This window comes from Thamnophis sirtalis, unplaced genomic scaffold (assembly GCF_051295495.1).
Source record: "Thamnophis sirtalis isolate CommonGarterSnake01/CBP01778 unplaced genomic scaffold, rThaSir2_p1.2 scaffold_7, whole genome shotgun sequence".
In the NCBI taxonomy this organism is placed as follows: domain Eukaryota; kingdom Metazoa; phylum Chordata; class Lepidosauria; order Squamata; family Natricidae; genus Thamnophis; species Thamnophis sirtalis.
The window spans coordinates 83325246-83469424 of NW_028261387.1; the positions used below are offsets into that span (position 1 = coordinate 83325246).

Below are 144179 nucleotides of genomic sequence, written 5' to 3' on the forward strand. Positions count from 1 at the left end.
CAAACGTATAGTGTGAACTTGAAACATAGGAACGGCGGGATCACGTATTCCCACTTGCAAATCCTGACATTTGAAAACCTCCTTTCCAAACTGATCTGCAGTTGCCATGCGGAAAGTTTGTAAGAGCCAGGAGAAAAAAGAACGGTGATGACAAAAAAGCAATGAAGATCTACTTTCTCAAGATAATTTTTAATTGAACTAGGCGTTTAGTGCGGAGCATAAAGCTGTCAGACCATTGAATTGAGATTTCTTCAATCCAGCGATCCCGTGGTGTAAACAGGAAATACTAGACCCCTCTATAGGAATTCCTACAGGGCAGGGGTCAGCAAACTGTGGCTCTGGAGCCGTATGTGGCTCTTTGCTCCCTCTGCTGCGGCTCCGTCACCGGTCGGCGCCACAATTTTGAGAGGAGCTTCCTGGGGGGGGGGGGGGGGGAGAAGCATAGTGTGCCAGGAGAAGACTCTATGGCAAGGGGAGGGTTTTCCAGTTGTCTCCACAGTTGATAGGGCTTTCGGTTATGACAGGTAGAGGAAAAAGTACATCGCGCTAGGAGGAGACTCTATGGTGGGGGAACTGAACTTCTGGTCAGCTCCAGAACTGAACAGGGGGCTTCCGGTTAGGATCTTTGTAGCTCCCGGTGTTTTCTTTTCTGTGGGAAACGGGTCCAAATGGCTCTTTGAGTGTTTACGTTTGCCGACCCCTGCTAAAGGGCAGTGATGGCTAATCTTTTCCGGTCCAAGTGCCCAAAGCGTGTGAATGTCCAAACCCCCCCAAATGCAAAGCATATACCCTGCACATGTGCCCCATGCCCCTTCATGCACGTGTGACTCACACAAACACCTGTGCGTGCGACCCCACCCTGCACACCTTCTGCACATGACCCCCTTGCATGCCCCCTACCCCCCACACAAGTGCGGCAAGGACCTGAAGACTAGCTGGCTGACGGGAGGCACGGGTGCATGTGTGACAGAGCTGAACTGGGGTGATGGCTCGCATGCCATCATAGAGGGCACTGCGTGCCACATCTGGCACGTATGCCATAGGTTCGCCATCATGGCTATAGGGGTCCTACTCGGTGATCTGAACACAAACTTGAGTAAGTTTGACTCAACACATTATATACACAGTTTAATACAGTCAGGTGCCTTCTAGATATAATACCATCAGGGGAGGTAAGAGCGGTAGTATGGTATGGAGGTTAAGGGATTGATCTAGAATTGTGGTAACCTTAGTTCTAGCTCACCTCAGTCATGAAAGCTCTCTGGATGACTTGGGGGCTTTCTACCAGCCTCATCTACTCCATAGGTGCCTCATGGTTGTTGGGATAACGGGATAGAAGCAGCAAGATTTCCCCCAAACACTGTAGCTCAGCCACGAGGAGATCATGCCGGACAACTAGTAACCACAGAGGAACTTTAAGACTTTCTATCATTGCTATAATTATCTCATTTACAGCTGGGTAGAACCTCTGTGGAGAAATGAAGTCTTGCATATTCCTGAGGAAAAGTTCATGTGGAAAATGTTCTTAAATCCCTCCATCAATTTTTTTTTAAAAATCCGCTTTGACTTCCAGTTTCTATTTGCTGTTTTGGAGTTGGCTGCTTCGACCTGCTCGGATCAGCCACCTGTGCCGAAAAAGCCTCCTCTCACACTCTTTCTGTTTCCACAGCCGGGCCAGCTGTACAGCATTGTGTCCTTCATTGTCCTCATCACTGAGCCTGGCTCCAGAGTCAAGGAGGATACGGATACAGTCAATCTGGCCCGAAGTGACCGCAACGTGGAGGGCTGTTCTACCCAGAGGGGTTTTAAGTTTCACGTCAGCACCTGGAAAGGAATAAAAGACATAGATCTGGGATTATCCAGAAGATTGGGTTTAACATTTGTTTTGTATAAAATGCAGTCAGAGAGAGTCTCTTTTATCAAGATCAGATGAAGTACTAATACCAGTCTATAAAACCTTAGTAAGACCACACTTAGATTATTTCATCCATTTTGGTTGCCACACTATAAAGAAGATATCGAGACTCTAGAAAAAGCGCAGAGAGGAGCAACCAGGATGATGAGGGGGCTGGAGACTAAAACATACAATGAATGGTTGCTGGAACTGGGAATGGCTATTCGAGTGAAGAGAAGGACCAGGGGAGACATGATAGCAGTCTTCCAATATTTGAGGGGTTGCCCCAGAGATGAAGGGGTCAAGCTATTTTCCAAAGCACCTGAAGGCCAGACAAGGAACAATGGATGGAAACTGAACAAGGAGAGAGATTCAACCTAGAAATAAGGAGAAATGTTCTGATAGTGAGAGCAATCAACCAATGGAACAGCTTGCATTCAGAAGTTGTGGGACCTTCATCACTGAAAGCTTCAAAAAAGAGATTGGACTGCCATTGGTTAGAAATGTGTAGGGTCTACTGCTTGGACAGAGGGCTGGACTAGGAGACCTACAAGGTCCCTTCCAACTCCGTTAATACATTAAAGATCTGTTATCATCAGAGGACACATTTATCATGCTCCATCGCTGGAGGCTTGTGACAAACGGTTCTACCACAAAACCGCGGACGACAAAATCGCGGTCGACGAAAGCGTGTATGTGACGTCATCACAGCGCAACGAAAAAGATCGAAAAAGATCGAAAAATGTAAAAATAAAGCTAAAACCTTCCCCTAACCCCCCCAAACCTAACCCTAAACCTAACCCTAAACCTAACCCTTAACCTAACCCTAAACCTAACCCTTAACGTAACGAAAAACCTAACGCTAACCCTTAACCTAACGCTAAACGTAACACTAACGCTCTAACCCTAACCCTAACCCTTAACCTAACCCTAACCCTAACCCTTAACCTAACCCTTACCTTTATGTGAATCGGCTTGCTGTAATTTAATTTTTATTTCAATTTTTCGATCTTTTTCGTCGCGTTGTGATGACGTCACATACGCGATTTCGTCGACCGCGCTTTTGTGGAACGCGCTTTTGACGGGTCACGGTGACAAACTGGACAGCCACTTGTCTGAAATGGTATAAGGTCTCTTGCTCGAAACAGGAGGTTGGATTAGAAGACCTACAAGGTCCCTTCCAATTTTGTTATTCTATGTTCTAGCCTGAGCTGTTCTTTCCTCTTAAGCAGAAGTTTAAGTTGTCCCATGTCATCATTCCCACAAAATGGGTTTAGATACATCCCCCTGGTCCTTATCGCTCCGTTCATTGTCCGATGCAGCCCTCAAGATGTTGGAAGTTGGGCAGTTCATGGAAAAGAGGCTGGATCAGCTGGAGGCAGAACCGATTTGACAATATGGCCAGCAAGGAGGGTTGATTTGAGAAAGAAAAGTTCCAAAGCTTTTTTTTGGATACAGAAAATTTTTAAAGATACCAGTCTTGAAAGCCCCAAGGATGAAAACAGAAATCTTTTTTTTTAAAAAAAGACATTCTTCTCTCAGCCCAGTTTTGAATAGAAGTGACCTCTCTAGGCTTAAGCTGTTTTAATTTTGACTTAGCAGAATTATTACTAAATGATAGGTAGTCCTCAACATTATAGGTGGTCCTTGACTTACGACCACAATTGAGTTCAGCATTTCCACTGCTAAAGGAGACCATGAAATGAGTTTTGCCCCATTTTACAACCTGTCTTGCCGCTGATGTCTTGCCGCTGTTGTGCAATTGTTACGTTAGTTCAACCTAGTTGTAACATGAACCTGGCTTCCCCCTTGACTCTGCTTGTCAGAAGATCGCAAAAGTTGTGATCACGCAACCCCGGGGACATTGCCACCGTCATAAAGACGAGCCAATCGCCAAGCGTCTGAATTTTGATCACCTGGCCACGGGGATACGGCAACGGACGCACGTGTGAAAAATGGTTGTAATTCTCCTTTTTTTCAGTGCTGTTATAACTTTGGTCGCTGAACAAGTGACTGTAATTCGAGGACTACCTTTAGGGGCGTGGGGGGAGATCAGCACAGGCGAGTGGGAGTCCTTTCAGAATTTAGTACGCTACCGTTTTGGAGCAAAAATTCCACGGCCCTCGTGTGGCCTCTGTGGGCAGAAATAAATAAAGCCACGAATGCTCGATGCGCCAACCAGTCGCTCCTCTTTTCTTCCGTCATTAGCCTCGAATTTGCAGTGCTGAACGTGGAGGTGTCTGTAACGCCTGTGCTTTGCAACTGGCAAAAAAGGAAGCAAAATGTTAATGGCCCCGTATTGAGAAGCGGGCAAGGGAAACATAAGAATAATACATGCCGTGAGGAAGTTGTCTGGCGTGAGGTAGTTGCCGACTTGCAACCATTCATTTAATGCGGTGTTTCTCAACCTTGGCCACTTGAAGATGTCTGGACTTCAACTCCCAGAATTCCCCAGCCAGCATTCGCTGGCTGGGGAATTCTGGGAGTTGAAGTCCAAACATCTTCAAGTAGCCAAGGTTGAGAAACACTGATTTTAATGGCTGTTCAAAATTACGACGCTCTCAGAAAAGAAATGATTTCCCACTTGGCAATTTGATTTGCAAACATTTTGTTGCCACTTGAAGAGACATCATCAGCGCATTTTTGAGCTGTCAATTCGAAACACACTTGACGATGTCTCCTTGCATGGTGACGAAATGTTTGCAACCCAACGGCCAAGCTCGGAGCTCAAACCAACAGCCTGACCACCAACCCGAGGTAAATAATATCCACTTTATTCGCACTATTCCCCCATAGTGACTTGATCACAATTTGGGCAATTGCCTCCCATTTATGACGAGTGGCACACTCCTGTGTGGCCACATGCTTGAGATTTCTAACTGATTTCCTGGCAAAGAAATGCCCATTGGGGAAGCTGGATTTTGCTTAACAATCTTGTGATTTGTTTAACGAGCTCGGTAAAAACTGCCCTAAAATTTGGTCCAGTTCAAATTACAGTTATGACAGAAACTCCCGGGGACACTGCTACCATCATAAAGTTGCCAAGGGTCTGAATTTTGATCACGTGACTATGGGGATGCAAAAGTGTGAAAAGTCACTTTTTGTCATTGCCGTTATAACTTCGAATGGTCACTGGATGAGCTGTTCCAAGTCGAGGACTCACCCTATCTAATCCTGGTTTATTTCCCAAGGAAACCAAAATATTCAGATAATTTTACTTCGTTTCGGTGCTTTTTGTTTCAATTTGTAGTGTGTCTCAAAGTCTTCAAGTAGCCAGGGCTGTCTTGATCTCGGTGAGGATTTTGGATTTGGATATCTTTAAACCTGAGTCTGTTATGTAAGTGTAAGCGTTCAGAACCACAATTAACCAAGATTTCTGAAAGCAAATTATTGGGATATTGTTTTACTTCTTGATTGTGGGCCTGGTCTTAATCTTGGGGTTAATCTATGTCCATCCAGGTGTTGATTGCTGGTGGTGAGGTCCTTTGGTCTTTTTATACCCATTTTGACTTGTTGGTTGTCCCTTTTGAATGGTATGTAGCAAAGGTGGGTTCCTACCAGTTTGGACTGGTTCGGGCAGTGGTGGGTTGCAGGCGGTATGCCCTGGTACAGGCATACCGGAGCCTGCCCAGAGCACTGGATACCGTTCCGGTACGATGCTCCGGAGGGCACATCCGCCCACCCAAGTTCCTTATCTGTCTTTTAAGGCTTCTGCACTTCCGCGCATGCGCATGGCATATGGAGCACCTGTGTGATGTTCCGTTGAGCAGCTGCAGTATCACGAAGGCTTGCAGAAGCGGTAAGACACATGCATGCACTGCGCACATGTGCGCACGCACTGCACGCATCCATATGGACGACGCCGGGCCCCTTGCAACCATACCAGTTGGAACAGGATCCGGAACCCACCACTGGGTTTGACTGAATAGGTAGTAACTCAGCCGGACACATGACCGAACCGGTTCTACCTTCGGCGGTGCCATCTTTATTTTCTGTTCTGTACATGCGCAGAACAATCTCCATTAAAAAAAATGTGATTTTTTTTTCCTTTTAAAATGTTGTATACTTGCACAGACCTTTTTAGGTGCAACTGCGCATGTGTGCGAAGTGCACGTCTGGCTTGCGGGCGAGCGAAGAGAGTGCATGCGCACAAAAACTTTCGAGCGCCAAACCAGTAGTAATGCTGGCAGGAGCCGACCCCTGGTATGTAGATGTTGTTTGGGTCTGTATGTCTATTGATGATCAATTTGTCAGTTTCCAGGAATTCTCTAGCACAGCAGTGGTTCTCAACATTTTCTTCACCATGGACCCAATGGTGGGATTCAGCCAGTCCGCACCTATTTGGGAGAACCGGTTGTTAACTTTCTAAGCAGTTGGGAGAGCCGGTTGTTGGAAGAAATCGCATTTTGTTTTTTTCCACTTTACAGGGCTAATCCTGTAAGGAAGATAGCAGTAGCAATAGCAGTTAGACTTATATACCGCTTCATAGGCCTTTCAGCCCTCTCTAAGCGGTTTACAGAGTCAGCATATCGCCCCCACAATCTGGGTCCTCATTTTACCCACCTCGGAAGGATGGAAGGCTGAGTCAACCTTGAGCCGATGAGATTTGAACCGCTGAACTGCAGATAGCAGTCAGCTAAAGTGGCCTGCAGTACTGAACCCTAACCACTGCGCCACCTCGGCTCTTATAAGACAGGAAGGAAACATTCTGGTGTTGTTTCTAGCCCAATCTTTATTGCCCTACTTACAGAAACTGCCTCTCTGGTTAACCCTTATTACATTGTAACAGCTAAGGCAAAGCGCCCATCGACCTGAGTGACGTTGAGTTGGCCACACCCACCCAATCACATAATCACCGAGCCACGCCTACCCAACTAGTCCTTAGGGCAGAGAACCAGTTAAATTATTTGAATCCCACCACTGCCTGAATCCCCTTTAAATATCTTTTGTGACCCCCAAGACTTAATTCAAGATTTAAATCATAACATTTCTTCTATCCTTCTTCTATTCCCCCTGTGACAACATTGTGGTTCCCCCCACCAGGGGTCCACGGACCACAAGTTGAGGACCACTACTCTAGATGGTCTTTTTTTGGTATTATGCCCAAATTTTGCTGTTTCTCGCCTTTTACCAGTGAAATATTCCTTGCCTCAAAGGAAGCCCTTCAAAAAGCACTTGTTGTGGTTTCTACAGAACAGCATGAGGTACTTTTTAAAACTTTCAGACTAACCTTCTTGACCCTTCCACTTGCAGCTGCAGCCACCAATGGTCCCCAAGAATCTTCTGGCCAAGTTCGCATAGTGAGAGTTCCTCCAGGGACGACTTCATGTTTCCTCAACGTAGAATCATCCGCAAGATCTACTGTAGAAGCAAAGTGAAAGTAGTAGTAGTATCTCCTGGGAAGGTTTAAAACACTAACGGTAAAGGTTCCCCCCGCACAAGCATGCTAGTCATTCCCAACTCTAGGGGGCAGTGCTCATCTCCGTTTCAAAGCCGAAGAGCCAGTACTGTCCGAAGATGTCTCTGCGGTCATGTAGCCAGTATGACTAAATGCCAAAGGTGCATGGAACGAACGTTCCTATTTTTCTACTTGCATTTTACATGCTTTTGAACTGCTAGGTTGGCAGAAGCTGGGACAAGTAACAGGAGCTCACTCCGTTACATGACGCTAGGGATTTGAAAAGTGAAGAGTAAGGTTCTACATTTAGGCAACAAAAACGAAATGCACAGGTACAGTATAGGGGGTCAGACCCGTCTGATAATTATCAGCTACCTTCAGACTCAGACATCAGTACGGCAGACAAACAGCTGGAGCCTGTTCCCAGTGTGCACATGTGCAGAGTTGCGAGACGAAGGGAACAGTTAAAGAACAGGGATCGACTTGAGAGTAAGGCCACAGTTGGACAGTGAATGGCCCCACCCATAGGCAATAAAAGAGAAGTGAAAGGGAAGGGGTGTGCAGGAGGCAATTAGTTCATTCCTGCATTCTTGCCAAGTATTGCAGCATCTGAAAGATATCAACCTGGCCACTCTCCAAGGCTGATAAAGGTCGGTAATTGTGAACTGTCTTGAAAGACTGTGGGAGAGGAAAAACTTTGCTGGAGAGGAATTCACTGTAAATTAAATAAAAGGGTTTATTGGGACAAGGATTTGGCTTTGTGCTGCTGGGGAAGCCGAGGTCAGAACACTGTACAAGTTTTTTGCTGAAATATATCCAAACCTGGTCTTCTATGATGTAATATAGCTGCCTATTATAACCATATATTTTTATTTTTTAATGAGAGCCGAGGTGGCGCAGTGGTTAGGGTGCAGTACTGCAGCCACTTCAGCTGACTGCTAGTTCTGCAGCTCGGCGGTTCAAATCTCACCGGCTCAGGGTTGACTCAGCCTTCCATCCTTCCGAGGTGGGTAAAATGAGGACCCAGATTGTGGGGGCAGTATGCCGACTCTGTAAACCGCTTAGAGAGGGCTGAAAGCCCTATGAAGCGGTATATAAGTCTAACTGCTATTGCTATTATCATTTACTCTGGACTAATAACTTTGACTAATAACCCTCGAAACTCCAAAATTCAGAAAAAGATTCGTGGCTCAGCCAGTAATTTTGCCACATTACATGAAGGACTATGACATTGTGGTAGGTGGGACACAGCTGTCCCATAGATAGGAGGACTCACCTTCATCCAGATACTGAATTCGCTGGAAATTCACTGGGATCCCAACAAAAAGCTCCAGTCGATTCTTCAATTTACCGATAGTTAAGTCCCGATGACATTCGGGTAAGAAAAATATTTCTTCGGATTCAATTATATGTAGCTTGATATTGAAAAGCCGTAACTGCGGAGAGGAAAGCTCTCCTAAACGCAACTGCCGCTGCCATAAGTTGCGTGAACTCGTTCCAGCTCTGGTTTGGGGATATGTGGCAAGTGTCTGTCTTCTTTTGCTTTGCATTCTACGAACAAAGTGGCGGGCTGGAGTCTTTCCACCCAAGAATCCCGACACTTTCCACACCTGAATCAATGATGTCATGACAGAAGAACAATGCCTGATAGGCAAGTCACTAGGACGTAGCCAATGTGATGTCATGATGCTGCTAGGACACACATGTGAAAAGTGCCACCTGAGGGCAGCAAGCATAGGTAAAACAAACATATGAGTCCCCAAAGAATCAAGCTCAAGTCAGCTTTCCTCACTCATGCAGCACCCTGTAGAAATTAGCCAGTTTGGTCTACTGTCAGGCCTGGAAGCCGTCTTTTACGGCCATCTTTCAGTTTCTAATCTATTTAATACTTGAACGAGCCTTCAGGACTGCCACATTTAATGCTGTGGGAAACTGGGAGGGGGGGGGTTGTATGGAGCTGGGGAGATATATAGCCATAACATTCCTTTCTCAGAGAGTCAAGGACATCCTGCCCTGCACCTGGAGGGGCGTGATTGGGAGGCATCTCCAGTTGAGAGGGTGACTTGATTGGACCATGTGAAGGACATGTGGGTGCTGGGCAGGGGCTTGAACTTTTTTTTAGGTGGGGAAAACCTGGAAACGTTCAGATTCGGGTTTTCCCAGATTTGCCAATATGACATCTCTAATAAAATGGAACTTTGAGCCTTGAATTCTTACTTTGTTGGAGGTGTTATTGGAACCCTGACATTTAAGGTATCAAGTTAGAAATGAGTTTTAGTCCCATCTTAGCAGTGAAAGCCAGCTGGGTGACTCTTGGGTCAGTCCCTCTTTTGTCAGCCCAACTCATCTCACAGGGTGGTTGTTGGGGGGCGGGGGGGATAGGAGGCAGGAGTACAGGCAGTCCGCAATTTACAACAGTTCATTTAGGGACCATTCGAAGTTACGGCAGCCCTGGAAAAAGTGATTTATGACCATTTTTCACACTTAACAACCGTTGCAGCATCCCCATGGCCATGTGATTTGTATCTGGATGCTTGAGAACTGTCTCACATTTATGACGGTTGCAATGTCCCAGAGTCATGCGATCGATCCCCTTTTGTGACCTTCTGGCAAGCAAAGTCACTGGGGAAGCCAGATTCACTTAACAAACGGGTTGCTAAGTTAAGTACTGCAGTGATTGACTTAACAAATTGTAAAATAGGGCAAAACTCAACAAATTTCTCACAACAGAAATTCTGGCCTAAATTGTGGTCGTAAGTTGAGGACTACCTGTATTAGACATGTTCGCCATGTTGAGCCATTTTTAAAAAAATAATAAATGTGGGATATAAATAAGTGATACAAAATGCTGATTAATGCTGTGCTGTTTACTAAATGATGTCCGAAAAGAATATGCAGTAGTAAGTAGTAAGTACACTCAATAAATAATTGATAAAACAGTGGTGGAATTTATTGATATAAATAAGAATAGAAAGTTACATAGATTCTTACAAAATCAGTGGCACATTCAGACTCTATCCAACTATTTGGATTCTAACCACCATTCTTTACAGGTTTAACTACTACAGCAGAATTGCAACTAAAGAGTTGTAACTATGTTGCAACAGATAACACCAGGTTTGATTTCAAAATGAAATCCATGCAGCTTCTGTAAGAAGAGGTGACTATGTATCAGCTTTAACTCACTGTGAGGCTTAATTACATTTATATTATTTGAAAAAGAGCATGTGACTATCTTCCTTGATGTCCATGGTGTTTTTTCACCTACAGAGCAACCTGCAAAGTACTATCACCTGTCATGCAGTTATTACAGGTAAACAGTTTTTAAGACTACTGTACTGCAGTAGATCCCAGTGCTGATTTATAAGTTGGGGGGTCTAACAGCCATTGTGAAATGAATGATGTGGGTGCAATTATTTTTAACCCAAAGTTAAATAATAAACTGAATGTAAAAAATATATGGGGAACCAAAGCAAGTTGGGAGTGTCCATAATTTTTCCTTCCTCTACTGCATGCAACTATAGAGTTTGAAAACATTCTTTAAATTTTTTTAAAGAAAACTGTTTAATTTTTAAAAATCCTCAGCTCTAGGAAAAGGTGGCAATTATTAAAAGTTTGATTTGTCATTTCAGTGAAAATTTTCAGCCATTTACTCATGCATAAATGCCAATTAAAGTATTTTCATGAAAACTACATCAACGTCCTCCACGTGTATTTTTGATATTTAGTTGGATAGTGCGGGAAATAATTCTAATCTAAAATTAACATGGCCATCAAACAACCGTTTCTTTTCAGACATTTCTACATGCATTAAGAAAACATGAAAAAATGAACTTTTTTACAGAAGCAAAAATTGAACAATTTTTTAGAAAAATCTTAACTATTAAAATATCTGTAGGATACTAGCATTAGAAAAAGATAGTGAAACTACAAAAGAACTGTCACTGCAGAGTAACTGCAGACATTAAAAAATCATTTGCATTGAAGAGGCATTTTGTTTAAAACTTACTCAAACACTTAAATATAGAATCAGCTTGCAGAATTTAGTTTACACATTTTTATACTGAAATACCAAAGACATATTTTTAGATGTTCAAAAAACATTTTAGAAACTTGCAAAGTAAATAAGATTATTATAAAATCTAAAAACAGTTTCGCAACCTGGAACACAATCTTTCATAGCATTGTGTCCAAAATGTGTTAAACAATTCTAATAAATTAAATCATTGTCGGGTGTTTTTTTTTTTAAAAAAAAGACACAAACGGACAATACACAGGACAACTACTTATTTGTAACAAGGACATTTAAGATATTAGCTAAATAATCAGGCTTGCAACAAAGCGTATTTTACATATTTTCTAAAGTGATTCCACCATGTTTATCCCAAAATTAAAATCTTTCTTATAGATTTTTGGGATTAAAAACCTTATGTCTATATCAATACACAATTTAAAAACATCTTTAAGAATATTGTTCCATAGCTGAAAAACCGTTAACTCAAGCAATGATCATTTATTTCCGTGAATGATTCCTAGGAGGTGCCTATGTCATATACATTTTTGTTCTGCCAAACAAATCATGCTGTAAGAGGGGCTGTTTTGTGGGGGCTTAGTTCTTACACTAGTACATATAGTAAATTTATTGTATAAGTTACATGTTCGTATCTAACTAGAGCTAGAGGACTCAACAGTATAATCTTTAAACCGGGAATGTTATGTCCATCAGCTCTCACCAGACCACTGTTTTTCAACCTTGATAACTTTAAATACTCCCACAGAATTCCCCAGCCAGCTAATCCAGATATCTGAAAATTGCCAAGGTTGGGAAACACTTCACAGATTGAGTCTCATTGTTTTTCCAAATCCCTTGCATGTATTACTGCATTTTAACAATGTAAAATCAAGATAAACATTGATCTACCTCTTACCCTTTCCTTTTCTCCCCCTTATTTTTCCCCCCATTTTTTATCTTGTCCAAAGCAATTAAGAAAAACTATTATTTTACTTTATTCATAACTTTAACAAGCAGCTCAGGGATCAAGGCTGGTCTAAGTCAGGGGTCTCCAACCTTGGCAACTTTTAAGACTTGTGGACTTCGACTCCCAGAATTCCTCAGCCAGGAATTCTGGGAGTTGAAGTCCACAAGTCTTAAAGATGCCAAGGTTGGAGACTGCAGGTCTAAGTAATATGACTTCATAAGCACATAGTGAGATCAGGGCACTTGCCCTCTAAGTGGTGATCCTCCCACACTAAGTGGAAAGCTATTTCAGAAGGTCTCCCAATCTTCAGAAATAGCTGATCATGGAATACACAATTAGGGAGAAATCTGCAAAACCCAAGGGCTGTACAGATCGCTTGATAAAATACTTCATACTGAATTTTCTGTCAATCGGGGGGGGGGGGGGGGGGAGAATATCTCCAGTGTACACACTCAATTCTTGGAACTTCAAACTTATGCTAACTCATATCCCTAGCTTCTTGCTCCTAAGGGAAAATTCTTAAATTTCCTTCTATTGAGCAAATGTTGAGAAACTCCCCAAAACATGTCAGCCCTATTCCGTGGCGAAATCTAACAGTTTATAGGCCCGAGCATCAATCCACCTCCTATGAAATATACCCTAGAAAATACATAAGGATTTCTTCAGATGTAGCTGAGAACTGCAGTTTTCCACAGAAGACATGCCAGCACCAGCCAAGAGAGTGAGGTGAATAGGAAGGACAAAGAATAGTTCATTTAACTTCCCACGCTCTGCTAACACTCATGAAACTGTCTGCTATCACCTTAAAGAGAACATTAATCTGTACTTTTACCGTATATTTTTTCAAGTTGCAGATTTGTTTTCTTAACTTATTTCTACCAAAGAGCACATTTTTACGCTTTAAATAATGTAATACAATAAAATGGGAATGCCTGTGGTTCAATTAAGAAAAAAATAAGCAGGAGGCCCACGTATTTTAGGTTCACCAACCATGCTCTTAATTTCAGTCAAACCAAGCATTGTCTTGGTTTGTCACTGTAACTTGAGTCAGTGTGAAAGGCATATTCTTAGTTTGCGGAATGATGTTCAAGCTGTGAATATGAACAAGCTCACATAATCATATGAACATATAGCTGGATTTTTGATAAGAGATAAGCATTGCTCCTTGTATTCATGAAAGAACATAATTATATACAAAATTTAAAAAAACAAATATTCCATATCAAGGTGGCATGTACATAAAAGGACAAACATGTTTCTCACTTTAATAAACAGAATTAAGAACATGGCCTTTTCTTGCGAATTGCATTATTTCCTTGATAAGAGTTCTCTTCCACCACGTTGGTTAGTAGTCATAGCAGGAACTTGCTAGCTGAATAGTAATTTCATAGACTACATGCACCAAAAATGTTAATTTTCTTTTTCAAGTAACGTGATATGCATGTTACTGAGTTTTGGTTTGATGGTGGCAAAAAACGAAACATCTTGATCCCTATCTGCTTGGAGAACCAAAACAGTCTCTTCCACAGCGTCCAGATGAGGATTCCCGACACTTCTAAAATACGCTAAGAAATTAACATGAGAATATTATTCAGCATCAAAGCATTAATTTACTTTTTTTTAAATGTTCAGGGGGGGGGGGTTTTCATGAAAAACAAACAATAAAATGCAAAGCACACAAACAAAAGGAATAGGACATACTAATCAAAGTGTTTACAGCAAGGAAAAGCACAGAGATGTTCAGGTTATTAAAGCCTACCAAGTAGTGTAATGTAGTGTAGTGTAGTATAGGGTAGGGTAGGATAGGGTAGAGTGGAGTGGAATAGGAAATAATAGAACAAGAAAGAATAGAATAGAATAGAAATAGGAGAGGATAGGATAGGATAGAAAGTTGCAAGGGACCTTGGAGGTCTTCTAGTCCAACCCCCTGCCTAGGCAGGGAACCCTATACCATTTTCAGATAAATGGTTATCCAACATCTTCTTAAAGACTTCTAGCGTTGGGGCATTCACAACTTCTGGAGGCAAGTTGTTCCACTGATTAATTGTTCTAACTCTCAGGAAATTTCTCCTCAGTTTTAAGTTGCTTTTCTCCTTGATTAGTTTCCACCCATTGCTTCTTGTCCTGCCCTCAGGTGCTTTGGAGAATAGCTTGACTTCACTTCTTTGTGGCAGCCCCTGAGATATCAGAACACTACTATCATGTTACCCCTAGTCCTTCTTTTCATTAAACTAGATATACCCAGTTCCTGCAACCGTTCTTCATATGTTTTAGCCTCCAATCCCCTAAACATCTTTGTGGCTCTTCTCTGCACTCTGTTTAGCGTCTCGACATCTTTTCTACATCGTGGTGACCAAAACTGGATGCAGTATTCCAAGTGTGGCCTTAGGAAGGCATTATAAAGTGGTATTAACACTTCACATGATCTTGATTCTATCCCTCTGTTTATGTAGCCTAGAACTGTGTTGGCTTTTTTGGCAACTGCAGCACAAGTCTATATAGTAATATGTTGTAAAAAGGAGTCCCTGTGAATTTTATTCCACCAGTTGTTGCAGACTCTTGGTGGTGGTGCTTATCTCTGTTTCAGGATCAGTGCTATCCAAAGACATTTCCATGATCATGTGGCCAGTAAGATGTCATGGAGCGCTGTTACCTTCCCACCAAAGTGGTACCTATCTACTCGCATATGCATGCTTTCAAACTGCTAGGTTGGCAGGAGCTATGGTATAAGAAAGGGGCAAACTGAATCATTTACGGAGATAACTCCACAACCTGACAATTTTATTCTGTACCACATTTTAGGCATTCCACTTTAAATATATCAGAAGAGTCTGGAGAACCAATAAGCAAATCTGCACTGACAAAGATTCAACAGATCAATGACAGAATACACACTTGCAATCAGGAAAATCCCAGATGATTTTTGATGATGTCTTCTTGTTTTTTGTTTTTCAAATTTGGCTGTTTGCTGAGATTGTGGGTTATAATAGGGGAAATTATTTTTGTACCGCATGCTTTGCTTATTGTAAAGAGCTTAAAAGTTTTTAAGTTTTTATTTTATTTATTTATTAAATTTCTACACAGCCTGTGTCACCAAAGTCACTCTATGGATAATGCACAAATTAAAAAAAATAAAAACTTGAGGCAAAACTGGAAACATTCTTCTCTTGAAATTCCAAAATGTCATTGCTAATCAGGTTCAATAATACTGGGTTTAGATGAACCAAATTCTAATTCAGATTAAGGGAGCTCAGTTTGGCCAGGTGAATCTAACCAGTTCATGTAACCATCCATTTCTGGCAGAAGGAGAACACAAGGCAGCAATGTTACGGCATCTGAAACTCATGTAATTCTTTTGTTCTTAAGTTTTGCATTATCTATATTCAGAAATTGTAGGTGCTTCATCACTGGAGGTTTCTCAAGAAAAGATTGGACAGCCACCTTTTTGGAATGGTATAGGGTCTCCTATTTGAGCAGGGGGTTGGACTAGAAGTCCTCCAAGGTCCCTTCCAGCTCTATTCTGATCATACTTTTAAAGAGAATCGCTTAGTGCATATTAGCACTATTACATAATGACAGAACTCAACTACATTTGAAATCTGTTTGCCTACAAAAGGACTAAACATACCTTTCTCCAATAATGTCTGCCTCAATGCTTTGGCAAGCAAAACCCGGACGTTTGGCACAGGATCGGAAGCCAGGCTTAGAAGGCTGGGCAACAGATGTTCAACAAACTGGTCCACAGGCATGCATTCTTCTTCAACTACTGCCTTTAATCAGAAAATAGGAAAAAGCACTACAGGTAGTCCATGGCTTACAACAGTTCGCTTAGTAACCGTTTGAAGCTACAACAGGCACTGAAAAAAGTGACTTATGACCAGAGCCTCTGGCACAGTGGTTAGAATGCAGTACTGCAGGCTACTTCTGCTAACTGCTGGCTGACTGCAATTTGGCAGTTCAAATCTCACCAGGCTCAAGGTCAACTCAGCCTTCCATCCTTCCGAGGTAGGTAAAATGAGGAGCCAGACTGTTGGGGGCAATAGGCTGACTCTGTAAACCACTTAGAGAAGGCTGTAAACACTGTGAAGCAATATATAAGTCTAGGTGCTATTGCTATTTTTCACACTTATGACCATTGCAGCATCCCCATGGTCATGTGATTTACATTCAGGTGCGTGATAACTGACTCACATTTATGACAGTTGCACTGTCCCAGGTCATGTGATCGCCTCTTGCGCCTTCTGACAAGCAAAGTCAATGGGGAAGTCAGATTCACTGTGTGACTAATTTAACAACTGCACTCAACAAATACAGCAGTAAAAGTCATAAAATGGGCAAAACTCAACAAATTTCTCAGCAACATAAATTTAGGGCTCAGTTGTTGGTCGTACATTGAGGACTTCTGTATTTAGATAGGATTGAGTAAACTGATATGGATTATTGAAATTTTATATGAATTTTGCTAAAATCTTAGCATTACTATAGCTAAAAGATAATGATCTTTCTTATGAGACACTGCCTTTAATGAAAATTAAATATGTAGTATTTTAATCACTGACCATGCTAATATTCATAGATATAACAATTGTGATAGACTTTGTGCATGACTGTGTCTATTGAGATATAACATATCAGACACATTGTACACATGGGAAACCACATGGATTTTACATGGGATTTGAATAATGGCTGTTTCTTGAGACATATTAACGGATCTTTTTATATGTGCTAAAGATGCAAAACAGCCGGATATACCACTCAGCAGTAACATCCAAAATAGCTAATTTCTTGCTGATCTTTGCAGAAAACTTTTGTTGATCTATGCACTCTAATATGTGCACATTGCAAGTCAAATTATCCTGCATCCTCAAAACTTCTAAAAATAGGCTAAAAAGCAGAACACAGTTCATTCCATTGACAGATGGTACAACACAGCGGTGGTACTGAATGTTCAGTAATATTAATATTGCACAGGCAAAATGGAAGAAATTGATTACAGCTATAATGCTTAATAGTACAATTACGTAAAAATAATAATTAGATGTAGAACAAGGAACCAAAGACTTCCTTAACTTTCTTCAGCATCGTGCAAGGTATAAAAGATAGGACACCTCACACGAGGGACCGGTTAGTTTCTGATCTGTTAGATACTCAGAAGGAAGTTTTATCTTTTCTGCAAACAGTTTTGATATTAACACAACCTTGCATCATACCCAGTTCGCATGATATCCATGCAAAGGAGCTTAGGCTGAGAAACTGTAAGCACAGGCTATTTGGTTTTATTTAAAAAGTTGTCTGGCATTTTGTTTAATAAAATACAGGCCTAATCTCAATGCATCATAATTTATACATTAGCAGCTGTGGGATGCTGTTCTGACTCCTGTAGCATTCGCAATGCCCACAGAAGCTATGAAATGAAGAGTTATGAAGCTACTAGTTGACAAATTAGCCTTACAAAGCCAGAAAATAAATCACTTGGTACCACAAGGATTTTCTTCAATCCTTAGCAAAAGTTTTATCTAGAAATGACAGAACTTGATTTTTTTATAAAACTAAACAGCCAAAGAGTGATTCCCATTGGTAAGCAATGCAGACATGTGTCATCATGCTTTCAGATCACAATGTTTAACGACATAAATTCCCATCATAAGTCGAGAACTACCTAAGGTATAAAATAATCTTCTCCCAAAAAGCTAGTGAGAAGAGAATTATAGAAGAAATCACCTGCTTTATCATGTGTCCCTGTTTATATTCATATGCTGAAAATAATTTCAGAAGTATATGAAAGTGATTTTTCCCCCTTCCTTCCAATTCTCAGAAACTGCCTGGACAACTCCCTGCATTTTTCTTGGCAAGGTTTTTTAGAAGTAGTTTGCCACTGTTTCCCTTCAAGGCTCTCATCTTGGTTATACACCTGAGCCTAGATAACCAGAACAAGTTTCCTTGAGACACCTTTCACATTTTAAAGTTATGAGTGCTCTCCTCAAATTTCAAGTCAAATTTCTCACGCAGGAGACCTAGGGTATGATTAGCTTTAATATCAAAATTACATCAGATAGTTCTGTTCTTTGCTCACATCACAGAAGCTGCAAGACCCAGACTCACCTGGCAGATGAAAGCAAACGCTTGCCGACCAATCCACTTGGAACAATGTCGGAATCTCATAATCAACTCATTGATGAAATTTAATCCCAGAGAGGTTGCATTGTATGCATAGAACTTCTGAAGTATTGCTACAGCCTGCAAAAATATCAAAGAATCAAGCAGGAGCAAAGACAGCAGTGTTATTAACTACCATTCCCACAGCAAGTATCACTCGTTACACATTTGTCTCCTGCGAATCTCTATAAATAAATATGATTTTTATGAAATTTGAGGGGGGGGGATACTGAAATAGGTTTCTAGCATTTAAAAATAGACTTGTTAAGCCAAGTAGCTATTTCATGTAGAGGAAAAGGAGACAGGCCGGTGCTTTACCAATTTGAAGGAGATCCACCGGACTTCAGAAACTTTATCTGAACAGAGTGTTAGTGCAATAAGTCTCAAATGGTCGTACACATCATTGGGATTATAAAGTTCAAGTATTAAAATGAGCTGCCTAAAAGAAAAAGAAAAAAGAATAAATTATATATGTTCCTGCTTTTAGCTGAAAATGCAGGTAAGTCTGGAAACTAACACGATTAAGGAATATCATTAGCATTTTGTAGTGGCTTCTTCCATACTTTTTGCTTAAAGAATCATTTACAGATCAATTAAGATCTGTTAGCTGCCCAGAGTTGCCTTATCAGCGAGTTGGGTAGCATATATATATATATATATATATGCTACCCATAACAATCTTCCATTGTTAAGAGTTGTTCAAGCTTGGTTTTTGAGTTACAGGTATTTCACCAGTGAAAAATACAAAATTTAAAAAATATATAACCAGCAGTAAGGAGAATATAATTCAAGAACCTAAAGGATCTTGAAATTGTTCATTCACCCATCCATTAAATATTTATATTTATATTTATATTTATATTTATATTATTACTTACTGCTGGTTATATATTTTTTAAATTTTGTATTTTTCACTGGTGAAATACCTGTAACTCAAAAACCAAGCTTGAACAACTCTTAACAATGGAAGATGCCAACATTGAGCTACATATATTCATTGCTATTGCAAGAAATATAAGGCCATGCTTGTGCCATATGGGCACCTACTAATAAATACATTTACCAAGTAATTGACTACAGTAATTTGAGAAACTAATTTGATAGCGCAACACTGACATAAAAGAAAATTTTACAAGGTTTTGCCAGTAGATGTCAGCAATGTTCCAATATGTTACACCATCAGAATTTGCAGTCAACATAAAATTAACCAAATTATGCAACAGTAGCACCAAATGCACTGGAATATAAAGAAGAAACTTGTTTCAGTTACAAAATCTGAATCACAATGGAGTTCAATGTTTCTTTGAATTTTGCTTATATTGCAACAAGTTTGCCAAAAAAATTATGAGAAAGTAAATTTTGTTGCTGTTGTTGTAATTTATTAGTGTGCCGTATCTTGTGACTTTTGGCAATTAACAATAATTCAGTGTTGACTTATCAATGGAGGCTATTCCAGAAGGCTTGGGCCACGCATGAGAACAGAACACATCCAGGCACCCCACATCAGCCCATACCGGACAGAAATGTAACATTATCAGCAATATCTTCTGAAAAATGCACTCTGAGGGGATTAGATCTAGTTGGTGGAATGGTCCTGCAGGTTAAACCAGCATTTTTAATTGCATCTGGATGACTGTCAGAGGCCTGAACATTAGTGTAATATAATCATGCAGGGCCTTGCATTCTAGAGCAATTGCAGTTTCTGAATGGTCTCCAAGGGCAGCAATGTCAAATGCATTGCCGTAGTCCAGGCAAGTACCGAGAATAGCACATGTCACTGTAGCAGTGTCGTCCTACTCAAGGCAGGGATGAACTGGCAAGTGAGCCAAAGCTAGGCAAACAGTCTCCTGGGTGTAGCCTGCATTTACCTCCAGCAATAGCTATCAGTCCAAGAACCCCCCCAGCTGAGCCTCGGGTTAGTGATATATAATTGCTTATCATCAGCATATTGATGATTCTATTCCCCAAACAGTTGGATGACCTCACCCAGCAGCTTCATGTAAATACTTAAAGGTTTTGGGGGAGAGGGGAGAAAAATCAAACCTTACAGCAGCAATTTTTCTTCTCTTTTCTCCCCCACTTACCGTACCAATTGGAATAATCCATTCAGGAAGGAGCAAAACGTCTGAAATTAATACCTCCAATCCCCATTTCTCACAGGTTGTCTAAGATTCCCTGGCCGATGATATCAAAGGCTGCTGAGGGATTTAGTAAGCTCAGGCCCTGACAAAGAGTGACCAATGCCATTTCAGTCCCAAGCTTAGGCCTGAGCACTGAAAAAGGCCCAAGTAATTTGCTTCCCCCAGGACACTGTTTTAATCACGCTTTCTATGCTTGAAGATAAATGACACATCCATTAAACAATAAGCGTATGGGGGAAAAATCAGAGGAATCTTAACTTACTCTGCAAGTTCATAACGAAATCGCCAATTCCTGCTATTGTCGGTTACCACAAATTCTTGAAGCTGAAAAAGGTATTCACGTCTTTTTTCAGCATGAAGCAACTAAAAACAAAACAACACAAAACAATATGTCTGACAACTGATTTTCCTTTTGTCTGAAGACGCACACAGGGCTTGATGTTAATCTAACATCTGTGAAACATAAAAGGCTTATTTCATAGAAATACTTCATTCGCAGTACAGGTAATCCTCAATTTAATACTGTTCATTTAGTGACCATTCAAAATTATAACGGCACTGAAAAAAGTGATAGGGATTTTTGGGGGGATAAAATGACTACAGAAAAAACCTGTCTGTATGGGGCAGGGATCATTAAACATGCATAAAATCCAGGAATTTAAATGTGGGAGAAAGTGTTCCTTCAGGTAACTTGGTCTTAAGCCATTTAGCGCTTTAAAGATCAAAACCTAAAATGAGACTGGAAATGAATCTGCAAAGAACTGATACTACAGATAGTCTTTGGGTTACAACTATTCATTCAGCGACCAAAGTTATGATGGTCCTGAATGAATAGTATTGTCAACTCTAAAACTGGCTTGACTGAGGCCATTTTGAGACTTCAGCGTTGATACACTAGAAAAGAGGGACAGGGAGGGGGGATAGAGATAGTTGGGGTGTTGTAGTCAAAACAAAATATTTTCTCTTGGGAACCAAGGACATTCCTGCAGGTGCTCGGAAAGAGGGGCCTGGAGTCACCTAGCAACTGGACAGCGTCCTGGCTGGACCATGTGACTGATTGTTTTGAGAAAGTGAAAAACTTTTAATTACATGAAAACCATGAGAATAGTCAGAGTCGGTTTTCACCAGCCTGTACCAATATAACAGACAATAAAATTATTCTTTGAGGAATCTACCTGCCTCAAGAGTTTTGTTTGCTATGGGTATCCCTGCAATCATATAATCCTGATTTTTGCCCACCCACAAGCAGTTAATAGGAAAGCCAACAGGAAATTGGAAGTTCAAAGATCCTTGTTAAAGGATCCACATTATTCCTATTTAATGAGCTCCAAGGTCCCTTCCAATTCTGTTATTAAAGTTAAAGTATCAAGAGTGGTGGGCTACTGGAATTGCCATCACTAACATGCTTTAGGACTGCGTCCCTTAGCAATGGCTTTTCTGATCCCAATTGCTGCTGTAAGCTAAGGAGTGTCTGTATATATATATATATATATTTGTACCAGCCAATCCCAGTGAGCATCCCTATTGTGAACTGAGGTTTCCAGACCATTTTCAAAGCAGACCCATGCTCAGCAACTGCAATAACCCAAGCAGGAAATTGCCAGAGTATGAATGACTGCCGTGAGGCTCTCTCTAAATCTACAGGAGAGAGGTCGGTGAAACAGAACAAATGTGAACTATCCCTACCTTTAAGAAATCATAAAGATGTTTGAGGATTCCAATGCGTACTTCATCCAGATCTTTTAAGAAACCATTGAAAATAGGCACTAAATCGGCTGCTGTTAGCTGATCTCCCAGAATTACAGCCAACTCGTGAATGGAAAAAGCAAGCGTGCGACGGACTTTCCACTGAAAATAGTTCACACAAATGGGCAGAACAGTACAGAACACAGTTGCGTAAACACAATAAGATTAAAAGAATATTTAAACAAGAGAAACCTAATGTATGCAAATTTACAGTGCTACCAAATTGCCGATAAAATCTTTTTCTCTCAGTACTAGAACCAAAGATAATTCAATGACGCTGAATAGTGGACAATTTCTGACTAGTAAAAGGATAAACTTTCCCACCTAAAAGTATTGAAATCCTGATAACTAAGTGAAACAGTCAAAAAAATTATTATTTTACTTTATAGTGATTATTTTAAAAATAGCAAAGATGGAAAGTATATACCAGTATTACTTTTTATCTGCCTGATGAGGAAGCAGAGCTGTATGTTCAGTATTAGTATTTCTGATGGGATAGGTGCCATTTGTGGTGGAGGGAGGGGGGGCAATGACACGTAGAATTTTGAAAACGTAACATAGACAGTTTCGCACAATGGGTATGACCAATCAGAAAACACTAATTTACTAGAAAGCAAAGTTAAGACTATCTCGGCCATAATATGTAACCTCCAACCCCTCCTTCTGAATGTTATGTAATTCGGTCCTTTTTCTCTGGGAGGATGTGACATTTTCTTATGACCTTCTCTTCATAGAGGTTTTGGTCCAAAAATTAACTATTTAGAAAAGAATATATGTAGCTCAAGGTTGAACTCTGGAGGTCCTTGGTGTCACCTAGCTTGGTTGGGGTTTTTTGTTTGTTTTGGTTTTTGCAGACATTTTATTACCCATTGGTGCAATGTCATCAATGTCAAGTACTGGTGTTATCTAATTGGGAATGAAATATCTGCAAGAAAACTACCAAGTTCAGACAGCACTAAGGACTCCACAATTAACTATTTCCAGGAAACCTGGATAAATATAGGCTTGGTTAATTTTTTACTGTATAAACTAACATTCCTAATAATAATAGGAATTATTCTTTATACTATTTATGTTGGGGGTTTTTTGTCAGGGATTGTACTAGTGAGGCTAAAACCAATTTCGTTATATGCATGATGTAAAATGACAATAAAGGCTATACTATTACATTTCTAGTGGGCTAGGCAATATCTTATTTACCCTCATTAGCCTGATTTACTCTAGCATAGACCAGTGATAAAAGTAAGCCATTTATATACTATATAAATGTATATGATTCCGTGCATTTAGAACATGAGCAGAGCCCTACTGGATCCATCTACTCCAGTAGTCTATTTCTACAGAGGCCAAACCATTTCAGATGGCATTCAGAAGCAGCCATGCTGCTCTGGAGGCTAATATAAACCCAACCAAAAAACATACAATCAAGGTATCAATTTTCTGAAGTATCTACTTTCTTAAATAAGACTTACTTAAGGGAACTTACTTTGAAAGGGATTATCTTAAACAAAGCAGCCCAGATTAATAATAAATACTTGTGCTTCTCACACATTTATATGCATAGCTTAAACAATACAAAGCAATACCGACTGCTTTGTATTTTACCTGTACATCGGATGCTAAAGTTTCATAGGTGTCCTTCAAACAATGCCAATTTTGCCTGCCAAGTGTTAAGGCCACACCAGGAAGACTGTATGCACAGTGTTTCGCAATTTCAGTATCAACTGTCTGTGCTCGAGCAGGGTCTGTCATAGATAAATACTGCTCCAACAAAGGCTGCGGTATAATGTCCTGAAGATTAAAAAGAATACTAAATTATTGATAACAATAAATTAAACAAGAGTAAGGCTATACCACTACTAAAAGTCACCTATTCTTTCAGTATAGCATTCTATCTCTTCCTCCAGATGGCAACCACACAATGCCAGTGTAGAAATATACAATGGGCCAAACACAATCAGTTCTGCAATAGGGAATAATCAGCGTCTTCTACACTACGTCACATATACTAAATGTCACACCAGTCTGCAAAGCCAATGAACTAGATAAAAGGAACTGGAAATAAGTTTTGAAATAGACACATTTTGTGTATATAGAATAGAATAGAATAGAATAGAATAGAATAGAATAGAATAACAGAGTTGGAAGGAACCTTGGAGGTCTTCTAGTCCAACCCACTGCCTAGGCAGGAAACCTTACACCCCTTCAGACAAATGGTTATCCAATTTTATAATACAGTATTATAAAATTATACACCTTTACAACACTGATGGCAGTGAATCAACCTTTGATATTTCAGAGTTTGACTTAAATTTTAACATTAGTTACACAATATAGTTATTACATTCGGAAATTGGTACAGGAAACTAATGTATTTCACAAGTAACGAATAACTGTTCAAGCTATGTTTATTTTTTTATAATAAAATCCAAGGCTGAAGAAAATTTCAAATAGGATAAGTGAAATATTCAATCTCGGTAAATCTAGAAAGTATAATGTTTTTTGTAATAAAAGGAGACAAGAAGTATGAATTGGATCTAGAGTCAAAATAATGCCTAGGGCCAAGTTTGAAAATAATGTTTTATCAAGCTTAAATCTCTATACATAGTAATCAAAACATGCATCAGTCAGCACTGAAGTAGAAGAGTTGGTTTAAGAATAGGGTTTTTTTTTAAGTCTCAATTATGACCAGGAATATCAGAAAAATTGGAAACCTGCAATTTTGATTTATCTTCTTCAAGACGTGGATCATTCCCTTGTGCCTCTAAGGCTTTGTTGACATCGTTATGTTGTTCTTCTGACTTCTGCAAAAGTGCATAATAATAAAATATACAACATCACTAAAATGCAATACAACTGAAATGTAACAAAAAATCTATTTCTAAGAATTGAACTACTGTGATAAAAAATACCCAAAAGTATCATTGTATTATATTGCTTCTACATTCCACTTAAACATAAAATTGGGCCAAGTAAAGAGAAAATCAATAAACAACATTTGTTTCATTTGGCTTGGCACAAAAAGCAGAACATTTCAAGCTTAACATTTATTCTTTTTCCCGTGTCAGCATTAGGATGCCATTTTAACATGTTTCTAATAATTCACTGAAGATCTCTGAGCACCCTATCTGCAGGTTATCATGCTTCCTTTATGTAGGTATTTCCAATCTAAGTATTTATTGTGAGAACTTCCAAGGTTCAGTAATTAAAGGTAGTCGTCAACTTGAAACCACAATTTGATCTCAGTCATACAGCGAAAACAGTAGTAAAGTAAGAATCCTACATGAATGCATCACTTAACGACTGCAATCCTGGCACTCCCGCATTGTGCTCATTAAGTTACTGTATCTCCTTGTGTTGTTAAGTGAAGTGAAATAGATGCCTACCGATTTCAGCTTCCCTATATGCACCAAAGGGAACTCCTCTGAAGGATTGCAGGCAACAGGGCTTAGACCTTAGGGATTTGATCTCTGTTTCTATAGCCCATCAGAGGTGTTCCCCTGCCCTCAGCAGGTAGCCCTTTCACTCTCAAAGAGCTGCCTGCCAGGAGAGAAATTCAGCTACCCAGCAGGTGGCAAAAGCTTGCCGGCTTCCCCTCTGACTTTCTGGGGAAGCCAGTAGAGAAGATTGCAAATGACTATCACATGATCGTAGGGTGCTTGATAATACGTGCAAAAAGATTGCCAAGCATCTAGATCATAATCATGTGCATAGTGGAGCAATGTTTTGCGATGGCTGATAATGCATTACCAGCTGTAAATTGAGGACTACCTGTAGATAGCTTTTAGGTTATCTTTAACATATGTTTGACTGAGTGAATCTTTTAAGTTGCATTTGCTTTCTAATGTAATTTTCAAGCCGGTTCTCTAAGAGGTACCTGGCTAAAATTCAAAGAAAATTATGGAAAATGATAGAGGGACAGTTGACCATCACCTGTCCTTTCCCACAACACATATTTACCGCATTTTTTATTATAGTTGGATCAGGTAGTTTAATCACATCAGCCAGACTTGGCAATGAAGATAAGATATTCACATCTGCTGTTCTGGAAGTACAGACCAAATTTGGGATGTCTTCTTGATAGGTATCATTAGCTTCCACATTCTGCTTGCTGTCGCAGCCACTAACAGAATCAAGATGGGCAGCTCTGAGTGCAGCAGACAGTACTTGAACCTGAGCTGATTGAATGGAATAAATCCCATTAAGTTTTTAAATACTGCACCTCATTTTCCAAAATGTTAAAAACATATACTTTCAATAAAACAGCTATGAATAATGAATGAAAATATTGTCTACACTGGTTCTTAAATCAGTGAAGGTAGGTTTATTTATGGCTATTGGGAATGTTCAGATCCAGAAATGTTTATGAAGACAAGATGACCTTGGAAGTCATATATAAACATTTCATGGAGGTTCTACATGTAAGCTGAAAGTGTCTTGAAATCAGAGGTCTACAAAGAGAGTCACAGAGCAAGAATGACATTCTGAGCAATCTTAGTAGCCATAAAAAATATTAAATACAGAGAGATTGCCTGCTGAATAAAAATGCTTAAGATTGGCACTTAAAAATAGTTATTTGGAAATCACACACGTTGATCACTTGATTTTGTTTTGCTTAATGAAATGATTTATGCTAAAAGTGATTGTGTTGATGAAGCCTGGAGCTATTATATATAACTGACTGAGTGGAAAACAAGTGGCATTGATGCTCCCTTCATGAAAACACATGTCCTCAATATGAATCATAATATATAAAAATTACATTTGGGCAAAAGATCAAGAATGCCAATGGTTTCTTTCCATTCAATAAGATCAGGCCGAATGGGGGTGCTATGGGTCCCATCAATCCCTGTGTGGCACTGGGGAGTCTAAGGTAGTATGACTTCTCCTTCATATGGATCAGCCCCCTTCAAAGATGACAGTTCCAATCCTGTTAGCCTTCTGAAAGTCATGAAGTCACCTATGAAGTACTCCTGTTTTTCTCAATCTCTGCATATCTCTCAGTTAGGGTATGCCAGAGTATGAAAATATAAGAAATGTGCATGCAAGTATAAGTCCACTAGAGGGACCTGAGTTTTATGACACTTTACTATAACAAGCATAAAAGGCCTTTTTGATGTTATTTCTATACTTTAAATTAATCTATGGTTTCTTTCATGGTCAAAATATCCTGAGATCCTGCAAATAAGACTTTTTGGAGAAAAGCTACCTGCCAAGGCGAATAATGCAATAGAACTGGGTGTTAGGATCCTAGGAGGATTCACTGGGCTAGGGATTTTTTTGTCTTTCACTGTGAGTTTTATTGTGTTGGGAGGGGGGGGTGCCTAAAGGGAGGCTCACTGTACACATGTTGTATTATGACAATAAAGGTTTGATTTTGGTGGAAGTGCTAGCCAGGCAGTAATGTGTCTTGATGAGCTTAAATTGTGATTCACAAGTGGGTTGACTTTACTGTGTTCTACCTGGTTTCCTACACTTTTACTGTGGGGGGAAGGACGGGATGCAGAATCTTCTCAGATCAGATGAAGAAGTTGGGGGGGGGGAGCTATTCTCAACTAGAAGAGCTAAAATGTAGTTGGGAAAGGTGTACTCCAGCAGATGCCAAAAATTTAGCCCTGACTTCCGACACTTTCTTGACAGCTCCATCTTTGATGACTCAGAATGAAAATTTTTATGAGTGTCAGGGGAACTATACAGAGCTCTGAAAATGCTTTTTCTTTGTAGAGGGGCTGGAAAGAACATGCCAACCAAGAGCAGAAATTTCAAGAAGACAACACCACCAGGATGGCTGCTAGTAAAACTTGCCTTGAACATCGGGGTCATCCATGTGCTCCTGCAAACTTTGCAGAACTTTTTTAATTTCACTGCTGGCAACGCAGTTATTATAAAGTGCCTGTGATACCGAGGTGCTGTCATGTATCTCTGTCTTGCCCTGAAGAAGCTCTATATCTTGGCTTATATCAGGAAGAGGAGGTCGCCAGTATAAGAAAGTATTAAACACATCCTGTCCGGACTGGATTCTTGAGCTAATTTCCTGATATTCGCCGGTTTGACAGTTTTTAATATCGTTGGTTAAAAAAGTCTCATCTCCCTGAGGTAAAATAGTCTGATCTATTCCAAAATTGATGTGTATGGCAGAACATTGATTCTGTGCATCCAAGTGTGACATTTCAGAACAAACCACAGGGGTGAAAGAAGATTCCATTGCCAAAGATTCCAATTTATTTTCCATTGAGTTCTCTGATCTGAGAAGAGAAATACTGTTAAAACAACAGTGGAAATAAATAAAGCCAACATAAACTGAGTTCACCTAAATGTAATGGTTTAAATACAATTTCAATTATGATAGGCATGGTTTTTCTCTCAAAATTAATCCTGCTTCTGAAAACACTGGTGCTTCATAAGATTAAACAAGCTTAAATTTAACTTGTTTAAATAACTTCATTTATTTACTAATTACTTGGCCTTCCAGGCCATATTTGCTGTGAGGTCAAGAAATTGACACTGAATTCTAAATTGTCTGATCAAGGAGATCCCGAGATCAAATAAAAGCTTTATCACACTACTGTGGATTTTTCACCACTTTCAGAAGAGAAGGAAAGTAATAAAACAAAAGTCCAATGGCCCCTGAAATTCTGGATTAAATTTTGAAATTTTTTTTTCAAATTTTGCAACAAGGTTCTTTGTAACTTGTCTTCCTGTAAAAATGTGTCTTAGACTTACGATTACTACTTTATCTCCAATCTGACATATGCAATTTATTTCCACCATGTTTTTATGTACATCATAAAGAGATGACACAATTGGAAAAATTAAAAAAATTAAAAATATATTATCCAAGCAAATATGAGCAAGAATAAAGTAAATTTCCCATTTCTTTTAGGGAGCATTCAGGCATTTACCTTTCTAATATTACACTTATTGCGTTTTTTTTTTTTTAAAGAAGAGCTTCTCCAGTTGTCTTACATTTTAAAATCTGGTTTTCAAAGTTATGATTAAATACTCCTTTCAATTCAATGGCAAATAACTTCTGAAAAAATGGCAGATAAGATACTTGCTCATATTGAATAAACTTGTTACAGCAAGTAACAAGCTTCAATACTTCATTTAATAATGTTAAATATGGATTTTGAAATGTATACTTGCATCATTAGTTATAGTAAATCATTGTACACTTTGAAGACTTATAATTATAAAGCTGGCGGGAATATTTTATTACATAAAGTACTTTTTGAAATGAATATTGAATCCTTCGTCCTGAGAAATACAATAACCCCATTAATGATTTCTCAATTGGATCAAAATCAGAATTCTAGTTTCAAGCTACCCAAGTTACCCTTAATGGCAAATCACTATACCTTGATAGCTTTAAATTTGCACTGTGGTCTGGGCATGGACTACAAGGGCGGATGCTGAGCGTCCCATCCTCTCGAATGTAAAGACCAGCACTGGAAGGGTTTGCAAAAGTAGAAATGAAAGGACCAAGTGATTGGAAAGCAGCTTGACGAACCTAGAATATTGGAAATATAATAGAATATAATGGCACTGATACTGTTTAGCTAAATGTTCATGAATTACATGTAATTCAAAAGCGAAATCATCAATTCAGATTGGCATCTTGAGAGACCGCCTCCTGCCAATTACCTCCCTAAGGCCTATAAGATCACACAGATTAGGCCTCCTCCGGATTCCATCTGCCGGTCAATGTCGGCTGGCCTTCTCTGTTGCTGCTCCGACCCTCTGGAACGATCTCCCCGTTGAGATCCGGACCCTCACTACCCTTCCGGCCTTCCGCAAAGCGACCAAGACCTGGCTGTTCCGGCAGGCCTGGGGCTGTTGAATCGTCCAGCCCCACCCTCAGTTGTGAATGTTGTGTTTTTTAATGTTGTCTTGTTTTTGTATGTCCCTCCCTCCCCCTTTTTTATTGTAAGCCGCCCTGAGTCTCTTTGAGAGTGGGCGGCATACAAATTAAATAAATAAATAAATCTTTAATGCCACTTATTTGGTCTTGTTAAAAAATCCATAAACTCTAGGGAACAGATGCTCAGTTTCTGCAGAAGAAGAAATGTGATAATTTTGCTGTATTAGTGTGATAGAAAAAAAAGAGAGAAGAACCAGACAACCAGCAGCAACATGAGCAACTACAACTATTGAAGTAGTTGAAGGACTAGTTTGGGGACAGATCCTACAGGAGAAAATCTATTTTGTGGTTGCTAAGAGCTGATATCAACCTGATGGTAGATATTCAATCAATATTAGTAAGAACAGTATAATTGCTTCAAATGTGCACATTTTATTTTTAAGGCTACAGGCTTAAAGGCTACCAAAAAAAATGGACAGAGAATTGGAAAAAAAATCTAGCCTTTATTAAGAGGCAGCTTTGATTGGAATTAATTTTGTCTAACGTCAAACATCATAGCTGTACCTGCATGACACTTCGGCCGCACTGAGCTCTACTGTATTTTTGCAAAATTTTTAAAGACTAGAGGAAAAATTGAATGCTAGATTATTAGAATGAAAAAGAGCAGAATGTTTCCACAAATCTGCAATATTGCTTGCAATGAACAATTGATTTAAGCTTAACTGTTCAAAATTTAAGGAGGCAAGCATGCATACAAAATCGAAAATATCTATTTGCCCAAACAGTAGTTCCTTTGAGTTTTAATACATGGAAACTACCTGAGTTTATTTTACAGATATAGGAGCTGCTGAAAGGAGCTAACAATATTGCTATTAAATCAAAGTATAATCATACATGGCATTTTTCAAAATATTTTTTTTGTTTTTAGCAAACAAATGTTTACTGCTTTTATGGAATCACTCAAATTTAAGGTGAACAATTCGACTCTATTTACCCATCTGCAAGGATCACTAATGAGACCAATGAAGAGGGGAGACAGTTTGGTCCTCCGAACCTCAGGAGAAACGGTACAGGAGACAGCCATAAAGCATTCAGCACAAGCTTTCCGCATACCCCAAATGTTATCAGAGCAGAGCTCAAAAAACTTTGGAATCTGCCAAAATAAAGACACAGCAGAACAATTGATTTGTTTGTATACATTATCTTGTCTACTTGGAAAATGTTTACTTACAAATACTGATCAGATTAGCAGGCAAAACATTCATTTAGTAGTTTGTAGCAAAGAGTAAATTATTTATCGAATGATTTAATCACAAATGAATGAAAATGTGGATGAACAGCTTAGTGTCATACTGAGCAACTCATACTTCTAAGTACATAATGCTATAACGGAAAGCTCAGTTCCTTGAGAATGTCAGTCTAATTTGAGTCTCTGATTAGAAGCTGACAGCAGAACTTTAAAAATATTCATGTCCTTTTAGTAAAGCTGAGGAAAGGAATGTTAACATTGAAGGATTAACCTTGTTAAATTAAGTTATCATATCTAGCTAAAGATCAAGCATATTGCAGTTTTAGCCTGAAGAGAGAGAAAAAACAGGAAGGGTGTGTGTGTGGAATTTATAAGCACCAAGTTGGAAAGGAAAAAATAGTTTCCTTAGTGGACCAGAATGACCAACATACAGCCTATCAGTGTCTTGCAAGCTGCAGCAATTTAAGAAAAGCAGAACTAAAGAAGCCGCTTTCTTTTCTGAATTTAAGAATGAGATTTGGGGTCAACAAAATGAACCTTCTTTTTTCTGGCAATAACTTTGTTTGCCAACCCAAAAAGATTCAGCCATGGCTGAAACTCAAGAACAACATTTTAAAATGAAGACATATTTTGAGAAGCAATGAATATTACTTAATAGTGGAGAAAATAAATATTTGTTCAGCTAGATCCAACAAGTTGTAGTATCTTTGCATTCTACAGTACTGTCATATATTAAATTCTGGCAATTACTGGAATGAGTTGTCTCCAGTATAGTTTTCTCATTAATCCAAGCATTTCAGAGGAGTTGTCTGCTTTGTATACACACAGAAGACATTAATTTGGTATCCTGTATATGACATAGGGTGCTAGCAGCATGAAATTCCAAGATGTGTAACTTGACGCTCAGATTTTAACATACCAAATTATTTTCTGTGGCTTCCTGCCCAACTGCGCTGCATATATCACCAAAGCTGGCTGCACAGACCTAAAGCAAAAGAAACAAACACAATGCTTTTTTGTTGCTACCATAATGTTAATCTACTTTGTGTTTCGTTATACATACATACTAACTTAATTATGGATCTTCATAAACAAAAGCCGAATGCTACACCAAAAACATGCACAGGGGGGGAATGAGAGTGGGAAAATGTATGTCATGATTAAAATGCTATGTTTTATGTTACTTGCTTCACAGGTCAAAATGGGAACACAGAATGGTGGGATTTATATCATAAAGTAAACATGTGAGAGTCATTATTTGGAAATAATCACGTTCTGTACTTTTATCAGACAGTTCTTGTATGAACCATGTATGCATAATGAGCCGAGGTGGTTAAATGCAGCACTGCAGGCTACTTCAGCTGACTGCAGTTCTGCAGTTCTGCTGTTCAAATCTCACCGGCTCAGGGTTGACTCAGCCTTCCATCCTTCCGAGGTGGGTAAAATGAGGACCCGGATTGTTGTTGGGGGCAATATGCTGACTCTGTAAACCGCTTAGAGAGGGATGAAAGCCCTATGAAGCGGTATATAAGTTTAACTGCTATTGCTATTGCATATAATCTCAGTTAGCCCCATTAGAATATTTATAACAATAAGCCCTTCAATGGTCTTCAAGTGTGCATCAATTGATTTGTATTGGCTATGGCTGAATTTAGATGGTGCCAGTTGTCAATTATATTTCCTAACAGCCAGTTTCATGAGGGTGGCAGTTCAAATGTAAAACAAGATAAACTTGTTTTGACACTTATATTAAAGAATTTTTAAATGGGGAGGGGGGGGGTTCAATAGTACTTACAGATTAAGTTAATTTAATTCCAAAATTTTATTAGGTATGTTCCAATGCAGATGACTAAATTAGTATAAAATCAACAAATGTTAACCTTCCGGACTTGAAAGAGTTTTCCATCACTGCAAAGCTCACAGAATCGAAGAAGCAGCAAGCGCTCAAGAGTAGATTTGTTCACCATAGATGCCATTTTGCAGATTATCTATTGAGAGAGGGGGAAAAAATCATTTTTTTCTTTATTTTATAATTTTCTTTAGATTTTTATCATTTCTGTCAAAAATGTATTAAAAGATGTAACTCGCTTGGGAACAGTATTACAGTTCAAGAATAGAATTCACGAGGTGCGTAAGTATTAAGGCATGCCACCATAGAATCAGATACAATACATAAATACAATTCCTTTAAATAAACAGTGACCACATCTAGTTGATCTCATACTAGAAGTGCTATAAATAGAATAAACAATCAAAGAATTCCAACAACAACAGATTACATCCAGCAAAAATAAAGCTGCTCTTGTGTACTGATGTTTTTATATTAACCATGACTCTGAATGTTTGTGGTTTTCCTCTTTGGAAGGAAGGAGAAAGTCTGGTTTGCATCACTGACAGAAGCCAGAAAACTAGAAGAGATTGCCATTATCAGAGATTAAAACATCCCTAATCATATTGTACTTTCATATGGCTTTGGATTGTAAGCAGTTTGGGGAACAATGTTTGCTGAAAAATAAAATATAAATGGGAGAAAATAAAGTACAAATCACACACTGTCTGACTGGGGGGGGGGGAGGCGGGGGGAAAACCCTTTTGCACTGTTGTATGTCCTTGAAGTAATCATGAGTAGAAGTTGACTGGAGACGGCTTTTGAAAATACAAGAAACGACAATAGCAGTTGTAAACATTCCTTCTCCCTGCTTATTCACAAAAGCCTTTTCCTGAAGTTTACGCACGTTTGCTTTCCTAAAATTTCCTATGATATAGGACAGGAGTGAGCAATTAATTTTTTATTGCTGAGGGCTGTTCCACCCCGTCAATGCTACCCTACCCTCCGCTGCTGCTCTGCCCTGCCAACGCCACCCTTGCCACTGCCCCATCCCCACTGATGCCACAGGCTGGATTGGAACCATCTACAACGGGGGTCCCAACCTGTAGGACGTGGCCCACTACCAAGCCGTGACCTGTTGGCCACCAGGCGGCGGGAGTATTGTAGCGAGTGACGTGCAGGCGCAAGAGTTGTACAGCGCTTATAGTCCTGTTCCCATGGCGCTTGCGCATATAAAGATGCTGTTCCTTCCCCCTCAAGCCACCAACCCTTAAGGTCGGAGAACCCTGATCTGCTGCCTGTAAAATGACCAAGTCTGATATAAAAAAAATAGCTTTTCATCTCAAGCTTTAGGAACAGATACCATTCCAAAATCCAATTTGTAAAGATGTACAAAATTATTCATTTGGTTGAAGAAATTTTGAATGAGATCTATGCTGAGACGGTATAACATAAAAAGAGGTCAATATTTGGAAAACTGCTGAATATGACAATGAAAATGAAATTTAATTAATACTATTGTTTTACATAATTATATGTTATTAAAATGCTAGATAAACCCCCCTACTATCAATTCAGAAAAAACAGTCATAATAAATGAGATACCTACATTGACTGCCTCCACCTTGTATTCATCATCACTTTCAGGAGCAGAAAGCTCCAGCAGAATTGGACACACCTTATTTTCAATATCATGTTGAGCAATAAGTTGTTGATCCAGTAATATTAGCAATGAATCCTGGCTTGCTTTTCTAACCTAACAAAAGAGAAATAATAATAATAATAATAATAATAATAATAATAATAATAATAATAATAATAATAATAATAATAATAATAATTCAGGGTCGCCGAGAAGGAACATGAAAAAATCGCAAGATACCAGGACTTAAAAATCGAAATTCAACGACTATGGCACAAACCAGCAGTGGTAATTCCAGTGGTAATTGGCACACTGGGTGCTATTCCAAAAGCACTGGAATTACATTTAAAACAGTTAAATATTGACAAAATCACCATCAGTCAAATGCAAAAAGCCGCACTGCTTGGATCTGCACGCATATTACGAAAATACGTTACGACGTCCTAGGCCCCTGGGTGGGGCCCGACTAGTAACCAATGCCAAATCCGGCGAAACAACTGGCCGCTGTGATACAATTGTATAATATTGATAAAATGATATTAGAAAATTGTAAGAACAGAAAAACGAACTTGAATATGGTCTGGATTGATTACAAAAAGGCATTTGACTCACTGCCACATAGTTGGATCATAAAATGCTTAGAAACAACTGGCATTAGCAAAAATATTACATCCTTTACTGAAAAGGCAATGAAACAATGGAGAACTGAGTTGGCAGTAGGGAATGAGAGCTACGGAATGGTTAACATCAAGCGAGGAATTTTCCAGGGTGATTCACTTTCACCTCTTCTCTTCATCATCGCAATGATCCCACTATCAGTAATCTTAAAAAAAATGAAATTAGGCTACCAAACAGCCAAAAAAGCTGAAAAAATTTCGCATTTACTATATATGGATGATTTGAAACTCTATGGAAAGTCAGAAATAGAAATCCAATCATTGACAAATACAGTCCGAGTATTCAGCACCGATATTTCAATGGAGTTTGGCATGGAAAAATGTGCCACTGTATCCATAAAAAGGGGCAAAATCACTGCATCTGAGGGAATTGAAATGCCCAATGGCCAACTAATTAAATGCAAAGAAAATGAAGCCTACAAATACTTAGGCATTCTGCAGTTGGATAACATCAAGCATGGAGAAGTAAAAACTATTGTCAGACGAGAGTACACCAACAGAGTTAGGAAAATTTTGAAATCTAAATTGAATGGTGGAAATACAATCAAGGCCATAAATACCTGGGCAATACCAGTTATAAGATACACAGCTGGCATAGTTAACTGGACACAAACTGATTTGGACATTTTGGACCGAAAAACCAGGAAACTAATGACAATGCACTACAGTTTACATCCACGTGGTGATACTGATAGACTATATCTGCCCCGAAAATCAGGTGGCAGAGGATTATTACAAGTGAAGCAAACAGTTGAAGAAGAAAAACATGCACTGGCTGATTATTTAAAAGAAAGTCAAGAACATCTATTAATCGAAGTAAAGAACAAAAATCTACTGAAGGCCCAACAGACGAAACAAGAATACAGAAAAGATGTGATAAAATCAAGAATGGAGAGTTGGCAGAACAAAGCACTGCATGGCCAATTTCTGGAAAAGATAAAAGATAAAGTGGACAGTGAACAAACCTGGTTATGGTTAACAACAGGTACATTAAAGAAAGAAACAGAGTCACTAATCCTGGCTGCGCAAGAACAAGCTATCCGCACAAATGCCATTAAGGCCAAAATCGAAAAATCCTCTGATGATGCCAAATGCAGACTTTGCAAAGAAGCTGATGAAACTTTTGATCACATACTCAGCTGCTGTAAAAAAATCGTGCAGACTGATTATAAATTGCGGCACAATTCAGTAGCACAAATGATCCATTGGAATTTGTGCAAAAATTATAATATTAAAACAGCAACAAACTGGTGGGAACATCAGCCTGAAAAAGTCACCGAAAATCAGATGGTCAAGATCTTGTGGGATTTCCGTATACAAACAGACAAAATACTGGCGCATAATACACCAGACATCAGACTGGTTGAGAAAAATAAGGTCACAATCATAGACATCGCAATACCAGGTGATAGCAGGGTCGCCGAGAAGGAACATGAAAAAATTGCAAAATATCAGGACTTAAAAATTGAAATTCAACGACTATGGCACAAACCAGCAGTGGTAATTCCAGTGGTAATTGGCACACTGGGTGCTATTCCAAAAGCACTGGAATTACAATTAAAACAGTTAAAAATTGACAAAATCACCATCAGTCAAATGCAAAAAGCCGCACTGCTTGGATCTGCACGCATATTACGAAAATACGTTACAACGTCCTAGGCCCCTGGGTGGGGCACGACTAGTAACCAATGCCAAATCCGGCGAAACAACTGGCCGCTGTGATACAATTGTATAATAATAATAATAAAAATTAGGGAATAATATTTTGTTACCAGCATACATGAAATTGATTAAATTTCTTGCGGAACAGTTAAGTTCCATTATTATAATCTCATTATCACAAGATTATACATCATGGCATTGCTTTTAAGAGAGAAAAAATATAGTTTTATGGGTCATATGTTTTATCTATATCCTGGGTTTCTGAGACAAGGGCAGCACATACTAATTTGGTTTTATTAAGCTGGAAATTCTCAGAACACAATCGTAGTACTTATAGCTTTACCTTCTCTAGACGATGTCCACCCAATTCTTTAACTGTAGACCTTCTGCCAATGTTTTTTAATAGTCCCCCACATAGCAGAAGTGAAAGGGTACAGAGACCGCAAGCAATGATTCTCTATTGCAGTCCCCCCACATCCCATTGGGGATGTGTCCCAAAATTACACTGGCCTTCCATCAACTGTTAAAAAATAGAACTGTTCTGGATGGTCTTTTAGAAATAAAATGACTTAAATAATATGAAGCAGTAAGTGTAGTGTTAAATATGAATTGGCTTAATGTTTTTAATCTTACGTTATAAACTGTTGGTTCCTTCCAATAAAACCTAATTAGGATTAAACACAGTTCATATAGATTTAGGTATTATAAGGTACGGTTAATCTAGAATAGAAAGGAAAGACTCTTAATGTCTCTTCAAAGCTATGTCACAGGAAGATAAGGGAACATATAAGCACAAACCCCATTGCATATCAAGCAAAATCAAAGTATCTAACTGAATATTACAGGAAAAAATTACCACAACTGAGTGAACAATACATTCCATTCAGAAAACAATACCTGATTATTTGGATCTGTGAGGTATCTCACCACTATAGGCATAAGGTATTCAGAAAATGCTGCAGGGAAGTTTGGCCTACTCTCCTGTAGAAAAATGGCAATGGGTGGTATCTGTTCCATTAATTCTGTCCGTACAGTAGGTTCTAGAAATTGAAATTTTAAAAAATTTGAAAGATACTTTTGGGATTAAGCCAACATTTTGTATCCAATTAGCAGCTGAGAAGATGGATCTGAGAAGCCAACAAATAGTAACCTTCATTCACTGTTTCTCCTTGTCACTGACATTAAGCATGATGCCTCCATTAAAAATAAGGCAGCATACAGCCATCAAACTATTAAAAACAGTGTTCCACAATTTTTTCCTAGTCATCTGTTAATACTATTAAATAAATTGATAGACATCACAATATCTGCTAGTTGCAATTTGTAGAGTTTAACTAGAAATAGTATAAAAAGTAGAGAAAAGTAAAACATTTTCTATTGTTCAGAATTTTCATTCGTTTCAATGGCTAATTCCAATGCTAATACTTTGAAGAAAGTGGGGGAAAGAATAGTCTCTATCAACATTTTATGATTATTTCTCTAAACTAATACAAAACTCCTTTTATGTTAAACAGTTCCAAGCACCATAACCTTTCTTTATAGAGGAGCTACTCCTATCCAATATGCTATGTGGTTGATTTTTTTTCTTGTGCTTTCTCCAGAAACATAGTATCTTATCTGAAAGGCGGTGGAAGCGAAAATAGTTTAAATGCAACTTATATTGCATTATAAACTGATAAAAATAGAAACCAAATGTAATAAATATATGAAGAAATCACTTCCTCCTTAACCACAAGTATAAACTATTTTAGTGATTTATCACTTTCTTATAGTCTCTACAAGAACAACAAAATCTCTTGAGATTTCAAGCAAAAATGTGAAAAACATCTGGAAATCTCAGGAATTTAAAATTCTATTTTGGTATAATATCTTTGCAGCCTACAAACTGGAAATCAGATATGCAAATTATCATTGGGAATTTACAAGATTTTTTAGAGATGCTGATAATTACTGTCACCGCAAATCAAGTAAAATATTTAATTCTTAATTCTTTTTCTTTCAAGTCTCAAAATCTGCAGAACCCTGCCAATGATTATAGTCATAATCTATATTTCATATGTACAAGTTTATACTCAAATACACTAATACAAAGAACACATTTTTAATTAATGACAGTATAAAGAACAGAAGAGTCACCTGTATCTTCAGACAGCCGGACCACTATTGACATAACTGTCAAGAAATCTTCCTCATTATGATTGAAATCTCGAAAGACATCAAGTAGACCCCTGGCAATTATTTGCCTGCACAAGCAACAAATATTTAGTTATTGTTTGAAATATTAATTCATAATTACAGCTTTGTGAACAAATTTAACAACAGTATAATCTAATTCAACTGCAGGTATGTTTTATTTATGTTCAACACAGGGGGACTCTCCTGAAGGGCTCATCGCCTTTTCCAAATTACTCAGAGAATTGCTGGCAGAGGATAACATACAAAGCAATACTGGCTGGGAATCAGTCTCCTTTTAAAAAATCCTAAAGGAATTCTAAACTGAAAGATAGGCCATGACCGCATCTAAAGTTAAGTAATTGATCAATTTCAGCTTTTTGAGTATTGTTCTCTCTGCTTTCAGCATGTAAAGGAAGGTACAATTCCTTCATTTCAGCACATAATATATGTCCATATAAATCATTGAACATGCACATAAAGACCTAGATAAAAAAGATTAATAATTAAAGCAATTAAATGGCTATGTTACAAGCAGAATTTTGCAATGGTTATTATCATAGTTATTAATTATTATAACAATATTGTTGTAAAGTCAAAGAAATTTTTCCCATTTTGTTCTGGTACTGTTGTTTATTATCAGAGAAGAGAGAATATACCACTATGTTCATTCGTTATACAGGTAGTCCTCATTTACCAACTTCCTCTTTCAGCAATTTGAAGTTACAAAAATGTTTTAAAAAACTGTGACAAATCTTGCATTTGTGATTATTACAGTGTCCCACAGGGACACAAGTGCCATTTGTGCACTTTGCAATTGGCTTGGTAGAAGCTAAGTTAATAGAGGAGGCATGTCTCTACCATGATGCTTTGCTTAACAATTGCAATTTCAGGCATTTTTTTAAACAACTGAAGAGAAAGTGGTATCGTAAGCCTGTTGTGGTCACATAATCTTCCACTTAGCAACAGAAGTGCAAGTGCCAATTTTGGTCATTAAACAAAGAATATCTGGATAAAATTCCCTTTTTAGATTTTTTTATCTCGCCACATAGACAAAAAATCTCTAAACCCATAAGGTAAAGATAAAGATTCCCCTTGCACATATGTACTAATCATTTCTGACTCTAGGTGTTCATCTCTGTTTCAAAGCCGAAGAGCCAGTGCTGTCCAAAGAAGTCTCCGTGGCCATGTGGCCGGCATAACTAAACGCCGAAGGTGCATGGAACACTATTACCTTTTCATCAAAGGGGTCCCTATTTTTCTACATGCATTTTTACTTATTTTCAAACTGCAAAACTTGGGAGAAGTAACGGACGCTCACTCCGTTACACAGCACTAGGGATTCGAACTGCCAAACTTTCTGATCGACAAGCTCAGTGTCTTAGCCACTGAGCCACTGCATCCCCTAAACCCATAGATTTTGCAATATCAAAACTCTCTCTGATATTTTATTTGAAACAATGCATACATGATATCATCTAAAACTTAGTTGGTCCAGGAAAGAGCAAAACACCCTGTATCCCTCAAATATTTCGACCAACTTTCATCAGCTCCAGAAAGCATAGCCAAAAGGATCTAAACCAAGTTATTCAAAATATCCAAACAGCATTAATTGTCTATCCCAGTTTCAGGATTTTTTTTTTTAAAAATGCAACAAAATAGTAATAATTATTTTCTATATTACCTGTTAAATATATTATCACTAAAAGCATATTTTTCTAAACGTCCAAGTGGAGTTAAGTTATCCTGCCCTGGAATGTCCAGGAAAGCAGTTATCCTCATGCTCTCACAATCTGGTCCATAGTCTTCAAACCCAACTTTAAAAAGAAAGAAAAATGACATGTTAGTATGAAAGGAGGGGAAGAGGAATCCAACACCAATCTAATTTGCAGATGTGCCCTTGGCTACATTTCCTTTATCAGGCAGAAAATTTTGCTTCTGTAAGTGTATGCTCACTTGCATGCCTCTACAGAAAGGGTTAAAAAGAAGTTAAGTTTGTCAGGTGATATGCAAGGGCAGCAGTTAGTTGCAAAAGGGTGGCTTTGAGTAACATGTATTTCCTTTGTTTCATGGGCCGTGATAAATAAAGACAGTTCACAATGGATGTCTCAAGATTGACTACCCAACTATCACCCTAAAGCTGAACTAAAACAATCGTTGGGATCAAAACATATAATTTGTGATAAGTGATCACAAAAATGAAAAACCAGATAATTCAGGGACTGAAATCCAGATGCAACTATATTCAAGGAAACTTAATATAATATTGAAGGTGGCATACTACAACCAGAACAATCTAAGAAATTTCAGATTGTGATTGATTGAAGAGTAGTCATTTGGTGGAAGACACAAATATTTGTTATTAGTAAAGCTGCATTAAAAAGTAACATTAAAGAAAATTTTGCAAGAAAATTTAAAAATATGCACACATTATTTGTAACGTTGTTGAACAGATACCTTAGACTCCACTTTTGCTTTAAAAAGAAAGTGGAGAAAGCTATATGAATTACACAACCTCGCACAGATAGTCCTCACTTAACAACCTCAATTGGCATTGGAATTTCCATCCCCAAGCAAAATGGTTGGTAGGTGAAACATCATATAACTGCGTCACTTAGCAATAGCAGTTCTGGTAATCGTGATTGTAGTCATTAAGTGAGGACTGTGCCATTAAGCAAGGAACTTACACTTCTGCCCTTCCATCCTTGTCTCGTTCATCTCCCATATCTAAAGTGTCTCTGAGTGTATCCATGCCACTCTCCCTCTGCTGACTATTATAATCTTCTTCCTTATGTTGCCCGTGGCACAAAGGTCAGTGAGGGGCAGCAAGGATAGGCAACGCCAGTAGAGAGCAGGATGGCCAAAAGGGCAGAGATGGGGGGAGGCATACACAGGTGGGAGAGTTGAAGGACATGCTGTAGTCATAAATGCACGCCGGCTACCAGGTGGCCGAATTTTGATCTTGTGTGCTAATTTGTAAGTACCATTCATTCAGTGCCACTGTAACTTTTTGAATGGTCCTTAAGCGAGTATTACCTGTATAATCCTCAATATTTCATTTTCTATTTCCCTTTCCCAAGTACTTAAAGCTTATCAATGCTGCTTCTATGTGAAAGAGAGAGGTTCTTTGCAGATTGAGAATAAGCACTGTCAGTCAGTTTTTTGATATGTGCAAACACAATATGGCCATTTTCTGTTGGCACACCACAATTGTTAACTTTGTAGTCAGTCAATTTATGCAAAACCCGCCATTGTAGGAATTGAACATTCTATAAAATGTTCGAGCATTGCATGTCTCTTCCAAACACACAGATGGCCAGATGGTTCTTTCAAATCAGAAGGTTATAATAATATAATGATTATTAAACACCTTGTCACTTAATTCAAAATCTTAAGAGTCCTGAACAAAAAGATAAGTTGTTAAGTACAGCATTTTTTTTTACAAATTAAAGTGTGCATAACATTACATAAATGTTACATTACATGAACATTAGTAATACAATATAAGATTTACATCTATCAAACAAGGTTTGGAAATTTATCTGGACAAAACAACTGCAAATTTGAGTAGGTTACTTGAAAGTCTACTTCCTTCTCCTTAACTGGGGGAAAAGAAACCAATTTAGATTATTGATCATCCAAACATATCAACAATCCACCACTAAAAGCCAACTGTAGATTTACCTTTCCAGAGTTCATAGTAACAGAGGGTCGGGAGGATGCAGGAGAGTATTTGAGAGGCACCATGCAGGTTCAGGAAGGTGTGCAAGAGGCATGGTACAAGTTGGGATGATGCAAAATAGATACCATTACATCATGTCTGGCCAGATCTGCTTCTCTACCTGAGCAGTGACAGTCACCAACAGATATCTGCCTTCAGGATTTTGAACAATATTGCACAGGCACCTAGGTGACAGGGCTGCATGCAATTGGAACAGCCAGTGCATCAGCAGGAGGCCTGGTTTGTTTTTCTATGACTGTCCCAAAGCCTGCCATGTTGAGAATGGCCCTGTGCTTCTTGCAAGCTGCAGGGAGAGTCAAATAAACTGGAGTACGTGCTGCCTGTGTCATGTTTCAGCTGCTGCAGAGTTGTGTTCTGAAGTAGTGTCTGACAAAAAGAACGGCAGTTGTGAACTCTGAAGGGAGAGATGCTCAGTGGTTGCTTTTAAAAAAATTGGCAGTCCCTGGAGTGCAGCTATCTTCCCTTTCTCCCCCTCCCCAATTTGGAGACCAGGGAGATAATGATTTTCCTTGGGATTGTGGGTATAATTCAGAGCTCTAGCTACCTCAGTGAGAGCACGCTGGGTGGGAAGGGATCTGATACATTTATGAGGGGTGAGAGGGAAAGCCTACTATTTGAGACTGAAAGCATCTTAAAGATCTGATTTGATAATCCACTTGGTTGGTTGTGTTACCAGGTAATAACATGAAATATTTTGACTGGAGAGTGGAATGAGAAAGGTCAGCTGAAAAGTGTGTGGAAGAAGGAGAAAGTTATTGTGACAGATAATGGATACAGAGGGCTATGGTGGGACATAGGGTGTGGACCACACTTGGGGAAAATAGACTCAGCATGCTATACTTGTTCCACATTCCAGCCTCCTATACTTATTCCCAAGGCCTGATCATCTGATCTTCAGTGGTCAGAATCCCTGGCTGCTGCTACTGAATTCCAGGTCATTCCGTAATAAGGCTTCCCTCGTCCACAATTGAGTAGTGGAGGAGAAAGCCAAGCCAGTGTATATTATGAAAACATGGTTGGTTGCAGATGGGGTAATCCCTTCTTTAAAATGTGACTAATTGATTACAAGTATGACATCAGCCATGACCCCAGGCAGGGGAAGTGGAGTGGCCATTATCATTCAAAAGTCCTTGGTGATGCTTACAGGCACTGCCAGGCAGGGAAACTGGATAGGAGACCCTGCTTGTATAGTTAAGCTATAGATCTAGATGTTATCGCATGTACTTCCCTGCTATATGGCCTACTGGAGCTCTTCCATACTGGGTCAAGTTGGGGGTTGGAGTTGCCTAGGCCTATGCCATTGAGGGACTTGAAACTACTTGCTCTGGGATTGAGGTCAAAGGCATTTCAGAAGCTTGTAATTAACCATGGAAACTATGTACCGTATTTTTCAGAGTACAAGAAACACCTTTTTCCCTCAAAAAAGAGGCTGAAAATCTGGGTGCGTTTTATTCAATGAATATAGCATTTTTTGCCTCCTGAAACCCCGCCCCCTTCACCAAAATGACCACGCATAGCTTGTAGGAGACTTTCAGAGACCTCCTGGGGGCCTAATGCAATTATTTTTTTTTACAAAACACGTGCCCATTTTTGCAAAAAAAAAAAAAAGGGTTGTTTTTTGCTTGTTTTTTCCCTCCCCAACCCCTGGGAACACTCTACAAGCCCCCTAAGGGCTAGTCATGCCCTTTTTTAAAAAAAAAGAAAAGAAAAAAACAGGCCCGTTTTTGGGAGGTTTGCAGAGTGCAAAAACTTTTTTTTAAAAATTTGCCTCTTCAAAATCTTGGTGCATCTTATACTCTGAAAAATACGGTACTTAACCCAGGTTATTGAGAACCACCCAACTTCCAAAAATGTAAGTGCAAAGAAACAGCTAAAGGAAAGATAGTAACTAGAGCTCAAGTAGCATATAAATTTAATAATTACCATCATCATCTAGACCCTCTAATAGTTGTGATAATCTCACAGTTCCATAAAAACAATTTTATCAGTTGATAAAGAGATTGGAACTATACTATTTGGTACAGAATTTAAAAAGCTCTGATTTAAAATCTGTATGTTTTCTCCCATACATAGTGCAAATAGGAGGCAGAGTACTGCATTGCTTAATTTTTTAATCTTAAAAGCCAGCAGCTTATTAGATCACCTTTTTCCATCAGGTACAAAAAATATAAGTAAGTGGTATGTAACCTGTAAAATTCAAATGAACAGAAACTAAATACAGGTAGTCCTCAACTTACAACAGTTCCTTTTGTGACTGTTGGAAGTTACAAAGCACTGAAAAAAGTGGCTTATGATTATTTTCAAGACATATGACTGTTACAGCATCTTCATGATCATGTGATCAAAATTCAAATGGTTGCAACTGACTCATATATATGACAGTCACAGTATCCTGGGATTGTGTGATCACTTTTTGCAACCTTCTAACAAGCAAAGTCAATGGGGAAGTCAGATTTACTTAACAAATGGGTTACTAATTTAACAATTGCGGTGATTCATTTAAGAACTGTATCAAGAAAGGACTTGATAAGGGCAAACTCACTTAAACAAATGCCTCACTTAGCAACATAAAGTTTGGGATCATTTGAGGTTGTAAGTCGGGGACTTCCTGTATCTAAAATTATGGACCTCATCAACTCTGCCTTATCACCTACTTTCAGTTCTATGGACAGATATACCAAATAATCAAAGAATCACCCATGGGATCCCCACTCTCAAAACTCATAGCAGAGACTATATAATGCAGCATCTCAAAACTATAGTACTTCCACACATACAACCAAAAGCATGGATCTTGTATGCAAATGACACCCTTCTCATAATTAAAAAAAGGAACTAGAAAAGACTCATGAAGCAATCAACATCTTTAACAGGAATAAAAGAAGAAAACAACAATACTACCTTTTCTGGATGTCCTCATCACTAGAGGAAACAACAGCAAATTAGAAACGCAATTCATCTACAAAGAACAACCCACACTAACCAATTGGTCCATTACTAAAGTAACAACCCAACCTCCCATAAGAATAGTTGCATAAGATATTATTCAAAAGAGCACAAACACACTGCAGGAACATGAGAAAAAGGAAACAGTTTATATAACATCTTCCCACAACATGGATAGCCATGCAATTTTATCAAAAAGTGCCTGACCACACAACCCACTACAGTACAACCAACACAATGAAAAGAATAACATTACCATACATAAAAAATAACCAATAGACTATTACAGAAACATGGCATCACCATATTTCGCAGAAGTTTGGCATTCAGACAAATCAGTCACCAATAGACACACAGAAATAAACTATATTACACACCATTCAAGAGGCAACGAAAAGTTAAGGGAGGGAAACATCAGAACATATCCTCTCCAACAGTCAACACGCAAATAAGCAATAAACAAGGTACTATCAAGAGAAAACTACATTCCCACCAGCACTGGGAAGGCAAGCTACTATCTAGGTAGTCCTTAACTTACAACCTTTCACTTAATGATGCTTTGAACTAATGATAGACTCAGAAAGGGTGCCTTACATCTGACCACCACAAAGATTGCACACGTTTGTAGTCATGTTATCACAATCTGGGTGCTTAGCAACCTGTTCGTATTTATGATCTGTTGCAAGCACACTGTGACTATGCATCAGTATTTTAATATGTTCTGCCAGATTCCCCACAAATTCAATGGGGAAGTCATCAGTAAGATTTGCAAATGGTGATATTTGCGAATTGAACTTCCCCTTGGGTCTGGATGTTGGGTGAAAGAACTGCTTGCCAAAGGATTTCAGTCTCTGAGTGGAGAGGTAAGGAGGAAAAGGTGCCTCAGGGAGGTGGGAGAAGGAGTCCCAGCAAAAGCCACACTTGTCTCTCCACTGACAGGTAAAGTCAAATGGGGAAGCCAACAGGAAGTTGCAAATGGTGATTTGTAACCATGAAAGACTACAACCATTCAGGATTCACCTAACATTACCAACTGGTACTGTCATCTTAAGTATGAAAACAAAGTATGAAAAACCTTTGAAAGGCTAGTGATGTCCCACTTGAAAGCCATCACAGATCCGCTGTTAGACCCCGCTGCAATTTGCATACCAAGCAAATAGGTCAACAGATGATCCTGTTAATATGGCTCTGCACTACATCCTACACATTTTTTGAATTTCCAAAGACCTACGCAAGGGTCCTCTTTGTAGACTTTAGTTCAGCATTCAATACCATCATACCGGACATTCTTCTACCTAAACTAAATCAGGTAGCGGTACCCGAACACACTTGTAAATGGATCACAAGCTTTCTAACAGACAGGAAGCAGCAGGTGAAGCTAGGCAAAATCACATCAGATACCTGTACAATTAGCACAGGAGCCCACCAGGGCTGTGTGCTCTCTCCACTTCTCTTTTCTCTATATACCAATGACTGCATCTCAAACAATCCTTCTGTTAAACTACAGAAGTTTGAAGATGATACAACAGTGATTGGTCTTATTCGAGACAACGATGAAACCGCATATAGACGGGAGGTTGAACAACTATTCAAGACCTAAAATGGACACCTAACATCAAAAACGTCATCAAAAAAGCACAAGAAAGAATGTTCTTTCTGTGACAACTCAGGAAGCTCAAACTGCCCAAGGAGCTGCTGATACAGTTCTACAGAGGAATTATTGAGTCTGTCATCTGCACCTCTATAACTGTCTGGTTTGGTTCTGCAACCCAATAAGACAGACACAGACTTCAGAGGAATAATTACAACTGCAGAAAGAACAATTACTGCCAACCTGCCTTCCATTGAGGACCTGTACACTGCACAAGTGAAAAAGAAGGCCGTGAAAATATTTACAGATCCCTCGCATCCTGCACATAAATTGTTTCAACTCCTACCCTCAAAGCGATGCTACAGAGCACTGCTCACCAAGACAACTAGATACAAGAGTTTTTTCCTGAACACCATCACTCTGCTAAACAAATAATTCCCTCACTACTCTCAAACTATTCTCTAAGGCTGCATTACTATTACTATTTCCTGACTGCTTATTTGTACCCTAAGACTGTCATTAAGTGTTGTACTTTTTGATTCTTGACGAATGTACCTTGTCTTTTTATGTACACTGAGAGCACATGCACCAAAGACAAATTCCTTGTGTGTCCAATCACACTTGGCCATTAAAGAATTCTATTCTATTCTATTCTATTCTAAGAACATGCAGTCATGTGACATCACACATTATGAGTGTGTCACCTACTGATGGAGTTCCCAGTCCCAATTACAACCAATGAGCAAGGGCTACCAGTATAGTCTACTAAACTGGAAGTTTAAATGTATATTCCTATCTATAGACTCTTTCTTTCTCTATGAAACAATGAATACAGCTTTGTTAAAGTCTAAAGAGAAAGATGAGCCTGCAAGTTGAGCAGTTCAACTCCAACTGACAATTATGATCTGTGATAGCCTTTGGGTCACAACTAAATACAGCTATTTAGCCATGTGGCAGGATATGGTCATAAATACAGAACAAAACCCATAGATTTTGAGTTTAGGTTAGCATTTTAACTTGAATCCTGTAATTACAGCCTACTTGTTACTATCAAAATAAAAGGATCCAAGAATGTATATTCTTCAAGTCACAACACTCTCATTAAATCAGCAAAAATGAGCAGTTGTTTTGTTGCAAACATGATGTTACAAATGAAACAGGAAGTGCTGTGGTGGCGGTTAGAGTGCAGCACTGCAGGCTACTTCTGCTGACTGCCAGCAATTCAGCAGTTCAATTCTCTCCGGCTCAAGGTTGACTCAGCCTTCCATCCTTCCGAGGTGGTAAAATGAGGACCCAGATTGTAGGGGGAATATGCTGACTCTGTAAAACCACTTAGAGAGGGCTGTAAAAGCACCGTGAAGTGGTATATATGTGCTATTGCTATTAATAGAAGGTTGAGAGAGTAATTATGAGATCAAACTATAAAAGAATAAAAATACCTGATGATACCTTTCCCACACTGTTTACATATGAATTTACATGCATATATCCATGCACCTGTGTTTGTATTGTATATGTACACAATGCTCTATTGTTTTAAATTAAGTTCTCTTAAACTGCATGCTTGCAAAATATTGGGAGCTAGGGTTTGCTTTGGGTGCCTTGTCTTCAACATAGCCACAATGAGATAATTGCACCTTGTTTCCCTTCCTCTCCATGTCATCTTGAAAATGAGAATCACATCTGAGCAGCAGAGCTATCTATGTAAACCTCACACCTGCAGGTAGGACTCTGCTTTTGAAAAGCAAACACAGTACAGAACCCGGAACTGTCCTGTTCCTTTGCATCAAACTAATACAATAAGTCTGCTCTGAAAAAAGCAAAGACAGCACTCACTAGTGACCCCCTCTCCATTTCCTGTCTCATGACCTAGAGATGAAACACATCCTTTGAGAACTCTGCCTTAAAGGATGTACAATTTTCTCATATAGAAAGGACTACTTATTGTTCAGATGAAATGTATTAGACAAATATGATTTGAAAATAAAGTCTAAGTCATGCTTACAATATAAAAACTTGACAATTAAGCTTTTAATTTAGAATGTAAAACTTTACTCTCAAGACTTTTTCTGCTATATATTCTAAATGATCTAAATTAATATATGTTTATATATATATATATATATATATATATATATATATATATATATATATATATATATATATATATATGTTTTATTTGTGCTGATAAATAAATAAATAAAATAAAACACAAATATAACAAAGGCAACAGTTCCTGTCGTGATGGACTCTTGTGACGAGCCGATTGACAGATGATGGAAGCAGTTAGCTTCCTCCCATAATTGGGGCTTACCAGGGGTTGTGACTGTATGTATGTATGTATGTATGCATGTATGTATGTATATCGGCTCGTCACAAGAGTCCATCACGACAGAAACCCAATATTTTTACTGTTGCCTTTGTTATATTTGTGTTTTTTATTTATATTTTTATTATATATACATACATATGTATGTATGTATGTATATATGTATGTATATATAATATGTATATGTATATGCATCTGCATGTATGGGTATGGGTGTGTGTACACACATACACACACACACTAATGTACGTAGGTGTACACACACAGAAATATGTATGTATCTATGTGTGTGTGTGTGTATGTATGTATATATATATATATATATATATATGTATGTATGTATGTATGTATGTGTATACGTGTGTGTGTGTGTGTGTGTGTGTGTGTGTGTGTATATATATATATATATATATATATATATATATATATATATATATATATATATATATATATAATGTTTCTGTGTGTATATGTATATGTATGTATTTATGTATGAATGTATGTATATATTGAGAGCAGGCATCAGAATTTTATTTTTAATGTGTGCCAGTGTGGTCACAGAAAAAAACAATAAAGGTTATCTTATCTTAAAATTTCCTTATTTTATTTTACAATGCTATATGTTCACAAAAACCAACAAAGGTTTTAAAAGTAAGCAAACAAATCTACCAGGGCTGCATTTTAATGGCAGCATCTTCAATTCACAATTACTTGCCACAAGTTATTCTTTAAGCTTAATTGATGCTGCAACCACTGTTTTTGCTAATCAGTCACAGAAAGCAAAACAGAAACAAGCATGTAAACAAGAAGAGGTAGACTCAAGCATATCAATATCCCAAATAAAAGGATACTTTTTTCCTTTTAGTATTTTTCTGTTGACCCAAAACCTTTCTGTCACCTCTCCACTGTAAAACTACATACTCTAAGGATTTACACTGCTTTATGTTGTTTATCTATTTCAAGGAAACTGCAAAATATACCAATATCATAAATTAATTAGATATATCAGTGTCTTTATTCAGATCTCACAAAAGTGCAAAAGATTAAGATAGCTTTTCAGATATGTGTGATTAAAATCCCCAACCTTTCCAGGAGGCTAAGATTCATAGGAACTGTTAACTCCATATATCTGCTCCCTGGGGCCCAGCTACAAAAAGCTAGGTTGCTCCATTCACCCAATGACACTGACAGTTATGGATTTCAAACTGGAGTAGTCAAGCCACACAAATCAAAAAGCCTCCAGTAACATTCAAAGCTACAACTCTTACCATATTATGTACACTGTGAGCATATGCACCCAAGACAAATTCCTTGTGTGTCCAATCACACTTGGCCAATAAAGAATTCTATTCTATATAGTTTTTCCCCCTACAAATAGCAATTCTCCTAAGCCAGAGAGAGAGAGAGAGACAGAAGAAGGATCGACATCCTAATTCTTTATACTATAATCCTCTTTGATTTCTCTGGGAGGAAATTTTAACAAGCCAGGTCAGAGCTCCTTTGAGAAAGCCACAACCACCACCACCACGATTTCACTGCCATTTTCCTTTCCTTTTCTGTGTATGTGTGTGTGTGTGTGTGTTTTAAAGAAAAATTGAAAAACAAGTTACTCACAATCATCTAAGTCATCCTGCAAATCCACAAAATACAAAGGGATTCCTACAAATGAAAACAAGAGTAAGAAAGAGAGAGAAGACACGCGGGGGGGAGGGGGGGTGTTGTGTTGCTGCTCCACAAAACCGGGGGTGGGAGAGGGAAGGGGGTGATGAGGGGAGCAGGCATGAAAGACACAAATAAATGAAAGCCTGAAGAGCAGCACATGAAACAGGCAGCCACGGCACCGCCATCTTCAAACAGCCTCTGAACGCCGCCGCCACCACCACCACCCCAAGCACCACATTTTTAAAAAGCTGGCGAGAGAGAGCAGCGGGAGGGGAGGAGAGACACCCAGGTAAGCAGGTCGCCCCCTCCCTCCCTCCCTCCCACACACACCCCCACGGCTTACCAGCCATTTTGAAAGGCGCATGGGTGGGGAGGAGACTGGGGTCCGGGAGAGGACGGCCAAAAAGGAAGAGCTGCCGGCTTATCCCGGTCGCCTTTCGGGCAGCCGCCCCTACTTCCGCCGCTCGCCCGAAAAGTCAAACGTCAATGGCGGTCTCCGTGGACCGAAGCTTCCTTTCCCCGTCTCTCCTCCTCGCCCGGCTTCTCGTCCTGAGGCGGAGGGGGGGGGTAAGGGTGTGTGCCGGGGGGGGCAATCTAATGGCGTTGACTGGCCGAAGCCGAGGCGCGCCTGGAGAGCCGGAGGGCGGCCCCGCGCGCGCGCGCCAAAGATGGGCGTTTCCTGCCGCCGTCTAGGATTAGGTCACTGGGAAAGGAGGCGGGGCGCCCGTCACGTGACGCGCGACGCGGAGGCTCGTCCAAGATGGCGCGCGGCCTTTGGGATCTGAGGAGAAGGAAGAGGCGCGTTCACCTGTAGCCCCGGAGCCGAGGCAGGGCGCAAAGCTGATTTCTTTGGGCCCCGCCTTTTTTTCCCTTTTCTTTTTTTCCCGGCCGCCCTCTCCGGGGACTCCGCTGGGCAGCTTGCGGGGCGGCTTTTCCATATGAGTCCCGCGAAGGGGGTGATGGTGTAGTCGGACGGCGGCGGTTCCTAAAAGCGGCGGCGACCCCCTTGGGTTCTCGAGCGATGGCTCTGCGGGAGCTGAAAGTTTGCCTCCTTGGGGTGAGTTGGAATGGGGCGGAAAGGACGAGCGTGGCTTCTCTTTTCTCCTTTGTTCAGGCTGGTTTAAAAAGTTCGTTTTGGATTTCGGGGGCGGCTTCCTCGGACGAAGGACGGGGGTTTGGCTCTCCATGGAGCTCGGCTAATGGCTCTCTCTGGTCATCGTTATTACCTTAGCTGTGGGCTGAGGGGAGAATCGCACCTTAGAATTGGGGTTGTCTGCTCCCCCCCCCCAAAGTATTTAACATTTAAACATTGAACAACTTCACCCCTCAATTCTCGGCAGGTTTCAAAAAGGCCAGGTGGGTCTTTTTAGGATTATGGTCTGACAGCCCTTTGACTTCTGAAAAGTTAACAATATGGGCTTGGGCTGGGATGCACCTTTTATTTTATTTTTATTTTATTTTTTAACTTCAAAAAAAGCTCCTCCTAAATGCATTTATTGGGAGTCCAGCCTGAACTCCCTCTGTAGGATTTCTTTCCAAATATGTGCTCAAGGCTGCAACTTTTAGAGGTTTTGTTCTTTCTTGGAAAGGAAAGGTATTTCGTAATTTGTTCTGCAACCAATTCTACAATAATTATTTGCATTTTTTTAAAAAAAAGTTTAGTGTTTAAAACATATGTGCAAACTCCTGGTTGACTGATTTTGAGATGAGTGTTGAAAATTATTTTAAAGAGTATGCAGCAAAATCCTTTATATTAAAGGAAACTGATGGTCAAGACTACAGAACCTTGAGGTATGATGATAGTAATATATATAAATATATTTGATTTAAAACATATAATTTGATATGAATTGTAGGCGATGACTCTGGAAGGGATGTATGAAATCTCATTGTAACCAATTGACAAACATTTTATAATTTGTAATGGAAGATATTTTTGTGGTGTTTGTTGTGTTTTGTCTGTCTGTGTTTATTCAAAAATTAAAAAAAATATTTAAAAAAAAGACTACAGAACCATTGCATAGAATGAATCTTATTTCTGAGAAAATAGTCCCAGGATTTCACTATAAAATATTAAGATCTAAATAATGTAATTTGAATTAAAGCCCAAATTCTGAGAGAGGTTTATAGAAGAAAAATATACAATGTTCCTCAAAACCAATATTCTCTGTTTAGCAGAATTGTTCTGCATATAAAGGAATTAGGCAATATTCACTGTGCCCTATGATTGGTACAGGTAGTCCTTGACTTACAACAGTTCATTCAGTGACCGTTCGAAGTTACAACGGTGCTGGAAAAAAGGTACATTGGGCTGTTTTTTACACAACATTGCAGCATCTCTGTAGTCGTGTGATCAAAATTTTGATGCTTGGCAACTGGTTCATATTTATGACCATTACTATGTCCCAGGGTCATGTGACCTCCTTTTGAACCTCCTGACAAGCAAAGTCAGTGGGGAAACCAGATTCACTTAACAACTGTGTTACTAAATTAACAGCTGCAGGGCCCACTAAACTGTAGCAAGAAAGGTCTTAAAATGGGATAAAACTCACTTAACAAATATTTCACTTAGCAACATAAATTTTGGGCTCAATTGTGATCATAAGTCAAGGACTACCTGAATAGAACAAAGCAGAATATTTTATATATTTTGCATTTAAATGGAGAAGAATGTATGTTTTTAAGAACATGGAAACAAAGATACCTTTCCTTTTTCTTTAGACCAGTGTTTTTCAACCTTTTTTGTGCAAAGGCACACTTTTTTCATGAAAAAAATCACGAGGCACACCACCATTAGAAAATGTTAAAAAAATTTAACTCTGTGCCTATATTGACTATATATAAAGTAATTTTCCCACGGCACACCTTACACTATGTCACAGCACACTAGTGTGCCGTGGCACAGTGGTTGAAAAACACTGCTTTAGACATATAGGTAGTTCTCCACTTAACCATTAGCTTAATGACAACAGTACTGAAAAAAATGACTTATGACTAGTTTTCACTCAACCATTGCAACATCCCCATGGTCATTTGAGCAAACCTCAGGCACTTGGCAACTGCCATGTATTTATGACAGTTGCACTGTCCTGGGGTCATGTGATCATCATTTGTAACCTTCCTAACTGGCTTCTGACAAGCAAAGTCAATGGGAGAAGCCAGATTTGCTTAATGACAGTATGATTCACTTAACAGCTGCAGTAATTTGCTTAACAACTGTGGCAAAAAGTTGTAAAATGAACCGCAACTCACTTAGCTGCCTTGTTTAGCAACATACATTTTGGACTCAATTGTGGTTGTAAGTTGAGGACTAGCTATACCAGCATTATTGAAACCCAGAGTCTTCAGCTACAGCTATTCTTATCATCAGTTTAGAAAAATGTGAAATCATAGCTGCTAGTTCTTTAGTTAGTGTTGGCCTTTGTACTCATCAAGTTCTTGATGAGGATGTTGTAATGTATTTATGTTGAGATCATTATTTTGTCTTGCCTTTTCTATATATAACTCAAGGCTCCTCCTATTTACCCCATGATAACAATCATGTGATATGGATTAGATTAAAAGGGTCACCCAGCCGGTTTTAATGTCTAAGGGAAGATTGCAGCTCACAGTTTCCTGGTTTCTAGTCTATCACCTTGACTACTACACCTGAAACTTTTTTTTTTTTTTACTTTGGCATGAATTTTGACTGGGCTCAAGCCATTTCCTCCAAAGTCATAACATTACTGTTAATGATTGGGGGGGGGGGGGAGTTGTTGTATTGTTTTTCTATATATTGAGGTTATATTTTTTTGTAAGCTGCCTAGAGTCACTGAAAGTGAGTGGGCGCCCATATAAATTCTCTAAATAAATCAATGAAGTCATAGAAGTAACATGAGTATTGGATATTCAAAATACGATTTTGTCCAGTTTAGCTTGTCTATATTTGTACACAAAAACAAATAATTACAGAAACATCACTATACTTTCAAATACTTAAACCATACCTACTTAATGTTTTTCCTCCTCAGGTTTATGAATACATACATAGCCTTTCATTAAATAAGAAGAGGTTGAATGAATAACAACACCCTTTACTAACAGACTTGAAATACCTAAAACACCTTCTTTCCTATTTCAGTTGTTTAGTATGCATATTTTTAGGGTGGAGCATTGAAACGAGTCTCTGGTAAAGTATGTTGCTATGTTTACATGGCAAACGTTTATTTGGGAAAGCATAGAAGTACTGTGTTATCTAAAATAAAACACTAGTAATAGACAATATGAAGGCCATTTAACTACTTGCTGCTTTTGAAGTTTTGCAGCATCAGTTCAATAGCCCTTGTGTTTATATGGTCCAGAAAGATGGGTTCACTGAGTAAAGTTAATTATGGGTGCATCTATTGCCCATATTTTGTTCATCTTGAGCAGAACAACTTAATGCATATTTATTCAGAAAGTTCAAAGTGGTTGTATAGTATGGTAGCTTTGCCCTAATGTTATTTATTATTATAAATTTCATAATAAATAAAATCATTACCCTATGTTACTTTAGACTGTTCATTATAGTAGATTCAAATAAGGTACAGGTGGCCCTCAACCTATGGCTACAATTGAGCTCAAAATTTATGTTGCTAAGTGAAACATTTGTTAAGTGAGTTTGCCCCATTTTATGCCCTTTCTTGCCACTGTTGTTAAATGGATCACTGCAGTTGTTAATAGCATGGTTGTTAAATCAAACTGGCTTCTTTATTGACTTCGCTTGTCAGAAGGTTGCAAAAAGTGATTTCTTTTTCCAAAAAATATCTTGATCCTGCAACCATCATAATTATGAGTCGTAATTACCCGCCCTTTCGGTGCGAGAGGACTTGTGCCAGTTTTATCCTGACCGGGTGGTGCTGAGGCTAGACCCCAAAGGTTCCATAGGGCCCAGGAGATTATTCTTCCCAATTTCTGCCCCTCCCCGGTTCACCAGTTAGAACAACAGTGGCACACATTAGACATGCACCGGGCACTCTCGAGATTTACATTCAACACACGGCAAGCTTACACCGCTCAAAGGCACTGTTTGTCTCCTTCCTAGAATCCTCATTGGAGCAAAAAGTATCAGTGGCTACCATAGGAAGATGGATACATAAATGCATTGCAGCAGCTTATGAAGCACGCCAGGAGTCAGTGCCGGAAGGTGTTACTGCCCACTCTAGTAGAAGTGCGGCTATCTCCGTATCCTGGGCCACTCAGGCATCTCTGGATGAAATTTGTAGGGCTGCGGTTTAGGCTTCCCCTTCTCCATTTATTAGAAATTATAAATTAGACAAATCCGCATCGGCCGATGCCGCGTTCGGGTGTAGGATTTTACAGATTGTTGGTTCTCAAGTCTTCAGTTTGGAACAGTATACAGCCCACCCTTGAATTAGCCAGGCTTGGGTATGTCCCATTTATGGATGCTATCTCCACCTTATTAGAAGAGAAAGCCTTATTGAGAAAGGGCGTTGGTATTTACCTGATACGCCTCTTTTAATAAGGTGGAGATAGCATCCGGCCTGCCCATATAGGAGAACTGTTCCTTCTGGTTATTGTTGTCAGATTATTTCGAAGGATGGTTGGGAGAGTTTGACTTTTTCTTGTTAGTGTGTTGCATTTGAGTACAAGTAAATTATGGTTTGATAACACGTTGAGTCTGTGTTTATTTACTTCACCGGAAAGTTGGGTGGGGACACTCACAAGGCAGGTTATATAGGCCAATAATTAATTAATAATCAGACTCAGTCCAATCAGTGCAAGGACCGTGTTAACCCATTCATGGATGCTATCTCCACCTTATTAGAAGAAGCGGATCAGGTAAGTACCAACTCCCGAAGCCCCGCCCCTTCACCAAAATGGCCATGCATAGCCTTATAGAGGCTTTCAGAGAGCCTCCTGGGGGCTGGGGAGGGCAGAAATGAGCAAAACACGGGCCTTTTTTGCTCAATTATGCCCCCCCCCCGCCCCCAGGAGCATACTATAAGCCTCCATAAGGCTATGCATGCAATTTTTTTGATGAAAAACGGGCCCGTTTTCACGAAAAATGGGCCGTTTTTTGCTTGTTTTTGCCCCCTGCCCCCCAGGAGCACTCTGCAAGCCCCCCCCCCAGGCTATTCATGCCTTTTGGGGGGGGGAAACAGGCCCGTTTTTGGGAGGTTTGCAGAGTGCAAAAACTTTTTTTTTCCTTTTGGAAAACTCTTTAACTGATTGATGAGAATTACATTGATCAAGTACTGTGCCAGCAGAAACAAAGTCTTAGGTGCTGCAGATTGTCAGTGATTTCCTTCTCCAGCACATGGATAACCAATTTTGTTATATTTAAGTACAATGACAATAAAGATTATACTTATACTTATGGATAAATACACCTGGAAACATCTATCTACCTACCTACTCTCCCTTCCTCCCTCCCTCCCTACTGTATTTATCTCCCTCTATCTACCTACCTACTTTTTTTTAAAAATGCCTCTTCAAAACCTTGATGCGTCGTATACTCCGGTGCGTCTTATACTCCAAAAAATATAGTGCCTGTTTCGTTTTTCTTTAAGGACACAGGCGTGGGCAAATCAAGCATTGTATGGCGCTTTGTAGAGGACAGTTTTGATCCAAACATCAATCCAACAATTGGGTAAGTACCTAAAACTGCCTCTGCCTGCTGGACTGGGGCCCCAAGCGGGAGTGGCATCTTGGAGGTGATTAATGACCCCACCTTTTCCCCATGCACACTTGTTCCCTTCTTCCCATCTTGATTAATTGAATTTTATCTGAATTTTAAATATTAGGTTTTTATTGTTTTAAGGTTTTCTATCCTATTTTAATTTTATGACTGTAAGCTGCCTAGAATCACCTCGACAAGATGGGCAGCGTATAAGTTAAATAATATTATTAAAAAATAGAAGTTTCATATAAAACAATGAGCTAGGAAGCTAAGAGTTACATAAACTGTGTGGTGGTTTTTCACAATTTTATTAAAGATTTTAGTTACAACAATAAGAGCAAATATAAACTAAACTTCCTGACCCTTCCACATGGGCAGACCCATGTAGACAGATGGTCCCCCAAATAACCAGGCTCTATGGCAGGAAGGGCTTTAGAGGTGGTAATATCTTCCATGACATGTAGAAGCCAACTGCCAGCCAGTGCAGCTCTCAAAGCAGCAGAGACATCATTGCACCTGCCACTGCATTCAGGACCACCTATATTTTTCAAGTGATCTTCATGGACAGCCACATATAGAGTGCATTACAATGGTCCAATTAAGGGTAACACTTCAGTAACTATCTGAAAGACTTCTCAGTCCAGGAACAGGTGCAAGTGCAACCTAGGTAACCTGTGTGAAGACTCTCTCAGCCACGGCTGCCATCTACTCTTATACAGGAGCTGTGAGTTCAAGAGGACCCTCAGATTCCACAATAGTCTCTCATGGAGAACTTCAACATAATTAATGACTAGATAGAAGTGTCCAGAACAAGGGAAGGAGGGTATGTCAAGGAAATAAAATTTACAAATATTTCTCTAATGACTTAAGATTGATCATTTGATCTACAGTTCTCCTAAACTTATTCTTAAATTTAATTTTAAAATATAAGGTTCAAATAGCAAATTGGGGTTTGCTTAATTTACATAGGTAACTAGTGAATATATTAAATAAGGAAAGATGTGCAAGAACACCTATCTCCTGCTGTTTCTACCTGTCCCATGAGGCCTAATAAGATGGATATGATGTCTCTTCAATGAAACAGCGTCGTATAGTAGAACCTAGAATGCAGGACTTCTCTGTCATTATGTCTGCCCTTTGGAACAAAATAATCTCCCCACCTTGAATAAGATAGCTCCAACTCTATTGGGTTTCCATAAAACCCTGAAAATCTGGGTTATTCCCAAAGCATTGAGATAGAACTTTGAATGAGTCCATCCTAAATGTTAATAAGATTATGGTATGATCTTGGTTGTGTTACGATATATTGTGTTGTGCTTCTTGTGATTTTTATGTTTATTAGTTATTTTGTATTTTTATTTCTATGTACACCCTTGTTATAAAATCTGCTAGTTGAGCAGTCATATATAAATCATTTCAATGAATTGAATTGAATATTTGTTAAGCCATTTTTGAGAGGAGTACAGAAAATTATTTTGGAAAATGGATTGTGAATGCAAATTAGTAGCTGTTTCCATTACTTTACAAATATTGCCATTAAGATTTCAGAAAAAGTTAAATCTTAAATTTGCATTCTATATAAAGCCAGTTTTATTATTTAATTTCATTTTCTTAAAGTGCTAATTTTAACATAATGTAATAATTGGAATACTTCTGTTTTTCGTGGTAACATCCTGTACTCTAATGCCATTAATGTAAGATGGGTTTCCACTTCTTAGCTTATATGAAGACTTAAAGGCTTCCTGTATGGTCAACCACAAGTGCCTATTTCTCCAGTATCCACCCATCCCACTTTATTTCCACATTCAGTCACAGTACACATAGATATGTGGAGAATCTGAATTTATATTATTTTTATCCCACTTTTATTATTTTTTAAATAACTCAAGGCAGCAAATACTCTTAATACTCCATCCTCCTATTTTCCCTACAACATCCCAGTGAGGTGAGATGAGCTAAAAGAGAGATAGACTAGCCCAAAGTCACCCAGCCAACTTTCATGCCTAAGGTGAGAGTAGAACTCACATTCTTCTGGTTTTTAGCCTGGGTCCTTAACCACTGAACCAAACTGGCTCTCGTCTTGTGTAGTACAACCTGTATACACTGTATCCTGAATTCTTTAAAATTGAATCATTTATTTTTGACCTTTCAAAAATCCATCTAACGAATTGGTATCAGTTTTTTCTAAAAAATAGGCAATCCTGCACATTTGTTTTCCTTCAGTTGAAGACAACAGAGACTTTGAAAACTGTGGTTACATATTTTTTCCTTCCAAAGTCATATCACTTCATAAATCATGAATTTTGTTCAACATTTGAAGTGTGGCTTAGTAATTCTGCAATTAAAATCACATAATAAAGTTTGAAGCTATTATTCGGCATCCTTAGGATGATTGTTCACATTTTAACAATGCCAAGAAACAAACTTTCATTTCACAAACAATACCAAAAATAACCATATTATTCTGATTAATGATACACAAAACTACATCCATGTTTAGGGTTTTTAATGTTGTTATTTGCTAAAGAAAATAAAACAATAAGAATGTGAATATTTATTGCTCATGGTCTATTTAAATAGTCTTAACTGTGTATTTATATCATACTACGTGATTGTTTAGTTAAATCAATTTGTATAAAAGAAAAGAAAGTGGACCTTTTAACTTATTGAGTAGTATATTCAGACAAAATTACTCAACAATCCTTCTCCACTCTGAGTAATTGAATGCTTGCTCAAGTATGCAATGAGAAGCAATTCAAACCATTATCTAATTGGTAGAGAATGGCAGTCCTGCTATTCTTGTGGTATAAATTGCAACATTAAAAGTATGTTATATCAATGTATTTTGTCCTCTGGTTCCAGTTTTTGTTTTATGTTGGTTGCATAAGGATAACTTTGCTAAAGTTTTCATTGGGCAAAGTTTGTCTTAGATAATAAATTGAGATCTTTGTGTTTTACTAAATAAAGCATGTAGATGTATTGTGTCTTTGACTTAATAGGTCCAGTAGGAATTGAAATAGCGTAAATAGAGGCTTTTAAGAAAATGAATACGCCTCGGTTCCTTGTGCCCAATTTTAGCAAAATTCTGTCCCATGTAGCTTCTCCTAGTAATAAAATAAAGCAGCCAGTCCAGCAACCTATTTTGTAATATAAACACTAATGAAGCAACTTGAACTTTGTGAACTTTCGTCCCTCTTTAAGATCTGTTATGAAAAGAAAATGGAATGGATTCTTCAATCAATGTTATTTGTCTAAAGCAAAGGCCCCCAACCCCTGGTTCCGGGCCACAACCTGTTCAAAACCAGGACATGAAAGTGGTGGGTGAGGGCACATGTGTGTGCACAAACGAAGCTGTATTTATGAAAGCAGCAAGCACACAAAACCATCTGCCCCAACCCACCCCCATTGGTCCACCAAGCCAAAAGGGTTGGGGAACGCTGGTCTAAAGCATTTATGTTGTCTCGTATATTCTCTTTACTTCAAGATAAAGAAAAGATGAAATATACATATTTTTCCTTCCCTCCCATCTTTAAAGTTATAAAATTAATCTAAACCTTAATATGCTTTATGAAAAATATATTGATGTTCAGGGCATTCTTTGTATTATGGTATATTCATACATAACATTCTTTTCAGAGCGTCTTTTATGACCAAGACAGTACAGTATCAGAATGAATTGCATAAATTCCTAATATGGGATACAGCAGGACAAGAACGAGTAAGTAGATGAAGTATTTTTAAATGGGGGTTGATGACATCTTTCTCTGTGACCTACTTATAGTTGGCTGTTATTGTGAGGGTTTTTTATAATGCTCATCTTCATTAGTAGATATAGTATAGATGTAGGTTTTGTAATAGGGAATTTCATAATCATTGTTTTGTGGAATGTTATGCTGAGATAAAGGATAGATAAATGACTGTGTTCTTGCTTCATTGACATTTCATTACTTTTTTTCAAATTTGAGACGTAGTCTTATTCTAATAGGTCCACGAATTAAGAGAAAATTAGACAATGCATTGGAAAACAATTGGATGCATAGTAGAAAATGCATGGGAAAAAGATACCCTTATTTAAATGTATACTAGTAATTACTCTTTAGTGCTAGGCTCTATGTATTCTGAGTCTATTTATCTCTTGTATTTTAGAAAGTTCAATGAGTCTTTGATGATAAAACAGCCTGGTTTAGCATGTGAACTTAGACTCATAGCAGAAGGATTATTACTTTTTCTCTTAAGATTGCTATTTTAAATTCATTACAATTTTCACTTCCCCTTTGTTGGAATTGTGGTTTCAAGTAAGTTAAATTTACACTTACCAGTAAAAAAAAAGGCTCAAAATTTTAGCTTTGCGCCCTTGGTGATATAATTATATCTTCTAGAAAAAAATATATTTAAAAACGAAGCCCCCATTGCCCACTTTTTCCTTAAATGATGTCCGGCTTGAGGAAGCCTTTTTCTGTGCTTCATTAATATTTGCCCACGTAGGGCTCCCCCACCCCCATCCCATGCATGGATCTAAATCTGTGACTTTCTTGGAAGCTACATGCAAAGCTTTTGAAGAGGCACTTCGCAAAACATGTTGGCTCCTCTTGAATACAGAGCTGTTTTGGGGCCTTTTCCCTTATCAACTTTTTGTGTATATGTAGACAGTAGTCCACTGGAGTTGCTAGCAAAGCAACTCTATATTATGGGCAACCCCTCACTATAGGAAGACCCAGCCTTCTGGAGGACAGTGTCATATCAACAATTTGAGACACACACACGCACTTGCTATTTGCATCAACACACTTTAAGAAGTGCTCCTTTGAATGTTTTGCACAGCCATAATATATAATTGTTACTGCTTGATATGTCCTCCATTTTATTGTTGTTTTCTCTTGAATCATTACCACATGGGGAATTTAATTAACAAATAAATCACCTATCTGTAAAATGTAGGTGTATCCTTGCCTCTATGCTTACTAGATATTTCATGTTTTTGAAATATGAAACACATGGTAAAAATATGATTTTTACATAAGACCAATTGTCTCAGTTAATTGTCTCAGAATTCTTATCAATCTTCAGGTTTGAATAACAGAATAAACTTCAGAATCTATCTTCTTTAAATATGTCTATGTAGCTGATTTTGCCATGCTTGGGGGTTTTTTTTGAGTAAAACTTGAAGCTCTTGCAACAAAGATAACATGATGTATTGTTAGCTTTGTGACTCAGAATTTATGATGATCTCCCCTTTCGTAGCAACTATAGAAAGGGTCAGTATGACTAAGAATGAAAAACATTCAACTTCAATTTCCCATTCAGCCTGGAACCTAGTTGCTTTGAGAAATTATTTGCATTGATTTTCTTGCATAGCATGGCACAAGTATAATAAAACTAGATAGATGATTGATTGATTGATTGATAGATGATAGATAGATAGATAGATAGATAGATGATAGATAGATAGATAGATAGATAGATAGATAGATAGATGATAGATAGATAGATAGATAGATAGATAGATAGATAGATAGATAGATAGATAGATAGATAGATAGATAGATATCCCTAAAATTGAAATTTCCTTTTACCTTTTATGATATCTTTTTTCTCTCCTTTCACTACGTCTAAATAATGCATTCTAGATCTTTTGGCTGAGGTTTTAAATTGCATATACAAATGAGAGTGAGCAGTGAATTAGCCTGCAGTACTGCATTCTAACCATTGCGCCACCACAGTTCTATATCATATGCCATTTTTTGTATTTCTAGTTGCTTTATTATAAATCTTTCTAGCAATTATATGGATACATCATAAATAGATTCATTATATATCCTCCTATTCTAGCGAAATGCCAATCAATGTGCTGGATATTATACTATAGGTAATATTGTGTTAGAAATGGAAAAGAAATTATGCCCGCAACTTTATTGCTTTATTTTAAAAAGACATAAACAATTAAAATAAATATATAATCTATATATACTGTCTCCTTGCAGTTCTGCAATTTATGAATGCTGCCTAAAACTTCACAGAGCATTAACATGTTTTATATTGGTTAAAGGGTTAAGAGTTTAAAGTGCTCTAGGTATATATAATCCACTGAACTGTAAAACTTGCTAAGTGATCAGAGCCAACCACTTTCTCTTTGTTTAAATTGGTTTTCCAAGTAGTTATACTTAGATTCTCATTTAATTGTATTACTTATTTATTTGGAGGAAATGTGAGAAAAAAACTGATAAGAGGACAAAGATGCCTTATAATGAATTCTATTTTATTTCTCTTACTCATATTTCAATCCCCGTTTCATTAAATATTTGATATGATTGCTATGGTATAGAAGCCATTTTTATGTGTTCTTCCTCTTTACAGTTTCGTGCTCTGGCACCAATGTATTATCGAGGGTCTTCAGCAGCTATTATAGTCTATGATATTACAAAAGAGGTAAATTAAATACATTTGCAAAATCTACAAATTGGCTGTTTTATTAGATTTACTGATCTTGTTGCTTCCATTTTAGGAAACATTTTCAACATTAAAAAACTGGGTAAAAGAACTTCGCCAGCATGGACCACCCAATATTGTTGTAGCAATTGCTGGAAATAAGTGTGATCTTAATGATGTAAGGTAAATTAAACAGGGTCTTATCCAGCTGTTCGTAACATTTTATTATAAACCTACCAGTACAACCTCTTGTTATACTTTTGTTTCCCAAAAATATATGGATACTTTAATCCTTAATTAATTTTAATATATTGAAGAAGAGGCAGGAAACAGTCTGTCTCAAAACAAATTTTATTAATTTTTTAATATTCATTACAGTAATTTACTTTCATTTTAATTACTGGCTACTACCATGTTTTCCCAAAAATACGACCTATCCTGAATGAAACTAACGTCTTGCCACATTTTTCGTGTGGGCAAAAATATAAGCCCACCCCTGAACATAAGTGTCCTGGACAACCCTCCCCCCTCCGGCCAGGCAGAGCACCTCTCACCGACCTAGCAGTATCCCGAAAGTGCCAAGTTGCGGGAGGCAGGAGGGGTGGAAAGGCGCTCACATTGCTTGCCGCTTTCGGGATACTGCTAGGTTGGGGAGTGACGTTCTGCCTGGCCAGAGGGGTGAGTTCCGGGTGGCTGCTTCCTTGCGAGTGGGCTCCCGAAGACCCAGGCACAGCTTCAGGGGCGAAGCAGCCATGAGGTAACCATGCTCACGAGCAGCCGCCCGGCAAATCCCCTCTCCAGCTGGGCAGAGTGCCATTCACTGACCTAGAGGGTATCACTAAGGCACCAAGCCATGTGGCACTCTGCCCGCCCCCCAGCTCCCGCGGCTTGGCATATTCGGGATACCCCCTAGGTCAGTGCATGAAGTTCTGCCCGGCTGGAGAGGAGGGTTGCACAAGCACCTGTTCCGCCCCCAGCCTCACCAAGCCCTTGCGCAGCTCTCCCAGGGCACTGCCACCGCCCGCCACCGCCACGCTCCGAGCATAACTTCCAAACTCCAAAACTCAGGGCCGAGTCTTCCAGCATCGGCCGCTCTAGGAGTGCTCTCTATGGTGGGTCGGCTGCTGGAAGACTCTCTGTCCGGAAGACTCTCTGTCCAGCAGCCGGCCCACCATAGAGAGCACTCCTAGAGCGGCCGATGCTGGAAGATTTGGCCCCAAATTTTGGAGTTTGGAAGTTATGCTCGGAGCATGGCAGCAGCCAGCGGCGGTGCCCTGGGAGAGCTGCGCAAGGGCTTGGTGAGGCTGGGGGTGGAACAGGCACTCGTGCAACGCTCCTCTCCAGCCGGGCAGAGCTCCATGCACTGACCTAGGGGGTATCCCAAATGTGCCAAGCTGCGGGAGCTGGGGGGGGCGGGCAGAGCACCACGTGGCTTGGCGCCTTAATGATACCCCCTAGGTCAGTGAATGGTGCTCTGCCTGGCTGGAGAGGGGATTTGCCGGGCGGCTGCTCATGAACATGGTTACCTCATGGCTGCTTCGTCCCTGAGGCTGTGCCCGGCTCTTTGGGAGTCGGCTCGCAAGGGAGCAGCCACCCGGCAACCCCAAAACAATAAGCCCTCCCTGATAATAAGCCCAAGGCCATATTTCGTGGGGCAAAAGAAAATAAGACCTTGTCGTATTTTCGGGGAAACACTGTATGTTAATCAAACCACTGAAAGAAAGTTGGGCTATTTATTAAATAACATGATGGAAGGGATGCAGCATGAACTATGAAAGAGCCTTGGATTTGATTAAATCCTATTTGTGCAAGGAGAGAACAGAGCATAATTCCTAAATAATTGGTTGAGTGGAAGGCAGATGCTGGGAAATAGATGTAGAAATGCTGAAATTAAGCTTCATTTAAACATCTAATTGCCATCCATGCTTTCCTGGACATATATTACAAACAATTACTGCCTTTTAACTATCAGTAAATCATTATGGAACCAAATGTTTATGTTTTATGATGTGCAGAATTAGCCATACCCCATTTGTTGCTATATTTCATTCATTCAATCAAGCAATTTCTATAGCTGCCTATCTCAGTTGATGACTCTGGGAAGCTACCTATTATATTGAAGCACGAATGTTTTGGCAGTCTAGAGAGATGCACTACTACTCCAAATTGTGTTAATCAAAAACTGATTCTATTTCCACGTCTCTCAGATAAAGTGTGTTACAGAGTTTGGCTTAATTATAGAAATAACTGATAATGCTACATTGATTTGAAATTAATTTTCTTTGCTAAAATGAAGGTAAGTTATTATTGTTTATTTATAGTATGTATTCTCTTCCCATCCTGCAGAGAAGTTATCGAAAAAGATGCTAAAGACTATGCGGATTCCATCCATGCAATATTTGTAGAGACTAGTGCAAAAAATGCAATAAACATAAATGAACTGTTTATAGAAATAAGTAAGTATTCAGCGTCAGTAAATCGCTAATATTTTTCTTCTTGAGTTCCTAGTTACTAACAAAAAGGAATCTTATATTAGCTTCATGCTCTACTTCTACTAGTTGTACACTTTCTTCATAATTAGCATCATTTTCATTTCATCATTAGGCCACAAGTTAATTTGATCTTTCAAATCATATCTTGGCAGAAGAATGAGAAAAGTACTGGCATTAACATTTTTCATCCTGTTAAATGTCTTAACTTTGCTACCTAATAAGTAGTGGGTTTATTTCATATCACTAGAAGGAGAGGATATGGAATATACAGTAAGCATTAGAGCTGTGCAAACTTTTTGAAATCAGTACTTCATTGTGTTGATGTGAGAAAAGCACTTCTCAAAAGTATTAAGTAGCCACATTTAAAACCCATGTTCTTGTTCCCAGGTTTCTATGGTGTTCTAAGAAAAATAATACACTTCTCTCCTGGGAGCATTATAGAGCAAATGTTGCTGAAGCCCAGCCCACCCACCAGCTCCCACTCTTCAGCCTCTGCCTCCCAGCAATTTGCCTCTTTGCAGTAAACAGCAAACAGCCTGGTCAGCTTCAGCACAACCTGATTTAGCACGAGCAGCTGATTGGTGGTTGGATTGGCCTCCCAGAATACTGACGATCAGCTGTTCCAAGCTGTGGGGATCACCACTGCCTATCGCAGCCTCAGTGCAACCCATTTTCAGTCTCCGCGCATCCTGTTTTCCACGCATCCCGTTTGGCAGCCATAGGCAGTTGCAATCCCCGCCCTCTGGAAAAGGCTGAAAATGGGGTACATGGAGGCTGAAAATGGGGTGCATGGAGGTGGCAATAAGCAGTGGCAATCCTGCAGCCTGAAACAGCTGGTTTTCGGTATTCCGGGAGGCCGATCCAACCGCCAATCAGCTGCTCGTGCTATATCAGGCTGTGCTGAAGCTGTCCAAGCTGTTTGCTGTTTGCTGCAAGGAGGCAAATTGCTGGGAGGCAGAGACAGATTTTTTTTTCTTGTTTTCCTTCCCAAAAGCTAGGTGCTTCTTATAATCTGGAACATCTTATAGTCCCAAAAATACGGTAAATAAACTTGAAATGCTAAATTTATAGGTGAGCTTCCAAGTTAATCATTAAGCATTCAGCTAATAAAATGAATTCCAAGCAATTTGAATAAATTATTTGGTAGTTTACCAGTACTTTTGGTTTACTTCAAGAAACATAATCCTAGTAGTTGGGGGGAGGGGTTAATATTTTTATTATAATTCATAATACAATGGCAATGCTAAAATGAAAAGAAAAATAAGAACAAAGTGAAGTAAAAAGAGAAAACATAGAATTTTGAGTTCTGCCCTTTCTATTGAGACATTGCCATCTTACTCTTTTCTTCTTTAACCCTTCCCCCATATCCATAAATCATCAGTATTTCCTTCGTTCATCAAAAAATCCATGTTAAGGCTTCTAGTCTTTTTTTAAAGTATTGTTTTTTTCCTTGACCTGTAATCCCATTATTTGAAGAAAGGTTAACCTGACTTCTAGGCTGCTGAACAATAGCTGTAGTATTGATGGTTAAATTTTTATCTGTATGACCTGTCTTTCTTTTAATGGGTGTATTGAGAAAATTCTTTTCTGTTTTTATGTATTATCAAAATTATGAATGTCTTGTAATGAAGCTAGGCTTTAGGAAGGAGTCTCTATTTATTTATCCTATTAGTATCCCATTTTACTTACAGTCTTCCTCAATTGTTCTTTTAATACCCTTTAATGCTGTTTTTCCCCCTACCTCTGCAGGTCGTAGAATTCCATCCACTGATGCCAACCCTCCATCTATTGGTAAGGGTTTCAAACTTAGAAGACAACCTTCTGTGACAAAACGCAGCTGTTGTTGATACTGAGACCCAACAAGCTAGCTTTTTAAAAATATTTGGCCTTAAACATTAAGGGTTTATTTTGAGTATCGGTTCCTGATACTGGATTCTGATCTCCCTGATATTCAAAGACCCCCAACATGGACCATTTCTGGCATTCTTACATACATTCTGTGGAGATCTTGCTGTCAAGACTGTTCCCACATGTGCAGTGTACAAACTAATCTCTTACAGTCAAAGGGAATTGCCTTTCATTCTGCTTTAATCTTTGAAGAGGAGGAGCCAATGTACAGATTATAAGCCTTGATATTTCATAGTTTTGTAGAAAAAACATTGCCATGCTTTTGTAATTGGGGAAGTGACACTAGCACTTTTTATGGATTTTGGAGGGAGTGGGCTAGAAAATACGGAAAAGAAAGTTTTGGCTTGATGTTAGTGCCATTCTGCACTTCTCCTTGCTGTTACTATAAGCCTTAATGTTTTCATTGTTGCTTCTTCAAAGACTAGAAAGAACAGATGATTGATGTAGCTACCAGAATAATACTGATAAGAGTGACCAAATAAGCCCATTCAGTACCCAATCTTAAATTGCACTTTTTATTTTCTGATATTATTATAGAAATATAAATAAGAACTTTGCTTTTAAAGCAAATAAAAAAATAAGGAAAGTGTAGCCTTAGACAATCTTAGCTCGTTATATTTAATTATTTTATAGTTCAATAGACGTAGACTCTTCTTAATAACTTCCAGTTAAGATACTTAGTAAGAAGCTTAGATTAAAATAATTTGACCACAACTGACAGGTATCAGTTGTTGTCAATAGCCTTAGAGCAAGCATGTTAGGTGGGAAACGTTTCTAATTGCTTAGCATAAACCATTTTATACTTATTTATGAAACCAGTGTCTGAAGTAAAATAAATTATGAAAGTGCCATTGCTAAAGGTAGGATTCTTGTTTACTTCTCTCTCTCTTATCCGTGAGGTGGATTGTGAAAGAAGGTCCTGCAAACAATTGCCGGGAATTTCAGCCTGAGCAATGAGCCTTAAATCAATTGGCATCCTCTAGAATAGCACTGGGAAAGATTTCCCTCACTATCCAGTAGAGGTTGCTGCTAGTGTACTTTGAGGCTTTCTTTGGGAACAAATCATTTCACCGAATCATCCAGAAATGGCATTCAGAGCTAACTGTCTGGGACAGTGTAGACGTTGCTTCCATGTAGTTGAACTCATCTCTTTACACCCTCTTCTAAACATTATTTCTTAGCTTTGGTTGTGCTTTCCATTTATTTTAAACTATAAATTAATCTTGCCCCATTACATGATTTCTCGTCATTCATTTTTGTTGCAAATAGAGCAAACATACCACATGTTTTTTTCCCTCTTTAAAATATAGGAGGTAAACTCATAGTGTGTAAAAGAAGCTATAAGGCTTTGATATTTCCTACTCAGCGGGACATGTCTGATGGCTTGGTCTTAATTTACAACTTAAAAGGGAATTTCAAAGGTTACATTGGAAATAGACAGTTCATACTTTTTTAATTCTATATTATATAATTCAGCATTACTCTCAGGAGAATTATTATAGTTAACCAATGCAATTGGAAATATTAAGTCATGATATTTGTGAATTTGTCTAAGAATTCAAAATTCTAATTTTGTAGTATGTTGTGTGCTTTATCAGAAGTTTCTCTGAAAAGAAATAGCCAATTATGGAGTATTTGGCATTCCCACTAACCAAACTATGAATCTGTACATTAATAATGAAATGTATTGTTCATTCCATATCTTGACTTGCTTATGTCATTAGTTTGTTCTGAGTTTTACTTTCAAAAATCAGCTTGAGGACATATGTCACCTACTCCAAAGAGCCATATACTGGCAATAATTATTTAGAATTGAAGCTTGGAGAGGTTGGCATTATAAGTCAATCCAATAGCTTTGTTCACTGTTTTATCAAGGATATAATGTTTGTCCGGCAACATATGGGGAACTGAAGGTGTGAAAGAAAGAATGTCAGGGATGTGCTTACTGGGTGTTTTCAAGGCAATTTGCTCAGTACTTTAAACTGAAATCAAATAAGGATCTTTTCCAAGACTTTTATTAAGCTTCAGCAAGAATCTAGCAGTCAATTCCTTCTATTCTAGCATTGTACCATGCCTGAAGAACTCCCATCAAAACTCTGTGCTGTTTCAGAGACCTTTGAAATTTGGCAAGGAACTACCACGGGGGTGAGGAAATCAAAAATCTCTGGTAAACACATTTAGGACCTGTAGTGCTTAAAAGGACTTTTTAGATTTAACTTCATGTTAGTTAAACCCCCCTCTAATGAATTGAAGATAATTAGGCTGCTTCTGTACCTACATATAAATAGAAACAGACTGATGATGTTATCTAGTTCGGTTAAGCAATATCTGCAAGAAAACAACCAAGCTCAGAGAGCACCAAGGAACACCCATCTCCCACCCCCCCATTTCAACCCCGAGCTACAAATACACTCTCATCAGATATATCATTGTCCTCCAGGACAGCCTTGTATAGATATAATATTGGAATGCCAGTGATTATATGTTTATCCAAACTGTTATTAAAACTTCTTCACATGGCTGTTTTATAATCACTATTCTGTTTCTTGATGATACTTTACTGGTTAGTCTATATAAGTCTTAAAAATAGTTAATGCCGCACATAGAGGTCAAACACAAAGCTTATTTTGGAGAATATTACTCATGTGTGGAGCAGCCAACTTTATCTCAGCATGATAGTAGCACCTTTCCGCTATTTAAGGCTTTCATCATTCACTTATGCCATTGTGATATTAATTAACTGCTTTCTTACAATTACCTATAATTAGAGGGTTTCTTTTTATTTCACCTCTGTAAACAGAATATTTTAACATATCACCAGTTGCATCTTTTGAAGCCACTACTGTAGTTAGTCCTCAATTTACAACCAGAATTGGGATCAGAATTTCTGTTGCTAAGCAAGGTGGTTGCCATGGTTATTAAGTAAATCAGATGGTCATTACCGAACCCAGTTTCCACTCCCCTTAACTTTGCTTGTTGGAAGGTGGCAAATGGTGATCAAGTGACCCCTGGACACTGTAACTGTTCTAAATACGTGCCAGATGACAAGTGCCCACATTTTGATCATGTGACCAGCGGGAATGCTGCAATGACTGTAAATTGAAGACTAATCACACGTTACCTTTTTCAACTGCCATTTTAACTTTGAACAGTGGCTAAACAAATAGTTGTAGGTGGAGGGCTATCTTTGGTGTGTTAACATGTGGCTCTGCAGAGTGACATTTCAAGCATAAGCTATGGCCTTGGCTGTATTGCAGAAACTTCCCTACCTGTGCCACGTCATCGAGTTCACTGCCAGTGTTAGCCTGCCTTAAAAGTTCCCTGGATGTACTTAATCAAATATTTGTATTGAGATAATTTAAATCTGAATCCCTACTCATTACTGGAGAATGAGGGTTATTTACAGTACCTCAGTACTATCTGCTTATTGCTATGCAAATTAATAGGAATTTTGAGCTTCAACATCTCTTGTGTCACGTGAGTTATTTGTAAATGGGGGGGGGGGGGATTACCCACCAATCTTGCATTGATCCTAGATCTCATTCATAAGGCTTTTCCGGAAGGTGGGAGGAGATATATATATATATATAGTGTATATAATTTTTAGGTTATAGCACCTACAAAAAGGTTGGGAGTATTTCCTCTTTTGTTTTCTCTATATTGCAATGTTTTAGTTTCATGCAACAACACCAATCTTGTAAGAATTAATAGAAAGGCATCAAGTAAACAAGATACTGCCCTTGTCATTCAGCATTGTGCTTATTCCAATATAAATTAAAACAAAGCTGAAGGTAAGATTTCAATTACTTGGGAGATAGTGAGCAGATAAATCTATGTGAAATCTCATACAAGCAAATAACCTACAATAAACAGCCTGCTTGACATCTTCTCAAAGAAACAATTTATTGGGACTTACCCCTGTAAGTGCACATAGAATTATGGCTTTGATATGCATATACTTTAAATAGCAGGCCTAAAGACCTCTCCCAATATCAGATATCATTCCACCTTTCTATAAATTATGGTTTGGACACTGCAGTAAAATAGTTGGTCATTTATGTAGGGAACTCACTATTTGGCGGCATATCTAAAATACATTAGTCACCATGCATACATTTTAAAAACATGGCTTTAATATGTAAAAAGCAATAGATAAGAGGATGTATTTATCTTTATTTAAATAGTGATTGAAAAGATAATGTAGATATATTTACTGAATATAACCTTTTGGTAGTGTCAGATTTCTGTTGCTACAGTCAGGACTAAAAGAGGTAAATACTTTCTCTGACTGGAGCATTAATTAGAGAAAATGATAAATGTGGCAGCCTAAGAATTCTGACCCTGCCCCCTTGCTGAAGGGGAAGGAGGCTGACTACTTAGGGGAATGCAGGATATCCTGCACCTGTCCATTGTTTATACAACAGCTGCTGGCCACCTGATCATTGAGGATCTACTCCCACAGGTAGTTGAATTCAAAAGAGCAAAGGCTCAAAGGAATCTCTCTCATAATTCTAGTTAAACATAGCATTATCTAGTCATTCAAATATATATGGCAGAGTTACTTTTGAAAGCACATCCAAAATTATCTCAAAACACACTCCTCGGAGTTCCAATGCGAACCTGAGTCAGTCAGAGATATTCCAAGATCCATTTGTCAAAATTTAGCTTTCAGCTTAATAAACATACACATTTCAGACTGCCCAATGGAATTTAATTGAACCTACATGCTGTTATTCTGTAATCAGAAGTATGAATTAAAAGAATTCTCTCAAGTCAGGTAGCACTGCCGTGTGGAGGATTACCTGGTTTAAGCCCCACAAATAATATTACTAGTCACTCAAAAGGAAACATTTCTGGCAAATTATTTTCCGCTTTCTTCTTAAATATATAGGAGCTGCTGACAGTCTTCAGGCCTCAGCTGACCTTGCTGTAGTGATTCCCCTTCCTGTTCCAACCTGAAAACAACATGAAATATACTGCAGGAAATGATAGAAGTTAAATTAAGGGAAATAACTGTTTGGTCAGCCACTGAAGATAGGTGAGCCAAATGTGGAAAAGCACTCTTAAAACTGTTTCATCTTACTTTGTGATCAACATCTACTTTAGCTCTTGCTTAGGCCTTTAAAGCAAAGAAGGTGAAATGTGTTTTAGCATTTTCTCATATCTTTACTCTGTTGGTCTTCATCATTACGCTAATTTCTGCTTCTTAAAGGAATTACAAAGCTGGCCTACTATGCCTTTTGCTACTGTAAGAGTATTTCCTGCAGTGATTGGAGGAAAGAGAACTCTTGCTATGAATATCAGGACTATTTAGATTAAGTCACAATGGGGTGTGCCTCGCCTCAACTGGAATCTAGTGTATCATATTGATTGCACTGCATTTCAATGGATGTTTTTGGAATGTCCTTTTTCTGTACTGTGTTTGCTGAACAGGATAGGTTTTATTTTTAGTAGCTTGGATCAGCAAATCTTCCTCTGGATGATCTTGGGGGAATTCTAATTTACAGCAGGCATGCAGCCATTTGAACTGCCTAACCCACCACTCCTCATCTTTGGTTTCACTTTATAAATAGCTGCAAGCAGGACTACACACGTTTAGGACATTTCCCAGTGAAATTATATTTCAAAAGTACCCATCTTTCAGTAGTCGCTTTGGGTAAAAATGTTTTTTCCTTGAGCAGATATTTTTTGAGGAATGTCAAGATTTTATGATTAAGGTTTGGGGATTTTCTAATAACTCATTCTTCCATGAGACACACAGGCAAGCATTAAAATAATTGCCTTCAATTGATTTTTCTCCTCCTTTGAACTTAACCAACAGGATATTTTCATTTTGTCTCTTACATGAGCTGTATATAATTGCATTCAATTTCTTGTACCCTGAGAAGCTTGCATCCAGAATTAAATCATTTTGGCATATTAAAAAAAATCAGAACAAAACATAATGATACTCTCATCTCTTCCTTCCGGTGTAGCAAGAATGCTGTTATAGACTTGTCAGAAGAAACAAACCTTTCCTTTTTTAAAAAAACTTGTCTTTATAATCCTAAGAAGCCTACATAGAAGTTTACATTGCCTATTGTCTATCTTTTATTAGGGTCCTGGATGTTAAACCTGATGCATTTTGAATACAAAATATAGGTTCTATAACTTAGCCCCTCATTCATGCAAAATAACAGTAACACTTTGCAGCCAAAATTGCATGTCATTCTGGAGAGCCACACCAATCAGATAAAATGTACTTATATGAGTAGATAAATTGTGTTAATACACAAGGTGGGTGATTTTTGTTACTTTTTGTTTTTCTATCGCTAAACTATTTTGCTGAGATCTCTAGCTAGAGTAGAGGGTGGCATAAAAAGGCTGGCTAGCTTAAAGTTTCTCTGTTGGAGGAAGCAACAGATGCCAGACTCCTGAACCTTTTATTCCCCTTTTCCATAGAGAATGCAGTTAGTCTGGCAGGATTTTTGTAAATAGCAGAACTACATTAAAGAAATTTACTTTCACCTGCTCATGGGGTTGCTCTGGTTCTGTTTTCAGATATTTCTTATAGATTCAGTTTAGCCTTTGCTTGTCTTGACATCTCTATGGGGAGCCACAGGTGTCGGTAACAGACCATGATGACATCAAAACAACAATTATATAATTGTGCCATGCTGTCTGACACAATACAAGTTGCATTGTTAGCATGATGTCATATATTTTCTTACATCCCCAATATCCCAAATCCACTCTATCCTCTGCAGACAGCTATGTAGCAAGTTGTTACCTTGGTGCAGCATTAAATGTATTATCTTACATTTAATGGAACTGATAAAAAGGCTGTTCTTCAGAAGCTTTTTATCTGGCAGAAATGTTTTATAAATAAAGTATTTACACATAATAGTTTAATTATAGTAGCAGTAGCTGAACTCAAAATGTTACTTTTCTATATACTCTGTGGTTGCAACTCAGAAGAATGTTCTCAATGCAGTGGTAGACATCTTTTGCAATATTACAGTAAGCAGTACTGTAATATTGTAAGGACTCCATCCTTTCTTTTCCAAGAGGCTACTGTTTGCATTGAAAATAAATGGTTCATTAAATTTAATAGGGATTACTCACTAAGTCAATATTACTGTCAGGCACGGCTGCAGCTATTTACAATAGAAAAAGCCCCGTGTATAAATTCATTAACACATTTAATGACACATCTGGTTTGGCCTTTAGGTCATTATACAGATCTGATTTAATCAAGACTCACAATTGCATCTTGCCAATCCTGGGAATTTCTTTGTCTTGGCTCTAGAAATAATCTATATGGAAGACAGAAATAGTCAGTGAATCTTTACGCCACACCAATTCTATTCTGATGGCATGTACCTTTAGCCTGCTAAATTATTGGAATCACTGTAGTTACAAATGGTTGCAAGTGTACACTTCATTTATTTAGATCATACAGAATTCATTTTACACTTCCAAAAACTGAGCAGCACTGTAATTCAGAAACACTTATGGCATTAGCATTTGTGCTTATAGTGAAGGGAAAAATATTAAATAGATCATAAAGAGCATTGCGCTTTTTACAATTTATAAAAGGTCTCTAAGTCCAATACTTAGAATCATTACCATTTTTCATGAGGACTATATTGTGCAGTTTGTGGGGGAAACAGAGGCAGCAAGGATAGTGGGTGGAAATATGATTGTGGGGATATGTCTGTGGAGTTTCTCAATCATCCATGTCACGGTTGTGCCAAAAATGCTGTTCAAAAGGCAACTGAACTTTGTGTCCCCCCACCCCGGAAATGTTTTGCTTCTCATTCAGAACTGAAGAAGCTTTTTATATAAGAAGCGAAATGTTTTCAAGGGGGGGGGGAACCAAAATTCTATTGCGTTTTGAACATCACCTTATGGGGATATATGCCTCTTAATATAATAGAATAAGGGGTAGTTAGTATGTATCCACTTACTAGAAAGAGGCCAATCTTCAAAATGATCTTCCCGTGGAGTCATGGGTAGACAATATGAAAATATTTTTTTTGCAAAGGTAGATGTGTCAAATAAGTACAAAATGCTGGATAGGATTATACAGAAGTTTGTTTTAGAGTGAGAGTTTGAAAGACATCAGTTATGGATGAAATGGGATAAAAATAATTTTGCCTTATAAAATTACACTGATGAAGACATATTCCACAATTTGAGAAGGACTTGATATTTTGTTAGATTTTATTCAAATTGCATTCTCAGATTTAAGTAGTGCAATTAAAACAACAGATTGACAAACTGGAAAGGTTGGCTCAAAAGATACAATCTTGGAGATAAAACTTATGGAAGGAAACTGTTTATGTCTGCTTGGGTAAATAAATAACTAAGGAGAAAGGTATGTTGACAATTGTTAAACTAAAAAAGAAGGAGGGAAGTTTTGCTAAACCCCTGGAAGTGCAAAGAGAGAGGCAATGTCATTTGAAATTGATTTGACACTCCCTATTTTCTGCTACACAACTATTAGTCACCCTACTCTAAGATATATAATACTTCTAAATGACATATCAGTTCATCAGTAAAGTGGATTGTGAAATATAGTTTAAAGTTAAGGAATGGTTTAGATCAAGTTAGAACAGATTGTGCCTCTTCAGCTATTGCAGTGATTGCAGTGATTCCAAACCATAAGCTAGTACAGCGAATCTCAAGCACACTATTTAGTTTATAAAATAAATAATAAATTATCCTAAATTATTTAGGATTTTATAAATTGCTTCAGGAACAGCAATTAAATACAATAAAAGAAATACAATATATCATTATGCTTCAAAAAGTACAATAAACCCACATTCCTGGGTTTTGCACCCTTTAAGTCCCAAAGGTCTTCCAGAACAACCCTATTTTTATGGGTTTCTTCTCATGCTTGGGAGACAAGGTGATCCAGAATAGGGAATCACCTTTCAGGCCTCCACCTGTTACACTTCTCAATAGGCACAGACCTTCACCAGACAATGTCTATATTTTTAGGATTGAAAGTATACCATAATCTATACAAGATAGGCAATCTTTTTAACCTAATGTTTATTGAAAATTTCAGTTACAACAATAAAAAATATTAAAAAGGAAAAATTTCAAAAAGGAGGAAAAAAGTTTTGAAAAACCACCCTAAGAAAGCAACTTTCCATCCTCAAACTATTTCATAATCTCTTTATCTACTCTTAATAAATATAAAACTCTTCATTCCATAACTATAGGCAAATCCAATAAGAAATATCTTCTCCAATCCAGGTGTCAGCAAAATATGCAAACAGTCCTAAAATAATAACTAATTAATACATATGAAACTAGCATCCTGAATCTCTGATCCTAGCCAGAAGCAATATTTAAAAGGCATAAAGTGATTACAATATCCTAATAGAAACAAAAAACTAAAGTTTAACATGACAAAAGAGTGACCATTTCTCTCTCTCTTTTTTTTTTAAAAAAAGGCCCCTTCTAGATTGAGGGGGGGGGCTTAAATACCATATTAACTGTAAACACATCCAATACACAACATGTTTCCACTACAAATGTCAATTCCAAAGAGAATCCCCTAAATAGCAACATATCTCATTCAGATAAACATTTCATACCTCAACTCTTAACTATAAAAAAACCATATTCAACTAACATAAAGCATCCTAATGTAAACAAAAGATTAAAATAAAACATTACAAACAACAAGTTCATAAAACTCATTTTAAAAGACAGCTAAATAAGAGTCACCTTAAATGCTGCCAAATCATGGTACATAAAGTAACTGTAGGGCGGGGAGGGAGCTTAAACACCATATTAAATGCAAACAAATTAATATACAATATTTTTCCAATCCAGATATCAATCCAGAAATTTAGAGTCATTCAAAATAGTACCATGTGCCGTTTTAAACCTGGTCAAATAAATCAACTCAGTGTGTCTTCTTATAGAAAACAATCTTGCTCTTTAATCCATTCAGGTACCGTTACTTTTTGGTATAAGGGTCTCCTGCTTGAGAGGGGATTGGACTAGAAGACCTCCAAAATCCCTTCCAACTCTGCTATTCTATGTTCTAATCCTTGTTACAGATTTCTTCATTCTTTTAAACAGCCTCGTTTGTAAATCCCCCCCAAAAAATGTTCCAGTTGCTTTTTGGGATTGTCATATTTATGTCCTTAATTTTTAAAGCACCATCCCATTTTTTTTTCTTTTTAATCTGATGACAAATTCTTATTCAAATTCTCATTCATATGTTCTTGGGTAGATTTTGTTGCATTTTCTGTTATCGAGAAACAGGCTGTTCCCAAAACCACACAATATAAGTGACACAATTGATTCAAAGTTCTTGTGCAAGTCCTGATCCAAGTACTCAAAGATCTCTGAACATCATGATAAATTACTTGTCTTGTTATATCTCCAACAGCAAAACCATTTTTTCTTTCCCACAAAAATCCATTTATTCGTTAAAGATTAATTTCAAAACCTTAATATTCAGAACCCAATATTCCAATGTTTTCTGAGCTCTTATTCTGCTTAAAACTTTCTATAGCCAAAATCTTGCTCTGCTTTTTGCTGTTTATTTTAATTTTTTAAAGATTATAAAGATCTTCATTTTCTTGTATTAAAGATGGAAGGCGTTCACCCGATGTTTATATGTAGTCTTGTCACTTTAAAGCAGTTAATAGACAATATCCAAAAGTGGTTAGCAAGGTAAGTGCGAATTCAGTGTCATTTAAAAGACTTTGTTTGTGGCTGGAGAACTGTGGCCAATTCCCTCATCTCCCAATTCTCCCATCCTGCAGAAAGAGGGTGCAAGGAGGAATTTTAAGAAGAGCTTGGACTATCTCATGTCCTCGCTTTGTCCAGAGGGTCAAAGAAGTTGATCTACCTGTTCATGGCCACAAATGTCATCTTTGCTATTCATGGAGCTATCTTCAGACCACCATCTTCTTTGAAGTCCACCACAGGTAGTCTTGAAGATATCCAGGTCCAGGTCCAAATAGGGGATAATCAGCAGTTGAACTGCACTCTGAAATTTACTGATAGCCAGTGCAACTGCTGCTACATTAGCATTGTTTGACAGCAACAACTGTCCAGCTAAGCATAGGGGATGCTCCATGAAAAGCAAACTACGATACAGCTCCTTTGTTACCAACTATAGTTGAAACTGGAAACTCCATCGCTAAGGGACACAGACCTAAAGCAACAAATCACATGACCGCAATGGATTATCACGACCGTTCCAGTTGTGGTCATTAAGAAAATCACTGTGGTGGTTGGGCGCGATATCACGTGATGGTGAAGCAGTGATCATGGAGATCACCTATCGTAATTGCACACCAGTTGCCAATCACCACATTGTGATCACATGACCACGGGGATGCTGCAATAGCCACAACTTCTAGGACCGGTCATAAATCACCTCATTTAGCACTGTTATAACTTTGAATAGTCTCTGAATGAGTAGTCCCTGAGTAAGGACTATCTGTATTCCATTTTAAGAGTTACCAAGGGCATGAATCAACCGTCTTCATATTGTAAGGAGAACCCCCATTAGCACACCAGCCTAAGTTAGGCAGAGTTTTCCTGGCCACAATAGGAGCCAGGAGTACTAGAAGATACCCCACCCACCCCGATTGCAGGCTCCTCTTTTCAGGAGAAGAGTAAAAGATGTAATAATCACAGAATCCGTGGCCTTCTGAATGAATAGCCCTTCTGTTTTGCTTCAATTGAACCTGAATTTGCTTCTCCCTATTCAACCAGTATAATAGGTTTCCAGGAATTGGGCGAGGGCTTCCATTGCTTCTTCCATTTGGTCCGGTGTGGAGATGTATACATTAGCTGGGTATCATCTGCCCTAATAATGCTGCCTTATTGCAAATCAAGGGATGACCTCTTCCCGTTATTTCTTATAGAGAGGGATGAGCCCCGAAGCACTCCCTTAGGAGTACCAAGGGCCTTCCCATGTGACCCAGGTCTGTTTTAGAAACTAGCTTGTAGCAGATTTGAGTATAATGACTCCAATTCCTGGCTTAATCTTTTGCTATGCAGAAATTAGGTGCATGGTCATTAAAAGGGAAAAAATACATTGTTCTAGAAGTCTTTTTTTTTCTTCACCCTAAAATTGAAATGTCACAAATGACTGTACTGTCTTACTGAAATTAACATGTTAGTCCAAGGGTACAAACTTTCCTCTAAATGTAAACATCAGTAAAGGGGCTGTGAGAAACTGAATCTTGGCCTGCTTCACTCTGGATTAATTTCAGCGAGGCTTGTAAGAGGTAACATTGCAGTGGATTGCACTGAGTGGAGAAGTATCAGGGAGCTGCTCGTATTTGCATGAAAAGAAGCTTGATGTTGAACTGGTAAAACATTGACCATGATTTGCCAAGCACATGGAAGGCTGAAGGTGTGTGCGTGCGTGCATGTGTTCTTAGGCTGGTCCTAAGACTGTGTGAAAAGGATGATGAAGTAGGGTAGAGAATTCCTAATTTCTAATATCTTGGCATTTGAAGGGTGGGGTTTTTGTTTTGGTCATTCCTTCTCATAGTTATAGTTTTCTGAGGGAACATTGATTTTAAGATATTAAAACTTTGTGTCAGCTTAAAAAAATGTACTCTTATAGTAGAACAGTACCCTAACTCACAAGCTGGATGTATTGTGCAAAATAAAAGTTGTAAATTATTTAATAAAAATGTTTGTAACACATGCTTTCAATGTGATGTGCAGTTCTTCATGAATTCCGAAATTATTCCCATCCTCATTCTTGAGGCTTGCATGTATGGTATGCTTGTTTATTGCATTCAGATCAGGAGGAGTCCTGACGACTGCCTGGATAAGTCCCTACCATTTTCTTGGTAAGCTTTTCTGACCATGGTTTGCCATTGCCTCCAATTTAGGGCTGAGAGAAAGTGATTGGCCCAAGATCACTTAGGCTGAAGGCAGGACTAGAACTCATAGTATCCGGTTTCTAGCCTGATGCTTTAACCACTACACTGAGCTGAATCTATATGAATCTAGGCATCCCAAAGTAACTGGATAAAATAGTTACATGTGTGATTATTTTACATTTACAATAACATTTTCATGTGATAGAAATACTATATTATCAAGAGTTCTAACAATGCACTTGACATTTTTTTATATTAACAATAGGTTTAGGCAATTAGTTACCTATTGTACAATTTATAGCACTACACATCATGTTGAGATATACAGGAATGAGCAATTTATTGACCATGAAATTTTGTACCTCCTGTGCCTCCTTCTAGCTAGGTATGTAGTCCTGCTTTCAGCCTGTACTAAGTGGCCAGCCATGATAAAAACTCTGCAATCTTCAGAGTCCATTATGTTGTGTGTTCCCGCGCCCCGCTGTTTTTTAAACAAGAAATATAGGAATATTCAGGTCCAACTACTATTATTGCTAGAAGGCACACGTTGGAGATAATAGATAGTATAGTCCAGCATGCCCCTCCCCCCGCATCAGATTGAGGAATGATACAGTAAACAAGCATGTATTTAAGCAAAAGATAACTATCGTCCTAATTTTGATATTGCAACTTGCTCAGAGGTGGTATTCAGCAGTTCCGGAGAACCGGTAGTGGAAATTTTGAGTAGTTCGGTAAATACCACTTCTGACTGGCCCGCCTCCATCTATTCTCTGCCTCCCAAGTCCCAGCTGATCGTAAGGGAATGTGGATTTTGCAGTAACCTCCTAGAGTGGGATAGGAACGGAGATTTTACAGCATCCTTCCCCTGCCATGCCCACCAAGCCAAGCCACACCCACAGAACCGGTAATTTTAAAAAAATAGGAATCCCTCCACTGAACTTACTGCCATAATCAAGGTTATATATTAAACTGCTATATGTTCCTATGTTTCTAGGCTTTTCTAATCTTGATGGCCAAATTCTGTTTGTCTATCATTCGTAGCATCCCTGGATAGATTCCTATTTGCTCCAAGACTGGTTAGAAATGAAATGAATTATACCTCAATATTACTCCAGTTTTAGAAGCTCCTCTGTTGCAATCTGCTGCCTTCTATAACTGCTACCAAGGGGAGGGAGTATCTGTTTTCACTTCCAAAGTGATGTATACATAAATCTGCTATTACTATAGAGCAGTGTTTTTCAACCTCAGCAAAAATTTGTTGAACTTCAACTCCCAGAATTCCCACAGCCAGCACACTTCAGTTCAATTGTTTATCCCAAAGACAAATCCAAGAATCTAGTGTTGCAATAATTCCTTTGCAAAGGCAGGAAAATAAACAGGTACAATAAAATTGCCTTAAGCTGAAAGGCAAAAAAAATGTTTTTATGAATAAAATACAAGCATACTGCCTGGCTTTAAACTGAATTTTCTCTATCATTGATTATATTATGTTTTAAGTCCTCAGTTTCAAAGATCTTACCAGGCAATACTTGTTATTACAAAACTTGTTGTTAAGGGGTTCTTTGGACAATATAGCTGATACATTGCACTGCATTTGCAAAAAACACTTGTAAAGGTGTTATAAAACCAATCCACATTTCCCCAACCTCTCTGGGAAAGGAATGGCAAGTGTCAACATGTTTTAATTGTTAATTGTGGTGACAGATGATTCTCTAGGCTGACATACAGGGGAAAAAATCACCCACGCTGAAAATCTGGGGCTAATTTTGTTCTGTCTGCAATTAAATATGACCTGGTCATTTCATCTTACCTTCTGAGGCAACCTCAAGTAAAAGAACAGGGAAGCATACATTTCTTCTGCAGCAAAACTGTCTTTTTAAAAGGGTGTTTAAGAAGCAGAATATTTAAATATTTGCAGCCTACACTATGCAATGGCTTGAGGCATTTCCAGCTGCATTTTTGTGATCTTCACATAGACTTTATGTAGAACCATGCTAGAGAATATATAAAATGAAGGACCTTATAACATCTGTTTTAACAATTCTAAGAGAATGAATAGATATGAGGGGGTGAATGAAAATGTATATATCAAAACACAAATTTTCAGAGTTATAGAATTTGAAGAGGCCATTTAGATCATGCGCCATGCAACCCCTGGGCCATGAACAAGTAGCGGTCCATGGCCTTTTGGACACTGGGCCATGTAAGAGGCAGGGAGCATGCAAAGCTTCATTTGCACATGAGCAGGATGAGGTTGCGTTCGTGAAACCATCCCCCACAAGTCTGTGGAGCCAGAAAGGCTGAGGACCACCGATTTAGACCATCATGTTCAATCCCCATGCTTAATGCAAGAATCCAAAATTAAAAAGCCAAGCCTCCATTTCAGTCACTATTCAGCAAACAAAGCTAAATACATACATATGGCTGTCCAGCTGAGAGTGTACTGGTTAAGGTGTTGATTTAGAAACCAGGAGACTGTGAGTTCTAGTCCCACTTTAGGCATGAAAGCGAGCTGGATGACTGGGCTGGTCACTTATTCCCACCTCACAGGGTTGTTGTTATGGGAAAAATAGAGAGTATCATGCATGTTTGCTTCCCAGAGGTATTTAGAAAATAATGCAGGTGAGATTTTAAAAATCTAATAAATAAATAAAAATAAACTGATGCTTGAACACATGCAACACAGAAGACTCCACCATCTCTTTTAATCACTTTTAGATTAGAAAACTGACTGCCCTTCTTCAGATACCAACCCCGACTGGAACTATGAAATGTTCATGAATACGGCTTGATTTTCCTGTGTGTGGCTCTTCTTTGCATAGCTAAAAATTTGCAACCTGCCATCCCATGTTCATTTTTTGTTCAAGGTTAAACATCCCCCAGTCTCTTAAGGTAGCATCTGACCAGTGCACTTTAGGAGTGAAAGTAGTATTGCCCATGATTTGGAAGCAATTGTTTTGCAGCCATTATCACACTGCTTACTCATTTACATCCTATCATAAAATACAATTCCAAAATCATTTTCAAATATAACATCAAGCCAAACCGAGGAACGCTCAGTTGCATTTTATTATTTTCCTTCTAACTGACCAAGATCATATTGCATTGTGTCATCTAGAGTATTAGCTATCCCATCCAATTTTAGGTCGTCTGCACATTCAATAATGTGTCGAGCTCAATGTTATTTCTGTGTATCAAAAGGCTTCCATGTTTTTCCCCAAACTGCAAGTCAATTCAGCCCCAGGCAACCTGGCTAATAATAAAGGATGGTGGGAACAACATATGTAGAACTAAGATCTCCCTCATCCTCTTCCTATAGCTTTTTCACTTCATTGCAGGACACAAGCCAGGTATGAATTTTAACTGCAATACAGAAAATCTAGAATTAAAAAAACAAAAATCATACTGCATTGCATTTTTATCTTTTAATGTTGTAAAATACTTTGAAGGGGGCTTTGTGTCCAAAATAAAATTGAAACAATTTGGACAGATGCAGTGATACACCTGAGCAGTGGTAGGTTCCTCTCATCGCTACTGGTATGCTGTGCACGGGGCCGGGTATCCTAGTCATGCATGCGCGCTGCGAAACCCAGCTGCTCGTCGGAGGTCACGCAGGCGCCACATGCTGTGCGCGTGTGCGCAATTGGCCGGTTGCTTTGAAAACAGGTATGGAATGCGGGCAGGCAGGTGGGCCAAATGAGCCACCGTACCAGTACTTCCGGCTACTACCGCTGCTTCCGGCTACTACAGGTATGGCCATACCGACCCGGGGTGGGTTACGGCTGCTGCTACTGCTGGTTTGCTCAGGGACACGCTACACGTGTGTGCACGCTTGATGTGCACATGCGCAGCACTAAAAAAACACATGATGGCGGCACCTGTGGCGCCAAGGGCCATGGCAGGCTGAGTTACTACCTACTAGTTCAAACCGGTCCAAACCAGCAGGAACCACCTCTGAACTGCAGATTCCAGATGTTCTTCAAGGGCATCCTTCTAATAGAAAACATTGCAATAGCCCAACTGAAAGGATGCTAAGGCATGACTGAAAGCAGAATTGCGCAGTCCAACAAAGGGCAATATACAATACAAAGTTATGCAAGGATTCCCTCCTAGTCACATCCTCAATCCATTCCTCTAACACAGAGTCGTCGTCCCCCCCCTTCGCAGGATTTCAGCTTTTGTCTATGAGGGGATGGTTCTGCATGTGAATTAGAGTGATTTTATCCAATAGATTCCATGCATATTCTCCACAGTGGCCCTGCAAGTAAATAACCCTTCCCTAGAGAGCCTGCATTACCTTGAACAGTGCTTCTGAGTGATTGTGGATGCAATACAGATACTGGCACTTTGCCTCCCTATCCATCACAATGTAGGCTCCAATAGCATCTCTAGCCGATGCTCAGAACTGCTTATTCCTCATAGTCTTCCTGTAGCATTCTTAGCTTCTTTTCAACATCTCTCTCCCTCTCTCTTTCTCCTCAGTAGGCTAAGGAGAATTTAGCATCCACAGAAAAAGAGAGGCTACATAGAAATAATCTAGTCTAAAGTCCCTCCTTCACGTTCCAGGTAGCAACTAAGTCCTCATCTGGACAATACAATAGACCTTCAGGAAACCCCACGTTCCCTCTGTAACCTTGCTGGTTCATCAGTCACCCAAGGCAGACCAACCAAGGAAGTCCAACTTCCCTACACTACAGCATGGGAATAGAAACATGGGAGAGAATTTCAGGGCCAACAAAGACTTCTATCTCTATAACAGAAGGAGTGATGGCAGTCTCCCTCACCTCTGTCCACACTGCCACTGCTCCAACAAGAAAACCAGATTTAGCATATGACTATTGAGTATGTTGAGACATTGATGACTTGGATCAGACTACGAAATTCACGAAATTCTGAGCCAACTCTTACTCCACATCCAAGGAAGTTGAAGTTCTAAAGGATCGTCAGCCTGGGAAACTCCATCACCAACCTGGCCATAAATATCAAAAATCACTATTGGTAATATTTGTAGATTGCCATAATCATCAACGTTCTGGACAGTGAACAAAAGAATAAAGAATCATCGAAGTTCTGGACAGTGAACAAGAATAAAACAGAAAAAATCAGGCAAATAGAAATGCAATTTTTTCATGCACCTCAAACATAAATGCCAATGGTCAATTAGAATCAATGGCACAGTGGAATAAGGTGGTTTAAACAGACTTGCAATGGAAAGGCACGTTCCATACTGTGGTATTATCTGTGTTATGATAATAATATATGATACAATGGTAATATTATAACATTAATATTAGTCTTTATTTAAATACATGTTAAATATAAAGTAAAAGTCCCAAAGTGAATTTAACTGCTGGTATTCAGTGGCTAAGATGCTGAGCTTGTCAATCAGAAAGGTTGGCAGTTCGAATCCCTAGCGCCGTGTAACGGAGTGAGCTCCCATTACTTGTCCCAGCTTCTGTCCACCTAGCAGTTCGAAAGCATGTAAAAAATGCAAGTAGAAAAATAGGAACCACCTTTGGTGGGAAAGTAACAGTGTTCCACGCGCCTTTGGTGTATAGTCATACTGGCCACATGACCACGGAGACATCTTCGGACAGCACTGACTCTTCGGCTTTGAGACAGAGATGAGCACCGCCCCCTAGAGTTGGAAATGATGACTAGCACATATGTGCGAGGGGAACCTTTACCTTACCTTAATACATCTGCAGAATTTTCTTATAAAAACAAAGTGATTTCCCGTTACATTCTTCCATTAATTTTTAATTTTCAATTTCTTGAAGGGATTCCATTTACATAATCAAGTGTACACTTCCATAGCTTCAAATAAGGACAACCAATGGTGATCAACTGGTAAATGAAGCAACTCAAATTTTACAATGAATTGAACCTTAAGGTTGGAAAATCCCCCTTATCCTTTCTTTCTGATGTAAACAATATCTGACAAGGAACAAGGGGCATATACTCTTAACTCCTGGACCCAATAGTAAATTCAGAGACTTTTGTGGGATGCCATCAACAAAAACATTTTGATGTTTGAGAACTGGAATTATAACTCAACTACTTAATGGGCTTCATCCTCTCCATAAGAATACAGGAAGTCCTCAACTTACAATAGTTTGTTTAATGACTGTTCAAAATTACAACGGCAGTGGAAAATGTGACCTATGTCTGTTTTTTAGAGTTATGACCTTGGCAACATCCCCGTGATCATGTGATCAAAATTCAGATGCTTGGCAACTGGTTGATACTTATGACGGTTGTAGTGTCCCAGGATCATGTGATCCCCTTTGGTAACCTTCTGACCAGCAAGGTCAATGGGGAAGCCGGCTTCACTTAACCACCAGGTTACTAACTTATGAACTGCAGTGATTCACTTAACAACTGTGGCAAGAAAGGTCGTAAAACGGGGCAAAACTCATTTAAATATCTCACTTAACAGAAATCTTTGGGCTCAATTGTGGCTGTAAGTCGAGGACTACCTGCAATCCTCCCCCCCCCTCCCATTTTCGTTTGAGGGTTTTCCTTTAGCGTCCACCTTTGCACGTCCAGGGTCACATTATGCAAAATCTGACTTTCTACCAGGCGAGGCATCATCAACTTTCGGGAGAGAAAGCCCCGCTGCCGTCCCTTTTGACTTGTTTCTAATGCTCCCTCGCCGGGACTGCGGCGTTTTACAAGCACCCTCTTAATTCCTTCAACCCCCCCACCCCAACCTTTCTTTTTTTCTCTCCCTCAGGACGCGGCGCCACTTGCGCGCCACGATAGCCCGGCGCGCTTCAAACCGGCGCAGCGCCTGCGCGCCTCCCCCCTCCCTTTTTTTTTTTTTTTTTTTGCCTTCAAAACCTCTTCCCACGTTACGCGCAAAGCCTCCCCTCCCCTGACGAAAGAGAAGGGCGGCCTTCAGGCCCCGCCCGGGCCGGCAGGAAACGTCAGCTTGCAGTCCCCCCTTTCGCCCTCCTCCTCCTCCTCCTCCTCCCCACACCGTCAGCCCAGGCCCGCCCGTGCTGCAGCGTCCTTCCCCGCCTCCTCCTCCTCCTCCTCCTGGCGAGGGTGGGAAGCGTCAGCTTTGCGTGCTGGGCGCGCGCCGGCTCATTTCTCTGGCCGTGCCCCAAGCCGCCACAGCGGGTCCTGCTTTAGTTCCCCCCCCCCCGCAACACACTCCCCTCTTTCCGCCGCGCCTCTTTTTTCGCCCCGCTTTGCCGTGTCGGGGAAGGACCGCCGGCCGCCCTCCGCCTCGGCTCCTTCCCTTTCCTCCTCCTCCTCTCTTCCCCCCCCCTTTCCTTGAGGGCCGTCACTGGCGTTTGCTCCGCTTTCCCTCCGGCCCCGCTTGGTGCTTTAACCGCCGCCGCCGAGGAGGTGGAGAGGAGGAGGAGGAGCGGGAGCCAACATGGCGAAAACTGAGCAGGTCTTGATCTTGGAGCCGCAGCACGAGCTCAAATTCAAAGGTAAGCGGGGAGGCGGCCCCTCCGCCTCGGAAGCGTCTCCCGTCTCTCCCCCCCCCCTCACACACACACACCCGGTTCCTGCCGCCGGGTTGGAGCCGCTTTGGAGGGGTCCGTCCGGAGGCGCGCTCTGCCGCAGCTACTCTGCCTGGAAAGGCTCGGCTCCAGCGGCAGCCATTTTCCGGGGGCCGCGGCGGGCTCGCTGGGGCAAAACGCCCTTCGCTTGAAGAGAGAGCGGCCGAGCGGTGTCTTGTGTCCTCTCCAGCAAGCCTCCCTTTTTGGCCCCGGAGCGCTGGCGCGGGGGGGACGGGAGGGAGACCCGGGGACTGGTCGGCGTCTTCGCCTCCTCGGGCCTGGGTGCTGCTTGGGACGGGTGGGAGTGAAGCTTCCCGGATCCAACCTACCCGGGTCCCTGGAGATGGTGGGCGGAGGGGCGACTTGGTGGCAGTCTGCCCAAAGCTTGGGACCCACCTACCTCCCCCTTCTTTCTAAGGGGAGCTTCCAGACCTCGCTTAAGGTGACCCAAAAGAAAGATTGGTCCCCTCTTTGCGGAACGGGGGAGAGAAGCTGCCGATGTCGCCTTTTTTTTTTAAGAAGGAAGGGGGGGGGGGGAGAACAACAGCCAAAGCGGATTGTGCAACAATTGTGCACATAATCATGTGTTGGCGAGCCTACTTCCAAGGAGATTTACTCTTTAGTTTCCTTCTGAAAGTATTAAAGGGATTATTTTAAAAAATTGCAAAAAAAATATATTAAATAACGCTGGTCTTTGTCACGGTTTTTCTGTTGCTCCTGCGGAATCGATTAGCTTGATTCTGAGTAGGTTTCCGTAAGGAAGAGGGCATTCGTTGTAATAAGAATCATTTCAGATCAAAAATACCGGCTGGAAATCGCTAAAATGAATTTGTACAGTCTCCCTAAACTGGATTTGTACACTGTTTTGTTGTTTTACTTATGGATACTTGGTGCAGTCATGTGCATTTTACTCACAAGTTCCACCACAGCAAGTAAAGTTAAATGGGGGTGGGTGGGTGGTGTGCCAGTAATTGTGCATTTGAGAGTGAGAAAGGTTTGGCTAAAAGATCCTAGACAATTTTGTGTTTTGCTGGATTTTAGTCATGTATCTGTCTAAAGTATTAAGAGACATCTATAAAGTCATGTGGTAGTAGACCTGAGCATGCAGAGCTGGATTTATTTACATTTCAGATTTCTGTAATTCTCTAATATATAACGTACTGCAACTTTTATTTTCTTTCATTTGTGCTGGATGAAATAAAGGTGTGACCTAATCCAGCTTTCTGTTCCAACAGCGCCAAGCATGTGTCTTTGGTTAGCCTACAAGCAGCATATACCTATATACTCATTACCAAGCTTCTTGTATACCCAAGCAATTATTAATACACTTTGAATCTTACTGTCTCAGATATTGAAGATAACTATTAGCCATTGTTAGCCTTATTATCCTCCATGGACTTGATAATGTGCCTACAAAGCTCTCCAGATTGGAGGCCTTGCTGCATCTTGTGGCTTTGAATTCCATAGTTCAATTAGGGCTTGTGTAACATGGTGTTTCTGTTATAAACTCCCCTTTGTGTAATTTGGTCCTTCTGGATCTTATTTTCCCCCTATTTATATTTACCATCTTTTGCACAATATTAAATGGTTCTATAATGCCTCCCTTTATTTTTCCTTGAATTCAAACACTGTTAATAGTGTAATTTCATCCCTTAGACATGCCGGTCATTTTCTTGTCTTTTGTTAGCTTGCATGCAAGAAAGCAAACACCCTTAGCATTGGAAGAGTCTTTCAGAGACAATCTCTTAATTTTATATTGAGATTTTGTTATTATTTATGCCCTTTAGAAATGAAACATTAACCTCTGATCCTACAGTGGAAAGAGCTGCTTGTAAAATTTAAACAGCCTTCATTTATAATGAGTACACCTAAAATATTTTTACTTGGCATATTGTTGCAGGTATTTTAATAACAAACTTTAGCTCTGTTTTAAGCTGCATGCTTTTTAGAACAAATAAATGTCAAATACTTATGCTTATCCTTTAAACATGTACTTATAAATAGTACTTGTTTTGGCTAACTCCTTTATATGTTTGCTTAAATACTAATTTAGCTTTGTTATAGAGGAAGGTTTGTATTTAACTACATTGAATTGTGTAGTTTCAGTTATACGTTTGTTTAATCATTTGATTTATACAACCACCCCATCTCACTTTTTTGTGAGTTAGCATATCTGAGGAATACTGCTGTTAAGCATAATTGTAGTTAAAAAGTTGATACAATGAAGAGGATGGTGTTTCTTCATTCAAATTGTGTTTTATCAGATGGATAAATACACATATCCCTGTGCTCAGAATAAATAGGTGAGCTTCAAAACCAATACTGAAATTTTAGAATACCTTGTATACATAGTAGAGGAGTCTTTCATCTGAAGAAATCAAGATGCAATCAACTTTCCCCAGGCACACCCTGAAATGTTAACTTGCATGACAACATCCATGTGATAAGTCATTTGTATGCTATTAGGACTTAGTGTGATTGAGCAACATCTGATGAGTTTCAGCCCTGTGTTATACACAATCAATCATTTGAGCATTTTTAACTTGTATATATAAAAACTTCTTATATTACTATAGTTAATATTGCTAATTTAAGGTCTGTTAGGCTATTGTCTGTGTCCCCCCCCATTATATATAATTTAAAGTGATTCTCTGCTCTGCATCAGGAAATCGCAGAACCATGGTTATCATATGATAAAGCCTATTTTGAAATGAGTTGCATTGCCAAAGGCAGGAGATCAAAGGTCAGGCTCCAGATTGTAAAGCATTTGTACAGTAAGGAGCTCTATCAGGATGTAGGGACAAGTGACCACATAACTCTACAATCATAGGTCAGGCTCCAGATTGTAAAGCATTTGTACAGTAAGGAGCTCTATCAGGATGTAGGGACAAGTGACCACATAACTCTACAATCATGAGTTATCCTCCAGCAGAAAGCTTTAAACTGGAGGCAGCAATTACTCTGCCCTGATTCATCTGGTGCTTGTTAAGCCTGATCTGGCTGAAGGCCATCCAGATGTATTATGTTAACAACCTTAACTCAGCTGGTGCTTGGTAATCCTAACCAGGCAGGCTTACATAGAGACTCAGAATTGCTGCTGAGTAGACCTTTATTCTCAAAGTATCAACTTGCAAACAGTTCATTGCATTTCTGGCTTCTGATATTTGATCCAGTGGCAGAATGATCATGATAGTTGGACTTAATCAGTTATAGAAAATGTTGAGTCTAACTCTGGGTTTGTCCTGTGGCCTGGTTCAAGTGGCACAGAAAGCTCATTTTGATCATGTGGTGGTCCTCCTCTCCCTCTTTTAGAGATGTCCTCACACAAGGACACAACAAATGGCAGTTCAGGCAGTCAATGGCACATATTTCATACAAAGTACTATTGGTAGAATTAAAAGAGCTTTGGCAATCCTGGAGGGGGAAATTGTATGACATCTTTACCTATGGGCAACTGAACCATAATTTACCCAATGTTATGGGTTCTTATAACACATTGAAGTAGAACCGGATGCAGTTAGGCTGAGTTTATACCATAAGTTAGATTAAAATGCAGTTGGCAATTTTGAATTTTATTTCTGTTAGAAAATTATTCTGCTCCATGCTGTTACCTACAAATTTTATAAATTATAAATTTCTTTATTCAAATTATTAAAATACTAATATTAAAAGTTCTGTTTTTCCTCAGTTGATATTAGCATTTTGTCATAATTGAATGGCCACTATGCTACCTCTTCATTTTTATTTTGAACACATCTGAAGAAACCATTTTTGCTGTTTTTAATGTTTCCTAGCTTCACCTCATTCTGAACTTTGTCTTTCCTGACACAGTTCTAAGCTATTTGTGTATAGTTTTCCTTGGTGACCTGGGACTCTCTCCATTCCTATATTGCATGTGTTCTTTTTCATTTTCAAATTAAAGCACTGCGAGGTGGGTTGCAGTTAAAAATAAAGTCTCTGTCCTCAGAACAACAACATGTAGACATGATTTTGCATATCACTCCCCCTTTATAATATCCTTTTCTTCTTTTCCAACTTACACTATAGAAAGCCATATTTTTGAAGATGTTTTTGCAGATTTAAATTGTTTAAAAGAAACAGACTTAATAAAAAGGTGTTGTGCTATATATAATAAATAACTAGATCTCTACAGAAATACAGAACAATGATGAAAAACATATTGAATACAATGAATGGGGGTGAGCCCAATCAGAGGAAATATGTGAACTGTTTGCTGGTCAATTAATTTAGATATGCAGGAAGCACACCACAATATTAATGGGGGACTTTAACCTGACATCAACTGGGAAATAAACTCTGTACCTAGTGGAAAATCAAACAGATTCTTTACAAATCTAGCAGGCAACTTTTTCTCCCAAAAGATAGAAAAAGGAACTAGAGGGTTCGCCATGCTGGACTTAATTCTCACTAACAGATTAAATGATAGAAGGGGTTGAAGTAATAAAAACCTTGGGAGGGGACCATGCAGTATTGAAATTTAACATTATGTACGCTCAAGCAACGGAACCAAGTCAAACTAGAATCTTGCATTTCAAGAAAACTGATTGGAAACTTGGAAAGAACTTGAGAAGGATTCCAGGGATAGAATCCTAAATTGGAAAACAACCCAAGGAGCTTGGGAACTTTGAAAAGTGAGATTATAAAAACCCAGTCTAGCACAATTCCACAATTCCAATCAAGAAGAAAATAAGATCTCAAAAGAAAAACCAGCATGGCTGCACAAAGAACTCTGATAAACTGAAAGACAAAAAGGATAAAAAATGGAATGGGGGGCACATATTTAAGGCAGAATATCAGCAAATACCTGAACCTGCAAAGACGAATTCAAGAAAGCTAAGGCTCAGAATTTATGACAAAAGTCATAAATAACAAAGCTGCTTTCAGCATGTAAAAAAAAGGAAACAATTCAAGGAAACAATTAGTCCATTAATGGGTGAAAAAGGCACAGAGAGGGTGGATGAAAAGCAAGAAGAAAGCAGAATTGCTTAACTCATTTTTTGCATCTGTCTACACACAAAAGGAAAAAACAATCCAAGTTATAAAAAATACTGTAAAATTCAGAGTAGGGGTGCCATGTCAAAATAAGAGAATGGTAAGAGAACAAACACCTATTCACTCTAAACAAGTTCAAATCATCAGGACCAGATGGATTACATCCAAGGTTCTGAAGGAATTGGCATTTGTTTTGATCTCAGAAAAAATAAACCATATCTTTCAAAAATCCTGGGGACCAGATGACTGGAAGAGGGCTGATATAGTTCCCATCTTCAAAAATGAAAAAATGGATCCAGGAAATTATAGACCTATCATCTTGACATCAATACCTGGAAACATTCTGGAAAAGATAATTCAAGCAATGAATTTGCGAACACCTTGAGGAAAACAGTCATGATTGAAAGCCACCATGGGTTTTTCAAAAAGAGATAATGCCATAATTCCATTCATTGACAAAGAGGCAAAATTAATGGACCACCAAAACTCACTGGATATAATTTACTTGGACTTCATTAAGGCATTAGATCAAGTGGACCACAGCCTACTACTTGATAAGATAGAAATATGTGGGGTAGACATCACCACCACAGATGGATTTGTAAATGTTTGACCAACCACACTCAATGTGTATTCTTTCATGGAACTGCATCTATATGGAGGAAAGTATGCAGTGGGATACAAGCTTGGCAGGAATATCCAATACTCCAAAAATAAGACACAAAAGTATCTAGACAGACTTGAACACTGGGCCCTATCTAACAAAATGTAATTCAATAGTGAAAAAAGTAAGGTTCTACATTTAGGAAAAAAAAAACCACAAATGCCTAAGTATGGAATAGGTGGTACCAGGCTCAGTAATAGTAATTGTGAAATGGATCTTTGAGTCCTAGTGAACAATCACTTAAATATGAGCCAGCAGTGTGTTGCAGCTGGCAAAAAAGCCTAGGCTGCGTTAACAGAGGGGTAGAATCAAGAACACATGAAGTGTTAATGCCACTTTATAATGCCTTAGTAAGACCACACTTGGACTATTGTATCCAGTTTCGGTCATCACAATATAAAAAAGATGTTGAAACTCTACAAAGAGTGCAGAGAACAGCAACAGTTGATTAGGGGACTGGAGGTGACAGTGAGTGACAGTGTTCCAATAACTAAAGGGCTGCCACAAAGAGGGGGATCAACCTGCTCTCCAAAGTAGGTCTGAAGGCCAGACAAGAAGCAATGGATGGAAACTAATCAAAAAGAGAAGCAACCTAGGACTAAAGAGAAATTTCCTGACACTTAGAACAATTAGCCAGTTGAACAACTTGCCTCCAGTAATTGTAGATGCTCCAGCACCTGAGGTGTTTAAGAAGAGATTAGAGCACCATTTTATCTGAACAGCGGGTTGGACTAGAAGACTTCCAAGGTCCCTTCCAACTCTGTTAATCTGTTATTCTATTATTATTGATGAATTTTACAGATAGTTATGAACTGTGTAATTTTGTTCCTATATAGTTTTTCTCTCCCTATACTATTTTTCTTGACATTCTAAAATTGAAAAGTCATATTAGCTTTGGCTATAATTATCCAGCCATCCCTAATCCTGATGATTTCTATAGACTTTTTTCACAGACTCATGGAATTAAAAGACCTTTTGGACATCTCCTGCTTAGGCCAGGAATATTCATACAATGCCCGAAAAGTGTCTGTCTACTGCTTGAAAATCTCCAGTAATGGAGACTCCAAAGACAGGGTTTTATTTTGGGAATCTTTTTTAAAGAAAAGGTAGGCAGCACCTTGGAGATCGGCCTTGGCCATTTCTCCTTTGTGTATTTTAAATTATTTTAATCAATTCCCATTTATGTTTGGCTATCTTAATTTGCAATAATATTTCAAAGCCCCATAGATATTTTTATAGAAAATAGAGAAAAGACAACTTTTCTAAGAGAATCATAGGGAAGCATAATGAACCAGGAATAAAGTCAGCTTGTTTTGCATTTTCTCTTCCTCTTTTTAACTGATCTGAGTTCCTTAAAAGCAAAAGAGTAGTTGGTGAACTAGATGGCAGCCCCTAACCAGCCTAGATTGATCTTGAGAAGCTAATCAGAATCTGTTCTGGTTATGAGACCACCAGAAAATCTGAGAACTGCAGAGACTAGAATGGCAAGTAAAAACATAAGTAGTGAATAGCAAATCACGTATGCATAGTTGCCAAGGAAGTAATAGGTCCACGTCCAGGTAGCAGCAGGAATCAAGCTTGACAGAGGGAGGACTTGATTTTATTGAAAGAGATGATGAATAAACTGAGTTTTCAGTTGCAGTAATGCAGGTTGTCTATAAAGGGACAGTTGTATCAATAAAAAATATAGAAGCTTTCTTTGAATGTGTTATAGGGTTCTTAACAGCCAGTTATAACACTCATCTGTATCAGGGAATAAATGACTTCAGATAGCAGATATATGAAATTTGGTACACTGGTTTCCTTCCTGTTAATTGCCACATGCAACCACTTAACATAGGTTGGCAGCATATAAAACAGTCCAGGGGCATAATAGTCCATTTTTTAAAAAATGCTTGTAAAAGGATTTGTTAATATCCGTCCTTCTGCTTTGTTGTGGTAGTAACCTGCTCAGGCATTAGATAGAATTAGTTTATGTTGGAAATATTAGGACATATATAAGTCCATCATAAAATTCTAGCTTTAGTGTGCAATGTTATCTCAAACAGATTATTAGAGAATAATCCACTCAGTAGTCTTAGATATGCTATGGAGGTAGAAGGAAAAACTAAGTTCCTTCTAGGGAGAAGCTCAATCTTATTTAAATGTTAATTTCTGCCATGCAACAATTACAGCCCTTATCAGCTCTCTTCCTATGCTTAAAGATGGAGCCTTCCAAAAAGGAATCAGAGAGGTAATAAGCATAGATCTTGTGATAAAGTATTAGCCCGTTTTCTTTCAGCCCAAATGGATTCAAGCAGTTGCATCCAGAAATATCTGCTATTAGTTGTCCATGAATAGGATCATATATAATTTGGTACATTTGGAAGTGATTTACTTTTGGTGGTATGAACCCATAGGACTTTTTCCCTCATAGTAAAGCCTATTCACATACTTGGCTTACATTAGAGACATTGTGGTGGAATTCTCAATATAGCTTAATTTCTTTTTAAAAAGAGGAGAAGGAATTCTCTGCAGTTTAAATCTGCTTTTAATCTTGTCAGCAGTCTCTGTTCCCTATCCCTATCCTAAAAGTCAAGGTGATGATTCAGATACCCCTTGAGGCTTAACAGTTCTAATTTCGAGATATCACTTGTCACTGAAGCAACAAATTAAGTTTAAAAGGGCTTGCTGCTTATGGGAGACTGGGTTTATCTCCTTCAATCCAGTTAGGTCTGTCAATTTCATAGAGGTTGGCAACTTTCTTGGCTTCATGAAGATAATTCAAAGTCCTGAAATGTTAATATTTTTATCAACATTTTGAATCATGATACAGTTAAAATCCATCCCTATCTTAAGGATGATTTACAAAAATGCTATCAGCTTTGAACTGATGAGAATGGGTACATAACTCAAAGTCTTTGCCATTCTTTTCCTTCAGGAAAAAATAGTATTAAAAGTGGATTTCCACTGTCTGCAGGTTGAGGAAATCCATATGGGAATGCAGTCTTCCCAACTCTAGAAAATTATCATCTCATAAATAATAGTCATTTAACCTCTAGTCTGCTGCAATAAAAAAAGGAACTTTGCTAATTTTTGTCATATTATTTTGAAAACTTAAGCAGTTTCTCAGAAACCAAAGTTCAGTGACACAGTGTTTATTTAAAGCAGTGGTAGGTTCCTGATCCCATTCCAACCAGTACAGTTGGAACGGGCCTGGCATCGTCCACATGGACGTGCGCGGTGAGCGCAAGCATCATACCTGCCTGCGACACCTCCGCAAGCCTCCGCAAAGCTCCAGCTGCTCAGCAGAGCGTCGCGCAGGCGCCATATGTGGCATGTGCGGAAACATTAAAGGCTTAAAAGACAGGAAAGGAGCTTGGACGGGGGGCCCTCCGGAGCACCGTACCAGAATGATATCTGGTGCTCCGGGCAGACTCCGGTACACCCCTACTGGGGCGTACCACCTGCAACCCACCACTGATTTAAAGATTACAGTTATCAAGACCATTTAGTAGAAGTGTGAACAATGTCTGTGAAGCTTAATTATGCCACTTATTTATCAATTTGGTGCTTTTTATATAATACCATCCTTTCAACTTGACGATTTGCAAAGAATGAATTAGTCCACTCCTTAAAGATTGAAAACTTACATGAAGTTATTCATAGAGTAATAGGGAAAAATGAAAGACAAGCATAACGTGATAGACTGTGTGATTAGATCTCTTAAATTAGATATTCATGCTTGGATTTGGGTCCAGAAGGAATGAGACACGATTGGATTATGCCGCAGACTTTAAGGAAAGCAGATATAAAATTGTCATCACTTTAGTTTTTTTATACTTTCTCAGTCATGCAGCCATGTTATACCAATGCAGCTATGGTCTGAATGCCCTCAGACAAAGAGGAAAATTTGTTCTGTACATGAAACAAATAAATTGTGGATCAAAGCGTTCAGCCATGCCAGTTTGGTCCGGATTAAATGAAATCTAGAACCTTTGAGCTATTTTTGGCTTTGGGCATAAGAAATTTTGGGTGGGCCTTTTGGGTTATTTACTTGAGCCCTTTCCTTTTGTACTGCTGCTTTCACATGCCTGTCCCTTCCCCCATCTTCCTAGCACTAAGAGAACATGTACTTGCTGAGTAGTATTAGACTATCAGGATGCTGAATGCAGCCTATGATTACTGTTATTCTCTTTCTCTCATATCCATCAATCTTCTCTTCAACTCTGATTATATTGCCATTCACAACCATATCTTATTGTTGCTTTTCTCTTTGATTCCCCTATCTCCGTGATGGCGAACTTAGGGCACACATGCCAGAGGTGGCACGCAGAACCTTCTCTGTGGGTACGTGCGCTGTCGCCTGCTGCTCTTCTGGTTTGGAGTACATGCATGTCCACCGGCCAGCTGGTCTTCTCATATGCCAGAGCGCTGGAGACACAAAGACCAGCTGGCCGGTGCGCATGCGCACACTGGCCACCTGATCTTCAGGTTTCTGGCACGTGCGAAGGCCAGCTGGCATGCATGCTGGAAACCCGAAGATCAGGTGGCTGGCGCATGCATGCACACTGGCCATCTGGTCTTCAGGTTTCTGGTGCTCTGGCGCGCATGCATTCAAGTTTGGGTACTCGGTGTCGAAAAGATTCACCATCACTGAAAAAAACTATCTGGTCTCTGTTGCTTCTTACTATGTTCCCTTGGCATCTTGCATATTTCTCCAACTCTCTGACTTTTGTGAGTGGTTTCTTGCTGCCTTTTTTTCAAAATATGTTTTCCAATTGCCCAGTCCAGGTAACAAACGTGGGACTTCCTGATGCCTTTCTTCCATATACTAAGATGTTTGACCTTGCTTAATTTTCTGAAATAAAGCAAGATTCATTAGGTATACTTATCCAATGTTATTAATATCTTTGGACTGTTCATCTAGAATACACCCTTTTCCATTCCTGTAAGAGGTTTCCCAGCCTATTTGTTTTTCTACCTCTTTGAAAAGAAAAATGTGCCAAGATATTTATTCTAAAAATAATTCTTTAAAAAGGTTAGTAAAAAAGAGAACAGTGACACGAAGATCTTTCCAGCCCTCCTGTACTACTAGAAAGCAAAATGATGTCTCTCCCCGCCACCCTCTTCCCAGTGGCCTCAGCATGGGATAGATAGAAGCATATGCTTTATCATATGCCATAACAACCAGCTGCTTTTTGTTCAATAAATAGAAGAGGTTAATAATAAAATTATTGCAAGTGATAAAGAAAAAAACTATGCAGTATAAATAAATTAGCCTTATCTATATTTTATCTACAATACCATTCAAAATCCACTGAACCTGGGACCAATAATAGTTGTGAAACCAAGATCAGTTTACTCTGTGAATCTAACCAAACTAAGAGGTTACATTGTTTAGTAACTAACAGCTGAAAAACTGAAAAGGGGGAAAAAATTTGCTCCTGAACTGAAAACTCTTTTTATGATATATCCATATAAATACTTCATGAGTGGCTTATTAATTACTTTACTGAATAACTCATCAGCATACATTTCCTTTTAATTAGTAAGGTGATTGCTGATGAAGTACAGATTATTTAATCACTCTAAAATGCAGTTCCTCCTAAAGCCAGAAATTGTAGTGATGCCAGTATTTCAAGCCCAGCGCCATCTGAAAACATGGCTTGTGTTTTTACATAATAATGGCAGCCAAGGTTGTAGAATATTTGAATGTTTTTTTGTTTTTCATATTATAGTAAGAGCATTCAAGTTTCAGCAATCTCTAGAGACGGGGTAAAAGTGTCATTGTGTTCTCAGCATTGGTTAATCCATCAAACCATGATTAAACATCCTTCAATGTGAACATATTGGAACTAAACCTCATACTATTGCAACAAAACAAGCAGGGAGGAGTGTTAGATTTGATAGCCTAAACGGTCCATTCTATCACACATATTTTTACTCATTTGTTCTTTCTGAGAATGATTCACATTAGTATTTTTTGTACTGCTTACATAATAAGGCTTGTAGGAACCAAAATTCATATTGTTGTCATTATGCAAAGACATTAATAACATTGGATAAGTATACCTAATGAATCTTGCTTTATTTCAGAAAATTAAGCAAGGTCAAACATCTTAGTATATGGAAGAAAGGCATCAGGAAGTCCCAAGTTTGAAAAAAAGGCAGCAAGAAACCACTCACATATTCTTGCCAAGAAAATAGTTTGGAAGTGTCCATTAAATTGCCCACAGTTGAGCTTAATTTGTTAGAGATATTGCTATTCTTTTATTTTTAGCAGAACAATCCTAAACTCATGTATTCACAAAGAGCATATGTATTGATTTTGTTTAATGCAAGGCAAAACAGTTTTCTCAGAAAAATCAGAAGCCTGCCTAATGCAGTTTAGTTGTAGTTGCTTTGTTTTATGATACTGCTAGTTTGACAGGTGATACCTATCTAAGGTTGTATTCCCCATGAATTTGGGAGAGGTGTATGCCAAGATTATTGCTTCCAGCCCGAGACTGCTAAATTAGACATGTCTAACTGTTTGAAAAGTATTTTTTAAATAAAAATACAACCTATTTTCTGCCTTAACATAACTTTTATGTGAGGCTGCAGAGCAATTCACGTGACAATTCGTCCCTGGAATTTAGTTCAGGAATATTCTATACTTGCCTTTCCCAACCTGGTAATACATCTCTCACAAATAGGGAACACTTTGATCTATCTTCTCCAGCTCTACTTTGCTCATGCATGAATGTTTGTATGAAGTTCTATCATCCATTTTATTCATTTTAATTGTTATAATTGACATTGCTGGAAAAAAAAGAATGCTTCTAATGGTAGACTGAGTCTTTATGATATTGTGTGATTCGTTCTCTGTGATCAGTTCCAGTTTTGACAGAGGGAGGATGAAGTTTGCGACAAACAGCCTTCTAAATTTGATAAATACAAAATCTTTCTGGAACGAATAAATATTTGTGGAAAGAGTAAAAATGAGTACGAGTTAGTATTCATGGGTAACTGTATTGGATTAATTTTGTCTGTGGTTTTTATTTTTTAGTACATGCTAACATCAGCCAGTCAAACAAAAGCCAGATTGTATGAAATCCTTTGCATATTTGTAGTCTATTGCTTATTGCTTTGAAAGGTACCACTTACTGGGATGAACTGCATATGCAAGTGCAAATCTGAATTCTTAATTTGACAGGAAAGCAGGTTTCTCCTGCTGTTATTAAATAAATGAACATCAATAATATTTGTCCTTCTCCTACACTTCCTCATGTTTGAATAAAATGGACAGCAAACATAATAATTTATTTGGTTGCTGCCTGTAGTCGCCTGGATCATCTTTTCCAAGATAGATTTTATAATTGAATCTCTATCTCAACTACAGCATAAGGCTTTAGGTTCCAGGTAGGAAGTACTATTAGATAGACCAGACCAAGGGACCCAACCCCATAGGAAGGCCTACTTTTATTGAGTCTAGCTATAACATCAGAATCTTGCCAGTCCGAATCTTTGTATACTTCGGTGATTTAGGGAGGTGTTTAAGCAGCTTCTCAATGTTATCTGTTTGTTACTAAGATGTATTTTTCCCCTTTTTTGTCAAATCATCTTTCCTACACTCCACAAGTAACAAAGCTTATATATAGATATATGTTTATATCTTATGTTGGCTGCTTATATATAAATATGTGTAGCACTGGACAGTGGTGGGATTCAAAAAAAATTACTGCTGGTTCTGTGGGCGTGGCATGATGGTCCCTCCCAACCCCACTAACCTGCTTTCCAGCTCCGTTCTCCTGTGCAGGGCAACAGAAGAAGACCCAGCCGATCAGCCGGAACGCTGGTCAGCTGGGACTCTGGAGGCAGCGAACAGATGGGGGCGGAGCCAGCCAGAGGTGGTATTTCCCGTTTCTTCGAACTACTCAAAATTTCCACTAGTTCAGAGAATTGGTCACAACTGGCTAAATACCACCTCTGGATATGATTCTAGGAGGAACTGCTGTTTGTAATCCCAGCAACTTTTTCCCATTTTTATCCCTAGGATTTGATGACACAAGTGATATTGAGGACCACAAATACTTGGAATCTAAATATATCAGATTATGGTTTGTCTTTGTGAAGGGTATGAGCATCCAATCTCCTTCCCAATCTTACTAATGGAGTGGGAGTGTGGGGATTATCAAACATGAAAAGAACTGTAGGCATAATGAAGTGTCTTGACCACATAAAATCAAAGTGGAACATATTTGCATCTCTCTGCTGCTTTCCTATATAGAATTGAATTATTTTACCAAAATATACCATAGGTAGCCTGATACTATCTCAGATTCTTTGGACTGCAGGTTTCATCAGCTCCAACTAGCATTTCCAGCAGCACAGCAATTTGGCTGAAAAACACCAGCAAGGGCTCCATGTTTTTTTTTTTCAGGTTAGGCAATTGAATTTGAATACTGCATGTTTGACTCATACATCCTGCCTTTAAAGAAAGCAAAGGAGTAACATCACCTTAGCTGGGAGGTGGCAGCTGCAGGTTGTCCTTGACTTAAGACCACAATTGAGCCCAACATTTCTGTTGTTAAATGAGACATTTGTTAAGTGAATTTTGCCCCATTTTACTACCTTTCTTGCTGTTGTTAAGTGGATCATTGCAGTTGATAAGTTAGTAACCCGATTGTTAAGTGAATTTGGTTTCCCTGTTGATTTTGCTTGTCAGAAGGTCCCAAAACGTGATCACATGACCTTGGGACACAGCAACGGTCATAAATATGAACCGGTTGCCAAGCTTCTGAATTTTGATCACCTGAACATGGAGATACTAGAAAGAGCATAACTCTGAAAAACTATTACAAGATACTGTTTCACTGCTGTTGCAACTTTGAATGGTCACTAAGTGAACTGTTGTAAGTCGAGGATTACCTATACAATGTTTAGTACATGAAAAATCGGTATTAAGTTCTCTTTCTTTGCTATTTTCAATTTTTCAAGAGGCAGCTGCTTAGTATGCACATTTAACATCCACGTTTGCTCAGATTCTACAATGGAAGTGACTTCTTGATTCCAGTAGCAGGTCTGTAATGAATTTAGTAAGCATTGTTCATTGAGGGTGGGAGGGTGCATGTGAAAAGCATTTACAGTTAAGAGAACAGGACAACCAATTCATGAGCTCCCTTGAGATCTTGTATGTGTCCTCTAGTATCTTGGCTGGATGAAAAGAATTTGCTAAATGATTGTACTATCCCCACTAAGATTTAACGATTACAGTAGACTCAGTTGTTAACCTTTTTACTGCAAATTCCTGTTTGCTGATTAGTTTTATTCTGAAAGGTGGGGTGGGAGCTCAAGGCTATAAACATTCTTCACAATTTCTACTTGTATCAAGGTTCAAAAATGAACACCAGCTTTTCTGTAATCAGAAAACTTACAGTAGTAGTGTCACCGCAAAGAGGCATTTGTAATGGAAGCAAATGTTTTTTTTCTCAATGTAGGCTTTTATTCTTACAAAAGGAAGCAAGGCAGTCCCTCCATATATTCCTCTAGTGTCATTTGTTTCCTAATTAGACATTTTAAAGTATAAAGAAATGTTTTGCTAGCAAACTGTACCTGTCAGATTCCCCTTCACAAAGTTTGGATGGCTTTTGGAGACAGAACAGGGATTTTGGTATTTGACCTTATATTTGGTTGCTAGGTTTTCAAACGGGAATAAAAGTGCAGCCATCAGACCAGAACCTGTTCTTTTCTTTGATCAAATAGCTCTCCAGTATTTAGTTACTAAGCTTCGTTTAATAATTAGGAACCTGCAATCTGCAAGAAAGCAGCTTACCTAACAGTAGTACAGCCTTTATTGTCATTGTACATCATGTGTACAACGAAATTGGTTAAGTATAATACCATTATTTTAAAGTATCTATTGTTATTTAGCTCCTGAATGCACAGTTGCTCTGCTGGGCCTAAGGTTTGTCATATACTGGACTCTGAAAACCATCTTGCAATCTGGTAAAAGGAGATACAGAATGTAAATCTGCTATAATCAGGAATTGTAGTGTTGCTGGGGAAATTCCCACTGGCATTAGTGGGCAACTGATGTGAATGAGAACACAATTCTGTAGGCCGTCAGGATCAGGATCAGGACCAACCTCTGGATCTTGATGAAGTTTTCCCCTACTCCTCCTAGGAAGATTACAGAGAAAGGAGAAAGTATTTCTGATTGTGTCATTCTGTGGTAGGAATCAAATTCTTCTTTTCTACTATCTGCACCGCAAAGTTCTGAAGCACAATGAACATCTGACCAAAATGTATGCACATTCAAATGTAGGGCCCTTAATTGTATAATACAGAACCCTTATAGTTTGGTTCATTCAGTGATTTCCCTGCCAAGGACAGCAATAGGTGCTGGACAAACTTTGCCAACATTCTCAAAGGATAATGTCATCTTGTCAGGAAATGGACTCCAGAATGACTATTGAAATGTTATTTTATGGTTGAGTAGTATAATAACAGAATACTGAGAATTTGACAAGAGTTTCCTTTTGCCTCTTTCATAACAGAATCAAGCCAGAGTTAAGCTTCTTTCTCACCCCCTCTTCCTTCCCAGGACTGAGTAAACATTGCCTTAGTATAATGGTTAGTGAATGGGTCTTACATTTCTCCTTCAAAGTTATATTTATTCTCCTCTATAACTCCCATGTGGTTTGCTCCCAGAATATGTTTTGCACCAGATAATTGCGAAGACCTGGTTGAAGGAGCAGGATTTCCAGCTCAGACTTGATTGAATCATAGGGTGACATTAACTTTGGGAGATATGATAGCATTCTTCAGGAATCTCGAGAAATGTTGCAGATAAGAAAGTAGAGATCAGTTCTCCATGATTTCAGAGTGTAGGCAGGGCTTGAAACAGTGGTCTGAAATTATAAAAAGGCGGACAGATTCTGATTAAATGTTAGGATGGTTTTCCTATTAAGATAATTTAGACAACCAGACTAATTGTATTTCAGTGAATGAATTCAAACAGGCTAGGATTCATCTGTTTGGAATGTTTTAATTTTGATTCCTGGGCTAAATAGGAAGTTGGACATTTTGCTTGAATGGTTCCTTTTTAGCTATCCGATAGTATAATTCTAAACGCACATGCATTTCTTGTATATTTCATGGAATATTTTCTTTGGTCCAATATTTGAAGAACAGTTTCATAGACATGGGTCCATAAAATATATCTCACCTATGCAGCCATCTGATTCATAGCTACTTATGGAGTCTCAGTTGAGATATAATTCTAAAAAATAATTTAGTACAGGTGGTTCTCGACTAACAACCATTTTGTTTAGTGACCAAAGTTACAGTGGCACTGAAAATAGTGACTTACGACAGTTTTTCACACTTTTCACACCATTGCATTATGGGTAGAGCTTCCGGTTAAAGAGGATCAAGCCTCATATTAGCAGATAATGGCTTTTTTGCTGCAAGAGTTCCTGGTCTGTGGCATCATTTCTACTCTCTACCTTTGAATCTATGAGAAAAAGGTGGGTGTTGCTGGATGCAATTGGATCTTCCTCATTACTGTGTAGTTGTTGCCAAGTTACAATTGCCAGAGGAACATTGCAGTTTGCTGCTTAGTAAAACAGGTTCATGTTGGCTTCTACCTTTACTGATGGCTTTTCCATCATTAGTTACTCCCACACCTTACTCCATAGCTGGTTAGTGCATAACAAGCTGGGAGGAAGCAGCTTTCTTCATTGATATAGTAAGTTGCTGTTCGGTAATTGCCTTCTTCGAGCTGTGTTTTGATTTTGAAGACATTTTGCTTCTCATCCAAGAAGCTTCTTTAGCTCTGACAAGATAATGGGGAATGGAAGAATTTATATTCCTTGCAGACAGCTGGTCATTTGCCTCCTGAAAAAGCACCTTTGGGACAACCATGAAACGGATGACTGAAAATCTCTACAGATTGTGTTTTAATGTGCAAAGAAAAATGAAGCTCCCCCTCTCCTCCCCCCCCTCCCCCGATTCATTACCGAAATTGAAAACAACAGGAAGTTTCTAGCCTGAAGAGGGTCTCCTGATAAGGACGGGGAATTTTTTTTTTTTTGTTATGGCCTAGCCTTCTCACTGAAAAGAAGATGAATCCTTCCTTCTTCAGGCAAATCCCTCTGTAAGCAAAAGGCGACTTCATAGCTAGTCCATTTGCTTTTCTTCTCTGACATGAAGTTTTCCATTACCATCAATATCATCTGATATATGCAGAAGGGCATCTCTCTGTCCACAAATGAAAGAGCAGGTGATTGCCAGAAATATATTTATGGTTATACAACTCCTTGGCAGCTTGTTAATCTTGTTTTATGATGCTTGAGTAGTGCTGTGCATTGCTGTGTAGATTGTACTAACACCTTGTCCATAGAACAGGAAATAAAAGAGGTCCCGTAATTAATGTCAGTCTAAACTTTGGTAATTAATCTTGAAACTCTGCAGTGGGAACTCCTATCACAGCTCAGACTTTCCCAACCTGAAACCCTCTTAAGTTTATTAAGCTGCAATATTAAATTGCAATATATTGGAATTTAATAATAAATGTTAACATTTTTTATTTTACTGTAGAGAACTGGGCTGCCTTTTACTTTTAGGTGCTTTGACCTTTTTCCTTTTCCTTACAACCTCTATCTTTCTTTGACCGCAGGGCTGGACACTGGACTTTTAAGTTTTTTTGGTAAGGCTAACCTGTGATTTTTTTTAAGTGTTGGCTGTTCAAATTTGGGTCAGTATGTGTCAAAATTACAAGTTCACCTTTCCTGACAAGTGCTGTTTCAATGCTCATAAACTCCTTGTCCATAGAACAGGCCTGCCATCCTTTCCCATAAATTCTCTTTTAAGATTTCATTTTGCAGAAACACTGACTCTCATTGCTGCAGCTTGCAAACAGGGCTGGAAGCAATGGAGAGCCATTCAGAATATCTGTCTCCTCTGGCTTATATAGAATTTCACAATATAATTGTAAAACGGTGTGTGTATTTTATTCTCAGGTGAAACAGTCGACTTGGAGAGTCTACTTTTAAATGTTAATCTTGTCAATAACAAGAAACAGTTGTTTGAACCAAGACCTAAAGAAGCAGCCACTTTAAATATGCAAGATAATTAATTTATTTTTTTTATTTATTTTTTTGCTATCAAATCTCAGTCTCTCTTCTGGAATCAGATAGTGGACAAATGCAATGAAGTGAATTTAGAGGCTAGGCTGGTCCTGAGGAGATGCAGATTCCACTCTATCCTGATTTGTGGCCACTCTTTCTAAGCTTCATTTCTTTTCTTGAGGAGGAAAGGGCACTCGTGTATCCTGTTTCCCCGAAAATAACACTTCTCCAGATAATAAGGCCAATCAGGCTTTTGAGTGCATGCGCTAAAATAAGCCCTCCCCGAAAATATTGCAACACAACAGTAGCCATGAGGTGACTATGCTCACCACCCCCTGCACCTCATAAATAATAAGACCTCCCCAAAAATAAGGCCAAGCGCTTATTTTGGGGGGTCAAAAGAAAATAAGACCCTGTCTTATTTTCAGGGAAACGTGGTACTTTCCGGAACTGCTGAAGGAAAAGCAAAATTCAAATTAAAAAAAGTACAGGTAGTCCTTGACTTACAACAGTTCATTTAGTGACTGAAGTTAAAACAGCACTGAAAAAAATGACGTATGACTGTTTTTCACACATTGCAGAATCCCCATGGTCACATGATCAAAATCCAGCCACTTGGCAGTTGGCTCATATTGATGATAATTGCAGTGTCCCAGGATCATGTGATCACCTTTTGTAACCTTCTGACAAGCAAAGTCAATGGGGAATCCAGATTCACTTAACCGTGTTATTAACTTTAACAACTGCACTGATTCACTTAACAACTGCGGCAAGAAAGGTTGCAAAATGGGGCGAGTCCCTGTTATCAACAGAAATTTGGAGCTCAATTTTGGTTGTAAGACGTGGGCTACCTGTAAATGTTCTTCATAGGGTTTTTGTTTCGCATTACATATAACCAAGAAGCTTTATTTTCAGTCTTTCAATCTTTTTTTCTTTCTTTCTTTTAAAACTCAAAACCGTATTACAAATTCATGTGTTTTAGTCCCCCCCCCCCCCTTTGTTCTATTGTATCTGGTTCTTGCAGACTGCCTGGACAAATCCCTGCAGTTTTCTTGGAAAAGTTTCTCAGAAATGACTTATCATTGCCTCCTTCATAGGGTTGAGAGAAAGTGACTGGGCCAAAGTCACCCAGCTGGGTTTGTGCCTAAGACTAGACTAGACTATAACTCACACTCTCCCAGTTTCTACCTTGAGATATCTTGGTACTTCCATGCCTGAATAGGGGACAAGACAGAAGTGATGGGTAGAGGGTGTTTCCTAATAAGCAAAGGCCTTGCACAAACACATTTCAGTGAATAGGATTAATTTATCCAGAATAAGTAAACTGTAGAACAAAGCATAGCATTTTTGAGTTTTTGGCATCTGTACTTTTTAATCACATTAAGGGCTTTTGGCTTCCCTTTCTGGTTTTAATAGAAAAAATGTTGCTTAAGTTTTTAATTACGACTCCATCATTGCAGCATACATCCTTGTTAACTGGAAAACATTCACCTCCCTTCCCCTTCCTCCATTATGATTCATCCTTTGTTTAAAGTACTGGCTTGGCCACACAATTCTTTTCTCATCCGTTTCTCCAACCTGGTGCCCTCCAGATGTTTTGGAATTGCGATTTCTTAACCAAGAATTAAATAGCTATATAATTTACCCCATCACTTTTTTTAAAAAAGAGCAATGTTTCTTTCATCTCCTTGCAAATTATTATTTTTTCAACAAATAAATTCTATGATGGTATCTCAATGAGGGTTAAATACTAGTAGTTGCTTAATTACTGCTTTCTCCCAAGACTAGGTATTGTCCTTATAGCAGCATTATCAAAGTTTTCTTGTTGTTATTATTTATTTTATTTTCCTCCCAAAGGCCAAAAACATTTGATAGGGTTTTTCTTCCTTTTTTTCTGCCTGAACATCAGGATCATAAAACCTTAGCATGGTTAGATGGATGGTTAAAATTCAAATGATTTTATTAAATAATATAATATGTCATTCTTTTTTCCCTAAAAAAAGCCTCTTCCTCATATGCTGCTAGTATAGCTTCATAAAATCCCTTTGTAGACAAAGAAGCAGATTCTCGCAATCACAGAAGCCTCAAAGGAATGTAGATTCCCCCATCCCTTCTTATTTATTTAACAATATTTATAAGCCATCACAATCCATATGATGTTTAATGTCACATGGAACAGTATAAAATAGAATTAAAAAATGAAACAATTAAAATAATGGGGACACTCAACTATTAGGGTTGCCCAAGCAGAACTCCACCAAAACCTGTCAGGTTTCACTTTCTTCTTAAGAAAAAGGAAAACTTGGCTATAAATGGCATAAAAGTTACAGACACTCTTCCAGACACACTCAAGACATTTTGCTACACAAGGCCGCAAAAACTATCTTTTATGCTTACATAAACATCAATATCATGTTTAACACTTGCAATTACTACTATTTTATTGATGTATTTTTTAAAATCAAAATAGAGTAGAAGTTATTTAAAGTTAGAACTGAACAAGTGAACCTAGGAAGAATCTTGTGCTTGACTGCAAGGTTTTTACTGTAACATTGAAGAATTCATGGCTTAAGGAATCCAAATTCAGAGTGGTCAATAAAGGAATAAAAAAGGTACTGTATTTTTCAGAGTATAAGACACTCTGAAGTATAAGATGCACCTAGCTTTTGGGGAGAAAAAAAAATCTGCCTCTGACTCCCAGAAATTTGCCTAATTGCAGCAAACAGCCCGTTTCAATTTCAATACAACCTGATTAGCACAAGCAGCTGATCATCAGGTCTTCCGACAATCAGCTGCTTTAGCCTGCAGGGATTGCCATAGCCTATTGCTGCCTCCACGCGCCACATTTGCCTCCAGAAGTTGGGAATGCCCCAACACTGGAAGTCTTTAAGAAGATGTTGGATAGCAATTTGTCTGAAATGGTATAGGGTTCCTTGCCTAGGCAGGGGGTTGGACTAGAAGACCTCCAAGGTGCCTTCCAACTCTGCTATTGTATTGTATTGTATTTTTCGCCCACTCAGAATAGAACGTGGAGGTCAAAAATGGGATGCGGAGGCTAAAAATGGGGCGCGAGACGGCAATAGACTATGGCAATCCTTGCAGCCTGAAACAGCTGATGGTTAGCAGGACAATCCAACTGACAATCAGCTGCTTGTTCTAATCAGGCTATGCTGAAACTGAAACACTGTTTGCACTGAGGCAAATTGCTCAGAGGCAGGGGCCAAAGGATGAGGACTGACGGGTGGGCGGGGCTACATTTAGTATATAAGATGCACCCAAATTTTCACCCTGTTTTAGGGGGGAGAAGTATGTCATATACTCTGAAAAATACGGTAATTTTTCAATTAGTGCTGTCTATGCAGTGATGAGTTTTTATGTAGCTATTTTAAAGGCTACTTTAGCTGAAAGCTATTTATTAAAATGTTAGGAATTTTGTAGCACCTTAACATAATACATGCATGACTCCCATCTGGCCTAATTTTTGCGTCTCACCAATAGTAGCAAGCAGCTTTGCTTGGAAACTGCTTGCTATAGTTCCACGTACAATATGGAATTTCATTTACCTACTTGAACTACCTGGAGCAAATAGTCATGAAGCATGTTTCAAGCCTGTGAAAGGGTATTGCAATATATAATTATAAACTGACTTTATTCTTGGATTTTTTTTTCCCCATTCTTCAACCATTGAGAATACACTACATTACCAAAATTACATAAATTTCACTGGTGGGCCAAAACAGTAGGGTTTTTGATAGTATCACTTATGATTATAGTGCTACTTCTGAATGTACTTGAATCTAAAACTCTTATTCATGAAACTAATAGAGAAGATTAGTGTTTCTTAAACTTTTCAAAGGCAATGGAGTACGGTACTAATGAGCACTCTTCATAGTTTTTTAAAAGAAATAAAATTATTTTGTAAAAGAAGCTTTAATCATTTATGTTCCCTTAGATTTAATGCATCTATTATAAATCTTAATAGCATAAGTGAACTTGCACATGACAGAATATTTCATTAGTTTCTAGAGATTAAGATTTATTTTTTAAAAGCCTTGGCAGTGGCATAACATTTAGCCTGTTTCAGTATTTAGTGTTGTCTGTATTATTGCTGAAAAGCTGCTTTTCACCAAGTTATGGTGAAGGTAACAATGAACTTTTAAAGTATTCATATAGTGGTTAAAATTGCCAGGCTAGAAACCAGGAGGCAAGCATCTTAATAGGATACCTTTTAGGCCAATCCCTCTCTTTTAGCTATAGGAAGGCAATGGCAGGGATTCATCCAGGCCAGGGGTCTTCCAAACTTGACCACTTTAAGACTTGTGGACTTCAACTCCCAGAATTCCTCAGCCAGGAAATCTAAATCTAATCTTCTATTTGTTTTTCAAATGTTTCTATTTGTTTCAATGAGATCTATTAACTCATTTGTTGGATGGACACTTGTTTGGCTAATCAAGTGAATGGATCCAAAATCCATAGGAAAAAAAACCCATTCTCTCAGTCTATTGGACCATTTCATAGTGGTTGAAATGGAATGGGGAATGCCGGTGAACCTATTGAAACCTATTGTGTTCCCCTGAAAATAAGACCCAACTGGAAAATAAGCCCTAGCATGATTTTTCAGGATGCTAGTAATATAAGCCCTACCCCTCAAAATAAGCCCCAGTTAGGATCATCAGCCAGACAGGCACATTTATTAACCCATTTCCCTGAAAATAAGACCTACTTGGAAAATACCTTAATGCGTCTTTTGGAGCAAAAATTAATATAGGACCCAGTTTTATTCTCAGGGAAACAGGGAATGTTAAGAAACCTTGGAGTAATATTCCACCAATCTGGAGGCAGAAAAAGCACTTGCCAGTACAATCCAGCATGGCATCATAGTCCAAATTTCTTCAAAGCAGATTATGGCCCGATTCTTGTGTTGTAAACATACCAAAGCTACCACTAATAATCTTCAAATAACTAGACATGTTGTCTCCCGTGTAATGCTCCCTGGATATGTCACATTCCAACTCCAATGATTCCCAGCCACTATATGGCATTTGTTATTTTCAAAAGAGCCCACTGGGCCCAGTATTTTGCACAGGAGTTTAATAAGTTTGAAGAGTTTTCTTGGACCCACACTCTATTCATCATGATTTCGTAGACATACCCATGCTGTTTTTTTGTACTAATAAGAGTACAGAAGTGGTTTGCCACTGTCATTTTTTTGTTCTTGTTTTTTTTTTGTTTTGTTTTGTTTTTTTTCAATTTCCCAGTCTTGCCCATAGCTTAGTGCGTGTTTTGGTGGTGTCTCACTCAAATTTCGAAATCTGGAAACAATTTTCAATTTGTACTAAGTTGTCTAAATACAACCATCTAGCTAGGATTGCTATTTGGATGAGTTTGCAAATTCATATAGATAAGAGAAGATTCCATAGTTGTCACATTTTAGGCATGACTGAAAGCATATTCCACAACCTGGAAAGAATTCCATATCAACGTCTAGAAGAAATTTTCTCTTAATACTAACACTTAATCATTTTGTTGACCAGTATGCTGATTTTCTTTCTTAGCTGAAAGCTGCTTACACAACAAAGGAAAATGGATTGCAGTCCATAAAAGCTTGTGCCAAAACTATTCTTTAATGTTATTGCTGCAGTTGATTGAAGTTGATTCCTCCCTCTCTCTCTCTTTCTCTCTCTCCTCTTACACACGCACACACACAAACACATATACACGATATAAAAAAGTTTACACACTCCTGTTAAAATGCCAGATTTTTGAGATGTAAAAAAAAATCCGATCAAGATAAATCAGTTCAGAATTGGCAAAGATTCCCAAGGCAAGATGTTCCACACTAATAGGCTCCTACCCCAAAAGAATGCTGTCACAAAATCAAAAGGTAGTTCAACAAAGCATTAGTTTAAGGATGTGTACACTTACGCAACCACATTATTTTAACATTTTTATTGTTATTTTGTCCCTAAAAGTTTTAAATTCGTTTTTTCAATTGAATTTTACAGCCTATATGCAATATGAAAGGTGGAAAAATTCTGAAGTGATTTATCTTGGTCTGATTTTTTTTACATCTCAAAAACCTGGCATTTTAACGGGTATGTAGATGTTTAACAGGGGTATGTAGAGCTGTGGTGGCGCAGTGGGTAGAGTGCAGTACTGCAGGCCACTTCAGCTGACTGCTAGATCAGCAGTTCAGCGGTTCAAATCTCACCAGCTCAGGGTTGACTCAGCCTTCCATCCTTCCGAGGTGGGTAAAATGAGGACCCGGATTGTTGTTGGGGGGCAATATGCTGACTCTGTAAACCGCTTAGAGAGGGCTGAAAGCCCTATGAAGCGGTATATAAAAATCTGCTATTGCTATTGCTATGTTTTATATCCTGTGTTTGTGTATGTGTGTTTGTAATTTCCCAAGTTCTATATAATTTCTCTTTCATTGGTTAAATTTATGAGAGAATAATGCAGGAACTTCACATCATTCATAATAATATGAATCCGATCAGTATCTCCCTTAAGCTTTTTAAGAGGAAAAGACATGATCTGGCACTAAGTACATGTGGATCTTTTATGCTTCTCAGTGCATAAAAACTTAGATTAGGAGAAAGCCAAGTGAAATCACAGGTGGGTTTAGATAACCAAATCTGACTCCCTGCCTTATGTTGATATTCAAATAAAAGGGCCATAACTCACCAGCTTCTACTGGAATTCACACAGAGTAAATTAGCCCAGCATCTCATTTCACAGAGGAATTGCTCTTACATTGCCAGGTTTTCTCCTGCTATCAAGTTGAATTCTGGTCTCCTGCAAATTAAGCACACAGTTCTGTATCCTGAATTCTAGAGTGATAACAAGCAGGCCCTGTTCCTCAGTGAGACATCCTTTCAGTTATTTCAAGAGAATTACATCAGTGTTCCTTTCTCAAGGATAACAGCATTTCAATTCCATTCAAAGGAACTACTAATCCTCTGATCATCTTTGCCCTTCTTTGAGCTCCTTCCAGTTTCTCTGAATTGGTAAACTACTCAAAATGGGATATAGTACTTAAGGCAGAGTCACAACAGAAACACGTTTCTGCTACGTTGTACTTGTAGCTGTATTGCACTGTTGGCTCAGATTCAGTTTGCAGCCAACTATCATTCCAAAATCTTTTTCTCAAGCATTATCTCAAACACCAGAACAACTAGACACAAGAATAGTTTTTTTCCCCCAAATGCCATCACTCTGCTTAACAACTAATTCCTACAACAATGTCCATAATTTACCAAGAATGTATTACTATTAGTCTTCTCTTCCTTCCTAGTATCTATCTCTCCCCACTTATGACTATAACCATGTTGCTGTATCTTTCCATTTATATTGTTTTTATTTTTTCCTAGTACGATTTGATAGCTTTTTAGTAACCTTGACTATCACTAAGTGTTGTCTTTTTATTCTTGATGAATGTATTTTTATTATACACACTGAGAGCATATGCACCAAGTGTGTCCAACCACACTTGACCAATAAAGAATTCTATTCTATTCTATTTTTACCCCAAAAAAATAGAATAGAACGTTTCCTATGCATTCATTTGATCTTTAGAAGTAAGGACTAAAAATCTTAACTCTTAGCTTACACATATAACTTCTTTCTGCTGTTGACTACAGAAGCTATTAACCTTTGACCTTTCATTTCTGCCCATAATAGCCTCAGAAACTTAAGAATTTGCAAGCTGGTATATAATACAGTTTGCTAAAGGGCTATTTATAAGTGGTGTTAACAAGGCTTTTCATATCCTGCTATTTAAAGCTGGAACTTAATATGCCTAACACTGTACGAGAAAACACTTGCTAGAGCACTGGACAAATATAATAGTGTTAGTTTAACAAGAAAGGGCAGTACTCAAGAGATGTAAATAAGGGATTCTCCGGTGTTGTTTTTTTTTAAATTGAGAATTGGTGCTTTTAACTTGTTTGTAAAGAGTTTAGAAAGATATTTTGGCAATAAAACAACCAAGTTTAGTATTAACTTCAGATTGTTTATGGTGCTTCAAACAAAAGAGATAATAAAGAATGTTAAAAAATAACTCAAGTTGGCGAATGGGCAATGAAATGTCAAGTGCACTTCAAAGGAAGTGTAAAAAAGCAGTGTGCAGCTGGTACAAATATGTTAATTTCACATATCTGGTAATGGACTCTGAATTCATTGCTGGAAAAGGAAAGGTTGCTTAACAGACAGATTGACAGAATCATGTTTCAAGCGTGCAGATGTCTCGTGGTGGAACCCCTTGGAGAAGGAATTGAAAATAGAACGTGGTAGTTTTATAATCCATTCATGCAAATCGGTGCTGTGATTGTGTTCAAGATACTGCATCCAGTTCTGGTTAACATACTTAAAACAAATACTATAGAATATCTTACAATACTCTATGAAGTGAATTACAAATAAAGAATAATCCTGAATGACCAAATGATTGAACTTAGCAATGAGAACATTTTCTCCCCTCTTTCCGGCTAGTGGAAGGTAGTAAGAGCTAATATAATAAAATTGTACAGGTAAAACGCAACTTGAGATCATCAAGTTAAAAGGTCATAAGGTTTCCATCAGCTGCAAAATAGTAATCATTTCCGTAAAATATTGCTCATATAAGGGATTTGCAATTGAAGTGTGTACCAGTGTGAATCGCTGCCTTACTTTCAGGAATAACTTTGGCCATTAACCTTTTATTTGTTTGTCTGACACCTTAGATACCAACTTGCCATGGCGATAAAATAGGATTTGTAAGTGTTAAATTGTAAGTGTGCATACCTTTGCATATATAAATTAGCAAATCTCTGCAACACTTATTTGTAGGTTCTGTAACAAATTTGCTTCCTTGCAGCTTCCTGTTGAAGTGATGAGGCTTAAATGTGGCATTAAAGAGGCCACAATCTTAGTCTTGAGTCTCAATATATTCCCTCTTTGCCTCTTCATAGATTTTGCAGTACCAGTGCCAGCAAGTAAGATGCAATAGCAATTAAAAAGCCATCTTGAACTGTAAACTGATTTTGTACAAGTACTTTTTTTAAAAAAATTAAGTTTTATTTACCCAATTGAACCAGTGATAAAAATTGAATGCGGTCTTTGTTCATTTTAATCTAAATTATTAAAAAATAGCAGCAGTTATTTGTTTATTAAGCTTTTATGCCGTCCCACTCTCAGTGACTCTGGGCAGCTCATAACAGTAAAATAAATTGTACATCAATATTGATGATAATAGCACTTAGCAATAGCACTTAGACTTATATACCGCTTCATAGTGCTTTTACAGCCCTCTCTAAGTGGTTTTTACAGAGTCAGCCTATTGCCCCCAACAATCTGGGTTCTCATTTTACCCACCTTGGAAGGATGGAAGGCTGGCTGAGTCAACATTGAGCGTGGTGAGATTTGAACTGCCAAACTGCAGCTAGCAGTCAGCTGAAGTAGCCTGCAGTGCTGCACTCTAACCACTGTGCCACTTTGGCTCATCATCATATTTTACAAAACTTTAGAGGTTCATTTTTAAAAAGAAACTAAAACCAGACCATATTGCCCAGTTGTGACTCTTCATCAACTCAAAGCCAATCTAAAGGCCAAGACCTGACAGTCTTGTTTGGCCAGCGTTTAGATCTGTTCCACCCTCAACTTTCCAGGAATATATGACCATTTTTTAAATAAAAGGTTTTGTGTCACTGCTGTATACCTTGTGGCGCTCCTGAGATGTTCACAGCAAAGGCAAGTGTTAAGAGTTAGTTTTCGTATTACTGCTAATGCCACACAACAGTTTTCCGTAGAGTGTGGGTTAAAGGACAGAGCCAGAGTAAGCCCCTTGTGCATAAACTGCTTTACCAGTTTTCTTTTTTCTGAAATTGGCAGTTGCATCTTTTCTCAATTTTTCAAAAATGTACTCACTCAGATACATGTGTTTATTTGTTAATAATTCTGCCTTCTCTTCAGAAGCTCAAGATGCGGTATCTAGTCCAGGATCACTTCAGAAATTTCCATGGCTAAGTGTGGACTTTACCCCAGTGTTGGTCTAAGGCCTTTACCCCATTGTAGGACCATTCCCTCATGGCCGCTTTATTTCTTGGATTTATTCTAACAAGTCATTGCTATTCATTGTTTGTTTCATTATGCCAACATCCTAACAAAATAGACAGGTTGTCCTCGACTTAAGAAGCATTCCTGTTTGAAGTTACAGAATGAAGCCAAATATTTTAATATTGGGATATTTTTGAACAATGACCCCGGAAGTTAATTTTAAGAGCATTTGCCTTTGTAGATAGGTAGACCATGTTTAAAAGATATTGTGAAAGAGGAACAAGTTTTCGACCACGCGGAGGAGAGCCTTCTCAGTAGTAGCTCCAACCCTTTGGAACGATCTCCCCGTGGAGATTCATACCTTCACCACCCTCCAGACCTTCCACGCAGCCCTTAAAATCTGGCTATCCCGTCAGGCCTGGGGCTAAGATTGTAACCTATCCCCACCCGAATGGTAGAATGTTGTATTCTTTTAATTATGTATTGTGCTTATGTGTCATTGTTTGTATCCCCTTTCCCTATGAGTTGTAAGCCGCCCTGAGTCCCCCCAGGGAAAAGGGCGGCCTATAAATAAACTTTTCCAATTCCAATTTCCAATTCCAAGTTTTACCTGAAAAGTTTGAGGTTGATCTGAATGTGGCTTTAAAAATGTCAAGTTACAAGAATGATAGAAAGAGAAAGATGCTACACTGGATATACAAGAGAAACCAGCTGATGTCTTAAATGAAAAAGGATAGGCAAATAACAAATCAAGAGAGTGACTGGATAATTTTCCTATATTGGATTTACAACAGAAACTTGTTTAAGTGTTGAAGAACATTGTGAGAAGGGACAAATAAATAAATAAAAAGAAATCAAGTTCTAAGACATTATTTGACGGGACTAAAAATCAAGATTGTTAGAACTAAATGGAAGGAATATAAAATTGGTTTATTTCATCTAAGTTAAAATAGGTGTGTTATTATCCCTGATAACTCTTAATAGACTTTTGCTGATCAGGAGTGAAATGAGACTTTAAGAATTTGTTGACGAATAAGAGATGAAATATTGGAAGACATTATTTGTTATATTTTATGAGAAAGGGATTAATTACTAAAATCATTTATACTTGTGATGAAGTTTTTCATTACTGTGTTCTTACTTTTTCTATTTTTTTCCGTTTTTCTGCATCTTTATTTTTTGAATTGTTTAGTTTATATTAATTTTTATTTTTGCAATTGTAATTTTAATGAAATTATTATAATCTTTAATATATTAATATAATAAAAAGCAACAAAGGCAGATTACTCAACAATCCTAATGTAGCTTCCAGGAAATATAAAATGGAAGAGCAAGTACACAAACGCTATCTTAAGCCATTAGTAGAAAAGTAGATGGATGATAAGACTGAGCCAAGCGGAACATTTCCCTAATCTAGGGCTCTCAAGATGTATTGTCTTTGCAATTCCTTGTAGGGCAGGGGTGTCAAACTTTAATTGAGGACTGCGCCAAGGTTGTGTTTCACCTGGGGAGGCGGGTTGGGTGTGGCCAGGGTGGCCATGGCCAGCTTGACGTCACTCTTGTCGGGGGCGCCTGTGACCCTTGCTCTGTGCCAGTGAAAATGGGCTCCTGGGGTCTGTTTTCAGCTGGGATGGTCTCCTGCAACCCTCTACCAGCGAAAACAGAGCTTGGGCCGCACGTGGCTCTCACGACCTCTGTTTTCCCTGAGAGAGGCACTGCAGGCCTGTCTTGCTGTTTCCAGGGCGGCCCCGTTGCCAGATCTAAGCACCCCACGGGCCGGATGTGGCCTGCAGGCCTTGAATTTTACACCCCTGTTGTAAGTAGGGTAAACTTTCTGGGAACTGAGGTCCCTCGGAATTGAGAGTCCCAACACCTTCAAATACCATAGGTCGGATAAAGTGTGGCTTAAGTGGGTTGTTCTAATCAGGCTTGAATAGGTTTGCATATTGTGCCTACATTTATGTGAAGTTTAGAAAACCTTCAAAGTTGTATTTATTCTGTCTCTTAGGTCCCTTCACAGATGTTGTCACCACAAATCTGAAACTTGGCAACTCGACAGATAAAAATGTCTGTTTCAAAGTGAAGACCACGGCCCCACGCAGGTATTGTGTACGACCCAACAGTGGAATTATAGATGCTGGAACGTCAATTAATGTCTCAGGTAAGTTTATCCAATTGCTTTTTTGTTTCAGAAATGCATTTGCTTTCCCCCACTCATAACCATTTTGGTTCTGAGTACATCTGGAAGAGAATAAACAGATGTTAAATGGCCTGTGTAAAGCTGACGTTTTGAACAGCCCAATGTATTCTGCAAAGTTTCTTAAAAAAATACAGAACTGTTTCAATGTCAACACAGAGTTATTTCTCCTGTTTTCAGATGGAATTATAATTGGAGATGACTGAGCAAACGGCATAACACAACCTCTGGTTTTGGTGCTTTCTTAGCCAGTTTCACTTGGAAAGAGTAGTCTGTTGAAAAATTGTCATTCTAATCTCATGTAAAACAACTTTCTGCAACTTTGTACTTTTAAATTATGTTGCGAGTAGTTTCCAGAATCTCTGGTTTTGGATTCCACTATCTTAGAATTCTGGGGATTTTCCCCCCAACAAGTTGGAAGGCACCAGGCTGGGGAAGGGGTAGAATCTGCTGAAAGGGATTAGGAAGCTTTCCAGATGTTGCAGAACTGGGGTCATATGATGACAGACATTTAGTAACTACTCAGCCTTTTAAAGTAAAATTTCAATCTCATAGTTCTGAGAAGTAATAATCCGTTACTTTCACCATATTTTTCAAGTAACACAAGAAAAGGCATATGGTATATTTCCAGTGTATCCGTTGTGTATAGAATATGGACGGTGGTATAATTACACTAAATTAGTATAGGTTTTTTTAATGATTTGGTCAGATATTTGCATTGATTCATTGGTTATTAGGTGATTCATTTTCCAACAGTTTTCAATTACCTTTGCTGAGATTTGTTGAGGAATAGAACATTTATAGAAGGGAAATGGATATACTTAATAATTAGTCATTCAGTTGCATAAAACATGAAATGGAACAGTTTGTAGAGCCTTCAAACTCTTAACTGATTATAAAGGTCAGAGATTGTTATCCAGATTTTTGAAGAGCTAAACTTCTGGGTAAGTTGCAAATGCTGATCATGTGATCATGCCACTTGTCAAGTGCCTGAATTGTAATCATATGACCATGGGGAGACTGCAACAGTCATAAGTCACTTTTCTGCACTGCTGTAACTTCAAACAGTCATTATAAGTCTCTCTTGCCTAGGAAACGCATGTGTTGTCAAATCAATTTGGCCAGGGTACTAGTTTTATAAGGAAATGTTTTTTTTTTTAATCTGTTCCTTTTCATTGAGAAAGATTCTGAAGATGGCAGCTGGAAGAACAGTTGGGCAGATATTTTCATCACTGTCGCCAGTTTAATTTTGCTTATTTCATCCGTGTGTGATCTTAATTTCTTGTACAACTTTCTATAAAACTTGTCTTCATTAGCATGTTTCCTTTTATCTTGCATGCCTATCTACCTTGAGCTCCTGGATGAGACCTTAAAACTTAGAATGACAAAGCATTTAACTAAAAGTAATGAATATCAAATATTTAAGAGCCCCAACTGTAGTCTCTGCTGAATCACACTCATTAAAAGGCAGACTAGAAGATCATTCCTTTCTTTGTTTTAACAGCCTGCTAGGAAAGGGTGGCCAATGTTTGGCCTTGACAAAATTCAAGGGAGGATGAGGTTTCGTAACTGCTGAGAACTAACAGGAATGTTTTGTTACTCCATCTTCCTTAGATTCAGGACAGAAATGTCCCAGAAAACTATGTTATCAGTGTCTCAAGGGCTTGTCATAATAATGCAGAGCATGGTATCCATTTTGTAAATATTAAAAGAGGCCAAGTGCCAAACAGCTTTTTTTTTTCCTCTGTAAAGGGACCATTTCTAAAGAGATATGCAGAGCACTTGTGGAGTGGATTGTTTTGATTTAAATGAACTTTTTGTAGCTGCACTTCTGCTAGTTGCTTAATGGGAGGGAATATGATGTGAAACAAAGACTTTAGATTTAGGATGAAAGTGAAAATTCTGGTCAGTTTTTTTAACCTGCACTGATGATGTTACCTAGTTTGGTGATGAAGCATCTGCCAGAAAACAATCAAGCTCACTGAGGGTCCCTCAGTTCAATCCTGAGCTATACATATTCTCTTCCATTGGTTTTCTAACCACAGTTTGCATCATTACAAACATAAATACATATATAGTTTAAGCTTAGTGAGAAAATAATAGTCTTAAAAACCCCTGGTAAGCTTTTTTGGAAAAAAGGGGGCCCATGATTATTATAACCTATAAGAGCAGTGGTAATATAATGGTTAGACTGCAGTATTGCAAGCTAATTCTGCCAGCAGTTTGATCCTCACCAGCTCAAGGTTGACTCGGGCTTCTAACCTTCCGAGGTCAGTAAAATGAGCCAGATTGTTGTGGGAAGATGCTGACTCTGTAAATTGTTTAGAGAAGGCTAAAAAGCACTCTGAAACGGTATATAAGTCGTAAATGCTATTGCTATTGCTGTTCCCTGGTTTTAAGGATTTTATACAACCTACTCTATCAATAAAGAGCTTGATGTAATAGGGATTGCATTCCAAGTATCCCCAGTCACTACAGACAGAAACTACCATAGCTTTATATTTGGGCATGATGATAGTGAAGGACAGCTATTCAATGTGCAACGAAGCAGAGAATTTTTCCTTAATAAAATGCAGTTTGCTAAAGAGGGAGTTTCTGACTTCAGTCTTCTGAGGTTCCTTGCGTAGCGCAGGCCTCACTTTTTAAGAAATGGCTAGTGTGTCCTGTAAGGCCTCATCAGCATTTCCTTGCTTGTTCATGTGATTCATTACAGAACTGCTTAACTCAGCCATTTTTCTCCTTTCATAGTATTTTACTAGGCTGCTGATTCTATAACTGTCTCTTCTCATTTTCCCTTAATGCACTGGCAGGGAAGGGTGGGGTCCTGCAGTCTGAAGCATTGTCAAAGAATGGCAGAGACCGGGCAGAAAATCAGTTCGGCTTGAGCTATAATGGATTTAATAGGATTTCCATCACAGGAAGAGAGGTTAACGGAAGGGAAGGTCAGGCCTAAAGGGAAGTGTGTGATCAATTTGCAAATACTTGAAAAAGAGGATTTGATCAGAAGTTTGGGGTGCCAAATAAAAGCAGAGCACACCTGATATATGTAAGAAAATATTACCCCGTTTCCCTGAAAATAAAATCTCCCCCAAAAATAAGCCCAGTGGGGCTTTTGAGCGCATGCGCTAAAATAAACCCTCCCCCGAATATAAGCCCTCCCTGAAAATATTGCAACACAGTAGCAGTCGTGAGGTGACCACGCTCGCCACCTCCTGCACCTCAAAAATAATAAGGCCAAGTGCTTATTTCTGGGGTCAAAAGAAAATTAAGACCCTGTCTTCTTTTTGGGGAAACACGGTACTATTTGGAAGAGTTCTGTTCATGGTGTCAACCAGCCAGATTCACTTAGAGAGTAGATGTTAATTCCACTCAATAACGTTGCATTAGATGGATGACCTTGAGTTAGTTACTCTGTGTGACCCCTAGGAAAGAAGCAATGGCAAACCACTTCTAAAACAACCTTGCTAAGAAAATTGCAAGGATTTATCCAGTCAGTCTCTGAGAATCAAACATGACTGAACATAAGAAAAAATGTTTTGTGCTTTGGCAGAGAACAAAATTCTTCATTGAATAGAGGCAGCCATGGATTTTACTTACTTTGAAATGTTCACTTGTTTTATTCTTTCTATTGTTAATCTCTTGGATTTCTTCAGAATTTGAGTTTACCTTTACTTAAGGGTTAGTGGAACATGTAAAAATTATTTTCAAAATCTGTTCTTTAAACTAGTATTCATCCTCTACTCTTAAGCTAGGAAGTCAAGAATACTTTTAGTCAAGTATTCAGTATTCACAAGCATTATGACAGAGGCCATCTCTTGCCTTAGTTTTCAAGCTACAATCTAGGCCTAGAGGTTTGACTGCAACAATACTAAAGTTATACCACAGTGCAACTTCCAGAGTGTACGTGTAAGTGAGCCTTGTCCCTAGGAATTGCTGTGAAATCACAGAAGATGTGAGTCACCACTTAGGTGCTTTACAAACCTGTAAAGAGGATAGTAGGTCTCAGGTTCATTCAAAATAGAAGTCTGGGCTCAGGTTGTAATGGTAAAAAGCTGAGTTCCATATTAAGTTGATGTGAGTTTATAGAAATACTCTTCAGAACTCTCCTGCAAATTGCTTGTCTAGTTCTTCTCTCTTCCCTTCTCCCCCTTTCTGCCAACACTCAGTCAGGCCTTTGCAATCTTTTTTTTCATTCTTAGCAGTAATTTAATTTTGCAGCCTAAGGTAGGAGCAGAAACTGTTATCTTTCTGTTTTCTCATTGGAGGGGAAAACGGAATCTCATCTGTATTTTGGAAAGCATAAGCCCAGTGTAAAATTATCTTGACAGAAATATTTAAAAAAAAAAACATTATCTAGACAAAACAGATTCCTTTTTATAACATTTGGAAGTAGCTCAGACAGATACCTCCCAAATTCAGTGAATTGTAAAAAAGGAAGAAGAGTTTTTTCACAGACATTCAGCAAGTATGAGACTATAGAGACCTCTCATTCATCACACCTGCCATGTCTCTCATTCATCACACCTGCCATCTTTTATCTTTATTTTTATGGTTTTTTTTATTTTTCTGAGCTACCTAGAGATATTGAGAGTCAGAGGGCATACAGGTCTTACAAGTTATCAGTTGTTATTATGGCTGATTGTAATCAGCCAGATGTTTAGACTGGATTTGGCATTTTATCCACTATTACTATTGCAACACAATCAGATTGATTCTGCTATTATAGCCAATTTCAATAAAAGTAGTTGTAGCCTTCCTGTGGAATTGATTGCCTGGTCCAGTCTACCTACTGAGGGTAAAATTCAAACATTAGAACAGCCCTATGCTTGCAAATATTACAAAAAGTGATTAAAACCTGGTGTTTCTGGAGGACCTTTGAGAGAGTGTGAATGCTGGTTACATTTGAGGGGTGCTGATAATGAATTGAATTTATATAACGAATGAATACAAATACCCTGTTTCCCTGAAAATAAGACCTTCCAGGATAATTAATCGGGCTTTTGAGTGCATGGGCTAAAATAAGCCCTCCCCCAAAAATAAGCCCTCCCTGAAATTACAGCAGCAGCCTTGAGGTGACAATGCTCGCCACCTCCTGCACCTCAAAAATAATAAGACCTCCCCAAAAATAAGGCCAAGCGCTTAGTTCGGGGGTCAAAAGAAAATAAAACCCTGTCTTATTTTCAGGGAAACACTCTGTGTGTGTGTGTGTCTGTGTCTGTCTGTCTGTCTGTCTGTCTGTCTGTCTCCCAGGATCCAATCAGAGTTGGTTTATTTTCTAAGCTTTCAGGCTCATGCTTGACCCACCCTCAAGAAATTTCTCCCTGTCCAGAATACATTCTGAGAGAAAGACCCTGAGGATGGGCTCCAGATTGGATCCTGAATTTATGTATTTCAGGTTTTTGTTATACTGTGTTTTAAACTTATTGTTTGCTTGCTTACTTAGAGAGGTTTTCTTTACTGCTTCAGCCAGTTGATTCTGAATGGCATTCAATGTCCCAAATCCATAATTTAAAATTAAATAGTTGGATGAATAATCCCATTTTAAAACAAAAACATTACATTTAAAGTGTAATCATATAAAAACAAGAAATCGGTATTCAGAACACCAACTCATAACTCAGAGGAGTAGTCTCAACAACCTTGCCCAAAGTCTTTATGGGCTACCTAAATCTTCACCAACTTTCTGAAACTTGGGAAAGAAAGGACTGTTCAAATATCTGTGCAAAATAGTATTCCAGATGGCAAGTGTGAAATATTTTTCTGTGACTTCTGAAGAGGCTCTAATTAATGCAATCTCTAATTAAGGTGGTAATCTAATATTCTTCTAGACTTTATTGAGCTGGCAAATATCAGGGAAGTTAATTCCTGCATGTATCCACCTTGAATCATGAAAAGTTTTAAAAATGACAGCACTTTTGCTGTCCAGTTATATTTGGACTTCAGCTTCTATAATAGCAATAGCAATAGAGCAATTAGACTTATATAGTGCTCTCTACAGCCCTTTCTAAGCAGTTTTACAGAGTCAGAATATTGCCACCCCAACAATTTGGGTCCTCATTTTACCCACCTCGGAAGGATGGAAGGCTGAGTCAACCTTGAGCCTGGTGTGGTTTGAACTGCCAAATTGCAGCTAGCAGTCAGCTGAAGTAGCCTGCAATACTGCACTCTAACCACTGCACCACCACAGCTCAATCCTTTGGCCTTACTAACAAATAATTATGATGGGTTGGAGCCCAGTACAAACACCTGCATAAAAGTCATAAAAATAAGACACTACAGTTCATTCTCATATGCACAATCCATATGTAGTCCTCAACTACATCCATTCATTTAGCAACCATTTGAAGCCAACAGTACTGAAAAAAATAACGTAAAATGAGTTCTCGCACTTATGACCATCGCAGCATTCCCGTGCTCACAAGTTCAAAATCCGGGACTGTGGCAGCTGGCATGTGATCTCAGGATCATGTGATCACCATTTGCAACCTTCCCAGCTGGCTTCTGACAGACAAATGGGGAAAGCCAGATTTGCTAATGACCACATGAAATGTTTAAGAACCATGGCAAAAAGGTCATAAAATCAGGTGAAATTCACTTAACACAACTGCCTTTCTTAGAAATATAAATTTTGGTCCCAATTGTGGGAGTAAAGAAACATTCCCTGATTACTAGCATTGCACTATGCACAAAGTTTTTAAAAAAATCTTTTTTAAAATTACAGGTCGTCCTAGACTTACAAACATTCGTTTAGTGATCATTCAGAGTTACAACAGCACTGATAAAAATAACTTAACACTGTTTTTCCCACTTACAACCATTGTAGCATCCCTGTGATCACATGATCAGAATTTGGATAATCCCATATCTAGTATGTATTTATGACAATTGCAGTGTCCCAGGGTCCTATGATCACCTTTTTCAACATTCTCACAAGCAACGTCAGTGGGGAAGCCTGATTCACTTAGCATCCGTGTATTAACTGCAGTGTTTCACTTAACAACTGTGGCAAGAAGGGTCATAAAATGGGCAAAACTCACTTAACAACTGTCTTGCTCAGCAATGGAAATTTTGGGCTCAGTTATGGAACCCATTAGCAGAACCTCAATAGAGAGAAGTTACTTTAATGTTTGTAATCAAGTAAGATTGGACACATTGTGTTTTTAAACATTTTAACTGCCTCATAGTTGGGGGAAAATCAGCTGATTTTTCATGTGTGCGAAAGTTCCCTGTTGTTCCTGACAACAGAATCTGTATTTGTACTTGCAATACGGAGAACAAGCAGATGCTGTTTACAACTTTTGTGATGACTTTCTCTTTGCTGCTTATAGCAGCAACATTACTGCATGTTCCTTTGATGTCACGAAATTATAGGTTTCTAGTAAAAAACTGGTTCTGTTGATAAATTTTCAGACCTCCAAAGTTTTTCTTTTTTCTTTTACAAATTCAGTGCATGATCTCCTCAGTTGTAGTTATTTCAGTAGGAAGATGGCAGGTATTTTAAAAAAAACAATTTATGGACAGTTGGAATACTATTTAGATATTTTAAGGTTAGCTATTAAAAAGAATAAAAGCACGATGTCAGGCATATTAATACTGAAAAGAAATAATAGCAAATAACCGTAGATCAGTGGTTCCCAAACTTGGCAACTTTAAGACTTGTGGACTTCAACTCCCAGAATTCTCCAGCCAGCTACTGCTCCAGCTACTGCTGGCTGGAGAATTCTGGGAGTTGAAGTCCACAAGTCTTAAAGTTGCCAAGTTTGGGAACCACTGCCGTAGATGATTGGAATTTCCTCTTCCTGATAAGAATTCCAGCCATCCTGTGACCCAATACCCCACCCCTGAAAAAAACCCAAACCCACCAGGTTTTTTCATATTTTTCTAAATGTCCTAAAGTCTGAGGTCACATGTTAAGGGCAAGCGCCACAACAGAAAAGACATGCATTGTTTCAAGGAAGGACGCCAGAGTCTCTGTACCCTGTTAGAGCTTGTAGGACCCAGTCATATGGGAAGGGGCGGCCCTGTGAAAATATGATCCTGTGTCACATAGGGCTTTATGGATGATAACCAGCATCTTCCATTTAGATTTCTTTCAAAGCTTTTTGTGTTCATCCAAATATTGGATGCTGCTACGTGCATACTGTTAAGGCAGGAAGAACAAACTCACTTTCAGTTCAATAAGACAGAGTGGCTGTGAGTTAAGAAGCCAAACTGCATCACACATAGCAGCAGACTCCCCTATGCTGAACTGGTTCATAGTTTTAGGTCCTTCTGGACTCATCGCTCCTGCTTGGAAGAGCAGATATTGGGGGGGGGGGGCATTTGCACAATTATATCTACACAGTTGCAACTATTCCTGATCAGGAGGGAAACTTTTTCATGGTCACTCACTTATTGGTCAACTTTGATTCAAGTTTTATTTTCTCCTGCTTCAGGAATGTCTCCGTGTATGTTTGTTTACTGGAAATTGTTTCTAGGTGCTGTGATATAAATTGTCTTATTTTATAATTTCAATTATGTTACTGAATTGGAGAATGTTGGCTGCTCAAAATACTTCACAATCGGATTAGCATAAATGAACAAGCAACCCTAAAACTGTATGTGTGCTACATAGCTCCATGATGGCGAGCCTGTGGCATGTGTGCCAGAGGTGGCACGCAGAGCCCGCTCTGTGGGCATGCCCACCATCGCCAGCTGCACTTCCGGGTTCCGGTGTGCATGCATGCGGCGTAACCCAGAACAGCAGCTGGCCGCTGTGTGCATGCGCACTGGCCAGCTACTCTCTTCCGGGTTCCGGTGCAAGTGCGCCCACTCCAGTTTCAGCACTTGGTGCTGAAAAGGTTAACCATCACTGATATGGCTCCTTATCTAAGGAGTTCTTCTCATGTCTACAATGTATAGAAGCTCTTGTTCTATATGATCTATAAGAATGAAATATCTTGGAGTAGAATTTTTCAAGAAAGTTTATCCACTAATTGTTCTCTAAATTAGCTCTCTAAAACAATAATTTCTAATTTGGGTATTGAATTCTCGATGTTTTCTGAGCTTGGTTGTTTCCCTGCTGATATTTCACTACCATTACATTGATGATGTTACTTACCCTGGTAATGAAATGTCTGGAGAAAAACAACCAAGTTCAGAGAACACCAACAACTTAGCAGATCAGTCCTTAATCACACATGTTCTTTACTATTAGAACTAGTTAAGATTAGGAAACTAGGGAGCCACAGGCTTATGTGCACCATCAGTTATAGAAACACATAGAATGAATTTGGGCTACTTACCTTCTCTCAGGCTGTCTTGCCAGCCTCTTTTTCCTTCTCAGCCCAGCCTATCTCACAGGATGGTTTGCAGAAAGATTGGACAAATAAATGATTATCTTGAAATGCTTTGAGAAAATGTAACAAGTAATATTAAGTTAGAAGACTATTAGATACGTATATGTAGTGTAACATCTTCTGGAGTTACATGATGTTCATTTACTAGATGTATTTGTGTTGAAGAATCTACCACTGTATCATGTATAAGACAATAGATCAAGTCCATAGCAATTTGAGACGTACTTTTTGAACGTACTTTTTGGAAATGCCTACGAGTTTGGTATGGCATGCAGTGTCCTTAGATCCGATTGCATTACATCCAGTTCTATGCTGCATCATTGCATGACTCAGTGGTGCAACCTCTGCTGAATCATCTATTTTAGTGGGCAAGTAGTAGGTATACCATGTTACACTGCAATCATTCCCTGGCTGGCTTACAATGCTAGCAAAGCTAATAGGAGCTGGGAGAATAACGAAGCATTGATATAGTCATCCATTTGGGAAAATCACTTTGGTACATAAGGCCGGATTTTTCTCAGCTTCCCAGGAAAGACGATAAGTATGCTGGGCCGGCAACCATAACTATATGACAGCCTTGTAGGTGTGCTGACTCAGCAATGATTTCTCTTTCAGTGATGCTACAGCCTTTTGATTATGACCCTAACGAGAAAAGTAAACATAAGTTCATGGTCCAGTCAATGTTTGCGCCACCTGATACTTCAGACATGGAAGCAGTAGTGAGTATTAGAAGCTTTTCAATCTTCATGAACATCTTTTCTCTTAAAAGATTTGTGATTAGCCATTTTCTGAAGCATTTAAGCAAGTGAGCTAGAGGAAGATAGAGATCTAACTTTGGCCTCATGCTATATTTGCATAATAAGGTGGCACCTCCACACTAAAACACATGTGTAGTTTGTTATGGGAATGATGTGATTATGTCTCTTCAATGAACTTTTTATATATAAATTAATATCTGCAGAAGATGTTTTATAGCTTTGGAAATCATTAGTATGTGGGAGAGGAGGTCACCTGATTTCATAGCATGGTTGCCACTAATGTAGTATGCTGATCAGAGTGGAGAATTTGAACTATGTTTTAACTGTACATGTGGTATTTAAGTCTGAATTAACCAGCCATTCTATCTTCTGAATTGCTATCCTGTTTCCCCGAAAATAAGACTTCCCCGGATAATAAGCCCAATTGGGCTTTTGAGCGCATGTGCTAAAATAAGCCCTCCCTGAAAGTATTGCAACACAGCAGCAGCCATGAGGTGACCACGCTTGCCTCCTCCTGCACTTCAGAAATAATGAGACCTCCCTGAAAATAAGGCCAAGTGCTTATTTTGGGGGTCAAAAGCAAATAAGACCTTGTCTTGTTTTCAGGGAAACGCGGTATCAAAGTATCAAAGTGTAATTGGTGGAAGAAATTGTTAATCACCATTCTACTGCATTTCTGCTCTTTAAAGATGCTTCGCCATATAGGGAATAAAGCAGTATTAAAGAGAACTGATAGTTGTAATTTGCTTTTATCCATCTGGTGATAGGACTGACTCCCCTGCATTAACATTCTAGAATACCGTTGTTTGACTCTTCCCATTTTGATTCAGAGATCTGCAAATTTTCATGAGCTTAGTAGCCCATTACTATTCTTTATAGTTGCATTTATTTTTCAGGGAAAAAAAAACTTCCCTCTGCTTCTTCAGTGCTTTCCTGTATAAAGGGCTTGCATGGAAGCATGCATAGATAGCTACCACTGCTCAAAGAAAGAGTTAAGCAACATGTGCTTCCCATGTTTACAGGCAGACAAATGATCCAGTGGAATCACACAGCCAAATTCCAATAGCCATTCAGCTGCCAAACAAACTTCAGTCTCCTTCCAAATTGAATGCTGATGAAATGGTTGGATATCCCTGATATTGCTTACATGCTCCCTTCCCATCTATACAGCATTAAAGTTGGGAGCTGCCCCAGACAGAATGTTTGTTGGCTGACCTCATTATACATTCTCAGAGGCTACCTGACTTTATTCCTATTTATTCCAATACTAGCTGATTGCCCGGCATTGGCCCCGTATTTATTTATAGGGGAGAAATGTCCGGACAAAACGTAATTTCTAATGTTGGATTTTCCCCCTTACCAGAGGGAGCCCCTTTGTAGAGTACTGTAAAGCCATTTCCATGGCAATTCCACTGTACTGTACAGTAGAAGCCATTTTACGTGTCTGTGTGTGTGTGTATAAATATATACATACATATCCCGAAAATAATCCCTCCCCCAAAATATTGCAACACAGCAGCAGCCATGAGGTGACCACGCTCGCTGCCTCCTGCATCTCAAATATAATAAGACCTCCTCGAAAATAAGGCCAAGTGTTTATTTCGGATGTCCAAAGAAAATAAGACCCTGTCTTATTTTTGGGGAAACACGGTAGTTTAATATGAATCCAGATATTGTTTTATTTAATAACTTTATTTCTTCTATTTGTGCTGTAGTGGAAAGAAGCAAAACCAGAAGAACTCATGGATTCTAAACTTAAATGTGTGTTTGAACTGCCAGCAGAAAACGATAAACCCGTGAGTCCCTTTAATTTTTATGTGATTTTTAAAAAAAGACGAGAAAGAGATGGTAAGTTCTTGATTTAGGATTTGTAATTTTCAAGGTCTCAATGTTCATAATTGTTCAACAATGAAAAACAAAAAAACAGTTACAATTTATTTGTTTTCCTTCATTGGATTTTTTTCCCCTAAAATATACAGGATTAATTCTAGTGGCAATAAAAGAGTTTTCTTGGTAGTAAGACTAAAAAGAAGCAAGGCATCTTTTCAAAATACAGTTTCAGTAGTTTGACTTTAAGAAATTCAGCCTGCAACCCTTCAGATAAGTTGGAGTATAACTATTTTTGGGCAGACTAACTTTGAATTAGACCTGCAAGTGAAATATAGAAGGTTGGAGAAGATCACATTTAAAAAGACCACATCCCTTTATTCTGCTGTTTTTAAATGCTTTTGGATTACAGTGGAATGTGGAAACTGTTTTTATATACATATTGGGAACAGATCCTTCATTTTCAGCATTACTTTTTAAAAGGTTGATGTTGTCCCAGTATCGCATTCTAATCTCTCCATTTAAATGGAATCGTAGCATATATGCAGGCACTGCTTTCAAAACTAGGGCTGTATATATTGCAATCTCTTCCTTATACTTTTAGAATAGTGCATATCTTGGGAAAAAACCATGTTGAATTAATGTTCAGGCTTCCTTTATCCCGAATATAAAAGTACAAAATCCTGCAGAAATGGAAGCTATGATAGCTGTGTAGCCTTTTCCTAATTGGATTTAGGAATACGTCTCCAGAAACTCCTAGCCAGCAGGCCTGAAATTTCTCAAGGTGGCTCAAAAGGCTTGGAACTACAATTCCAGCACATTTGAAGGGTGACAGTTGGGAAGGCTGGCATAGGAAAAAAGAGAGAAACATTGATTACTTTCTTTTTTCTGATCTCTAAACATTGAACGACAAAACAATGAGTTGCATAAATTTAAACTTTTATAAGCTTAATGGCTTACAGCAAGTAACAGCTACATTTTATTTTCTATCATCGGTTTCAATATGTCAAAATGAAACTTAGTTTCAGTGAGGAGGAATAGTAGTGTAGGCCACACTAGAGATTTTATGGAGGAGTGAATGGGTGGCAAAAGAACCTCAGCTCAGAGCTGTTTGAATTGGTCAAACATTGAATTGAATTGAAGTGTGGGCCTTCCTTTGGTGCTTATCTTGCCCTTGGGAAACACCAGAGCAGTGATTTATATTGGCTTCTGTCAACGTTAGAATTTGGTGGCTCAGTGGTTAGAATGCAGTACTGTAGGCTACTTTTGCTGACTGCTAGCTGCCAGCAGTTCAGCAGTTCGAGTCTCATCGGCTCAAAGTTGACTGCCTTCCATCCTTCCAAGGTCAGTAAAATGAGGACCCAGTTTGTTGGGGGGAATAGGCTGACTCTAGACTCTAAAGCACTATGAAGCGGTATATAAGTCTAGGTGCTAATGCTAGTGCTGTTCCAAAAGACAGTGCTTCTAGAGGTCCATCGGGTAGAGAGTAGCGGTCCTCAGCACGTTATGAGTGGACGGCCCATTCAAAAACAACTCCCCATAGCTCTAAGATGAAAGGAATGACTTGTTTTTACAGGCTAATAACTTAAGCCCAATCATGAGTTTTAGGCAGCAATGAGAAATGGCAAAAAGTATTTTAATTTACCAAACATTTTAAGGAAAATGTTTTAAAGGACTGCCAGTCTTTTAAAACATTGCTAGACAATGGTACTCTAGAATTTTGGTCTTCTGTTCCTAGGATAAGGATTATAATCCCAGTATTTAGTTTGGATGATGCTACCATACCCTGCCAACAAAAATGTGTATAGTCAGGACTATGGTTTTCCCAGTTAAAATGTATGGCTGTGAAAGTTGGACCATAAGAAAGGCTGAGCGCCAAAGAATTGAGGCCTTTGAACTATGGTGCTGAAGAAGACTCCTGCGAGTTCCTTAGATTGCAAAGCGATCAAACCGGTCAGTCCTAGAGATCAACCCTGACTGCTCTTTAGAAGGCCAGATCCTGAAGATGGAACTCAAATACTTTGGCCACCTAATGAGCAGGGAGGAGTCACTGGAGAAGAGCCTCATGCTGGGAACCATTGAGGGCAAAAGAAGACGGGGATGGCAGAGAAAGAGGTGGCTGGATGGAGTCACCAAAGCAGTAGGTGTGCGGTTAAATGGACTCCGGAGAATGCTAGAGGACAAGAAGGCCTGGAGAAATGTTGTCTATGGGGTCGTACACGACTTTGTGATTAACACCACTACCATAGCATGTGCAATTATTTTTGTTTTATTTTTGTATTCAACCAAAGCATGTGCAATTATTTTAATGGATGTCTAGGTCTGAACAAATGCATTCAATGATCAAGGGGTCCTTAGTTATCCATAGCTACAGTTGAAACTAAATTTATATTCATTCACTGTTTTCAAAATATGGTTCTTAAAATTCATAGTAACTTCTAAGTATGGTTGGGAACAAGGTGGATTTGTTTAAGTCAAGTCGATTTAAATCATTAGTAAAAAGGCTTGATTTAAATCAACTTGATTTAAATCATAATGTTTAAAGAGCAACTGTCATCTCTGTCCTGTAGCAGCTCCTCCTCTGACCCGCTGTTGACTCATCGGCAGTCACAATATTGCAGAATATACAGTCTCATGCTACATAACTAAGCTCCATTTCATGCCGAATAAACTAAATTATTAATGTATCTAAAATAGAAAACTATCTTTAGCATTTTATTAAAATAAATTTGATAAAAGTCAAAAAAATCCGATTTAAAATTTAAAAATCTGATTATTATTTTTATAAATCATCAATTTTTATCCACACTGGTTGGGAAGACTTTTGAGTCTTTTCTGGTGGTGTTTAATTATAATTCCCAACATCCCTACCGGGACACATAATTTATAGCTTCATTGGCTTCTGGTATCATCCTTTTTCAGAATGATAAGGCAGAATCCTAGGTGGGCCAGCTAGGCCAAAGGCACATAAGAAAACATCTATTCTTGCGGAACTTTGGTTGTATGTATTTATTGGGGGGAACTTCACACCAGACCATTGGCATTTAGATGAGTTTCCAGGATGCAAGGAACAGCTTTCTAATTAGGCATGCCAAAATTGTGGTATTGGCTGTTTCAAGAGGTCCATTCACCTTTCTTGCTTTCTATCTTGGGCTTTGCTAAGACTTTTTAGAACTTTTAATGAGAACTGTAATACTAAGTGTTGTTATTTGGCATGAATTTTGTACAGCCTATTGTTTAATTATTTTGTTGTGGGCACCCTCTACATGCTAAAATTACAACAGATAGAATAATTATTAATTGCCATTAAATAACTCTTCCTACTCTTCTTTCCTATTCTCTCAACAGCATGATATAGAAATAAATAAAATTATATCCCCAATTGCATCAAAGACAGAATCTTCTATAATGTCAAAATCATTAAGTTCTTCTTCAGATGACAGTGAATTGAAGAAAGTAATGGAAGAATGTAAGAGACTGCAGTTAGAAGTTCAGAGGTTACGAGAGGAGAATAAACAATTTAAGGTAAACTTATTTGTTTGTTGCCTACATAGTCAAAAGATTTAGGAACACCCTGATGTGAGGGATTTTTTCCAAATCATAATGTAACCACAGTTGGACTATACATGGCATTATTGATTCTTCACAATTAATTCACTGTTTTAATCACAGTGTAGAAAAATCTATAGTGACCTAATTTGAACAGAAATCCAAAACAACCCCCTTTTTTATATAAGCAATAACACTTAGACTTATATACCGCTTCATAGTGCTTCCAAGCCTTCTAAGTGGTTCACAGAGTCAGCATATTGCTCCCAACAATCTGGGTCTTCATTTTACCAACCTCAGAAGGATGAAAGGCTGAGTCAACCTTGAGCCTATAAATCACCTTCATATTAACTCAGAAATTAGGAAGCTTTCATTACATCTTAACATGTAATGAAAGATTATTTTTTGTGTGTGTTTTCCTTTAATAAAAACAATAAAAAAATTTAAAAAAATTAGGAAGCTACGCTGGTTGTGTTCACATGATGCTGAGCCACACCTTGCCCATCCATCTTTTTGGTTAATGAATTAATGAACCACTCCATGTGGGTAGCTTATGGGTTCAGCATTCTGTGTGAAAATGATCTATTGTCTTCCTTGAGTTAATTAAGGGTAAGTGCTGAGCCAACCAAATGAGTAGGGTTTTGAGTTGATCTAACAACAGTTCTGCTTGAGAGAAGAGAAATTGAGTAAATAAAACCAATGATACTTGAATTGTATCCCCTCTACTTTTTATGGCTATGCAGATAAAACCAACATTTTTTTAGTTTAAAAATTTGTGGCTACGTTTTTAAAAGTTAGGGATTAAACTATTAAAATTCTGTTGCAGATTTAGCAACTTTGGTTATATCTGGTATGGTTGGGGTTTTGCTTGGAAAACAAGAAACTTGATGGACCAACTATTTATAAATTCATGCAGGTCATCCCATAATTCAAGAGTTTGCTGTTATCAGGCTTAAATAATAAAGACTTCATATGAAGCCACATGAAGGAACGGACAGTGCCCAGGGAGCTTAGGGCTCCATCCATACAAAATGGTTGCACTCCACAACGTACTGAATAAAGTTCTATATAAGCTCAGAATCTATACCTATTAAATCCCTGAGAACCACCCAATGTTATGGATATAAAACAGTCCTGATGAGGTTGAGCCCTGAGCCCAAATAGCCCATCCTTCTGTATCACCCATTGGCCAACAAGATGATTGGGAAAACAAACCTAGGCCAATAGGGCAAGAGCTCCTTTCCAATGGAATTTCCTAGCAGCCAGCACTGATGGTTTGCTGCCAATAATTAAATAATAATGTGATGGCAGGGAACTGCCATCACATTGAATAGGTATTAACAATTAGTCCAATCTTCTTTTAAAATTATTCATATTGGATGGCATTCTTAGCAGTAAGCTTAGCTGGTAGCAGTTTCCACTCTTTCTGTCCTTTCCCTCCACTGGTCTTAAATCTTTCTTGAGTTTAGTTTCAAATTCTGCAAGAAAGGGAGAAGAGATCTCTTGCCTTCTCTGCATTTTCTCTTCGCTGCCTTGTGGGTCTCCCCTTAACTGCCCATGTTGAAAACTAAAGTGTTACCCTGGCGTGAATGCAACTGTAGCCCTCGGATCATTTGGCCAGCCCTTTTATGCATCTTTTCCACTTGTGTAATATTATTCTCACAACGAAGCAACTGGAACCGTACACAGCAATCCCAATTAATACTAGAGCCATATATCTGCATACAGTTGTTACATTGACAATTTCAGTTCCTTTCCTAATGATTCCAGTCATGGGATTTCCTTGTTTTTTTTCCAAAAAGGTCACCCTTTTTTTTTTCTGGTTTAGAAAAGAAAAACTTGTTCTGAGCCTGATTTGCGCATATTTCAGGGCATCACTACTGCAATACGCTCTACATGGGGCAGCCCTTGAAGAGCATTAGGAGACTTCAGCTTGTCCACAATGCAACTGCGCAAGCGATTGTGGGTGCACCTCGGTACACCCACCTCACACCTATCCTCCGCGAGCTACACTGCACATATCCGGAGACCGATTGGTCTCCGGATATGCTTCAAGGTGCTAGTCATCACTTATAAAGCCCTTCATGGTATTGGACCTGGGTACTTGAGAGACCGCCTGCTGCCAATTACCTCCCAAAGACCCATTAGATCACACAGAGTAGGCCTCCTCCGGGTTCCGTCTACCAGCCAATGTCATCTGGCTACTACCCGGGGGAGGGCCTTCTCTGTGGCAGCTCCGGCCTTTGGAACGAACTCCCCGCAGAGATTCGGACCCTCACCTCTCTCCAGGCCTTCCGAAAAGCCGTTAAAACCTGGATGTGTTGGCAGGCCTGGGGTCGATGAGTTCCCTTCCCCTCTCGAATTGTGTGGCTGTTGGTTGTTTTTTAAATGTCCTGTACTTTGTAGTTTTTGTGTTTTTCCTTTCCCCTCCTTTGGGTTTGTGCGCTGCCCTGAGTCCCGTAGGGAATAGGGCGGCATATAAATAAAATGAAACTCAAACTTAACTCAATCAGGATTCAGTCTCCTTAACCATAACCCTTTGGGGTAAGGCAGTTGGGCAGCCATCAGAGGGTGGGAAATGCTTCATTGGACAGATCCAGGGACCAAAGTGAGTGAGGCCACCTTTTTTTTTTTTTTTTTGTAAAAGTTTTAATTTTTTTTCCTTTAGTACAAACATTTAATCATTCATTAATCACTGTGTCGTCTGAGTATAATTTTTTGTGTCATGATAGTTATAGCTTACCACCAAATTATTTATATACATTTATTCTTATTTTAACATTGCAACTTAACATGTCTCCTGTTATAACATTTCTCTTCCTAATTTATTTAATTTTATACTTTTTATCCATATTCATTTTCTAACCAATGATAAAATAACCCCCATATATTACAATAATCAGATTCTTCCTTTCCTTTAATTGCTAGTGTTAATCTCCTCATTTCTGCACATGCTAATATTTTCATAATCACGTTTCCATCTATAGAGGTTTCTTCAGCTTTCCAATTTGGTGCAAATACAATTCTAGCTACGGTTATTACATGAATAATCAAATATACATTTTCTTTACTATTATTTCCCTGGTAAGGTACCCAACAAAAACAATTCGGGTTTTAAATCAATATGTTGCTGTGTCATCTTCTCCAACCACATTCAATTTTTTGCTCAGTATTTTTTTGCTTCTATATATGTCCACCACATATGGTAATACAACCCCGGCGTTTGGTGGCATTTCCAACATTTAGTTAATTTGTCTTTAAACATTTTTGCCAATCTTTCAGGTGAGTGAGGCCACATTTCAGACACCCCAAACTGCAAGTTGCTTTTCTTACTCTCCTTGTAAAGTTTTTTTTAAATGTGTTAAAAGACTAAAGGTGGGAGGGCTGTTCAGGATGTGGGGCCGGCATTGATTGGTATCTTAACCTAAATTAGAATTAACTTCAAAGCATTTAAAAAAAAAAACTTTCAAATTAACTTTGCAACAGGAAGAAGACGGACTGAGGATGAGGAAGGCTCCCCAGTCAAACCATCCAAGCTATGCTTCCGCCACCACCGTGAAGGAGGAGGGTCTCAGCACAAGATTACTCGCGCTGGTGGTTTTGTTCTTTATTGTTGGCGTAATTATAGGGAAAATCGCCTTGTAGAGGCAGCATGCAGAGAATTGTAAATCAAATTGATGGATTTGCCATATCATTGGATTAAATTTATTCGTAACAAATGTTTTAAAAAAAAAAGTGTATGACATCTCACAGGTCTTGCCTTTTAAAATTTTTACCCCTGCACAAATATAACATTAGCATAACATAATCTACTAGAACGTTTAAACTGTATACAGAGTAAGCAGAAGAGAGAAGGAATTATCTTGATTGTGAGAAGAGAGGAAGGAATCATGTATTTAACACTATGAAAGTGCATTGTTTAAAAAAAAAAGTACCTTAAGCATTTCTTGGACCTTGAAATCTATTCCTAGAGTTCTCCCCTTTGGAGAAATAAAACGTCCGTCCTTTGGAGGAGCTGATCTGTTTTGTTCTTAATAGAAGTTGGCTTAAGTTGCCAAGGATGTTGGTTTTCTGTAAAATATACCTAACCCACCCTGCCTCCTCCATAAAACTAACGGTTCTGCCCAACGGGTGTGTCTGGTCTCCAAATCACAGCAGTGTATCTCATTAACCAGGTGTTGATTCCATTATGAACTATATAAGCATGGCCGTCTTTCTCCAGCTCCCATGTCATCCTGTGCAGTTGTGGAGGAACAGAACAGAGAAAAGGAAGAGAGGAGGACTCAGGACAGATTCACGGGCCAGGAAGGGAATCAGGACTTCTGGAATTGACAACACTGTTGCACTTGGTCCGTGCCAGTCTGTGTATGGTTTGGGCATCACCCAAAGCTTCTGGAATGTTTTAACTTTGTCTAGGAGTGGGAATCAGGAGAAACGGAAATAGAGAGGCGCAGTTGCACACTTAACAGTTCTTTTGGTGGTGTAGTGAAAGAAATAAAAAGGCTTACTGTGGGTTTGAAAACGTAGGGTGCCCAATACCTAGTGGTCTTCAGACAATATGTTGCACTAAAGTGCTCCAAGCTGAATTGCTCCAAGTGGCACTTATTCAGACTGGCTTTGCAGTAAGAGGGAGCATTATATGGGGCTATTGCAGTTAGAACCCCTCCCTTCCTCTCTTGCAGTTAATCTGATCAGATAAATTCCTTTTGACCATCTGTTTTCTGATCCAGGTGTGAGTGTTAATGGGGACCATATACGTCTGCCTTCTAATCCCTCCCCCCCCTTCTCTCTCTTTTTTGCATCCTGTTTGTCCCATTCTCCAGAGATCCTTGCCTCTTCAGTGTTTTGCAGCCATAGCAAATTTTCATGGGCCTTAACCATACACAGCGTTAAGTGTGCTCAAAGCCTTCCGTCCCTTCGTGTAATTTGGCATTTTGTTTTCATGGATGCCTAGTTTTGAAGCCGTTTCAAATCAAGTCTCCATCCTGAACCCAAAAACAATGGGGTGGTCCTCTGGAGATCACAAGGCTTGTTTTAATGCGCAACCCTTCGCTAACATAAACTTAGCTTTTGCTGCTTTCTTCTCAACAGCCCAGTTAGAAAGTGAAACCATAACACATCTTTTTTGTGCCTGTCAGCTGATTCAGTAGCTGGATTTTTATTAATGTGGCATCTAGGGAGCCAGTGGTGCAACGGTGCTGAAATAGCCAAGGATCTGGAGACAACCGCCTGGGGGAATCTTAAATCAGTAGACTTCCTGATTCCTCATGTCCTGTCTATAGAAAGACATGTTTGGACACACAGCATTGGTAAGTCTTGTTTGGGTGAATTTACCAAGATATTGAAGAAATGTGGAAGGCTTAGAAGAAGCAGATGCAATCCCACCACTGCGAGGTTGGAAACGCTGGGCAGTTGACCGCGTGTCAGATTATACAGAATAAGGAACAATTCCTTGTTCTTCTAAAAGGGGACCAAGCTACCATTGCTGTTGGTTCATGCTGCCTGGTAAAAAAATTCTTATATCCAGATGTGTATGCATATTTAACTTATTTAATGTATTTCATCTCATGTTTTTCTTCATTGTCATGGAAATTTGACTACTGCTATAAATGGTTACAGAAAGAAAAAGGCACCTGTTCAGAGTTGATGAATGGGACTAATTTTTTTCCTTTTTATTGCTGTAGTGGTGAAGAATTCTTCTGCCTCCCAACACTTAGGGCACTACATAATTCTCAGTTTTGATCATGTAAACATTGGGGAAGACAGCGGTCAAAAAACTGTTTTTGTATATAAAATAAGTCTATGTAGGGGGAAAAATTAGTAGGAATTAGTTCTATGCTGTTAAAAAAAGACCAATCCTGTTTGACTATGTAGTATCTTTAAAAAATCAAATAAATCTACCCCAAATTAATACATTTTGGTCCTGTCTGATTACTTCCAGTTTGTAATTTGTAAAAAAAAAAAAAGAGAGGCTGTAATTAACTATCTGGTTTTGATTCCAATTTCCTTAGTTTTATTTTGTTGTCTAATATTTATCATGAAACAGTTTGAGGTGTACTTTAATGGAGGAATGTGAAATTCAGGGAGCTTTCTGGAATTCTCCCAGACAATACAAGAAGCTACTTGACAAACTCACTGAATAATAGCATTCAATTTCTGAATTGGAATTCTGCCACTAAATTGTTAAAATACTTGTGCTGCAGGATCAAAGAAGTCTTTTAGTCAGCTTTTTTATTTCTTTAATTTTTTTTAAAGGGCAGAAGAAAAAAAGAAAAAGCATAAAGATAAAAGAGAAAAAGGAAGTCACATAGGAAATCATTTAGCTTATTTTTAAACACACCTTTAAACCTTAATCACATAGACTAATATTGATCAGCCTATCACATAACAATTTAATCCATAAACAAATAAAACAGCTATTTGTTAATTCCAAATATTTGATATATAATCCAAAAATATTTACGTACCTTGAAAATATATTGATGCCTATATTGAACTGTAAATTTACAGTTATTAAGCCAAATTATATAAACGTCTCTCACCCTTTTTTAATTTCCAACATAATGAAGTTGGCAGCCAATTCTTTTTTAAATATTCTCTATAATGTCCAGTAGATAGGAAAAATAATATTCTGTTGAGGTAGTTACAACTTAAAAGGTCAGTTGTACTTAAAAATTATTAAGTGTGTTTCACCTTTTAAGCTGGGACTTCTTCCATCTCATTTATATAGAATGAATTACCCTATTTTTCGGAGTATAAGATGCACTGGAGTATAAGACGCACCAAGATTTTGAAGAGGCAAATTTTAAAAAGTTTTTGCGCTCTGCAGACCTCCCCCAAAACGGCCCAATTTTTTGTCAAAAGGCATGCATAGCCTTTAGGAGGCTTATGGAGTGCTCCTGGGGGTTGCGGGGGACAAAAACGAGCACAAAACTGCCAGTTTTTTGCTCATTTCTACCCTCCCCAGCCCCAGGAGCACTCTGGAAGCCTCCTAAAGGCTATGCATTGCCATTTTGGCAAAGGGGGCGGGGTTTGTGAGGCCAAAAATGCTGTATTCAGTGTATAAGACGTACCTAGATTTTCACCCTTTTTTTTTTGAGGGGAAAAGGTGCGTCTTATACTCTGAAAAATACGGTAATGGCTAAAGGTCTCAAAGAATATTCCCTTAACCATTGATTTGTTCACAGGGACGTTTGCAACTTTTTTATTACAAGGTTGATGTTTGAAATATGCAGTCTTGGATCTTCATCTCCTGGGAATTTAACATGTGAACTGCTCAATGTATGTCTTAAAAATTGCAGATGCACAGTGGGAGGCCCTTCTCACACATTATATTAAATCATGCACGAATGGTTTAAAAAGATCCTGCTTTGTGTTTGTAGAATGTCCAACCTGGTGTCTTAGTAAATTCACAAGCAAAACTTAGAGCGTGATAGAGTCACCTTTCATTATTGCTCCCCAGTAGCTCGTACTTAAATCAGGCCATTTGTGATTTGGGGAGATGGTTTGCCTTTGAGTCAGTTTTGACACCTGGTGATTGGATGGATAAGTCCTTAAAGTTTTCTTCACAAGATTTTCCATTGCCTCTTAAAGCAGGTCTAGAACCTATGGTCTCCCAGGTTCTGCCTTAACCACTACACCAAACAAATTCTGGCAAGATTCAGGGGAATTGATTCCATGTCATATATTCTTCTCAAAATGTACCTATTCTCCTTTTCAAATTGTCAATATTTGCAGCCATTATCACACAGAATGGCAATAAGATTCATAGCTAAACCATGTGTCGTAATCATACTTTCCTGAAGAAACCCATAATTGACTGACTTAACACAACACACTAAGCCAAACCCCAAACACACTAAGCCAAACATGTTCTTGCTTAAGAAAGCTATGGCTTTTTTCCCATCACACTAGTAATGAGGTCATGCAACAAACCAACAAGAAAAATAAATAAATACTGAACACATTCAAAGAACTGGATTTCACTCCCATGATTCTCAGCAATAGCTTACCCCATGTGGGAAATTTGAGAGTTGAAGCCCAGATCACCAGATTAGGGAAGGTTAGGGAGATCTGCTTTAAAGGAAAAACCATGTAAATACAGGTAGCCTTTTTGTGATCAATGTAGCAACAGGTGTAGTGGGCTTTAATATGAA

At 38.6% G+C, this 144179-nt stretch overlaps 4 protein-coding genes across 6 annotated transcripts; 2 read left to right on the plus strand and 2 right to left on the minus strand.

Annotated features, from left to right (window-relative positions):
* Nucleotides 1–1576: 1576 nt before the first annotated feature.
* ANKRD60 (ankyrin repeat domain 60) lies at nt 1577–8977 on the minus strand. Its single transcript, XM_087720863.1, has 4 exons — nt 8569–8977; nt 7125–7255; nt 3991–4156; nt 1577–1824 (listed from the first exon to the last, which is right to left on the minus strand). Exons 1-4 carry the CDS (start codon nt 8975–8977, stop codon nt 1577–1579), a joined length of 954 nt encoding a protein of 317 aa, XP_087576989.1.
* Nucleotides 8978–10217: 1240 nt separating this feature from the next.
* Nucleotides 10218–52246, minus strand: LOC106556882 (serine/threonine-protein phosphatase 4 regulatory subunit 1). Of its 2 annotated transcripts, XM_014075955.2 has the most exons (20): nt 52022–52246; nt 51631–51675; nt 41093–41225; nt 39373–39479; nt 38134–38276; nt 34865–35011; nt 33308–33415; nt 32347–32412; nt 31173–31331; nt 29676–29827; nt 28123–28562; nt 26278–26495; nt 25032–25121; nt 23923–24108; nt 22258–22419; nt 20834–20934; nt 18749–18869; nt 18377–18511; nt 15900–16041; nt 10218–13836 (listed from the first exon to the last, which is right to left on the minus strand). In XM_014075955.2, the coding sequence occupies exons 1-20, from the start codon at nt 52026–52028 to the stop codon at nt 13682–13684; spliced, it is 2817 nt and encodes a 938-aa protein (XP_013931430.2). In that variant the 5' UTR covers nt 52029–52246; the 3' UTR covers nt 10218–13681. The 2 variants fall into 2 exon arrangements, with proteins under 2 accessions (XP_013931430.2, XP_013931511.2); XM_014076036.2 differs by lacking the exon at nt 51631–51675.
* Nucleotides 52247–52427: 181 nt separating this feature from the next.
* RAB22A (RAB22A, member RAS oncogene family) lies at nt 52428–81849 on the plus strand. Of its 2 annotated transcripts, XM_014076159.2 has the most exons (8): nt 52428–52735; nt 58230–58309; nt 61976–62057; nt 64694–64765; nt 64842–64948; nt 67112–67221; nt 69007–69048; nt 74057–81849. In XM_014076159.2, exons 1-8 carry the CDS (start codon nt 52700–52702, stop codon nt 74122–74124), a joined length of 597 nt encoding a protein of 198 aa, XP_013931634.1. In that variant the 5' UTR covers nt 52428–52699; the 3' UTR covers nt 74125–81849. The 2 variants fall into 2 exon arrangements, with proteins under 2 accessions (XP_013931634.1, XP_013931708.1); XM_014076233.2 differs by having other exon boundaries at nt 69007–81849.
* Nucleotides 81850–89138: 7289 nt separating this feature from the next.
* On the plus strand, nt 89139–141934 carry VAPB (VAMP associated protein B and C). The gene is made up of 6 exons (XM_087720505.1): nt 89139–89476; nt 120363–120515; nt 130505–130608; nt 132363–132443; nt 135823–135999; nt 139510–141934. The coding sequence occupies exons 1-6, from the start codon at nt 89419–89421 to the stop codon at nt 139666–139668; spliced, it is 732 nt and encodes a 243-aa protein (XP_087576631.1). The 5' UTR covers nt 89139–89418; the 3' UTR covers nt 139669–141934.
* The last annotated feature ends 2245 nt before the right edge of the window (nt 141935–144179 follow it).

Excerpts from the sequence above, each read along its gene's own strand:
- ANKRD60 (XM_087720863.1), bottom strand. The coding sequence starts at position 8,977 with ATGACATCACATTGGCTACGTCCTAGTGACTTGCCTATCAGGCATTGT. Across the intron at positions 7,256-8,568 it reads AATTCAGTATCTGGATGAAG|TAGATCTTGCGGATGATTCT; the intron begins GTGAGTCCTCCT and ends TTGCTTCTACAG. Across the intron at positions 1,825-3,990 it reads GGAATTTTTGCTCCAAAACG|GTGCTGACGTGAAACTTAAA; the intron begins GTAGCGTACTAA and ends ATTCCTTTCCAG.
- LOC106556882 (XM_014075955.2), bottom strand. Across the intron at positions 32,413-33,307 it reads AACTCTTTCAAGTCCGGAAG|GTCTGTGCAGCCAGCTTTGG; the intron begins GTTAACATTTGT and ends CTTTTGCTTTAG. Across the intron at positions 20,935-22,257 it reads ATCTTTATGATTTCTTAAAG|TTGCTTCATGCTGAAAAAAG; the intron begins GTAGGGATAGTT and ends TTTTGTTTTTAG.
- RAB22A (XM_014076159.2), top strand. The coding sequence starts at position 52,700 with ATGGCTCTGCGGGAGCTGAAAGTTTGCCTCCTTGGG. Across the intron at positions 67,222-69,006 it reads TGAACTGTTTATAGAAATAA|GTCGTAGAATTCCATCCACT; the intron begins GTAAGTATTCAG and ends CTACCTCTGCAG. Across the intron at positions 69,049-74,056 it reads TGCCAACCCTCCATCTATTG|GAGCTGCTGACAGTCTTCAG; the intron begins GTAAGGGTTTCA and ends TTAAATATATAG.
- VAPB (XM_087720505.1), top strand. The coding sequence starts at position 89,419 with ATGGCGAAAACTGAGCAGGTCTTGATCTTGGAGCCGCAGCACGAGCTC. Across the intron at positions 120,516-130,504 it reads AACGTCAATTAATGTCTCAG|TGATGCTACAGCCTTTTGAT; the intron begins GTAAGTTTATCC and ends TTTCTCTTTCAG. Across the intron at positions 130,609-132,362 it reads CTTCAGACATGGAAGCAGTA|TGGAAAGAAGCAAAACCAGA; the intron begins GTGAGTATTAGA and ends TTTGTGCTGTAG.